Below are 135,554 nucleotides of genomic sequence, written 5' to 3'. Positions count from 1 at the left end.
CCCCCTGATATGTGCTTGCCGCACTAACTCATCACTTCCTGTGTGTCCTAAATTATCATGTAACCATGAATATAAGCGTTCCCATTCTACTTGTGTGGTAAAGAGCTGGGCAGCTGCATCGGCTAAATTGTTTAACTGTGCAGCTGGGGTATTATTCCTCTGATGAGCTGAGACATGTCCTATAGACAGGGGTTGTTGCAGGCCATGCTGATATAACCACTTCCAGTATTCCAGTCCCCAGACTGGTTTACCTCCTATTTCCCAGTGGTTATTTTTCCCGTTAGTGATCCACTGAGTGGCACCTGTCCATAACGCATAGGAGTCCGTATATACTGCAGTGCTCCTGCTTCACAGGCCTGTTTAATTGCAGCCAATTCTGCAAGTTGTGCTGACCCATCAATTTCAGCAGTTAGGGGTGCTGCAGAGGTGTCCGCAGGCACTGCTGCAGCTTTTCCCTTCCATTTTCCTTTAACCAGCCTGGCACTGCCATCAGTGAACCATACTCCCTCAGGCTTAGAAGGATCAAATGGGGCAGCATCCTTAATGGGAGACTGCTGTGGAGGTAGGCGGTATTCATCAGGCATTCCTACTTTCCATAGGGATTCCTGAATCATAGTGGGGTTTTGTGCAGTGTCTGCACTACCTACCCTGTGGTGTATGTAAAGTGCCCATCTTTGGATAGTCATCTTTTGCGCATGTGGCTCTTTTACAGTTAAAGTGTGGCTCGCGGAGCCCCCCATGTCCCCCCCATTCTCCACCTACCAGACTGGGGGCAGGGGGAGAGCTCAGGACCTTTACCTTGCAGCAGGGTGGTAGGGTAGGGGCTTCTGCCCAGCGGCGAGAGGGGTCTCGGGGCTTCAGCAGGAGCAGGGGCTTCTCATGGGCCTGAAGCCCCAAGCCCTGGCAGGTGTGCGCCAGCTCTCAAACTTCTGAAGTTGTCATATGTGGCTCAGAAGGTCAGTAAGTTTGGCCACCCCTACTATATAGCTAATTAGGCCATGTCTGCACTACAGGGTTAAGTTGACTTAAGTTACATCAACAGTCATAAGCCACTGTAATTACACAACTTGTACATGTTCACACAATGCGCCTTGTGTTGGCGGAGTGCATCCACAGTTGGTGCTGTAGCACCAACAGAGAGAGCAGTGCGCAGGAGGTAACTACCTTCTGCCAGTTGGAGTGTTAGGGATGGATTACAGTGCGTCATGGGGGTGGGATCACCACCACCCCATGATGCAATTTTTCCATCTCATAATTCCAAGGGCTTCCAACTAAGCTTCACAACGTTTTTTAACTGCCCCTGTAAACTGTGCGCCAGCAATCTGTGTCTGAAAGCATGGATCTTGCACAGCTCACTAGTCTTATGATGAGTGTTATGAACACAATGTGGCTGATCCTGCAGTATTTCACGAGCTGCAAATCTGCTAATGACACTGTGGTGCCTGCCCTGCTGTGTGCCATGAACAGAAACAATTCAAGATTGATGTTGGCATTCACAGAGCAGTTGCACATGGTGGACAATTGTTATTTGGCTCAGGAAACAAGCACCGAGTGGTGGGATTGCATAATGATGCAGGTATGGGATGACGAGCAGTGGCTGCAGAATTTACGGATGTGCAAAGCCACCTTCCTTGAATTGTGTGCAGAGCTCACCCACGGCTTCGGGAGAAGGACACCAAATTGAGAGCTCACGGTGGTGAAGCAAGTGGTGATCATTTTGTGGACGCTGGCAACTCCATATTGCTACTGATCAGCTGCAAATCAGTTTGGAGTTGGGAAGTCCACCCTGGGAGTTGCAGCTGTGCACGTGTGCAGGGCCTTTAATAACCTCCTGCTATGAATCATAGAAGATTAGGGTTGGAAGAGACCTCAGGAGGTCATGTAGTGCAACCCACTGCTCAAAGCAGGACCAACACCAACTAAATCATCCCAGCCAGGGCTTTGTCAAACCAGGCCTTAAAAACCTCTAAGGATGGAGATTCCACCACCTCCCTAGGTAACCCATTCCAGTGCTTCACCACCCTCCTAGTGAAATAGTTTTTCCTAGTATCCAACCTAGACCTCCCCCACTGCAACTTGAGACCATTGCTCCTTGTTCTGTCATCTGCCACCACTGAGAACAGCCTAGCTCCATCCTCTTTGGAGCCCCCCTTCAGGTAGTGGAAGGCTGCTATCAAATCCCACCCCACACACACACTTTTCTCTTCTGCAGACTAAATAAGCCCAGTTCCCTCAGCCTCTCCTCATAAGTCATCTGCCCCAGCCCCCTAATTGTTTTTGTTGCCCTCCGCTGGACTCTCCAATTTGTCCCCATCCTTTCTGTAGTGGCGGGCCCAAAACTGGATGCAATAATCCAGCTGTGACCTCACCAGTTCCCTCGATCTGCTGGCAATGCTACTAGTAATGCAGCCCAATATGCCATTTGCCTTCTTGGCAACAAGGGTGTGACGTTATTGACATGAACTGTGACCGTCTAGATCATTTTTGCAATTAAAGTCATATAGTTGCTCCAAATCTTGTACAAAGGAAGTCGAATAAGGTGTCTATGGACAGGTCCTAATTTTCTGGTTATGATTATGCTGTCTGTATGTGTGTATCATTTTTGTATTTGAAGTTATGAATATTGGCAATGTACTTGTATCTCAATATGTCTGATTCTAAGTAGCACCAGTGAAGCATTTGGTCAGCTTCTTGAGAAAGGACTATTCTGAGTAAGTGCCCAATCAAGAAACACTTAACTGACAATGGACTTAGAGAGACGACATACCACATCTGAGCTTTCCTGGGAACATTCCATCTAATGTAAACAATGGCTTCGGCTTGCCAAAAGCTGAATCATTCATGGACATGTGACTTGCCCAGGTGACTACAAACTCAATCTTGTTGCTATAATTTTGCTCAGAAGAACAAAGGGGTTTCCACCCACAAGAGAAAGAATATAAAAGGCCCTGGAAGCCTCTCCATTTTATCTTCAGCTGGCTCCAGAGATGGCCTTTCCACCCCAAAGAGAGCTTGAAAGAAACTGGGACAAAGGACTATAACTAAGGGGGTGTGAGTGATTGCTGGACCCAGGTCACAAACCACAACATTGGTCTGAAAAGGATTGGGCCCAGACTAGGAAGGAGTCTAGTCTGTGAAAGAAGCTTATTGGGACATCTCTGAGGGTGAGATTTACCTGTATTTAGTTTTGTACTATATTAGGCTTAGACTTGCATGTTTTGTTTTATTTTGCTTGGCAACTTACTTTGTTCTGTCAGTTATTACTTGGAACCACTTAAATCCTACTTTTTATATTTAATAAAATCACTTTTGCTTATTAATTAACCCAGAGTAGGTAATTAATACCTGGGGGAGCAAACAGCTGTGCATATCTCTCTATCAGTGTTATAGAGGGCAGACAATTTATGAGTTTACCCTGTATAAGCTTTATACAGAGTAAAATGGATTTATCTGGGGTTTAGGATCCCAGAAAGACTAAATATTGGGTGCTGGGAAAGTCCCTGTTAACTGAGAAACAACTGAGCAAAGTGAATCTTAGTTTCTGTGCACTGCAGGAGGGTGTGGCCCAACCTCTTGGTCTGTGCTGTAGCTGACTAGAGTGTCTGAGCCCTGGTCTACACTAGGACTTGAGGTCAAATTTAGCAGCATTAAATCAATTTAACCCTGCACCCGTCCACACGACGAAGCCCTTTTTTTCGATTTAAAGGGATCTTAAAATCGATTTCCTTACTCCACCCCCGACAAGGGGAATAGCGCTGAAATCGGCCTTGCCGGGTTGAATATGGGGTACTGTGGATGCAATTAGATGGTATTGGCCTCCAGGAGCTATCCCAGAGTGCTCCATTGTGACGGCTCTGGACAGCACTCTCAACTCAGATGCACTGGCCAGGTAGACAAGGAAAAGGCCCGCAAACTTTTGAATTTCATTTCCTGTTTGGCCAGCATGGCAAGCTGCAGGTGAGTGCAGAGCTCATCAGCAGAGGTGACCATGATGGAGTCCCAGAATCACAAAAGAGCTCCAACATGGACCGAACAGAAGGTACGGGATCTGATCGCTGCTTGGGGAGAGGAATCCGTGCTATCAAAACTCCTTTCCAGTTTTCAAAATGCCAAAACATTTGTCAAAATCTCCAAGGGCATGAAGGACAGAGGCCATAACAAAGACCTGAAGCAGTGCTGCATGAAACTTAAGGAGCTGAAGCAAGCCTACCAGAAAACCAGAGAGGCAAATGGCTGCTCCGGGTCAGAGCCCCAAACATGCTGCTTCTATGATGAGCTGCATGTCATTTTAGGGGGTTCAGCCACCACTACCCCAACCGTGTTGTTTGACTCCTTCAATGGAGATGGAGGCAACACAGAAGCAGGTTTTGGGGATGAGGAAGATGATGATGATGAGGTTGTAGATAGCTCACAGCAAGCAAGCGGAGAAACTGGTTTTCCCGACAGCCAGGAACTGTTTCTCACCCTGGACCTGGAGCCAGTACCCCCTGAACCCACCCAAGGCTGCCTCCCAGACCTGCCAGATGGAGAAGGGACCTCTGGTGAGTGTACCTTTTTAAATAGTATACATGGTTTAAAAGCAAGCGTGTTTAATGATTAATTTGCCCTGGCATTCATGGCCAGTATAGCTACTGGAAAAGTCTGTTCACTTGTCTGGGGATGGAGTGGAAATCCTCCAGGGACATCTCCATAAAGCTCTCCTGGATGTACTCCCAAAGCCTTTGCAAAAGGTTTCTGGGGAGGGCAGACTTATTCCGTCCACCATGATAGGACACTTTACCACTCCAGGCCAGTAGCACATAGTCGGAAAGCATTGCAGTGTATGTTTGCTGGCGTTCAAACATCATCCATTGTTTATCTCTTTGTGTTATCCTCCGGAGAGTGATATCATTCATGGTCACCTGGTTGAAATAGGGTGCTTTTCTTAAGGGGACATTCAGAGGTGCCCGTTCCTGCTGGGCTGTTTGCCTGTGGCTGAACAGAAATGTTCCCTGCTGTTAGCCACAGGGAGCGGGGAGGGGTGAGGGGTTAGCCACGTGGTGGGGGGAGGCAAAATGCGACCTTGTAACGAAAGCACATGTGCTATGTATGTAATATTAACAGCAAGGTTTACCCCGTGACAGCGTGTACCCATTGTTCTATAAAATGTGTCTTTTTAAATACCACTGTCCCTTTTTTTTTTTCTCCACCAGCTGCATGTGTTTCAAGGATCACAGGATCTTCTCCTTCACAGAGGTTAGCGAAGATTAGAAGGCGAAAAAAACCACACTCGCAATGAAATGTTCTCTGACCTCATGCTGTCCTCCCACACTGACAGAGCACAGATGAATGTGTGGAGGCAGACAATCTCAGAGTGCAGGAAAGCACAAAATGACCGGGAGGAGAGGTGGCGGGCTGAAGAGAGTAAGTGAGAGTAAGGCTAAAGAGAGGGCTGACGCTGAAAGGTGGCGGTAGCTTGATGAGAGGAGGCAGGATTCAATGCTGAGGCTGCTGGAGGATCAAACTCATATGCTCCAGCGTATGGCTGAGCTGCAGGAAAGTCAGCAGGAGCACAGACTGCTGCTACAGCCCCTGTGTAACCAACCACCCTCCTCCCCAAGTTCCATAGCCTCCTCACCCAGATGCCCAAGAACGTGGTGTGGGGGCCTCTGGTCACCCAGCCGCTCCACCCCAGCGAATTGCCCAAGCAACAGAAGGCTGGCATTCAATAAGTTTTAAAGTTTTAAACTTTTAAAATGCTGTGTGGCCTTGTCCTTCCCTCCTCCACCACTCCTCCCAGTGCTTCCCTCCTCCACGGCCCCTCCCAGGCTACCTTGGCAGTTATCCTCCTATTTGTGTGATGAATTAATAAAGAATGCATGAATGTGAAGCAACAATGACTTTATTGCCTCTGCAAGCGGTGATCGAAGAAAGGAGGGGAGGGTGGTTTGCTTCCATGGAAGTAGAGTGAACCAAGGCGGGGGGAGGGGGGTGTTCATCAAGGAGAAACAAACAGAACTTTCACACCGTAGCCTGGCCAGTCATGAAACTGGTTTTCAAAGCTTCCCTGATGCGCACCACGCCCTCCTGTGCTCTTCTAATCACCCTGGTGTCTTGCTGCGTGTAACCAGCGGCCAGACAATTTGCCTCAACTTCCCACCCCACCATAAATGTCTTCCCCTTACTCTCACAGATATTGTGGAGCGCACAGCAAGCAGTAATAACAGTGGGAATATTGGTTTCGCTGAGGTCTAACCGAGTCAGTAAACTGCGCCAGCACGCTTTTAAACGTCCAAATGCACATTCTACCACCGTTCTGCACTTGCTCAGCCTGTAATTGAACAGCTCCTGACTACTGTCCAGGCTGCCTGTGTATGGCTTCATGAGCCATGGCATTGAGGGGTAGGCTGGGTCCCCAAGGATAACTATAGGCATTTCAACATCCCCAATGGTTATTTTCTGGTCTGGGAATAAAGTCCCTTCCTGCAGCTTTTGAAACAGATCAGAGTTCCTGAAGATGCGAGTGTCATGTACCTTTCCCGGCCATCCCACATTGATGTTGGTGAAACGTCCCTTGTGATCCACCAGTGCTTGCAGTACTATTGAAAAGTACCCCTTGCAGTTTATGTACTTGCCAGCTTGGTGCTCCGGTGCAAAGATAGGGATATGGGTTCCGTCTATGGCACCACCACAGTTAGGGAATCCCATTGCAGCAAAGCCATCCACTATGACCTGCACATTTCCCAGGGTCACTACCCTTTATATCAGCAGATCTTTGATTGTGTTGGTTATTTGCATCACAGCAGCCCCCACAGTAGATTTGCCCACTCCAAATTGATTCCCGACTGACTGGCTATCTGGCGTTGCAAGCATCCACAGGGCTATTGCCACTCGCTTCTCAGCTGTGAGGGCTGCTCTCATCTTGGTATTCTTGCACCTCAGGGCAGGGGAAAGCAAGTCACAAAGTTCCATGAACGTGCCCTTACGCATGCAAAATTTTCGCAGCCACTGGAAATCGTCCCAGACCTGCAACACTATGTGGTCCCACCAGTCTGTGCTTGTTTCCCGGGCCCAGAATCAGCGTTCCACTGGATGAACCTGCCCCATTAGCACCATGATGCCCACATTGCCAGGGCCCGTGCTTTGAGAAAAGTCTGTGTCCATGTCCTCATCCCTCTCGTCACTGCGCTGATGTTGCCTACTCGCCCGGTTTTGCTTTGCCAGGTTCTGGTGCTGCATATACTGCTGGATAATGCGCATGGTGTTTAATGTGCTCCTAATTGCCAAAGTGATCTGAGCGGGCTCCATGCTTGCCATGGTATGGCGTCTGCACAGAAAAAAGGTGTGGAATGATTGTCTGCTGTTGCTCTGATGGAGGGAGGGGCAACTGATGACATGGCTTACAGGGTTGGCTTACAGGGAATTAAAATCAACAAAGGGGGTGGCTTTACATCAAGGAGAAACAAAAACAACTGGTATACAGAATGGCCCCTTCAAGGATTGAACTCAAAACCCTGGGTTTAACAGGCCAATGCTCAACCCACTGAGCTATTCCTCCCTCTGGTATTTCAGGCAGGACTCAATCTCTATTAAACTTTTCAAGGTGCCCCTGACAGACCTCACTGAAACAATTGTCGGCTGTTGATTTCACTGATGGGGAGAGGGGGGAGCAAATGAATACAAAACAAATCTGGTCTATTTCTTGTTTTGATCCACTCCATCTATCTTTTACATCTTTGGCTGGCAGCAGACGGTGCAGTAGGACTGCTAGCCATGCTCATCTCCTGCCTGCTCGCCATAAGACAGTACAATAGGACTGCCGGCAGGACTAAAGAGAATGACCTGCTCGAGTCACTCCTAATTTAGTCCCTGCGCCCATGTCTGCCCAGGCGCTCCTGACCGACCTTACCGAGGTGGCCAGGAGCACCTCGGACATGACGACGGTGGCTACCAGGCCTATTGCACCATCTGCTGCCGCAAGGCAATGGGTTGCTGCTGTGTAGCAATGCAGCCGCGTCTGCCAGCACCCAGGAGACGTATGGTGACAGTGAGGTGAGCGGGCTCCATGCTTGCGATGGTATGGCGTCTGCACAGGTAACTCAGGAAAAAAGGCGCAAAACGATTGTCTGCCGTTGCTTTCATGGAGGGAGGGCCTGACGACATGTACCCAGAACCACCCGCAACAATGTTTTTGCCCCATTAGGCATTGGGATCTCAACCCAGAATTCCAATGGGCGGCGTAGACTGCGGGAACTGTGGGATAGCTACCCACAGTGCAACGCTCCGGAAGTTGACGCTAGCCTCAGTACTGTGGAAGCACTCCGGCGAGTTAATGCACTTAATGCACTTAGATCATTTTATGTGGGGACACACACAATCGACTATATAAAAATGATTTCTAAAAAAACGACTTCTATAAATTTGACCTAGTTTCGTAGTGTAGACATACCCTAACTCAGGAAGACAGGAGTGGAGGGAAGCCATCTCTGGCAGGGGGGTTTGCTCTCAGTGGTATCCCATCACATCTAGTGACAGTCTTGAGGGAGTTTCTGTGACCAAACCCATCACAGGATATACTGTTGACTCATATCCAACTTCCTGTCCAGGTCCTTTTCTACTGAACTGCCGCTTAGCCAGTAGGTCCCAAGCCTGCAGCAGTGCATAGGATTCTTCCATCCTAAGTGCAGGACTCTGCACTTCTCCTTGTTGAACTTCATCAGAGTTCTTTCGGCCCAATCCTCCAATTTGTCTAGGTCATTCTGGACTCTATCCCTACCTTCCATCGTATCTACCTCTCCCCTCAGCTTAATGTCATCCACGAACTTGCTGAGGGTGCAATCCAGCCCATCATCCAGATCTAATGATCTAATGAAGCTGTTGAACAAAACAGGTCCCAGGACCGACCTGTGGGGCACTCTGCTTGATACCGGCTGCCAACTAGACATTGAGCCGTTGATCACTACCCACTGAGCCCAATGACCTAGCCAACTTTCAATCCATACTTCTTTAACTTGCTGGTAAGAATACTGTGGGAGACTGTATCAAAAGCTTTGCTAAAGTCAAGGTGTATCATGTCCACCGCTTTCCCCATATCCACAGAGTCAGTTATCTCATCATAGAGGGCAATCAGGTTGGTCAGTCATGACTTGCCCTTGGTGAATCCATGTTGACTGTTTTTGATCACCTTCCTCTCCTCCAAGTGCTTCAAAATGGATTCTTTGAGGACCTGCTCCATGATTTTTCTGGGGACGGAGGTGAGGCTGACTGGCCTGTAGTTCCCTGGATTCTCCTTCCCTTTTTTAAAGATGGGCACAATATTTACCTTTTTCCAATCATCCGGGACCTCCCCGATCTCCACGAGTTTTCAAAGATAATGGCCAATGGCTCTGCAATCACATTAGCCAACTCCCTTGTTACCATCAGATCCGGACCCATCGACTTGTGTATGTCCAGCTTTTCTAAATAGTCCATAACCTGTTATTTCACCACTGTGGGCTGTTCCCCTCCTCTTCATACTGTGCTGCCCAGTGCAGCAGTCTGGGAGCTGACCTTGTCTGTGAAGACTAAGGCAAAAAAGCATTGAGTACTTCATTTTTTTCCACATCATCTGTCACTAGGTTGCCTCCCCCATTCAGTAAGGGTCCCACATTTCCCCTGAGCTTTTTCTTGTTGCTAACGTACCTGTAGAAACCCTTCTTGTTACCCTTCACATCTCTTGCTAGCTGCAACTCCAATTGCAAAGAACTGTGACTCTGAGCAATGTGCAGGAAACAGTGGATGGCTTTGCGGCAATGGGATTTCCTAACTTTGGCAGGGGGATAGATGGCATTCATATCCCCATTTTGGCCCCAGACCATCTTGCAATGGAGTACATCAACAGAAAGGGCTACTACTTCTATATGATATTGCAGGTGCTGGTGGATCACCAGGGTCATTTCACTGACATCAATGTGGGGTGGTCCGGCAAGGTGCATGATGCACGCATCTTCAGGAACACTGGCCTGTATAGAAAGCTCCAAGCAAGGACTTTTTTCCAGACCAGAAGATTCCAATTGGGGAATGTGGAAATGCCCATAATGATCCTTGGAGACACCATCTACCCCTTACTTCCATTGATCATGAAGCCATACACTGGAAACCTTGACAGCAACAAGGAGCACTTCAACAACAGGCTCAGCAGGTGAAGAATGACTGTTGAGTGTGCGTTTAACAGGTTAAAGGGTCCCTGGCACTGCCTTTTTGGCAGGTTAGATCTCAATGATTAAAATAGCCCCATGGTCATAGCAGCCTGCTGTGCTCTGCATAACATTTGTGAAGCCAGGGGGGAAAAGTTTCCTAAGGGGTGGAGTATTGTGGTAGATTGCCTGGCGGCTGATTTTGAGCAGCCAGATACCAGATCTATTAGAGGGGCACAATGGGGGAGGAGGAGGTATTGGAATTAGGAAGTCTTTGGAGCAGCATTTTGACAATGAGCCCCTGTAATATGTCTTTCTATAATGCATTCAGCCAGGCATTGTTTACTTGCCACGTTCAATGACCAACAATTCCTGCCTAAGCATTAATTGTAGTCTGCAAATGTACCGATTGCCACTGTGTATGACTTTCTGCTACAACCACCATATATAGGATAGAAATAAAGAATCATTGTCTTTGTAAATCTAAAGTTTTATTAAACAGCAATACACAGATTAACATTTCTTACAAGGGGCAGGACAGTGAGCAGCGCTCTCTGAAGTGTGGATCTCAGAGCTGTGTGTAAGTTGAGCTTTTGGTATGGAAAATGCCCCTAGGGATGGAGTGCAAGGGGTACTGAGACGGGCTGGGAACATGTGAGAAATTGGGTGCGGGGGACTTTGGGGAGGGCATGGAAGGCAGTTCTGTATGGGCTGCAGGGGGAGTTGAGCACATGTGTTCGACCTACAGTTCAATCAGGGACTTCAGCATCTCTGTTTGCTCCTCCAGTTTAATCCTCCTTATTACCCGCTTCTGCCCCTCTATTATCTGCTCCTGCCCCTGTTTCCTTTCCTGACTATCCATTTCTAGTTTTTTGTTTATTGTCTCTCTCCATGCTCTGTGTTCGCTATTGGCCTGATCAGACAACTGTAGCACTTCTTGAAACATGTCCTCCTTACTCCTCATTCACCTCCTTATCTGACAAAGGCACTCCGCTGGTGTGTAGGAGCTGGTCCCCGAGAGCACATCTGCAGAAGCAAAAGAAACAACACACAGTCAGTATTGTGTGTGCATTCACAGTCTTGAATCATAAAAGTTACATACACCTCTTTCTCACTTTCCATTGGCAGGCACGCAGCATGGCCAGAGCACTAAACATGGTGAGGTTCGGCCCAGGGGGAGGCACAAGACAGGACAAAGGGTCTAAGTGGTTTCAGAAGGGGAGCAATACAAGCGCTTAGGGACACTATTCTGAGTACTTGCTCCGTTTTCAGGTGGAGGTGATCAAAGCTGAAATTACGCTACTGAGGGTAACCGAAGATGCAAGGGTGCATGTCCTGCATGTGGCCTCAGACTGGGTCCATGTGCTGTTCACCTGTGTGCTGCTTTGGTTCCTCTAGAAGTAATTGCTGATTGGCACCGCAAAGTTTCCTACAATGGGGGGAAGAAACAAAGCAGCTCTTCCAAGGAACCTGCAGCAGAGAATTGCACAGTATCTGCAGGAAAGCTTCCTAGATATGTCTATGGAGGATTCCCAGAACATCCTTTGCATTAACAAACTTAATGCAGGGCCCCCACTACATAGCAACACAGGGGACTGAGAAGCAGATGCAAACAGTACCTAGTGTTGTTAGTTTTAATACCTTCTCCTGTGTGCAACATATTACAAAATAAAGGACACCTCTACTTCATGACTCCATGCAGTATCAAAGCAAAATGAGTCCTTACCAGATCTCCCCTCTCCTGCTTCAGGCATGTCAACGCCGGAGTGCTGGGACTAGCATGACTCCCCCAGAGTGATAAAGAGGTCCTGGCTCACCACGTAACTGGATGAACCTGTCGCCTGTTCCACGTCCTCCTCCTATTCGACCTCCTTGTCCACCACTTCGTCCTCAGGTTTGACTCCACTGGCTGCTGCCTCCAGTCCACATGAAGTATCCACGGGGCTCTTGGTGGAGAAGGTGGGGTTGCCACCAAGGATGATGTGCAGCTTCTTATAAAAGTGGTATGTTTTCAGTACTGCACCAGAGTGACTGTTGGCCTCCCTTGCCTTCGGGTACACCTACCTCAGCTTCTTGATCTTAGCAGGGCACTGCTGCATGTCCCTTTTGTGCCCCTTCTCATCCATGCCATGAGCAATTTGCCCATAGGCATCGAAGTTCTTGCAGCTGGAGTGGAGCTGTGACTACACAGCCTCCTCTTCCCCACAGACCCAGCAGATACGACAACTCTGATGGAGCACATTTGGCGTGTGGAGCCTGCATGGTCAGCTGGGAAGATGTGATGTGAGCTGTCCATTCCGAGCAAACAGGAATTGGAATTTCAAAAATTCCTGGGGCTTTAAAGGGGGAGAAGCGTGTGCCTGTGTACTTGGGTGTAGGGCAGCATAGTAGAAATTGCCTGCCAGAGCAGTCATGATGGATATTGTGGGACAGCTCCTGGAGGCCACACAGGGCGACATAAGCAAGCGCACTGTCTACACTGACACTGCATCACTCTAACTTAATCGCAAAAAGCTCTCTGCTGCTCATCGAGGTGGTTTTATTATGTCAGCATAGCAGGAGAGTTAAATTGTGGGAGGATCATTGTTTGTGTACACCTCCACCTTGTCTCTCTGATATTGTGGGACCAACACAGCGACAACACCACTGCCTGCATATATAGCTAATTGACATTTTTGTTACAGGAAGATATGTTACAGGAGTGCTCTATATCTGTGTACATATAAATAATTAGTTAATAGATAAATGTGTGCTGCTTGGCAACAAGATGGTGCTCAAAAACATGTTGAATAGTTCACATCCAGTTCCATGACAGGGAATAACAACAGGAAAAGTTACTAAAGGATCTTTCTTGCTGTATAACTGGAATGTGCACCATAGACAGTGATTTGCACAGGTGCTGTGAGACTGATGCACTGTATGGAACTGTATGAAAGATCTCAACTTGCATCACAATCATTTGGGGTACCTCTTAGTTAACCTGGGCTTCTACCCAGATTTTAGTCCTGTTGCTGAACTGCCCACACACCAAAACTTTTTACCTGGGCTTAGCTATGCTTAGAACCCAGGCTTTCTTACCCAGTGTGACAGGGTCGGGCGAGATGGCTACAGGAGAGTAATAGAAGGCAGATATATTAGCCCCAGGTTAAGTAGGTCCCTTTTCCCTGGGTAAGGTAACAGGGAAGGTTCCAGAACAATCAGGAACCTTCTGGAGACAATTAAGACAGACAGGCTGCTTAGAACACCTGCAGCCAATCAAGAAGCTGCTAGAATCAATTAAGGCAGGCTAATCGGGGCACCTGGGTTTAAAAAGGAGCTCACTTCAGTTTGTGGTGCGCGTGTAAGGAGCTGGGAGCAAGAGGCTCTAGGAGCTGAGAATGAGAACGCATACTGTTGGAGGACTGACGAGTACAAGCATTATCAGACACCAGGAGGAAAGTCCTATGGTGAGGATAAAGAAGGTGTTGGGAGGAGGCCATGGGGAAGTAGCCCAGGGAGTTGTAGCTGTCACACAGCTGTTCCAGGAGGCACTCTAGACAGCTGCATTCCACAGGGCCCTGGGCTGGAACCCGGACTACAGGGCAGGCCCGGGTTCCCCCCAAACCTCCCAACTCCTGATCAGACACAGGAGGAGTCGACCTGGACTGTGGGTTCACAAAAACAGCCAACTGAGAGCTGCCATGAAGCTCCAAGGTGAGCAAATCTGCCAATAAGTGCAAGACTCACCAAGGTAGAGGAGGAACTTTGTCACACCAGCCTGGGCTATCGATAAGAGCTTAAATTTTGTTTTGATTTGGGCTCTAAACCACCTACTTTGCAGTGTAGACACAAGCTCTAACCCAGGTTACAGAACCGCTGATCGTCCTCCAGTGCCTTCCTACTATTCCCCAGGGGCTCTATTTTCCTGCTTTTCTACCTACTCCCTTTTTCTGAACTGCAAGTTACCTACTAGTTTATATACACTAATCAGCATTTAAACCCCACATTTAATGCAGCCTGCTCCATTTCTGCACAGCATTTGAACAGCACTTAAACAGATATGCCACCTGGGAGATCCCATAGTGCTGCCAGCTGGCCAGAGGCTCACACCACGGTTCTGGTGGATCTCTGGTGTGAGGTCAGTTCAGTAAGGTCCATGATTTGGGGAGATGGCCTTGAGCCCAAAGCCCACTGTTGTGCTGGATAGGCTTTTGAGACCAAATAAGCTTGTTTTTGGAGGAGCTGGAACATAAGGCAGAGCCTGAAGAGACCCTGGTAGCAGAGAGATGGGAGGACATACTCAGCCTGAAGTCCATGGACCTGTTCAGGGAAGGGACCAAGGAACAGACCGCGCAGGAAACGAAATTGAAGCCACCATCATCTTTCTATTGTTAGTGGGGGAGGATTTGCTGGTTTAGGACCAGTTCACTTATTGTTAAGAAGGATAATATGTGCTGTGGAGTAGCCTGTGCTTCAGTTGGGGGCAGAAGTAATGCCATCTTTCTAGCCCCACTTCTTCTCCTTCCCCCCCTGAACACGTGCAGTCCAAGATGGAGTCCAAAGAAGGGAAGAAAATGAAACATGCAACTGGTAGTGCTGGTTGGGGACTTCCTCCTAAGGGGGCCAGAGTCATCCATCAGCTGTCCAGACTGGGAATCCCAAGAAGTGTACTGCTTGCCTGGAGCTAGAATTCAGGATGTGACTGAGAGTCTGCTGAGACTCATCAAGCCCTCAAACTGCTACCCCTTCCTACTTATCCATGTAAGCACTAACACCAATCCTGCCAAGAATGACCTTAAGTGGGTCACTGCAGATGATGTGGCTCTGGGAAGAAAGGATAAAAGAGTTTGGGGCTCAAGTTGTGTTCTCGTCCATCCTCCCTTGGAAAAGGCTAGGGCAGGAACCATCGAATCATGGAAGTAAATGCGTGGCTATGCAGGTGGCGTCTGCAAGAGAGCTTTGGCTTCTTCGACTACGAGCTGATGTTCCTGGAAAGAGGATTACTGTACTGGGATGGGGCTCTGTCATAAATATAAAGGGAAGGGTAACCACCTTTCTGTATACAGAACTATAAAATCCCTCCTGGCCAGAGGCAAAACCCTTTCACCAGTAAAGGGTTAAGAAGCTAAGATAACCTCGCTGGCACCTGACCAAAATGACCAATGAGGAGACAAGATACTTTCAAAGCTGGAGGGGCGGTGGGAAACAAAGGGTCTGTCTGTCTGTGTGATGCTTTTGCCGGGAACAGATCAGGAATGCTCTTCCTAACTCCTTAAGTTAGTAAGTAATCTAGCTAGAAATGTGTTAATCTCCTTTTGTTTAATGGCTGGTAAAATAGCTGTGCTGAATGGAATGTATATTCCTGTTTTTGTGTCTTTTTGTAACTTAAGGTTTTGCCTGGAGGGATTCTCTATGTTTTGAATCAGATTACCCTGTAAGGTATTTACCATCCTGATTTTACAGAGATGATTTTTTTACTTTTTCTTTAATTAAAATTCTTCTTTTAAGAAGCTGATTGTTTTTTCATTGTTCTTAAGATCCAAGGGTTTGGGTCTGTGTTCACCTATGCAAATTGGTGAGGATTTTTATCAAGCCTTCCCCAGGAAAGAGGGTGTAGGGCTTGGGGGGATATTTTGGTGGGAAGATGTCTCCAAGTGGGCTCTTCCCCTGTTCTTTGTTTAACATGCTTGGTGGTGGCAGCATAGGGTTCAAGGACAAGGGCAAACGTTTGTACCTTGAGGAAGTTTTTAACCTAAGCTGGTAAAAATAAGCTTAGGGGGTCTTTCATGCAGGTCCCCACATCTGTACCCTAGTGTTCAGAGTGGGGAAGGAACCTTGACAGGCTCCATCTATCAAATACTGGGAAGAGCATTTTTGGACGTCTTCTGACTAACCTGATAAGGAGAGCTTTAAACTAGGTCCTATGTGGGACAGTGACAAAAATCCAGCCATTGAGCATCTAGGCTTAAGTAACGAAGACAAGGGGAAGGGGCTAACTTCTGGAGAAGGGACTAGAAATCACAACTGCATTACAAAAGCAAGAAGAAGTGCAACAGGGCAGTCTGCAAAATATCTTTGATGCCTATATACAAATGCAAGGAGTATGGGGAATAAACAGGATGAACTGAAAGTCATGGTATATGAAAAAAATTATGTCTTAATTGGCATTACAGAGACTTGCTGGGACAACGCCCGTGATTGGAGTATTAGTGTGACAAATGACCAGAAAGGGTTAAGCATCCTGCAGGATAAATTACTCAAATTCAACCCTTAAAAACATAGAGGGAGATAATTTTTGTGTTTTTGTGTATTTACATATATATGGGTAATGGTCAACAATGTAATCAACAGTGCCTGTCTATGCTGTATTCTGATAATTCAGAGATCAAAAGAACATCCTAGCATTTAAATGAACTGTAAACACAGGATATTGCTGTATTCATCTCTCTTTGAAATGTATAGCAAATAATTTGTGAATGGCGGAAAACAGGCAATTGCCTTATGTGGATCTGTATGGATAATTACCAGCAATGCTTAGGAAATGAGTGTCTATTGTTTGCCAAGGGACTCCGAGCTGTCAGAAGAAGGCCTGAAACTGTATAAAAATATGGCTTGGGTTCTGATCCTGTCATCTCAGATCTGCTTGAGGCTTCATGCAGGGGAAGGAAGCCTAAGCCACAATGACTGAGATCACAGTTCTGACTGGACCGCCCTGAATACAAACAATGGACTACAACCTATGAACTAAACTCTAAAAGAATTCTTTGCAACTACAGAGCTTATCATCTCTGTTATGAATCTGAATCTCAAGATTGACTCATGCCTGTATGTATATTGGTCTTTTAACCATAATCTCTGTCTTTTCGTTTTAATACATTTTAGTTTAGTTAATAAGAATTGGTTGTATGTGTGTATTTGGATAAGATCTGGAATATTCATTAACCTGGGAGGTAATGTGTCCGATTCTTTGGGATTGGTAGAACCCTTTTGATATGATGAATAAGGTTTTCAGAAATCTTCATCATACCTGACTTGGGTGTCTGAGGCTGGGTTACTTTAAGGAAATTGTGTTGTTAAGTTCTGAGTAACCAGTGAGATATAATAGAAGCTGCTTTCTGCTGGCTGGGTAAATCGAAGTATTGGAATATCCACCAGCTCTGAGGATTGTCTGCCCCATTCTTTGCTGTTCACCCTAATTGAGTGACTTCAGCTGGCTCCCCTGGGACTCTAGTCACGACCAGCATTGAGGGCTATAGCTTGTTCCAAAAGGATAGGTATGGGGGGAAAAGGAAGAGGTGTTGTGCTGTACGTCAAGAACATATATACTTGCTCTGAGGTCCAAGGGGAAGTGAGTGACAGACCTACTGAGAGTCTCTGGGTGAGGCTAAAAAAGGGAAAAGAACAGTAGCTATGTTATTGTAGGGTCTATTATAGACCACCAAATCAGGAAAAGGAAGTGGATGAATCATTTTACAATCAGGTAACAAGATTAGCTAACAAACATGAGCTAGTATTAATGGGGGATTTTAACTTCCCTGATATCTGTTGGAAGACTATTTAAGCAAAACATGACATGTCCTACAAGTTCTTAGCATGTGTAGGGCACAGATTTTTGAGGAAACAACCAGGGGTCATCCATTTTGGATCAGGCTTTGACCAACAGGGATGAATTAGTTGCGAACATGAAAGTGGTCAGGAACTTGGGAGGAAGGGATTGTGATCTGATAGAATTCAAGATCCTAAGGAAAGGAGGACATGAGAACAGCAAAACAAGGACACTGGACTTCAGAAAGGTGGATTTCAACCAACTCAGAGAAATAGTAGACAAGGTCCCATTGAAAGACCAATTAGGAAGAAAAGGTGTCGAAGGGGGGCTGGCAGTTCCTAAAAGACATAATACTAGAGCAGCGATGGGCAAACTTTTTGGATCCAAGTGCCACAAGATCCAACAAGGGCCACATCTGGGCATGGAAATTGTATGCCAGGCCATGAATGCTCACAGAATTGGGGTTGGGATGTGGGAGAGGGTGAGGGTTCTGGCTGGGGGTGGGGGACCTGGGGCTGGAGATGGGGTGGGGGCAGCATGCAGAGCCCGAGGGCCATATCTGGGTATGGAAATTTTATGCCAGGCCATGAATGCTCACAAAATTGGGGTTGGGATGTGGAAGGGGGTGATGGTTCTGGCTGGGGGTGCGGGATCTGAGGTGGGGCTGGGGATGGGGTGGGGCCAGTGTGCAGAGACCCCTGGCTGCCCCTACGTGTAGGAGCCAGAGGGGGGACATGCTGCTGCTTCCGGGAGCCACATGGAGCCACAAACACACAGAGTGGGGCAAGCCTCCGACCCTGCTCTCCAACTGGAGTACTGGAGCAGAGCAAGCCACAGACCCTACTCCCCGACTGGAGCACCGGAGCAGGGCAAGTCCCAGACCGCCCTCCTTGGCGGGAACTCGAGGGCCAGATTAAAATGTCTGATGGGCTGGACGTGGCCCACAGGCAGTAGTTTGCCCACCCTTGTACTAGAGGCTCAACATCAAGATATTTTAACATAGAGGAAAGATAAGAAGAGCCACAGAAGACCAGTGGTGGCTGCACAAGGAGCTTTTTAGCTTCTAAAAACTAAAAGGGATACATACAGGAAATGGAAGGAGGGGGATGTCACCAAGGAAGTATACATGAGAATCGCATGAGTGTGTACTGACAAAATCAGGAAAGCCAAGGCAAAGAATGACTTACATCAAGTAAGGGACATTAGAGACAACAAGAAGGGGTTCTTCAAATACGTCAGACAAAAAAGAAAGATTAAGGATGGTATGGATCCAATGCTCAATGGTAACAGAAGATGATAGGGAAGCAGACCTGCTCAATGCCTACTTTGCGTCACTCTTCTCACAAAAAATAACCTGACCAGGTGACTAGCAAAGTTGCCATAGACAATAAAGGGGAAGGTGTGACATTCTATACCTTGGGGGAGTGTACTGTAACCCCCATATTCCTCATTTTCATATAACCATGATCTTACATATAAAGCATGCCTTGTAAGGTATCAGGGGAAAGGTTATGATCTGCTGAAAGTCATTTCTCTATCCATATATGTGTATCATTAATGCATATGAAGTTATGAGAATTGTGTTGTATGGTTGTCACTAAAACATGCTGTAAGTTGGGGGAATCAGCCAGATATTAACTCCACAAAGGCAACAGCAAGGAAAGTAACCAGCGACTGGGTGGGGTGTCAAACAACCCATCAACAGCCATTGTCCAGCAAGGGAGCTACAATGCCATGACTCACCTGTATGAGGCCAAGCCAGGGGAATTGCTCAACCTTGCTTGGAGAGACTCAGCAATCCCCTCCAGACATGCCTGGACTTGTGCTCCCCAAGCACATGGACTGAGAGTATAAAACAGACAGAGGGGACACATACTGGGCCCTTCTCCTGCCCCCACCTATGCTGCAAGCAACTAAGACACTGAGAAGAAGACAAGACTCCAACACAGGAGATTGGCCCAGGTTTAAGGAACAAACCTGTAGATTAAGGACTGCAATATCCAGTGGGGTGAGAAAAACTGCTTAATCGAGTTGCTGCCCAGTCTAATAGGGTTGAGAGCTTAGACTGCATGCTTATATTTTATTTTATTTTGGTAACCACTCTGACTTGTTATGCTTTGACTTATAATCACTTAAAAGCTATCTTTATAGTTAATAAATCTGTTTGTTTATTCTACCTAAAGCAGTGCATTTGGTTTGAAGTGTGTCAGAGGCTCCCCTTGGGATAACAAACATGGTACATATCAATTTCTTTGTTAAATCGACAAACTCTTATAAGCTTGTAGCGTCCAGCGGGCATAACTAGACACTGCAAGATGGAGGTTCCTAGGGTTGTGTCTGGGACCAGAGATATTGGCTAGTGTCATTCTCTTGCAAGTAGCTGGGAGCAACTTACATGCCAGAGGCTGCGCGTGAACAGCCCAGGAACGGGGGCTGTCACAGCAGAGCAGGGTAAGGCTGGCTCCCAGAGTTGAGGATTGGAGTAGCCTAGCAGATCACCTGGGTGTCTGGCTGGTGAGTCTTGCCCACATCCTCAGGGTTCAGCTGATCGCCATATTTGGGGTCAGGAAGGAATTTTCCTCCAGGGCAGATTGGCAGAGGCCCTGGGGGAGTTTCGCCTTCCTCTGCAGTGTGGGGCACAGGTCACTTCCTGGAGGATTCTCTGCACCTCAAAGTCTTTAAACCACGATTTGAGGACTTCAGTGGCTCAGACATAGGTTAGGGGTTTGTTACAGGAGTGGGTGGGTGAGATTCTGTGGCCTGCATTGTGCAGGAGGTCAGACTGGACGATCATAATGGTCCCTTCTGACCTTAAAGTCTATGATTCTATGATCACCTGTCCAGACAACACCAGAGGGGAACATCACAGAATGATACAGATTAGGATAAGTAAAGGACACATCAAAGATCTTCTGACCAATTTGAATGAATTTGAGTCAGCGAGGCCAGATGCTATGCACCCAACAGTACTGAAGGATTTAGCTGACGAAATCTTGGAGTCACTGGCAATAATATTTGTTAACTCATGGATAAGACAAGGGGTCCCAGAAGACTGGAGCATGGCTAATGTAGTGCCCATCTTTAAAAAGAGGGGAAAGGAGGAGCCAGAGAGAAACTACCAGTCAGCCTGACTTCAATACCTGGGAATGTATAAAACATTCAATTTGTGAATACCTGGAGGATGAAGGGCTAATCACTAGCAGCCAGCATAGGTGCTGGAACTAGGGATGCTGGGGTTGCTGCAACACCCCCTGGTTTGAAGAAGTTTCCATTATATACAGGGTTTACAGTTTGGGTCAATGGCTCTCAGTAATCCCACTACACAAATTGTTCCAGCATTCCTGGCAGACAACACGGATATACCAAGAATAAATCATGCCAAACCATCTTGATTTCCTTCTTTGACAGAATAACTGGTTTGGTGGATACGGGGAATGCAATGAACATAATATGCCTGGACTTCAGCAGGGCTTTTGAATAGTGCCACATGATACTCTGATAAGTAAGCTGGAGAAATGTGGGCTTGGCAGAACTACCATTAAGTGAATACATAATTGGTTAAACAACTGCAAACAAAGATTGATTATTAATGGAATTATGTCAGATTGGAGGGAGGTTTCAAGTGGGGTTTCACAAGGTTGTGTTCTGGTCCAGTGTTGTGAAACATCTTTATTAATGACCTAGATGTAGGAATAAAGAGCATACTGATCAAATTTGCGGATGACACAAAGCTATGGGTGGGTGCCAACACTCTGGAAAATAGAACTAAAATTCAGAGGGATCTTGATAAATTGGAGAACTACCTCTAATGGAGTGAGGAACACAACCAGGCTTCTTGGGACAAGGACCCTGAACCAGCGAGGGAAAAAAGAAACACTCTGGGACTACCTGCTGTAGGACATGCAGAAGGACTTTGGCTAAAAGGCAGATCAGTATCTAGAAATGCAGAGGGAAGTCCTGGGGCTAATTTTGTTCAACATCTTGTGACAAAGTTTCTCCTCTGCCTCGGTGGGTCCTGCGCTTATTGGCAGATTTGCTTGCCTCAGAGATTCATGGCAGCCCTCAGTTTGGCCATTCTTGCTAGTGGCTCAAACCTGCCATCCACCCAGCTAACCTCATCACTGGGCAGCATGGGGGAAACGGAGAACAATCCCCACAGTCTCTGTGTCCCATCTAGTGGGTCGGGGACAGGGCAGATCCCTTTCCAATTTAGACCTTCCCTTCCGGTGTTTCTCACAGACCAGGTCAACTCCTCCTGGGTCTGATCAGGAGTTGAGGTTATGGGGGGGGGGAAACCCGGGCCCACCCTCTACACTGGGTTCCAGTCCAGGGCCCTGTGGATAGCAGCTGTCAACAATGTTCCCTGTATCAGCTGCGTGACAGCTACAACTCCCTGGGCTACTTCCCATTGCCTTCCCCCCAGCACCTTCTTTATTCTCACTGCAGGATCTTCCTCCTGAAGTCTGATCACGCTAGAACTCTTCACTCCTCCAGCAGCACGCCTTCTCACTCCCTGCTCCTGGCACGCCCCCCTACTAACTTATGGGAGGTCCTTTTTAAACCAGGTGTCCTGATTAGCTTGCCTGCCATAACTGAATCTAGAAAGTTCTTAATTGGCTCCCGATGTCTTTATTAGCTTGCCTGTCTTAATTGGTTCTGGCAGGTTCCTGATTGCTTTAGGGCAGCCCCTGCTCTGGTCAGTCAGGGAACAGAAAACTGTTCATCCAGTGGCCAATATATTTGCCTTCTACCAGACTCCTGTATCCCACTGGTCTGGGTCTGTCACAATCTTCATTAATGATCTGGATGATGGGATTAATTGCACCCTCAGCAAGTTCGCAGATGACACTAAGCTGTGGGGAGAGGTAGATATGCAAGAAGGTAGGGATAGGGTCCAGAGTGACCTAGACAAATTGGAGGATTGGGCCAAAAGAAATCTGATATGGTTCAACCAGGACAAGTGCAGAGTCCTACACTTAGGAAGGAAAAATCCCATGCACTGCTACAGTCTGGGGACTGACTGGCTAAGTGACAGTTCTGCAGAAAAGGACCTGGGGATTACAGTGGATGAGAAGCTGGATATGAGTCAGCAGTGTGCTCTCGTTGCCAAGAAGGCCAATGACATATTGCACTGTGTTAGTAGGAGCGTTGCCAGTAGATCGAGGGAAGTGATTATTCCCTTCTATTTGGCACTGGTGAGGCCACACCTGGAGTATTGCGTCCAGTTTGGGTCTCCCCACTAGAGAAGGGATGTGGCCAAATTGGAGAGAGTCCAGCAGAAGGCAACAAAAATGATTAGGGGGCTGGGGCACATGACTTATGAGGCGAGGCTGAGGGAACTGGGGTTGTTTAGTCTGCAGAAGAGAAGAATGAGGAGGGATTTGATAGCAGCCTTCAACTACCTGAAAGGGGGCTCCAAAGAGGATGGAGCTCGGCTGTTCTCAGTGGTGGCAGATGACAGAACAAGGAGTAATGGTCTCAAGTTGCAGTGGGGGAGGTCTAGGTTGGATATTAGGAAACACTATTTCACTAGGTGGGTGGTGAAGCACTGGAATGGGTTACCAAGGGAGGTGGTAGAATCTCCATCCTTAGAGGTTTTTAAGACCTGGCTTGACAAAGCCTTGGCTGGGATGATTTAGTTGGTGTTGGTCCTGCTTTGAGCAGGGGATTGGACTAGATGACCTGAGGTCTCTTCCAACCCTAATATTCTATGATTCTGGGGCAGGACAAATAGAGGATAGTAGAGGAGTACATTGAGCATGACAAGGTGTGATAAATAAAGTGTGTGTGTGTGTGTGGGGGGGATAACTCCCTTTTATGTACACCCAGCCAGCCAGTAGCTATAAAATTCCTCTTAGTAGCTGTTCTCTAATTCCTCTACCTGTAAAGGGTTAAAAAGTCTCACTGCTATCCATAGATAAAAGGAAGTTAGTGGGCACCTGGCCAAAAGTGCCAATGGGAAGGCTAGAACTTTTTAAAATTGAAACAAGACTCCCCTTTTGTTTGTCTGTTGTTGTCGTTCTCCGGGGGAGAGGCAGACAGGGCAGAGCTATGCTGTAAGAATCTTGGGCCAGATATGAAAAAAATAATCACTATTGTACCTAGAAACTACTCATTTAAAAATTCAGATATGTAAGTAGATCAGGAAATGTCTAGGAAGACGCGATTAGGGTTCTCTCTTTTTATTTCTTTATGGCTTGTGACTCCTCTCTGCTAACCCCAGGTGCTTTTGTTTTGCTTGTAATCTTTAAACTGGACCTCAAGAAACCTATTCTTGATGCTTAATCCTTGTAGTTTTTTTTTCATTTAGCAAATGCCTGAATTCCCAGATGTATTTTGTTTCTTTTTCATTGATTAATAAAAATTACCTTTTTAAGAACAGAATTGGATTTTTTTTTTAGAGGTTTGTGCATATGTTGTTTAAATTAGCTGGTGGGAACAGCTAATTTCTTTTTTTTTCTTTCTCAGCTCTTCCCTGGGAGAGGGGGGGAGGTGACAGGGCTTAAGGGTACCCCACAGGAAGCAATTCCCAAGTGAGCCTTCCTGGTCTCTCAAAGGGGTTCTGCACTTGCGTGGTGTCAGCATCTACCAATCCAAGGTCAGAGAAAAGCTGTAACCTTGGGAGTTTAATACAAGCCTGAAGTGGCCAGTATGATTTTTAGAGTCCTTGTTGGCCCCCGCCTTCTGCACTTGAAGTGCCAGAGTGGGGAATCAGCCTTGGCACAGGGTGGCAAGGGAGGAGCACCAACAGCAGCAGAAGGAATGGTTTGAGTGGCTGCTCAGCCTGATGGCTAGCAGGCAGCAGAGCCTTGTCTCAGCCCTTGCCCATGCTGCCCTAGTGCGACTATTGACAATGGACTCTCCTCCATGCTACCACAGCTGGTAGCCCATGCAGCCACGAGACAATTCTGGTGAAATGGAAGTGTGCATGGGCGGATGTCTCTTCTTCACTCTATCCCTGTGCAACTGGGAGGAAGGAGAATCGGTGCAACTCCATTATCTATGACGTTGCACTGATTTAGCTCTATTGTTGGTTTTCTTTGTGCTTTGCATTTTTCTCTACGTAGTGGCAGCTGGGCTGTCTGTGTTTGTTTTTAAACAAGTATTTGGTTGCACAATCCATCGGTGTGCATGCTTTGGAAACAATAAAGAGGGAGGAAGTTTAAACCAAAGCTTTTAATAAAGTTGCAAATTAACAGTAGATACATTGGTATGTATAGTACAGGCAAATCATATTACTCCACAGCATCATGTTTCCCTGCGCAAAGGAAGGATATGGGCACACAGGGCATCTCTGACTTCCCTTGCTCTCCTGGACCCAGACCTAGTGATCAGAGGTATGTTTTTACCTGTACCAGGCCTGTAAAGCAGCACTGTCTTTGGCCCACTACTCGCCAGTGGCCACTACTGGCGAGCATTCTGCCTTTTATCCTCACATCTGTTCTGCAGTGCACAGCATGCCCCACTAACCTGAGTAGCATACTGTCATCCAAATGGGTTAGTAGGCAGCACCATCTTGCTCTCAGCCAAATGCATACTTCACTGCCATCCTGCAAATGCTCAGGTCCTGCATAAACCTCTGTCTGCCAGGTGTTCTCACGTCAGAGTAGGGCTTTAGGAACCAGGCCAGTGGAGGATAGGGTGAAATAACAGTGGGCACAGATAGCACAATTGATATCTGTGTTACTGGGAGGAAATAAAGTCCCTTCTTGTCCAAACAGGTAAGTGCCAGACCTCCAGAGCACCCAGGTATCAGTGCTTCCCACATTGGTGTTCACAATCATCCTTCTGTGGTCAATGAAAGCTCATTTCATGAGACAGTAGTATCCCTTCCAGTTGGTATATTGATGTGCTCTTTGTGAGGGGCAGAGAACAGACACATGAGTGCCATCAGTGGTCCCAGCACTGTTCAGGAACCCCATTTGCTCAAAGCCAGCTGCTATTTCAGAGACATTAGCAATCTTCACCACGTGTGGGTACATAGGCGCCGACTTGATGGGTGCTCCGGGGCTGGAGTACCCACAGGGAAAAATTAGGTGGGTGCAGGCCAAGCTCCCCTCCCCACCGCACCCCACCTCATCTGACCTCCTCCCCTGAGTGCGCCGTGTCCCCACTCCTCTGCCTACCTCCCAGCGCTTGCCACTGCCAAACAGCTGTAGCAAGCTCTGGGAGGGAGGGGGGAGGAGCGGGAACATGGCATGCTCAGGGGAAGAGGCAGGGCGGTGGCGGGGATTTGGGGAAGGAGTAGGAATAGGGGCAGGGAGGGGGCAGAGTTGGGGCTGGGACTTTGGGGAAGGGGTTGAAATGGGGGCAGGAGGGGGTGGGGCCGAGGGCAGAGGGGGGTCGAGCACCCACTGGCACCAGTAGAAGTCGGCGCCTATGGGTAAACTACTGGCAGAAATTGCCTCACAAACCTCCACCACCACAGCACCAGCAGTTGACTTGCCAACACAAAACTGCCTAGCCACCAACCTGTAGCAGTCTGAGGTGGCCAGCTTCTAGATGGCAATAGCAACCCACTTATGTACTAGTATGTTCCTCTTCATCTGCATGTCCCGGCACTGAGGGGTGAGGACAAGCTCCCTGACAGTGTCCTTCTTCATGTGGAAGTTCTGGAGCCACTCCTGGTCATCCCAGGTCTGCATGTCAATGTGATACCACCATGCCATGTGTAACCGTGCCTCAGGGGATCACAACTGAGTATGCCAAATTCAGGACAAACTGCTAAAAAATAGGGCAGATACACTCCAAGACTGGTGGCTAATCCCCCATAGGATACACCAAACCAGCAACAAAAGAGAATGCTACTCATCTTGCAGTAATTGAGGTTCTTTGAGATGTGTGTCCCTGTGGGTGCTCCAATCCAGGTGACAGTGTGTCCCAGCGCCATTTATCGGAGATCTTTGGTAGCAGTGCTTGGTCGGGACACACATGCCCAGCTGCTGTCTCAAGGCATTGTTAAGAGTCTGCCTGAGTGTGCGCGTCCCGCACCCCCCTCAGTTCCTTCTCTACTGTAGAGTTGTCTGATTAGTACTCTAAAGTAGAGGGGAGGAGGGCGGGGAGTGGAGCACCCACAGGGACACACATCTCGAAGAACCTCAGTTACTGCAAGCTGAGTAACCTTCTCTTCTTCTTCAAGTGCTGCCCCTGTGGGTGCTCCACTCAAGGTGAATGTGAAGCAGTACCCACTATAGTTGGTGGGATTTTGGAGTTGTGGCAGTAATAATGGTAGACAGTACTGTGTGGCCTACTATGGCATCTGCCATGGTATCCTGAATGATAGAATAATGTTTGGCGAATGTGTAGTCAGATGTCCATGTGGCTGCCTTGCATATGTCGATAATAGGTGCGTTGTGGAGGAAGGCAACGGATATTAACATCGTGAGGGTAGAATGAGTCCTGATACCCTCGGGTGGTAGTAGTATAAGGGCCCTACTGTCAATCAAACCCTAACCGTGCCCCTTGACCTCTTGACCCCGCCCCTTGACCCCTTAGCCCCACCCCAGCTCAAGGGGCCCTACCATCAATCAAACCCTAACCCCGCCCCTTGACCCACCCCCTTGACCGGAAGTCCTGCCCCCATCTGGGGTATTACTTCCGGGGTCAAGGCTGCCACATGACCAGAAGCAAGGTGTGTCATGTGACGCCTCTAACAACTCCTCCCACTCCCTTTACCAATCAGGATGGGTTTCGCCCCTGTAGGACCACTCAGAGAGGAGATTTAACCAATCAGGATGAGTTCCGGGGCAGGGGTGACCTATGCAGAAGTGGGTCTTGTGACCCCTCTAACGACTCCGCCCCCAACCCTCTACCAATCAAGAGGGATTTTGCCCCTGTAGGACCTCCCCAAGAGGAGATTTGACCAATCAGGATGAGTTCCAGGACAGGGGTGACCCGTCCAGAAATGATTCGTGTGACCCCCTCTAACAACTCCTCCCACCAACCTCTACCAATCAGGCCGCCCCGAGAGCAGATTTGACCAAAACAGGGCAGGTTCTGGGATGGGGTGAACCGCCCAGAAGAGGGGCGTGTGACCCCTTTGCCAATCAGAGTGCAGCACCATCACCCCATAAGGCCCAGCGTCGGGCAGAAGAGGCTGTCTTTTACCAAGAGCGTGTGTTTTAGAAATTGTGGAAACATGGACTCTTTCACCACCCCTGTGAGAACTTCAGACTTTGTTTTAGCACCGAGGGCCTTCGAGAAACCACGGAGAAAGCGCTACATCAGCGACAGTTCCGAGGAGGAGGAGGGGGCGATTGAGGGGAACCATTTGGCCCAGCCATTGATGATTACCCCAGACCCTGAAACCCAGCTGCTTGTGGGGCCCTGCGATGAGCGTGATGGCCTCTTGTTGTCTACCCCCCTGGAGGAGGAAGGGGATCGCAGCTCAGGGAAGTCACTAGTGGACAAGATGAATGGAAGAGACAACGCTCAGGTAAATGAATGCTTAAGAGGTGACAGTCAAGGTTGGGGGTGTAATGGGGCTAGGAACCAGGCATTGTGTAAATCAAAAACCAAGCAGTGGGGTGCTTACGCTGTTTCTTTTCTAAAAAAAAAAAAATCTCTTGACAGTTTGACGATGCCTTTCTAGAGGACCCGGAGACCCTGGACAGCGTTGCACCAAGCAGCGAAGATGAACCGGGCCCACCTTGTTTTTGCTCAACGCCAATACAAAATGTTGAAGAGGACTCCGAGGATGACGGCTATGAGGAGTTTAGGAGGAGGCTTGACATGGAACTGACTGAGCCAGTGCCACGTCGTGAGCATAAAAAAGTCATGCGGACTATTGTACGCGTTGCTGTTTATTCTGTTCTTAATCACTGTCTTAGGGAAAAGCTTTTTGAAGATTGTGAGGGCTGTGTCATAGATGCACCAGGCCAGTGGCACCATGACTGTGTGACTTGGACTTCAGTGGATATAAACTGCAAGCTCCAGGGCCTGTGTGCTGAGCTGTGTTTGGAAAGCTTATTAAACACTGTTATTGCCATAGGTTATGCTATGCAATGTCTGTGCCTAACCCAAGAACATTTAGCACAAGGGGTGACCTTGATAAATGCTGTGCAATTCAGTGGAGACCCTGACCATGTTTTAAAGAAAATGACCAAACCGGAAGATGCCTGCTTAGAGCGTTATATTGACCATCTGGTCTGCACAAAAAGTTACAGAACCCTGCTTAAGAAAAAGGCTATTTGTAAGAAATCTAAAAGGATTAAGTTAGAAAATGGTGAGGGGCCAAACATGCGATATAAAACTTGGTAGCTGTAAATTTAAAAAAAAAATCTATTGAAAAGGCCTTTGTGACTATCTGTATTTCTGTTAAAAGGTCTCTGGCCCTTAAGCGAGCTTAAAGTTTTTTTTTTCTTTCTTTTTTTAATGGAGCATCTTGGTTTGTTTTTAAGGAGCTGTATGTCTTTTAAATAAAAAAAAATTGTTTGTGAGAACCTAGCTCTTGTGTCTTTTGTGTAAGAGAGACCCATTTACAGCAAAAAAAATTAAGAAAAAAAAAAGAAAAAAAAAGCTGAAATGTATGTTGTGGGAGGGGGAAAAATATCCTAAAAATGTGTTTACAATAAAACAAACAGGGATGGTTCAGACATGTGGTTGAGTACAATAGAGCTGACTTATTCTGTTGAACTGAATGGGTTTAACCACCCCCCTCACTGAATAGCCAGGGTGACTGTGATTACTCATCCTTGTTGCCATAGGGTTAATTTTGTTGGGGGTGCACCCATAGTAAGGGAGGTGGGTGGGTGAGGATGGTGAGTTCTGATTAATATGAAATGAAATAAAACCTCAGAAGTTCGCAGATGCTATTGGATAGTTTAAATATAACCCCTGGAGTTGGTGGAACACTATAGGCCAGTTTAAATATGGCCCAGGAGTTGGTTGAAGGCCAGGGGGCACTTTTTTCTAGAAAGCACCCCCGCCCCACCAAACTTTAAGCATGAAAGAAACATGTTTTTAAAAACAAAAACAAGCCCCAAGACATTAATTGATATCTGCAAAGGGCCCCTCACTTGAAATGGTTACTGTTAGAAGGCCGTACAGGGCGGAATAAAAAACAAAAAGTATTTGAACTTAAAAAAGAAAAAAAAGAAAAGCAGCCCAATTGTGCAGAAAACTTATTCCCCACCCCCGATCACAAAAGGGAATGCTAGGGAGGGGTGATCCAATCAACCTGCTAACTATTTTGAAACAAAAGAGTTAGGATGGTGTAAAAAAAAATCTCGGGTAGCTTGGAGACTGTCTCTTTCAACAGAAACTCTCTTGAATTGCTTCTGGACTGCAAGTGGAGGTATGTTCCCTGTTTTTTTAACTTTGAAAATATATATATATATATATATATATAATATAATGCCATTCTTTGGCTATGCTGTCTTAGTAAATAATGGTGCATATCTTTATTGCAGTGTGATCTGTTTAGCATGGAGCCAGTAACTTTAAGTTGCAGTTCATCACCAGGCCAAGGTAAAAACCATTTTTAACTGTAGTTGTGCTTAATAACTTCAGGTATTACATAGGTTGAATAGGTATTTTGGAGCTAATACTAACTAACATTTTGGCTTGTTTTTTACACCAAAGACCCCAAGCACACATGGCTGGGGCGGGGCGGGTGACAGAACAACCAGGGGTCTTTTTAAAAGCATGTGGGTTTATTGAAAAGTATTTTGTTGCAAACAGTGTTTTAAACTCTGTGTGTGTGTGTATGCGTGTGTAAAACATAGGTGGTTTTTAAAAAGTATATGACTACAAACTGATGCTGATGGTGTGTTTCCAATTAACAGGGTTTTTACTTTGCAAAATGAGATGTATTTTAAAAAATATATATTTGTGGGGGTTGTTTTCAAAGTGGTAGAAATAAACTCAAAACCTGTGTTTGTTGTACAGCCTGAAATGGATTATTTTGTTTTAAAGCTATAACTTTTTTAAATAGAAAAAACACCGTAATGGATATTTTTTATTTTATTTTAAAGTTTACTAGACAGTTTCATGTGTTTTATTAGAATGTTGTTTGCTTTACAGCACGGTCAAAACATGAGCGGGTAAAAATGCTCAAAAGGAAAAGGAAAGAGACAACTGAAAAGAAAAATTCACAAGTATCAGTGACGGATGGATGAAGCCGGGTAAATATATTTTGCTTATTAGTCTGGTTAATTTATGAGGTTTTGTATTTTAAGTACATACATAGGTGTGGGTGAGAAAGCTGGCAAAGTTACATTTTTGAAAAATGCTTTTTTCCCCCCCTGCCCCAATCAGGCATATGCAGCCCTTCTGACAAGGCTGTAGTGGGAGCTACAAGGACCCCTCCCCAAGAACCACCAAAGAACCAGGAATTTGCTTTGAGACCTTTAACAACGCAAAACAGCACAAGAGTGCAGATGAAGCATCAGCCCAGTCCAAACCTCATTTACGTCAAACCCAAGGACAAAACAAAACACTCTGGTAAAAATCATCCATGCAAACACAACTCCAGTTCCTCAGCGGCCACCGCCACGCCGCATTCACAAACCCGGAGCAGACGCTCTAGGGGTTGTGAATAAAAACCCAAGGATTGAAAACACCTGCGATGCCAAGGTATTGCAACCGTGCAAACACAACTCCAGTTCCTCAGCGGCCACCGCCACACCAAGCCCTGAGAAAACTGTGAGCGAAAACATCCACATTCACAAACCCGGAGTAGGCACTCTAGGGGCTCTGAATGTGTGCAGAAACACGCACATTCACAAACCCAGAACAGGCGCTCTAGGGGTTGTGAATAAAAAATTAAGGACTGACAAGCCATTCTCCCAAAACCATAAGCTTGTCACAGATCCCCCATATTCTAATATTTGGGAAGAGTTTGATGCTCCATTCAGAAAACTGATGGATGCTGTATCCTCGGGGGGTCTAAAAATACAGCATTCTAAAAAGATTTGGAAAAAATACGATGCTTTGTTCAGAAAACTGATGGACGCTGAATCCTCAGGGGCCCTAAAAGAAAGGGGGGCTGGAAAGGGTGGCTCTGATCAGGCATGACTAGGTGTGGAAAGGGGTACCCTCAAGGGTGCACATCAGCTCATGTGTAAACAAAAGGGCAGATGGCGCTTGGGGGATAAACAGTTGGCTGCCAAAAAATTCCAGGCCAGGGTCGCTGTAAAAATTTTAAAAAGGGCTAAAGAGGTAATGAGGGAAAAAAAACAAAAAGAGATGCCCCCTACCAGAGGCTCTCAAACTGGCATGTCTGAAAATGTGTAGGTGAAATCAGACTCTGGTTTAGAAAATTCCCCAGAGGGCTCTCTAGACGGGGTCCTATCTACTCCCAATGACCCTCACGGAGGCATCTCAGAGTCTGACTCTCAATTAGTATCTGATGTAGAAGATTCCATTGATGGTTCTGTAGAGGAACACCCAAGTAACCCTGAAAATGCAGAGGTGTATATGGAGAGAGTGAGAAGTTGGCAACGTGAATTACCTAGATTTGGGGGGTCGGTGTATTGTGAGGAGTTTCGTTTTGTCCATCTTGAGCAAATAAATTCAGCTCAACAGGCTGTTGAAGCCATACACAGAGGGATACAGCTAGTTCTTGATGACGTTAATGGTAGGGTAGGCCCTGATGATTACGTACAGTTACGTTTAGAGAGCCGTCGTTTAACTAACCCTTTGTTTTCGGTCAGAAGAACTAGGGATTTCTTAAATCAGACCTCAAAGCTGCTTCAGAGCAATAGAGAATTGCATCTCGATGGTACGTTGCACCTTGTTGTGACAGTTGTAAAAAATAGGGGTGCGGGCGCTCGAAGAGTTTTAAATTCTATCCTTAGTAGTCAGATTATTCATGAAAAGAGACAATGTTTAGTAGACCTGACTTACACCGGTACCAATCTATGTTTTGCGGGAGGGCTCTTGGCCGTCATGGCCGGTCATAAACCTACAGATGCAGAATTGTTAGCAGAGGCGAGAAAGTTGCACGAGAAACTGGGGTGGTCAGATCAAAAAAAGGCTATGCTCAGTGACATAGCAAAGTGTGAACAGCATTTAGGAGTTAACATACAGGTGGTGTTGTATGCGGTGAAAGGTGGCTGGGTTTTTTTTAAAACAGGGGGCCCTGTGTACCCTAAGACTTATTTTATCCTGTTGCACGATGAAAATTACTATGGGGTTCTGGGTGTAAAAAAGTTGTTCGGAGCAAAAAATTACTGTGAGTTTTGCCACACGGTGTACAGTCATGACCATTCTTGCAGGTATCTTTGCCACCTCTGCTTGAGCACAATATGCTCTGACAACGTGGGTGTGCAGCTGAGGTGTCCTAGCTGTAAACTGTATTGTCGGTCCAAAGAGTGTTTAGAGACATGTCAACTGTGCGTCAAAAAAACAAGTTGAACGCCTGTCTAAAACTTTGTGCGATAAGTGTCAGGCGTACGTGGACAAGCGACACAGGTGTAAAGGGAGGCGCTGTAAGCAGTGTCAGGGTTTGATCGTTGGAGATGTAGATGTTCATCTCTGTTTTATGGGCAGCCTTAGAAAGCCTGAATCATCAGAAAAGTATATTTTTTATGATTTTGAATGCATGCAGGAGACTGGGTTGCACACTCCCAATTACATTTTTGTGATGTCCCTAAAGCCAGAAAAATCCTGGGAATTTAAGGGTGACGAATGTCTTTCTATGTTTGTTAAGACCTTTATTGGCAAAGAGTTCCGGGACTACACGTTCCTAGCACACAATTCCAAAGGTTATGATGCGTATTTCTGTGTTAGACAGTTACTGAAGGAAAAGATGTGCATAGAATTGATCGCTCAGGGTAGTAAATTAATGTGCATGAAAGTTAAGGCCCTTGGCATTCGTTTATAGACTCTTTCAACTTCTTGCCCATGAAGTTTAGCAAGCTCCCGCAGGCAATGGGGTTTGAAGGTTGCAAAGGGTATTTTCCACATTTTTTTATCACTTTAGAAAATCAAAATTATGTGGGGCCTATGCCCGGTGTGGAGCACTACGGTGTAGAAAGCATGATGCCCGGTGAAAAAGCAGAGTTTCTCGACTGGTATCAAGACCACAGCTCTGAGACTTTTGACCTGCAGAAAGAGCTTGCGTATTACTGCCAGCAGGATGTAAAAATTTTGAGACAGGCTTGTACCCTATACAGAAAAGAAATTATGAATATGACGGAGAAGGTCAATCTAGTAGAGAGAGAACCTGGTAAATTCACCGAGATAAAACTGTGTATAGATCCGTTCCGGTACATAACGCTGGCATCCGTCTGCATGGCTATGTACAGGTTTATGTTTTTGGAGCCTAACACGGTAGCTCTTCTCCTTCCAGACAACTATCACAGACAGAAAAAGAGATATTCGACACCATCTGTCCAGTGGCTATTGTATATCTCTCAAAAAGAAAATATACAAATACGGCACGCTTTACAGGGTGGGGAACTACAGGTAGGCCCCTACTTTTTAGACGGTTATGCCAATATTGACGGGGTACACACACCCTTTGAGTTTAATGGGTGTTTTTTTTCACGGCTGTGTCGCCTGTCATTGTGAAAAAGCACAAAACCCTATGATGGGTACAACTTTTGGATTTCTTTATTACAAGACGCAGCTCAAGACCGACTATCTAAAACGGCTTGGTTTTGTAGTGAGGACTCTTTGGGAGCACGAGTGGGTGGTGATGAAAGAAACAGACAGGGAGCTTGCGAGCTTTTTAAACCGAGCCCAGTTACCCCAGCCTCTCATGCCTAGGGATGCTCTTTTTGGGGGGAGGACGAACGCCATCTGTCTATATTATAAACCTCAGCCTGGCGAAGAAATCCACTATTACGATTTTACCAGCTTGTACCCTTTTATAAACAAAACCAAAGACTACCCTATTGGGCACCCCGATATAGTTTATGATTAATTTGGACCCCTTGCAAATTATTTGGGAATTGCAAAAGTTAAAGTGTACCCCCCCCACAAGGCCTCTTTTTCCCATTGTTACCTGTCAGAGTGGGCGGCAAGCTTATGTTCCCGCTATGCCGAACCTGCGTGGAAACCGAGCAGCGGGAGACGTGCACCCACACTGACGAGGAGAGGGCCATCCTGGGGACTTGGTGCACAGTGGAGTTGAACGCAGCCATAGTGAAGGGGTACGTGGTGGCTAAAATCTATGAAATCTGGCATTTTAATGAAAAATCTGATGAACACTTTTCGGAGTACATAAAATTACACCTCCGCCAGAAACAAGAGGCTTCAGGGTATCCCAGCTGGTGCACAGATGAAGACAAACAAAATAAGTATGTTAACGATTTCTACCAGAAAGAAGGTGTGCTTTTACGCTGACACGAGATCAGGCTAAACCCTGCTAAACGCCAAATTGCTACACTTGTTTTTAAATTCTCTGTGGGGTAAATTCGGCCAAAGAATACCAGCATCGTGAGAGACCCCGACGAACTCTTTCAGTACCTATTTTCCCCCAACTACAAGGTTTCATCCTGTGAGTTTATCAACGATGAAACAGCGTGTGTATCTTGGAAGCACGCAAAAGACCGTTATTCTGTCTCTGGCAATACCAATGTTTTCATAGCCTGTTTCACCACCGCTTATGCCCACTTAGAACTATACAGCCTCCTAGACGGATTGTACCACGACACTGACTCGGTGATATTTGTGAAAAGGGAGGGGGCCTGGAATCCCCCTCTGGGGGATTATTTAGGGGACCTCATGAGCGAGATCCCACCAGATCAACACATCACTGAGTTTGTGTCGGCAGGCCCAAAAACATACGGGTATAAACTGTCGGGAGGAAAGGCCTGTATGAAGGTCAAAGGTATTACCCTGAACGTAGCAAACTGTGAAAAGATCAACTTTGACAGTTCGAAAGATCTAGTCCTGGACTATTGCATGGGTCTGTGAGAAAACCCCTCAAAAAAGATAGAGGTGCAGCAACCCTCTATTGTAAGAAACAAAAATCAGTGGCAAATAGAGGCAAAAACCCTTAAAAAAACACAGAAAGTCGTTTACAACAAGAGGGTCCTAGGAGAAGGGTTTAAAATCCTGCCCTACGGCTTTTGAAAAATGGATACAAGGTGGAAACACCCCTTTTCTGCAATTCTCACGGGGCGTAGCAACTGTGGGAAAAGTTACTTTATAAAAAATGTATTGGATAATGCCAAACAAACATTGTCTGTTACGCCTGAGAATATTGTGTGGAGTTACAGTTGTTGGCAACCTCTGTATAAAGAACTGCTCTGTAAATACCCCTTTATCAAATTTGTGGAGGGTCTGCCTGATGCGTTTGACGATGACCGTTTGTTTCCTACCAATAAAGTGAACATGATTATCATAGATGATCTGATGAACTCCGCTTGTGAAAGCGATGAAATCGAGAAAGCCTTTACCAAGTACGTGCACCACAGGAACCTGAGCATTATGTATATAGTTCAGAACGTATTTTGCCAGGGAAAAAAGAGTCGCACTATTAACCTAAACACAAAGTACATGGTTCTGTTCAAAAACCTAAGGGACAGATTACAAATTGCTACACTCGCTCAGCAAATGTACCCCGGCAAAGCTCAGTTCTTTTTAGGAGCTTTTGAGGATGCTACCAAAAGGCCTTATGGCTACCTGGTGGTGGATTTAAATGCTTCCACACCAGAAGCTTATAGGCTAAGAACTGGTCTTTTCCCTCCAGACTGGCCAGCAGTTTATACTTTAAAAAGAACAACAGCCTGGTACAAAAAGAGATGAATTATTGGCAGGCCCCTTTTTAACAGTCGGGGTTGCTGACTGAAAACATGTCTAGCTGCGTGAAAAGAAACCTGGGCCTTTTAAAATTACTTAGCAAATCGTCCCCGCAGCAAAGGAGGGCTATACTGTGCTCAGCTTCTGATGATCTAATAGCAGCCATCTCAGAAATAGCGCTCAACACCTTAAAAGGAAACGTACCTTTAATACAGAAGCAAGTGTGTGTGCTGAAAAAGAAACACACACTTATAAAAACTTTGTGTAATAAAAGGGTTTCACTTAAAAGAAAGACGTGTCTGGTGAAGCAGTCTGGGGGGTTTATTGGACCCCTGTTAAGTTTTGCTATCCCTCTGATAACAGGGCTTTTAACTAATAAATAGTGGAGTATGCAGAAAAATTGTACCTGGTGCCCAGCCGGCAGTTGGAGTAATTAAGTGCTCCCCCTCCGGCAGAGGAAAATATCAGAACGACCGCAACACGCTTACTGGATGCTGAAATGAAATCTGTTCTTCAAAGAACTGACTTAGGTGAATATGTAAAGGCTAAACTTTACAGCACTGTGCTTCAAAGGTACCTAACGTACGTGAAGCAGAGTGATGTGGACAAAGGAAAAATAAGTCTGTTTCTACCAGAACAGGAACAGAGTGTGACTGCCAAACCCTCCGAAACACCAAAGACCTCAGACTGTTGCTCAGGAGGTGTTGGATAACGTGAATAAGCGTTATAAGAAAAATGCATCAGTATTGCTAAATAAGCTGGGTCAAGATAAAAACATTTCTTCATGGATCGATAAAGGGTCTTTTGTGGACAAAGGCTCTGCGGTTAATGGTTCTAACATGCTCGACTTAGTCACGGCCGTCACCCAGACGCGCTCTGTTCCTAGCAGACATGTACCTAAAGGATGGGATGTGTTTATGAATGCCATGGCGGAACTGAACATACCATCTTCTGTCATGGGCAACGCGACCACCAGAGATCTTTTGAAAGGCCTCAAGGCCTCGATCACCGACACCGGTGTGGACCAAGAAACAGTGACCCCTTTTTTGCCATCTAAAAAACGAAAATTGGCTAAAAGAGCCTAATGGCTCAGTTTGTGATCTTTTTCACGTTCTATTTTTTTTTTAAACTGGTAAGGTTTTGCTTTAAATAAAACATTTCTGAATTGGGTCATTGTGTTTTGTTTTTTTTAAAAAACCACGCCAAACATTGATTGTCTTTAAACCCCTCATCTGGGGTTCTTTATTGGGTAACATGACTATGAAAAGCGTTGCAAGATACGCATGTCTGAGCTTGTTGAAACATGCTTTGAGCAAGGCTAGGCATGGCCAAGTATTTAAATTTATTTTTTACAAAATTCATCACCATCCGGTTGTTTTGCACTAAGTCATTAGAATACAATTTTAAAATCCGGTCAAAAGATAAATCCTTGCTATGATGGTGTAAGAAAAACACGCAGTGATAGCCGCAGGCGACGGAGCTGGGGTCTTGTAATTGTCTGTTGTGAAACACAATGTCTGTGGCATTTTTGTTGAAAAATTTCATAATGCTTTTAGGAAAGAACACACTGTTTGGGGGATGCCTGTATGAGTCAAAAAACTCTCCAAGGTTACGCTCCACCAGATACATGGCAAGCCAGTGTTCACCCAGTTGGTTGTGTGGATGCGTGTTGACCACCAAACCTAGGGGTCTCTGAGACAGCTTGCCGCCAGGGAGCCAATCGCAGGGAAACACGTCTAAGAAATTCTTTTTCGTATAAGGGTCCGTTGATAAGACACGTGAGAGCTGCACGGTGTCCATGTTCACATGTAGTCAAACAGAACATTTCTCCTCTGATTTATCTCTATGACGTTGTCAAAAACCCCATACATGATCATATTGACGGTAATGGTTAAAGCCTTCCCAAAACGAATTTCTGCTCTCGGGTTCCCAGTTTTAATCAGGGAATAGTGATCGGCGCATTCCTGGTCGGGGGACAGGTCAAAGGCAAACATGGTGTAACCCTGTGCAAACTCCTCACGGTCGATTAAGAGAACGATCTTTCATGTGTTTACTGGCCGTCTGTACCAGATTCATGTATTCTCTCACGCAGCGTCCTGCCTCGAAGTCTGGTTGCAGAGGCTTGGTCGGTATCTGCTCACCGTCCACATACAAGGCCACAAAGTTAACATCATAATGCTTAAAATGAAAGGTTTCAGAGTAACAGCCGTGTTAGTCTGTATTCGCAAAAAGAAAAGGAGTACTTGTGGCACCTTAGAGACTAACCAATTTATTAGAGCATAAGCTTTCGTGAGCTACAGCTCTGAGGAAGTGAGCTGTAGCTCACGAAAGCTTATGCTCTAATAAATTGGTTAGTCTCTAAGGTGCCACAAGTACTCCTTTTCTTCTTAAAATGAAAGGGATTTTTAGCGTAACTTCCGCTAAAGGCATTGTTATCCACAAACCCCAGGACAAGCATTTTGGGTAACTGTCCCAAGAACAGGTTCTCCTGGTTACTGACCCTGCTGCCCGCAGGGATGCAAAATACTTTCATTCCCACACGGTCCATGGGGTATTTGGCATTAGCGGTAAGCAGGGCTTCGGCGTGCCCCAGACGAACGCTCAGGGCCACCTGTACTTTCTTCACAAAAAGAGATGCTGATAGAATGCAAAGTTTAAAGCCTTCGGTTCCGCTGCCCATTAAACAGAAAGGCTCTTTACTGCGCGTCTGTTTAATTTTCACATCCACTCTGTTCAACAATAGTTTTTCTTGAAAAAACAGGTCATTGTGTAGATGACCCAGAAGCTCTACTGTTCTGCTTTGAGCGGTCAGGTTTGCACACCTCACAAACCCTAGATTCTCGCCATCCAAGTCTGTGTCTTCCTGTTGTCCGGCAGTGTCTTTGTAAAAGAGGCCAGCGGAAAATTGCGTGGCGAGGGTGTCGTTGCTGTAATTGAGCACCGATTCTATAAAGGCCCTGTAAGGGTAACAGTTGTTGCTTTGGCTTACAAGGTGGTCTCCGAGCGTGACATCCAGCTGACTAAAAATAGAGGCCACTGGGTAATTCACCAGGCCCACCTCGGCGTCCACGTTGAGTTCAGTTCCGTCTCCTTTTACAATCTTGCAACAGAGGTACAGCAGTGTGTTGTTTAAGTCCATATAATCTACGCCATTCCCTGCTATAAAAAAGTCAATGGGGGCAAACTCCGTAACGGCTGACAGAGGTGGCACCTCGATGTAGATGCTTTTCTCAATGCTGGTCTGCGTAGGAGCTATTTGGAACAAGTCTAGTTCGGATTTGGTGCATTCTTCAGATCTGCAGTGAACGAAAGCCATGTTGATTAAAATATATCTCTTGTATCAGCCGGCGAGTGTTTTCTCTTTCGCCCAGGCTTCCTCTTGGACTTTCGCTTATGGCCGACCCTGCAGGTCAAAGACCTTCTTTTAAAGGGTTTCGGGGAACCTGCGCGTCACGGGTATGACGCATTTCTCTTTCTCTTCTTTTTCCTTTTAATGTACATCAGCCCCGATCCTTCCCGTGAAGCTGTGTTCCCCACCTTCTCCAGAACAGCGCAGGAGACGTGACCTACCATGTCTTTAGCTATGTTTTGAGCGGCGGTTTTTATGTGGGGTTTAATAATCTCTAGCCCCCTCCTCAAAAGCGGTACGGCTTTTCGAAAGAGGCTACAGAATATTCCACCCACACCTGCCCCATACATCACGGGGGCTCCATGATATCCGGGAAGGGCATATCCCGCCTGGGCTTTGTAATAGTTTCTGTAGACGTTGGGGTCACCGTAATTTTTTAGGATCGCCACAATACTGTTTTGCTTTTTAGAAAACTCACTCTCTCCGGGGGCGCAGGTGTAGCTTGATGATCACCTTGCCAAAGCGAAATGAGACGCTTTTGTTCTGATCTGTCTTTATTTCAATGGTAATGGTGTCGATGTGGTGTTTACTGATAGGGATGTAATGAGGTTTATCGTAGGTGATGGTGACAAACTCGTTCCTTCCTTGGACGGGGACACAACATAACAGGGGAACAGAAAAGTCCCCCACAAACTGATGTTCTATGATATCCATGTACAGATACAAGGAATTAAAATCCCCTGTAATGTCTGCCGAGAAAGGAAATTTTTGGACGCTGTGTTTGGGGCCCAAGCCCAGAATGTTAGCTAGGTCCCCGCTGGTAGAAAACATATAAGTAAAAGCGGCAGATTTAAGTCTAATTTTTCTACCCACAGGGTCGTAGTTCATGACCATCTCAGGCGGTCCAGGGTATTGAGCTATGATACTGTTCATATGATCCAGTAATTCGGGTATGGATGCGTAATAACCTCGTCATAGGATGAAACTCCATGCCATATCTCCAAAGGTGACTTCAAAAGGGGTGTCTTCGTTGATAGTGTTCCAGTTGTGCGGGTATTGTATTTCCACTAACCCCACCTCCCAGGCGCCCTGGAGATCCAAGGGCTTAATTAGCCATATTGTAAAGTTCGAGCTGGTGTTTTGGGGAAAAACTGCAGAGCTGGCGTTGCTGGGCAAAGTAATGTAAAACCCGCCGTCGCTCATCTTCTCTGTCTTTTCGGGGAGGAATAACTTTTGTTTGTTTGTGTCTAAATGTCACAGAATTGAGAAGCTTTCACCCAGCTGTTAAACTTATCAGGCCACCCCAACCATTTTACCAGTAGTTGCTTTTTTCTCCCTTTTCCTTTCTCCGCTAGAACTTCTTCAATCCTGTAAATCCTGTCTCGTTTGGGGTTTACTTTTTGTAATTCTTCAGGGTAAAAAGATTCAGTAACTGTCTCACCCTCATAGTCTTTTAATCGGTATACAGGTCTCTGACCTCTGGTTAAGGCTTCATCCACTATAAATATCTCATCAGTAAACATCTGTTCATAACCTTTTTCAAATGCTCCTTTGGTTTTAGATAGTCTCACATGGCCGCCTTTTCGAAAAGGGGCAACAACCGGTTTTATTTTAAAACCATCTCCATAAACCATTTTCCATACCTTCAGAGAATTTGAAGGGTTAACATCAGCGGGTCTGGTATGTATAGTTCTGTGAAAGCTCCAGTTGTAACTCTTTATAAAGTCAGGTAACACATCAATGTAGCGAAAGGTGTTATTGGCTTTAAAATATCTCCACATCCTAGTTTTTAAAGTTCTGTTAAATCACTCCACCCCTGCTTTGACTTTATTAGTAGTAACAAAATGGTGAACGCCGTGCCGCTTTAACAATCTGCTTAAGGGTTTGTTTAAAAATTCTTTCCCCTGATCGGTTTGTAATTTTTGAGGCACGCGCCCTTCGCTAAAAATAGCTTTAAAGGCCTTGGTTACCTCCCCGCTTGTCTTGTCCCTTAGACCTAATGCCCAGGCATATTTGGATAGAATGTCTACCACTGTTAAGATGTACTTAAAACTGCTGTTGTGTTTGGAGAACCGGTGCATATCCACCAAATCTGCCTGCCATTGCGCATCCACATCCAAAACAATGGTCTTGTTTCTTTTAAAACGTATTCGAGCCGGTTTGTGTAAAGTATAAGCATCCTGGTCTGAAAGCCAAGCTGTTACTTGTCTTCTATTTAAAGTTTTACTATGCTTTTTGGCCACTTGAAAAAGAGGGTTCACCCCACCAAAGCTCCCAACTTCCCCGGGGGTGTAATATATTTTTTTTAACAGAACCGCCTGTGGAGACATGACTGTTACTGGTACCATCTTTTACTAACACAAGTGTGGGTGGGGGACAACATTCATATTAACACATTTAAATAAGTTTTATTAATCGCCTGGTTTAACACAACCTTTTACAACCACCTGTAAAAATGGACTCCATGACTCCTAACATGAGGGTGTCTGTGCTGGTTCATTCTTCCATTTTGTCGTTTTCCTCTTGAGATCTGCGTCTCACACTTGAGCAAAAACAGCTGATGCATGATACATTTACTCCCACAGGGCTACCGAGGTGTATGTTCTCAAAGGCCTCTAGAAAGGCATCATCGAGCTGTCGAGAGATTTTTTCAAAAAAGAAACAGCGTAAGCACCCCACTGCTTGGTTTTTGATTTTCACAATCCCTGGTTCCTAGCCCCATTACACCCCCAACCTCGACCGTCACTTCTTAAACATTCTGAGCCACATCTTTTTCATTCACCTTGTCCGCCCGCAACTCCCCCAAGCCATGATCACCTTCCACCTCTAAGGGGGTGGACAACAAGAGACCATCACGCTCATCGCGGTGCCTCACAAGCAGCCGGGTTTTGGGGTCGGTTTCCGGTGTGTCCATCAACGGCTGGGCCAAAGGGTCCTCCTCAGAACTCTCGCTGATGTAGCCCTTTCTCCACACAAGTCCAAAGGCCCTCGGGGCTAAAACAAAGTCTGAAGTTCTCACAGGGGTGGTGAAGAAGTCCATGTTTCCACGATTTCTAAAACACACGCTCTTGGTAAAAGACAGCCTCTTCTGCCCAACGCTGGGACTTATGGGGTGATGGTGCTGCACTCTGATTGGCAGAGGGGTCACACGCCCCTCTTCTGGGTGGTTCACCCCATCCCAGAACCTGCCCTATTTTGGTCAAATCTGCTCTTGGGGCGGCCTGATTGGTAGAAGTTGGTGGGAGGAGTTGTTAGAGGGGTCACACGAATCATTTCCGGACGGGTCACCCCTGCCCCGGAATTCATCCTGATTGGTCAAATCTCCTCTTGGGGAGGTCCTACAGGGGCGAAACCGCTCTTGATTGGTAGAGGGTTGGGGGCGGAGTCGTTAGAGGGGTCACAAGACCCACTTCTGGACGGGTCACCCCTGCCCTGGAACTCATCCTGATTGGTTAAATCTCCTCTCTGGGTGGTCCTACAGCTGCGAAATCCATCCTGATTGGTAAAGGAAGTGGGAGGAGTTGTTAGAGGGGTCACATTGCTTCCGGTCATGTGGCAGCCTTGACCCCAGAAGTAATACCCCCATGGGACGGGACTTCCGGTGAAGCGGGGCAGGGGTCAAGGGGTGGGGCTAAGGGGCGGGGTTGGGGGGGTCACATGACACACCTTGCTTCCGGTCATGTGGCAGTCTTGACCCCGGAAGTAATACCCCAGATGGGGGCGGGACTTCCGGTCAAGGGGTGGGGTCAAGGGGTCGGGTTAGGGTTTGATTGATGGTAGGGCCCCCTTGAGCTGGGGGCAGGGCTAAGGGGTCAAGAGGCAGGGTCAAGGGGCGGGGTTAGGCTTTGATTGACGATAGGGCCCTTATACTACTGGTGGTTGAGCATTCCAAGTCTGGTAGCATGATCTGATGTAGTCAAAGATCCACTTGGAGAGTCGTTGCTTAGATATAGCATCACCCTTTGATCTCTTGGTAGTGGAGACAAATAGCCTAGGGGATTTATGAAATGGCTTAGTTCTGTTAAGACAGAATGTAATTGCCCTTCGGACATCGAGGGTTAAGACAGAATGTAATTGCCCTTCGGACATCGAGGGTATGTAATGCCGCTTCCTGTGGAGTCTTATGAGGTTTGGGATAGAATGCAGGTAAGGGTATTGGCTGGTTAAGGTGGAAGGTAGACACCACCTTTAGGGAGGAATTTGGGGTGGGGCCACATTGTAACCTTGTCTTTAGAGAAAATTGTGTAGGCAGGGTAGGCCATCAGGGCGCTTATTTCACCGACCCTTGTCGCTGACATTATGGCAAACAAGAAAGCTACTTTCATAGACGTGGAGCAGGGATGAGGTAGCTAGGGGCTTGAAGGGAGGTTTCATGAGACCTCGGAGAACTAGGTTGAGGTTCCAGGAGGGTGCTGGTGGATGAATCTCAGGGTAGAGATTTTGCAAGCCTGTGAGGAAAGTGTTTTATGGTGGGGTGGGCAAAAAGTGAATATCTGTCCAGCGGGTCATGGAAGGTGGTGAGGGCCATGAAGTGTACTCTGATAGAACTCAGTGAGAGCCCATCCTGTTTTAGTTTCAAAGGTAGTCTAAGACTACCTTTGAAGGTAGGGAGGGTTGCGGTCTGGGGTGTCAAGCATCTGTGGAAGCACCATACGGAGAAGCGTTTCCACTTTTGCAGGTAAGTCTTACGAGTGGCGTCCCTTCTACTGTGCAGGAGGATGTGCTGGACCTGCTCCGAACAGGCTAATTCATGGGTTTGAAACCATGAAGGAACCACACTGTCAGATGGAGTTACTGGAGCTGCAGGTGGAGAAGCTGACTGTTGTCCTGGGAGAACAGATCTGGTCTGTTGGAGAGAGTCCTTGGAGGATGGATGGACATGCGCAACAGGTAAGGGTACCATGTCTGTCTGGGCCAAGCTGGGGCAATAAGTATGACCCTGGCCTTGTGTGACATTATTGACATGAACTGGGATTGTATAGACAAAGTCCTGTAGTGGCACCAAAAATCTTATATAAAGAGGGTCAAATAAGGTGTCTAAGACAAGGTTATGGTTTGCTGGTTATGATTATGCTATCTGTATGCATGTATCATTTTTGTATTTATAGATTTAAGTATTGGCTCCATACTGTCTGTATTTTAGACTTGTGCTATGATTCTGGGTGACACCCCAGACAAGTTGGTGTCAGCCCTGCCTAGCTTGCTGGATGGCCCATTAAGGACCATCAGCTATACAACTGACCCATTGAGTCACACCTTGTGACTCAGCAAGACACATGCCTATGGACAGAACTCTGAGGTTTTTCCATGCCATGTGATGGACATCTTGTCTTTGGGACAAAGAAAGCAGAGACCCCATGACCAGAGACTATAAAAAGCTGCTGCAGCTCCTCCATCTTGTCTTCAGTCCTGCTTCTTACGTATGGAGGGATTTTGCTATAAAAGGAAGCTCTCTACACAAAGGACTGATGACTGATCCCAGCTGTGGATGTACTCCAGAGGCTAGATTTGAACCTGCAGTTTATTCCATCTCTGCTACAAGCCTGAACCAAGAACTTTGCCATTACTGTATGTAATTGATTCCATTTAACCAACTCTTGCTCTCATCTATGTCTTTTTCCTTTTATGAATAAACCTTTAGATTTTAGATTCTAAAGGATTGGCAACAGCGTGATTTGTGGGTAAGATCTAACTTGTAAATTGACCTTGGTCTGGGGCTTGGTCCTTTGGGATCGAGAGAACCTTTTTTCTTTTATTGGGGTATTGGTTTTCATAACCATTTGTCCCCATAACAAGTGGCACTGGTGGTGATACTGGGAAACTGGAGTGTCTAAGTGAAATGCTTGTGTGACTTGTGGTTAGCCAGTGGGGTAAAACCAAAGTCCTCTCTGTCTGGCTGGTTTGGTTTGCCTTAGAGGTGGAAAAACCCCAGCCTTGGGCTGTAATTGCCCTGCTTTAAGCAATTTGTCCTGCATTGGCACTCTCATTTGGGTCCCGCCAGAACCAGCATCATTACACCTTGTCCTCTCTGATCTTGCGTAGAACCCTGTGTATCAGTGGCATTGGTGGAAAAGCGTACATGAGGGATTTGTTCCACGGAATGAGGAATGCATCCCCTAGAGATGCGGTCCTGAGACCTGCTCTGGAGCAAACTATATGGCATTTGCGGTTCTGAGATGTGGCAAACAGGTCTATCGCTGGGGTGCTCCAGTGGGAGAAGAGCTGTTGGACTATAGTGGGATGCAATTCCCATTCGTATTCCTCAGAGATGTGTCTGCTGAGTGTGTTGGCGGTAGTGTTGTGACACCCAGGCAGGTAGGAAGTGGTGATTTGTATGTGATGTTATATGCACCAGTTCCATAATCGGATGGCTTCTGTGCATAGGGAGTGCGATCATGCTCCCCCCTGCCTGTTGATGTAGAACATACATGCTATATTGTCAGTCAGGACCCAAATGGATTTGTTCCTTATGATGAGGAGAAAGTGAAGGCAGGCGTACCTGACTACTCTGAGCTCTAGAAGATTTATGTGCAGATGCGTCTCTGATAGGGACCAGCAGCACTGTGCTGTGTGGTCCTCTAAGTGTGCTCCCCAACCTATGAGGGAAGTGTCCGTGGTGAGCATGAGAACTGGGGAGTGTGGATGGAAGGGGATGCCCGTGCATAGGTTCTCTGGTTTTGTCCACCATTGTAGGGAGGCCAATACGTTGGCTGGAGGAGTAAGCGTCATGCAGAAGCTGTGTCTTCTGGGTTTGTAGTTGGAGTTGAGCCAACCCTGAAGGCATCTCATGTGCAGCCTGGAATATTTGATCACGAAGGTGGTGGCTGCCATGTGACCAAGAAGCTGTAGGCAGGTCTGTGCCTATGTTCTGGGGCGAATGGAGAGCCTGCGTATGAGATGTGTAATAGTGAGGAATCTGTTGTATGGGAATGAGGCTGTGGTCCAAATTGAGTCTAGGTGAGCGCCGATGAACTCTATCTGCTGTGTGGGTATCAAGGTGGATTTGGAAGTTTATTTGCAGGCCTAGACTGTGGAAGAGGGAGATGGTAAAACGCGTCGCTTTTAATGTCTCATCATATGAGCCGCCTTTGATAAGGCAGTCATCTAAGTAGGGGAAAAGTATAATTCCGTGTTTGTGGAGGTGGGCCACAACTACGGCTAGGATCTTGGAGAATACTCTTGGTACTGTGGAGAGTCTGAATATATTGAAGCACTCTATATTGGAAGTGGCCATGTCTGAGTGTGAATGGCAGGAAGAGTCTGTGTGCTGGATGAATGGATATGTGAAAATAGGCATCTTGTAGGTCGAGGGCTGTGAACCAGGACCCTCGTACCAGCGCAGGTATTATTGTGCTCAATGTGACCATCTTAAATTTCTGTACACGCACAAACTTGTTCAGTTGGCGTAGGTCCAGTATAGGCCTCCATCCCCTGCCTTTCTTTTGGGTGAGAAAGTAGTGGGAGTAAAACCCTTTTCCCCAATGTTGTGTTGGTGCGGGTTCCACTGCACCTAGCTGGAGAAGATGAGCCACTTCTATGCGAAGTAGGTGCTCGTGAGAGGGGTCCCTGAAGAGGGACGGGAAAGGGGGAAGTGTGGGCGAGCAGGATATGAAAGGGATGGAGTAACCTGACTGAACTATTTCCAGGACACAGACATGGTGGAAAACCTGGAGGCGGTGGCCAAATGGGCAAATAGGCGGTGGAGTCAAGGGGGGAGTCTAGCAGACTCCAGACCAGCACTTCAAAATTGTTGTTTGTTTCCCAATGGATGGGAGGTAGCTGGTTGTGCATGTCTGTGCCTAGGAGGTCTGTTGCGGTTTCTCCCAATATCATACGGTTTGGGCTGGGGCTGGTGATATTGTTGTGCGCAGGGCCTCTGATAAGGTTGATACCATTGTCTCCTGGGAAGGGACAGGTATATGCCCAGTGTGCACAGGGTGGCCCTAGAGTCTTTCATAGTCGATTTTTAGAAAAAAGTTGATCTTTGTCAAAGGGAAGGTCTTTGACTTTGGTCTGCAGATCTTTGGGGATACCGGATGCAGACAGCCAGGAGGAGAGCAGTTGCCCGCCATGTCCTGGACACCAATTGACCTTTGACAAGGACTGACTTAAAGTCTTCTCTCCTGTCCTCTGGGATATCGGAGGCAAAATCAAAGCACTTGTTGTAGTTGTCCTAGTTATAGTTTGCGAGGAGGGTGGAATAATTTGCAATTTGCAATTCTAAATTGTAGAGTGGAGGACGAATAAACCTTGCGGCCCAGGAGGTCAAGGTGTTTGAAGTCCTTGTCTTGTGGAGTGGGCCGATATTGTGGCTGTTTTGTTCTGTGCGTCGCTGCATCCACAAGAGAGTTGGGCTGTGGGTGGAAAAATAAGAAATCTATGTCCTTAGCGGGAACACAATATTTATGTTCAGCCTTCTTGCATGTTGGTAGGATGGAGGCAGGGGTCTGCCAGAAGGTATCAGCTGGTTCTAGGAGGGCTTCGTTGATGGGTAGCATGATCTTTGAGGGCACAGAGGGTTGGAGGATTTTGAGGAGTCTGTGTTGTGTCTCCTGGACTTCCTCCAAAGGGATGTCCTGGCTGAGTGCCACCCTCTTGAAAAGGTCCTGGAATTGATTAATGTTGTCTGCATTTTGCGGAGGCATGAGGGCTTCATCTGCGGCTGATGGAGAGGCAGTAGCTGGTAAATCCGGGAAGGGTTCATAGCCCACATCTTCAAGAGGGGGCTCAGGAGCTCTAGATCAGTGGTCACCAAAGTGGGGTGCGTGGCAGGAGGAGTGCCGCCGAAGAAGCACCACCGGCACAGCAGCAGCAGCGCTCCTGGACCTTTGATTCTTTGGCGGCATGCCAACGGCACACCGGCGGCAGCTCGGCTCTCCCAGCTCCATCTTCGGCAGCACACCGGCAGCAGCTCGGCTCTCCCAGCTCCATCTTCTTTGCTTCCCTAGAGCTAGCCCTGGGGGTGCGCGATCCAAAAAGTTTGGAGACCACTGCTCTAGATGTTGATGGAGCTGGAGATAGAGGTGCAGAGCAGGTTTGTGGTCTGGTGGAAGGGGCACAAGGAGGAGTGGTGGCAAGAGCCGACCAAGAGTACCACTGAGGCCAGGGCACAGGGTAGGAAAAGTGGGGCCCCGCCCATGCGGGGACAAAGTAGGGAAACTGAGGCTGGTTCTTGTGTGATGCTGTGCCTTGAGGCACATATGGCTCCGGTGGAGGAGGAGAATCAGGCGGGGAGAACTCCGCCTGCTGCTGCATATTGTTCTTGCTGTCATTGAAGGTAGCCAGGTCAGGTGGCGAGAGCGGTTGTTCGAACAGTGAGCGCTCTGTGTTCAGGAGAGGAGAGTCAGGCTCAGGGGCCACGGAGATATCATCCTGATGCAGAAATTGTTGCTGGTCCCTGGGCTGCAGCGCTGAGGAGCGCTGAGTGTGAGTGGCAGCCCGCAGTGACTTTTGTTTAGCTTTAGCAGGAGCTGCAGGACACTTGTAGGCGTCCTGCAGGGGTTCCACGTCTGCTGCGGGGGTAATGAGCAGGCTCGGTACCAATGTTCTTGTTGGCACCAGGGTGGAACGCGCTGCTGGCACCGGGTCCATCGTTGGTGCCGGTGGGACTGGTGCCGAGGAGAGCTTCCTGCTGTGGGAAGTCATGTCCCTGCTCTTGCACCCTACATGAACCATGGCTGAGGTGCTGGGGCGGTCAGAGGTGCCTGCTCTTGGCGCTGTCAACACTGAGGGTAAAGATCTTGCAGGACACACTTTACCCTTTTGAAGGTCTCTGCGTGGAGACATTGGGGCTTCCTGTCTCTTCGCCTGAGAGGGTGAAGCCGTGCTCCCGGTTGGTTCCGACTTGGCAGGGGAGCGTGAGAGAGAGAGTTTACTGCCCATCTCCAAAGGCAGCTGCAGAGCTTTCTCCATTCGGATCATTTTTAGCGCAAGTCTCTGTCATGACGAGCCCTAGTTTTCAAGTTTGTGCAGTGGAGACACTTGGCAGGGACGTGTGTCTTGCCGAGGCATTTCACACAGAGCGAGTGCCCATCGGACCGTGGCATAGGATCCTTGCAGGAGGCTGCATTTCTTAAAGCCCGGGGACCTCAGCATCATGGAAGTAGGATTGCCCCGGGGGAAGTTTCAAAGGGAGACGAACGTGAGAGAAAAGGGTTTTTTTGTTTTAAACTAACAACTATTCTGAAGGAAGGGAGAGAACTATCTAGCTAACTATTTCTATTTCTTTCTACTTATTTCCTTCAATGACCAGGGAGGAGGTTAGCACTGCCCCTAGTCCCATCTTCAGCTGAGGACGGCTGAGAAGGAACTGAGGGGGATGCGGGGCGCGCGCACGCGCTCAGGCAGACTCTAACAATGGGTGCGTGTGTCCTGACCAGGCACTGCTACCAAAGATCTCCGAACAATGGCGCCGGGACACACCATCACCTGGAGTGGAGCACCCACAGAGACAGCACTTGAAGAAGTAAACTTCTGTTTCACCAAACTGGCTAACAACAAGTCATAAAAGCAGTTTCCTTAGGCATTCCTAAGGATGTGGATAAATTGGAGAGAGTCCAGCGAAGGGCAACAAAAATGATTAGGGGTCTAGAACACATGACTTATGAGGAGAGGCTGAGGGAGCTGGGATTGTTTAGCCTGCAGAAGAGAAGAATGAGGGGGGACTTGATAGCTGCTTTCAACTACCTGAAAGGGGGTTCCAAAGAGGATGGCTCTAGACTGTTCTCAATGGTAGCAGATGACAGAACGAGGAGTAATGGTCTCAAGTTGCAGTGGGGGAGGTTTAGACTGGATATTAGGAAAAACTTTTTCACTAAGAGGGTGGTGAAACACTGGAATGCGTTACCTAGGGAGGTGGTAGAATCTCCTTCCTTAGAGGTTTTTAAGGTCAGGCTTGACAAAGCCCTGGCTGGGATGATTTAACTGGGAATTGGTCCTGCTTCGAGCAGGGGGTTGGACTAGATGACCTTCTGGGGTCCCTTCCAACCCTGATATTCTATGATTCTATGATTCCAGTTCTTATGTCACCACCAAAAACACTGGATTTAGAGATGAGTGGTTCTTTAAAATCAATTTCTTCAAATAAAATGTTCTTCTGATCCCAAAGACCAGCCACACACCCAGGTCAATGTATAACTTAGATCTTACCCAAAGTCACGCTGATGCCAATCCTTTAGTATCTAAAATCTAAAAGTTTATTTATAAAAAGAACGAAAGGTGAGAGTTAAAATTGGTTAAAGGAATTAAATACATACAACAAATGCAAAGTTCTTGGAATGATGGAGTAAACTGCTGGCTTAAATCAAGTGTCTGGCTGCTTCCAAATAATTGGAAGGTCCTCAGTCCATTGGTTAAAATGCTCCCATTAGTATAGGTTTGGGCAGGAAAGAGGCTGGAGCAGGATAGAGGCAAAATGGAGGTGTTTCCAGGGCCTTTTATATCTTCTGCCACATGGAGAGAATCCCACTGTTCTTACTGTGGAAATGTACAGTAACAAGATGGTGGTTGGAGTCACATGGACAAGTTACATGTCCGATTTTGCGTAGTCATTGCAAGAAACCATTATCTATACTTCAGACAGCATGTTTGCAGGACACTCCATTCAGTGTAAATGGGTGTCTTCCATGGTCCATTGTGAGTTAAGTGTCCTTTTGATGGGCCACTCAATTTGAATAGTCCCTCCAAGATGTGCTGGCTAACTACCTTGTGGGTGTTACCCCAGGAGCAAACATATTTGAAATACAGATATGGAGCCAATGCTCATAACTTCAAATACAAAAATGATGCATGCACACAAATAGCATAATCATATTCAGCAAATCATAACCTTTTCAGACATCTTACATGTCATGTTTTGTCCAAGAGTTGTTGCAAATATATAATAATGGTTGCAACAATGATCTATATGGTCATATTTTAATCAGATAACATCACACCATGTTTGTGGTCCTGCTCCAGAAATGGCTGTCAGCAGAGAGGGGTTCCACAACTTAGCAGTATAGAATCTCTTTTCCTGGTTTGTCTAATCTGGGTTCCCACACCTGGGTGCCTGGACCTATAGAAACTCTGTAGTGAAACCTAGATGTCTTAAGAGCCTATGTAGTAGTCCTTAAACCTGTGCACCACCTAAGATCATGAGTTCAAGTGCTTTTCTTGGCAGAATTCTGAGAACAGTTGGTGTATGCATTCTTATTCTCAGGTGGAGGGGCTGTTTTTGCATGTTTTTCACCAAGTAAAGGTAGTATTATTGTTCTTATTCAGTGGTGGGCAAACTACAGCCCGGGGGCCACATCCGGCCCTTGAGCTCCCGCTGGGAAGTGGGGTCCGGGGCTTGCGCTGCTGTGGCGCTCCAGCTGGGGAGCAGGGTCAGCCCCACTCCACATGGCTCCCGGAAGCAGCGGCATGTCCCCCCCTCCGGCTCCTATGCATAGGGGCAGCCAGAAGGCTCCACACGCTGCCCCTGCCCCAAGCGCTGCCTCCACAGCTCCCATTGGCCGGGAACTGCAAATAATGGGAGCTGCAGGGGCGGCGCCTGTGGGCAGGGCAGCACGCAGAGCCACCTGGCCGCACCTTCACGTAGGAGCCAGAGGGGGGGCATGCCGCTGTTTCTGGGAGCTGATTGAGGTAAGCGCCGCCTGGAGCCTGCCCCCCTGAACTCCTCCCACACTCCAAACCCCTGCCCCAGCCCTGATTCCCCTCCTGCCCTCTGAACCCTTCGGTCCCAGCCTGGAGCACCCTCCTGCACCTCCAATCCCTCGCCAGCCCCACCCCCGAGCCCACACCCCCAACAGGAGCCCTTCTGCCCTCCAACCCCCAATTCCATGAGCATTTATGGCCCACCATACAATTTCCATACCCAGATGTGGCCCTCGCGCCAAAAAGGTTGCCCACCCCATTCTTATTAGTGAACCATTTTAAATGTTGAGCAGAGCTTTTTGTTTAAGAGCTGAAATTTCAAAATACTCTCTAAATTCTACACACTTATTCAGATTGTTTTGAAAATTGCTTTGCCTCACCAGGGTTAGGTGCAGAGTTAGTGATGCAAATTTGAAGACAATTGGTCCAGGGAGGGTCCTGAGATTCAGGTCTCCAAAAAGAAACTGCTTTTAATAATCAAATTGCTTTGAAACCCACATGCATAAGGAAATTGTCTTGAAAGCATGTGCATCACAACAAGGGTGAGGCAAACTTTGTGGTGCATGTGTAATGTCATTTGGTCAAGGTTTCATAGAATCACAGGACTGGAAGGGGCTTCAAGAGGTATTCTAGTCCAGTCCCCTGCATTCAAAGGCAGGACTAACTGTTATCCAGACCATCCCTGACAGGTACTTGTCTAACCTGCTCTTAAAAATCTACAATGACAGAGATTCCACAACCTCCCTAAGTGATTTATTCCAGTGCTTAACCACCGTGACAGTTAGGAATTTGTTTCTAATGTCCAGCCTAAACCTCCCTTGCTGCAATTTAAGCCCATTGCTTCTTGTCCTATCATCAGAGGTTAAAGAGAACAATTTTTCTCCCTCCTCCATTTAATAACCTTTTATATACTTGAAAACTGTTATGTCCCCCCTCAGTCTTCTCTTCTCCAGCCTAAACAAACCCGATTTTCTCAATCTTCCCTCACAGGTCATGTTTTCTAGACCTTTAATCTTTTTTGTTGCTCTTCTCTGGACTTTCTCTGAAATGTGGCATCCAGAACTGGTCACACTACTCCATTTGAAGCCAAATCAGTATGGAGTAGCGCAGAAAAGTTACTTCTTGCATCTTGCTTACAACACTCCTGCTAATACATCCCAGAATGATTTTCCCTTTTTTTGCAATAGTGTTACGCTGTTGACTCATATTTAGCTGTGATCCACTATGACCCCCTAAGATCCCTTTCTGCAGTACTCCTTCCTAGACAGTCATTTACCATTTTGTACGTGTGCAACTGATTGTTCCTTCCTAAGTGGAGGACTTTGCATTTGTACTTATTGAATTCCATCCTATTTACTTCAGACCATTGCTCCAGTTTCTTATATATCCCCAGAGTGAGATACTTTTCAAATTTTCACATTCTTACAACTCTTTTGCACAGAGCAAAGGGAAAAGTATGGCTCTGACCCTCATAAAATTTATATCACTGGATGGCCTGGAGCTCAGCTATTCAGTGGTACCAAGCTCAAGTTTGGAAACCCAGTATTTCAATATTTTTTTGCACTACAAATGATTTAGCACCTCTTCCCAGTTCTACGGACAACTCCCAAACTCTTTTATGTATGACACATCAAGGAGTTGGCTATGCAAGGTAATTCACCGGCACAGCTATTCTGGAATCCATGTGGATAGTCTATTCTGAAATAAAAGTGATTTGGGGAAGTGGAGTAGTTATTCCAGAATAAAATCATATTCTTCCAGAATAGTGTCCCCACACAAGGGAGTTATTCTTGGATAGTTAATTTATACTGTAAGAGCTTCAATGGAATAGTTTATTTCAGAAAAGCTATATCAGTCAATTTTCCCCCATTCCCCCTACTGTGCATTACTGTAGACAAGGCCTCAGTAATGCACTTGCCTGGTGGTTTAGGGGAGCAGGCATTCCAAGTCTAAGGACCAGGAATTTGAATTATTTTCTTGGGAGATTTCTGTGCTATGCCTCACATTTGGTATCCAGGGCCACCAAGGAGTTCTTCTGGGAATGTGATGTGGGTGGGTACAATTTTGAGGAAGTTTGGCACCCCACAAGGTTACCCTTAATGCCACCTACTTGTCTGCCAGAGTCCCTTCCTGCAACAATTTGGTCCATAGTATTGTGACCAGAACATCTGGTACAGTGGTGTGGGGCTAGGCTAATATGGACTTGACTTATTGCTATACTGAAAATGACACAGGAGAGGCTAGTGCATGAGTCCCAGGAAGGACAAATCAGTTCTGTGCTGGGGCAGATTCGCTGAACTGCTGGACAGCACTAGGCATGACAGACTGGGTCTGAGCAAACATGCTGCATGCATCCAACAAGAATACCGCAGTGTGGGGGAGTGGAGAGGTGAACACCCATTGAGATGAATGGGGTAGTTCACTCCTCTTAGGGTACGCTTGCCTGCAGAGATGGCCAGGGTGATTAGCACCTGGTTAGCCTGTCCTGGATATGAGAAGCCACACTGCAAATCCCTACCTGAACTACTGCATCCTGACTGGTGCTGCACTCACTTGCTTGTGATAAGGGACATAATAGCCCAAGGCTCTTTGTGTTGAGATGCTCTCATAGGTACTGACTCTGTGAGTGCTCCAGGGCTGGAGCACCCATGGGGAAAAATTGGTGAGTGCTCTGCACCCACCGGCAGCCAAGCTCCCTGCCCTGCCTCCCCCACCCCAGCTCACCTCTGCCTCTGCCCCTGAGCATGCCACATCCGCACTTCTCCTCCCAGAGCTTGCTGCCGCGAAACAGATGTTTCATAGCTTAACAAGCTGTAGGAGGGAGGGGGGAGGAGTGGTAACAGTGTGCTCAGGGGAGGAGGTGAGGAGGAGGCAGGGCCAGGGTGGGGATTTGGGGAAGAAGTCCAATAGGGGCAGGGAGGGGGCAGAGTTGGGGTGGGGACTTGGGGGGGGGGATGTTGGAATGGGGGCAGTGCAGAGGTGGAGTCAGGGCAGGGCCAGGGTGGAGTCGAGCACCCACCAGCACCAGGAAAAGTTGGCACCTATGGATGCTCTATGACTCCTTCCCCGTTAATTGGAGGCTGACTTGTTCGTCCTTAGGAAGAATTAGATTCAAGTCAGTTAACCTGTGTGTTCTCACTGCCATGCGCGTGGGTTCCAGACCAAATTAAATCAAAGTCCGGGCACTAACTCACAACCCCAGCTAAAGCACCTCCAAATCTGTGAAAAAGGTTTTTGGTATAGGGCAGCAGAGGATTAAAACCAGGGTAAGAGCCCAGATTAACTTGTCAGCATAGATATACCCTCAGAGATGGCGTTGGTGAATTCTTCATCACTTATCTTGAAATCACAAGATGGGATGGCTTTCTAAAAAATTATTGGGGAGCCACATTGCTACAGTTTTAAGCTTACAAGTCATGTAACCATTTGAAAGAGGACTTTTCTAAGTACTGTAAAATTGACACATTGAATCAGATTACAAGGGTGCAGGATAAGGCTAGCTGTCCTAATTTGGGGACATCTGAGAAAAGGGTTCCTGTAATACAGCCCCCCGCCCCCCCAACTGTGTTTACAAAAATCACCTGGTTCTTCTAACTTTTTTTGTACACAACTCTGGCTCAAGCTGTATCTCTAATCCTTCCTCTCAAAACTGATAAATCCCCAGCAGGTGCAATCTCAGCTAGTGCAAGGTCCCTGTTGCTCCTTTGGAGAAGTAACATTGAAAAGGTTATTGAGGATTAACTTGGGAGCTTCAGGTTGGCTTGAGATAAATTGGCATGCAGTTTGTGCAGCAAGACGTGGGTTGAGTGGAAAGTCAGAAGGTTTGTACAGAGATTGTTTTCATACTAACTGGGGGGGCACAAGGTGATGTGCTGTGGCTGTTGAATCTGAACTACACCCATGTACTATGACTTCAGGCTTTCAAAGAATGTGTTCTGTACATGTTCCTTGCTGCCTGCCTGTCTTCTGCAGGGGCTCCTATTGGAAGATTTGCTCCAAGACCAACATTGTTGGTTTAAGAGAAATATTTCGAAGTGCTCTACTGCACATATGCATATTTTACTTGGGAAGTATTGTCATTAACGACAAGGAAGAAGGAACTGGTTAGGGTAAAGTAATTATGACTCATCTTCTGAACAAGGGAACTCAGTGTGATCAAAAGGATGCAAGTTGGTGGGTCATTGGGTCAAGCAGTTCCTGATACAGAGACCTCCACTTCAATGAGCTGCTCATATTTTCAGATTCTTATAGCTTCCTTTGGTGCAGCACTAGGGTACACGAAGGGAAGCAGGTGATGGAAAGGTGAGGGAATAGATGAGCTTTGCCCCCTTTCCATGCTAGGGTACAGCCCTAGTACAGGGCCAGCATACTCCTTTTAGCAAAAAGGATCAAAATCCCACAACTGAGAAAATATGCTTTAGCCAAACGTAAGTTATTTGACTAACTAGAGGGGTAACTGGGTAAAATCCTATGGCCTGTGATCTACAGGTCAGATCAGATGATCCAAGGGTCCCTGCTGGCCTTGGAATCTATAAATCATCCACACACAATAATCAAAATCCAGTTTGATGATGACTGGTTAGATGAAGAACTGAGTTTCTTAGTTTTTTCCTAAATTCTCACCAAATAAGAGATAATCCTCAAAAGGGACCTTTGCTCCCTGAGAGCTCAGAAGTGCTGACAGAGCAAAACTGTGGGAGGAAAGGGGGAAGCAGTTGAGTACCTTCCCCTGCAGTGACCAGTGAAGGAACCCAGCCCTGCTCTCCACACCAGGCTCACCCTTCGCCTTGCTGCTGCTGCTGCTTCTAGGGGGAAAGGGGAGGTCAGAACAGTGCAGGTGGGATCATGTGTGGGTGGGTGGGGTTCAGTGCCCCTCCCCCCCAATCCATATCTCCCTGTTTCTGTCCCTCTTCAAAACATGCTCCCCCTGACTCCATGTTAATCCCTGCATCCTCTGTCTGGCTCCCCAAACTTTGGGGAGGAAGGCTGAGCTGGGAGGACCAGGTTGTGCTGAGCACGCAGAGATGGGAGACTAGGATACGATGCTGGGGCAGTGACAAGACTAATGTGCACCCAGTACTTTCTACAGCTGGATTACTCATTACTAGGGAGCCAGAAGCAGTGGAGGGGGAGAGCAGAGTTGTGGTACACAGGGTGCTGACAAATGAAGCAAACCAAAACCCAAGGAAATTCACTGCTGTACAACTTCATTAATGCAGAGTTAAGATTGCCTGCTTATGTCTCGCACGCTTCCAAAACATGGAGTTTGGCTACACTCAAACCTCTGAAAGCCAGGAAACAATCTTAACTGTGCTGTTCTTGTTGGCATGTTGGGGCATCCTTCAATGCACATACTGCCACACTGTCTAGTTTTCTGTAAGGGCACTTTGAGAACAGAGCATGTGGCACTGTAGGAAAACGTCTAACATCTTCTGTTTGCTAAGGCAAAGCTCAGGTTTAGGCCAGGCAGAGCAAACAGGAGCTACCTACCCCTGGCCTACACTCAAACATTGAGCCTACTCCACACAAACCACCCAAGACTTGATAAAAGTTACCAGCTCTTCACCCTTATCCCAAGGACTCCTGAGACATTGCCTTCACTTTCCCCTGTCTAAGGCCTGGAGACCACAGTCATGTAGGGCCATCAGGCCACTGACAATCCCCATGGCAAGTAGGTCCCTGCACATCACTGCTGACAACCTGCAGAACTCAGTGCTGAAATGAGAAATACCTGACCTCTCAAGCCTCATGTAGCACCTCTCCTCATATCACAGTGACAGCTCTGCCAGCGTGCTCCAACTAATCCCTCTGTTATTCAATATGGCTACACCTGGCACAGTAAAGTCAGTTTGTGTACATACAGCTAAATGATGGAGTTCAGGCCATTAGAACACAACATAAACAATGGCACCTTCTCATAGTCCTTCATGGCTGTTTATTATGATACAGGCGCACACACACACACCCCCTTTCTGAAATATTCCCAGTGGCTATTGCCAGCTCTGCGGCGGGGATAGATATCAGGGACGGTTGCGGAGATGAAGAGTTAAGATACACACTATTTCCTGGTTTTCAAAGGTACGATATGGCTCGACTAGACATTCGGGAAGGGCATATGAGACTGCTGGGAAACTTCAACTGTATGTTAAAGTTTTGGTGAAGTTAATATGGTTTAGCTCCACCAGAAGTTACCGACTTGATGCAGGAATCCTATTTCCTGTTATGCAGGTGAGAATAAATTACTAATCTATTAATCCTTCCCTGTTTCCAAGGTCAGTCTATGGCATCCATGAAAGAGAATGTTCTCTTCCTCATCCTCAGTTATATCTGCAGAAACAGGAGCACTGCTGATTTTACAGCTATGGATGAGTGTGACTCTCACACCCTGCTGAATAAGTGCACTGCACCCTCAGCTGTGGAACAAGAGGCAAGGGCCTCTCTGACACCCTATCCCCACCGCATATCCCCCAAGGCTTTCTAGCCTCTCTCCTTTTCTTGCACTGGATGGAAAACAAATTCCAGTTGGGTCCCTTGACCACCTCCTATTGGCAGAGATGGGGTCTCTCCACTACCATTGGCTGCTTTGGGATTTCAGGCATCTGCATCAAACTTCCCCCAACATCGTGAGACAACACCTCAGGAGGAAAAGTTTATATAGATATGTGCACAGATCTACCTTTTATTGTTTTTTTTTTATATATATTTTATATTTTATATATAAGATTTATATTTTTAAACAATCCCCCACAAAAACACCGATCCCCACCCAGCAAAACAAAGAACAAAATCAGGATGGCAGCTAAACTTTGGAGCAAAATTGTTCCAGGATCCCACAGAGCCAAAATGGCTGCTGAGCACCAGTGCAAGTTCCTTCCAGGCTTCCATGATATTCTGGCGCTAAGGTGACTGAAACGGAGTTAGTCCTATGGCTCTTTAAATTTACCTGTCAAAGGACAGGGGCAAGAGAGACGAGAAACAGAAGAGCTGAGGTGGTAAGAGATGGCAATGGAGGAGTGGGAGAGATTGCTAGGGGATGGAGGAGAGAGAGATGCACAGAGCAGATGGGAAAGAACAAACGTGCAGAAGAACTAGCTGGACAGACAGATGCTGGGGATGAGCAGAGAAGTGTCACACTCAGGACACCTGCTTTTTAACCCTGCTTTCTCCCTCTCACCCTCCCAGGAGTTCAGAGATCCAGCTAGTTTGATTTAGACCAGATCTTTGCGCTGCCCCGGAGCCTGCAGAGAAAGAAACAAAGTCTCAGAACGGAGCAAGAGGCCCATGGACTCACCCCCACCTCCTTGCCCAAGGCACATGAGAAGTGGCTGTGATTCTCAGCTGGGGATGGGTGCCACCACAAAGGAGGTGTATTGCCTCCAATCGAGGATCTCAGAGATTCACTCCGGATGACTGGGGTGCAGAGCTCCGCTGGCACTAAGCCTGCCATAGTATGCGTGTGAAGGAAGAGTTATCGCCCTGAAACAAAGGCCCCAGAGACTCCCCCCCCAAATACACATGGAGAGGGGTCATGCTCAGCTGCGGCTGCTCCTCACCCTTTGGCCTTAGAAGCTTTCTTGCTGGCCTGGCGCTGGTTGGTGCCAGGAGCTGGCTCCCTAAGCTCTGTCAGATGCTGCTCTGGATCCTGGGATGTGGCTGCTGCAGCTGCTGCTGTCGTCACTTTAATTGTCTTCTTCAGATTTGCCACCTGCCAGGGTTGGAAAGCAAGAACAAAGGACATTCTCAAAGAAAAAGCCATGTTAAACTAGAGTTAAGTTTGCAAAACAGGTCAATCTAAAGAGAAATATCATAGCATCCCTTGAGAGCTTTGTATTATGGGGTGGCGTCTCGCTGCACAATGACCCTCCTCAGGCCTGAACTTCCAGAGAGTCCTGATGAAGAGTAAGGCTATGTTTTAGTCACTGGTATTTTTAGTAAAAAAGTCACGGACAGATCACGGGCAGTAAGCAAAAATTCATGGCCTGTGACCTGTCCAAAACTTTTACTATATACCCCGGACTAACACTTCGGGGGTAGGGGTGGGGGGGGGGTGCCTAGGGGCACCGTGGGAGGGCGGCCCAGGTGCTAGGAGGTGGGTGGCAGCGAGTGGCCCAGGACCCCTGCTGGCCAATGGGAGCTGCGGGGCAGTGCCTGCAGGAGGAGGTAGCACACAGAGCTGCCTGGCCACTCCTCCACCTAGCAGCAGAGTGAGGGGGATGTCGCTGCTTCCAGGAAGCCCAGGAGGTAAGCACCACCCAGAGCCTGCCTCACCCTGTCCTGTGCCCCAACCCCCTGCCTCCTCCCACACCCAAACTCTGCTACTGCTTGGGTGGGGTGGGGAGGGGGAAGGGTGCAGTGGCCTGAGACTGCCCCAGCAGTGGCCGATGTGACTGCCTGAGCTGCCCCCTGAGCCAGGCACACTGGCAACTGCAGAAGTCACGGAGGTCACAGAAACCGTGACTTCCATGACAAACTTGCAGCCTTAATGAAGGGGTATGGCAGATCAGGGCTGGCTCAGATATGGAATATAAGGCCTTTCATCTGTGAGGCACTGACTCCAATCCAGCCCCAGATCAGGGGAACTGGCTGTTCTGCATCGGCACACTCACCTCACTCTCTATTTGCTGCTTTAGGCCCAGCTGTTGCTCTTTGTGTTGGTTGGCTCGGCTAACCTGCTCCTCAATCCCCGACAGGACAACCTCACAGCCCAGGCACCTGTGGAGGAGAGACCAAGCTGAGCAGGCTGGACAGTTGCATACAAAGGCACTGCAGTGGGGAAATAGGGGGCGGCACAGGTACTCTGCCCCCATGTAGCTACACCTTGGGGACATCAACAAGTGTCTGGGAAGAGATGAATGCACCCACTAAGGAAGGGCATAGGAGCAGTAAGCTCCCAGTAAGGAAAACTGGAGGGAGGAAGGCAGGCTGCAGTGGGAATGATGGCAGGGCTAGGAGGGTTGACAGAATCACTGAAGGGATGTGGGGAGCTCAGGGTTCGAGGGCAGATTTAGCCCAGTAAATTTCAAAGTAAACTGGGAGGAACCTCTTGTCACCAACAGGGGCTTTGAGAAGGTTACAGCCCCCCTGCGCTCTTCCAGCAGCACACAGGAGAACCTGGAAGATTCTCCCCCATATCTGAAGAGGTCTCCTCACTACCTGCGGAAATCAGATATTTTGTGGGCTGCCTGAGACTGTGGTTGTCAGAATTCCTGCAGCATGTGGGCAATGAGGGGTGTTGCAGTGACTCCAGGCGTTTGAAATCTCTTCACTCCTGCAACATGGGGGGGTGTGAGCATCTCATCTGTAACACGTGGGGGGGTTAGAAGATGTTTCCTCATCACTCCTTCAGTGTGTCAGGGTGTGCACCTGCTCACCACTCCGACATCATGCAGAGGGCTTAGGAGAGGCTCATCACCACTCCTATAGTCGGGGGGGTATGGAGGGGGCTGGCCTTGGGGGCTTCCTCCTCACCACTCCTGCAATGTGCGGGTGATGGTGCTTAGCTCTTCCCTGCGGATGTCTCGCCCGATGCTGTAATCGACCTCAAGACGCTGATTACGCTGGTCCAGGCTCCCACGCAGCACGTCTGCATACACAGCCTCAATCACCAAGTCCTCCAGCTGCCGCACATTCTTCAGCTGCAACTGTTCCAGCAGCACTGCATAGGGGATGCACTGTGGGGAAAGCACAGGTAGTTAGTATGGGGTGATCCCAACAGGAAGGGGTGTGTATGGGGGAACGAAGCCATTACCTTGATCTTGGCAGCCAGAGTGACCACCGACAGGTGCCTCAGCTTGTTCTTCTGAGCCTTGCTCAATGGCGGGAGGTTTCCAGCTTCGGCTGCTCTCAGGGAAAAGAGCATGATGTTAGAGCTGGAGATGTCCCATCTCACCCTGGCCCAAGGTCCTTTGCCCGACATCCATTCCTCAAAGCTTCTAATGTACCCTTTTCTTGGCAAGGCATCTCCTAAAGTGCTCACACCCCTCAGCATGGAGGAAGTGTTCCTGAACTCCTTCCCCTTGCCTTAGTCCTGCTCCTTACTCCTCTGGTGATCCCTAAATAATCCCCTCTCCTCCACAAGGTCCACACCCCAAACCACCAGCAGATGGTTCTCATAACCACCCCACACACACCCCCACCGCTCCTCACCTCACCACAGCCAGGAAGTCAAATGCAAGGATTGAACTCTTGGAATCTCTGCCCAGAACTCAACCCTGTGTTATTTGTATTCCAGTAGCATCTAGAACCCCGAACAAGATAGGCTCGCATTGTGCGAGCCACTACACACAAACATAGTAAGAGACAGTTTCTGTCACAATGAACTTCCAGTCTAGATAAAGAAGATAAATAAAGAGTAGGAATGGACACAACACAGGAAGAGTGACTTGCCTGAGGTCACACAGCAAGTCCAGTAGCAGAGCCTAGAACAGAATCCCAATCTTCAGAGTTCTAGGCCAATGCTCTATCTACCAGCTATGGTGCTTGCAGGACCCCTTCTGCCCTCTGAGCATTTTTGTAGCTCTTTGAGCCCTCTCCAATATGTCACTATCTTTCTGAGATTGAAGGGTCCAGTACTGAGGAGTATCCTATGTGGGGTCTTCCCAGAGCTGTAGAGAGAAAAACTATTCCCTCCCTGCTCTGGAATGTGAGGCCTCTGCATATGCATACCCAAAATTGCCCTGAGCTGTTTTGCATTTCTAGCCCACCTGAAGCCCCTGTGCTATTCGCGCCCCCTTTTCCGCTTAGTCTCCAGTCAAAAAGTCTGGCAGCTCCAGTCAAAAAGTCCGGTTGGTGGCGTTGGCAGGCACCCAGGAAGTGGCCAGCATGTCCCTCTGGCTCGTAGGGGGAAGGGTGGTCATGGGTGCTCCGTGCGCTGCCTCAGCCCTGAGCGCCAGCTCCGCAGCTCCCACTGGCTGGGAACTATGCCCAAAGGAGCTGTGGGGGTGGCACCGAGGGGTAGGGACAGCACGCAGAGCCCCCCCGGCCACCGCCCCCCATAGGAGCCAGAGTGACATGTTGCCGCTTGCTGGGAGCCACCTGAGCAGCCTGCATGCCAAACCTCCTCCTGCACCTCAATTCCCTGCCCCAGCCTGGAACTCCCTCCCACACCAAAACTCCCTCCCAGAGGCCACATCCCCTCCTGCACTCCAACCCCCTGCCCCAGCCCAGAGCTAACTCCTATACCCCAAGGCCCTCAGCCCCAGCTCAGAGCCCCCTCCTGCACCCCAAACCACTCATCCCCAGCCCCACCCCAGAGCCCACACCCCCTTCTGCACCCCAACCCCCTGAGCCAGCCCAATGAAAATGAGCAAGTGAGCAAGGGTGGGGGAGAGCAAGTGACGGAGGCGGGGGATGGAATGAAGGGGGTGGGTCCTCAAAGAAGGGGTAGGGGTGTAAAGTTTTCTGCAATTAGAAAGCTGGCAATCCTATCCACCTTTCCTGCTTCCTAGGAGACAACTGCAGGTGTTGGCCCACATCCTGGAGCACTAGGCTATGGGGGTTATAAGAGAACGACACACGTACACAAATAATCAGCATACGTCCCGTATGCAAAGAGGGTGAGCAGACGGAAGACGGAGGAGAACTCGTTTTCAGCCAGCTGCAGGGGAGAAAAAGCACTCAATAAAAACAGCATGAAACTTTGCACACTACAACCTAACCCCTATCCCCAGTTCCAGGGCACAGTGGGACGCGTCTAACACAACTCCCATTTCCCTGCTTTTTTCCCACCCAATAGGCCCCAAGTGTTTTTCAATCTAGGTAACGGTGACTGATTCAGCTACCCACCAAAACACAGCTGCACGAGGGGTGGAATGGCAGTTGGGTAACATGCTCCACAGCCCCAAGCACAGAGTTTAGGGAAACTAAACGAACCCCACTAAAGTGGCAGGAGCAGATTTCGGGAAGCAGCTGGGGTGCTGGAACCATCTGCACCGGTAGGGTGCTGAGAGCCATTGAACCAAACCCTGTGTAGGATGGAAACCACTTTCAGCCAGGAGTTCGGCAGGTCCCCCAGCATCCCTAGCTCCAGCACCTATGGCAGCAGGCTGAGCTGCCGTTTCCCGGGATAACACCAGGGATTCCGACCAACCAGCGGCTCACAGTTGTGCTGGGCTGGCAAGAAGCGACCTGACCCAGCTCCGCCTGCACCACTCGAGCCCTGGGGGCCCTCCTCCCGCCGGGCAGCGCACCATGCCCTCGCCAGCCCCTGCAGCACAGCCCCCGCAGAGCCGGCGCTCACCTCTCGGACGTTAGGCAGATCCAGCAGCTCCCCGAAGACGTAGATGCCGGGCGCCTCCAGCACCTGGTGGATGAGGCTGACCAGGGCCGCCCCGCGAGCCGACCGGGCCAGCAACAGGAGCTGCTCCTGGCTCTGCCCCGTCACCTTCACCTCGGCTGCCATGCCGCCCGGCCCGGCCCCACCAGCGCTGTGGGGACAAGCGGGGCAGGGGAGGAGAAAGGGCCGGGGCAGGGCCTTAGCTCGGGGCGGGAGGGCTCTGGACGGAGCAGACGCTCCCGGGCCCCCGCGCTACACGGCCCGCCCCCAGGCTGCAGAGCTGCGCGTGAGCGCCACCCAGTCGGGCTCCTACCTGCCGGCGGGGAGCTCAGGCCTCCCCGCACCTAGGGCTGTTTTTCCCCCTCTAGGGTACTCCCCCTCCCAAGAGAGGCCACGTCCGGGTTTCTGACGTCATAGAGCCCCAGGCCACGCCCACAACACATTTCTCTTCTCCCTCCCCCCTTCATTGGTTCTGTCCACTGGGGGAGAGGAGGAATCGGGCTCCCTCTCTGGTCCCGCCTCCACCGCTCTGCCATTGGTCGCGTGTCTGTGGCTGGTTGAGTGACACTGGTGCAGTACGGCCGCTGCGGGATGTGCTCCGGCCCGCTGAAGCAGCGCGAGGAGAGACGCGAAGCGCAGTGTGAGCTCAGACCCCTGTTGCAGGGATACGTTCCGCCACCCAAAAGGCTGACGTGCAGGCAGAGCTTTGGCTCTGACAGTCCCCAAAGCGCCGCTGTAGAATGCTGCAGAGTAACAAAATGGAGGGAAATGTCTATGATCTTAGAGCACCTGATTCCTCCAGGACTCAGACAAAACACTGCTGTACCCAGAGGTGCTGGAACTAGGGGTGTCGGCTTGAAGTGGTTTCCATCCTGTACAGGGTTTACAGTTTGGTTCAATGGCTCTCAGCACCTGCACTAGCACCGTACATTGAGCCAGAGCTGGAGGGCATAGCCTGGACGGGTGACAATATAACCACATGGAAGCTGAGGAAAGGCCCCACATGTGAATGTGGGGAGCCTAGACAAACATTTAAATGCTGCCTAATGCAGTGCCCTCCGTCAACAGCCTGTACTCCTGAGGAGCTATTTGCGATAAGTGATAACACCAGCTCTGGGCTGTGGTTTGGGGAGCGATTAGCTATGATGATGATGGCATTGCTTACTTTCTATATTATTGATATCAGGAAAAACTTCCTATAGACAAGGCTGCCTCTCAGGTACAAAACACCAGGACATCAGGGATGATCCTGAGCCCACAAAATTGGCCAGCTGGCAGTGTTTACTGAGCACCTTTACTGATTTCCCAGGCCACCTACTTCAAAAAAGGGACGATCCTGTGAAAACCTGGGCAGGTGGCAACCTTACCCACAGAGCCAAGATCTTTAGTCTAAACTAAACCAATGTAATGAACCCCCATTCACCAAAACTCCTCTCCCGAACAACAGAGACAGATATCAACCCACTCCCAGAGTAGGAAATAGAACTCAGGCGTCCTGACACCTAGTCATGGAGTCACAAAGGTTAGGGCCAGAAGGGCCCACCAGATCATCTTCTGTATATCACAGGTCACCAACACCACCCAGCACCTGCAGACTAAACTAAATAACCAAAATTAGACAAAAATATTACAGTCCACAGGAGAGCAGACTATTTTTGCCACAGGCAGAGATTAGGAGGGAGTGGGACCAAGGTGCACAACTGCCTGGTTTCTCTGCAGTGTCAGGGAAATGATTAAATGGCACATGCCCAGGTAATTCTGGCAAGTGACCTGCACACAGGGCCGTCTTTAGGCATTCGCAGAATATGCAGCTGCGTAGGGCACCACGTAATTTGGGGCACCAAATTTCTTGGTGCCCTAGGCAGCTGCATACTGCATATACGGCGCTGGCTCCAGCGGCCAGCCTCATCCCCCAGCCAGCCCCCCTGCTCCGCACCCGCCCTGTCCCCACTCGACCTCTTCCCCCAAGCCCCCTCCCCCGAGCGATGCCGCCGCCGGGATTAGCGGGGGTACTGGAACCCGTAGGAGGGGTCAGACCCGCCCCTGCACTCGGCGGCGGCGGCAGGAAGCAGAGCGACCCGGTTCCAGTCCGCACCGCTTTGCCAGCTCCCAGTCGCATTGCTCCGCTTCCCGCCGCCGCCGCTGGTGAGTGTGGGGGCGGATCTCTGACCCCTTCCTCCAAGCTCCCTCCTCTAGCGACAGGGGTGGGAGCTGGGGGAGCGAAGCAGGCTGGGTCTGGGTCACTCTGCTTCCCGCTGCCACCGGTGACTGGGGGGCGGGCCCAACTCTTGCTGCTAGCGCTAGGCCCCCCGCTAAACCCCCGTGCTGCCCTGGGCCTCCCTGCCCCCCACAACTCCTGCTGCTGGGGCCCTGCAGCCCTTAAACGCAGCCTCCCCGCCCCGCGGAGGGGACGGCCCCCCAGCAGAGCGGCCGGTCTGTCCACGGGGGGGTGCAGGTGCTGGGGCTGCGGTAGGGCACCACCATTGGTAGGGACAGCCCTGCCTGAACTGCACACACGCCACAGAGGAAGGCAAAAACAAAAAACCCCAAGGTCACTGCCAATCTGACCTGGGGGAAAATTCCTTCCTGTGTAAGGCTGAGGTCTTTTCCTGCAGCCATATTAGGAGAGCAGTAGCCATGAGCCAAGAAGCACTAAGTCACATCCTCACATTCCATCTAAATTACATTAAAACAATGTAATATTGGGCTGTTAAGAAGGCGATCCTGTCCTAATAGCAACCACCATCACCAAATAAAGAAACAGATCTTAAGAAGAAAAGGAGTACTTGTGGCGCCTTAGAGACTAACAAATTTATTTGAGCATAAGCTTTTGTGAGCTACATCTGATGAACTGAGCTGTAGCTCACGAAAGTTTATGCTCAAATAAATTTGTTAGTCTCTAAGGTGCCACAAGTACTCCTTTTCTTTCTGCGGATACAGATTAACGTGGCTGCTACTCTGAAACAGATCATAAGAAGGTTAATTCTATGATTCTAAGGAAAACTTTGATAGCATTCTGTAGCAAGAAATCACTTATAGAATATCAGGGTTGGAAGGGACCTCAGGAGGTCATCTAGTCCAACCCCCTGCTCAAAGCAGGACCAATCCCCAACTAAATCATCATCAACAGTGGTGGTTGCAAAATCCCAACTTCTTTATTGTTTTGTCTTTATGGTCCCCACTTCTCTATTGTCTGTATGATCTCTATCTGGTTCTTTGATTGTTTCTTTCTGTTACATAACTAATTTTGCTAGGTATAAATCAACTATGGCAGTGGGGTATCATTGGTTAAAGAATTGTTTTACAATATGTTAGGATTGGTTGGAAATTTGTTTAGTAATATTTAATAAAATGATTGGTTAAGATATAGCTAAGCAGGACTCAAATTTCACTGTATAAACTGAGGTCCAAAAGGAAGTTCTTTGGAACCAACTCCAGGGCACAGCCCCAGGATCAGAGCTGCCAGACCTCAACATCCTGCCAATCACACTATGCAGAAGCTGGAGTCCCCGGATGACCTGATCCTGACTGGCCAGCAGGAAAAGTTCATCCGCCTTATTGGGAGTGGTGAGCATTGTATGCTTAGCGTGTGTGTTCTGCTTTGGTGACTGTTAATAAATAGAGGTTAAGGATATTCCTGTGTAAGGCTCTTTCACTGGTAAAAGACCCCCTATACTCGTAGAGCCCTAAGTCCACAGGGAATTGGTGTTATACCCTGTACCCACGGAGAGGTAGATCCCGGAGCCCATGGAGGGGTAAAGTTGGGTGCCTTATACCAGGAGCCCTAGGAACTGGGAAAAGGTTAGGGTGCCTAAATTAACTGGGTTATGCCTTGAGCCCACGGAAGGGTAAAGGTGAGTGCCCTAGAGTGTGTGTAACAGAGAGTTTTGTGCGGGTAACACCTGACCCCACAATATGATGATCATTTAGACCCTGAGCATGTGAGGAAGAACCAGGGAATCAAGCATTTGAGAGAGAGGAATGCTTGGTACCACCTCAAAGCCCTGACCACCTGCCAAATGTCCCATCTTAGCCATGACTATCCCTGATGCTTTGGAAGAAAGAGATTAAAAAAAATCCATCCCAGAAAACATGAGAGGGAGGGTCAATCTCTTCCTGACCCTGCCAGTGGCCAGTTAAAATCCTGAAGCAGGAGTTTTAGGGCGATAAGAGAGAAATCAGACGTGAGCCCTAGGGATGTTGAGACTCCTTCCCTCCCCCCATTACAAGTAATGCCATCATATGATCACATTCTTAATTTGTCCATCACTCTCTTAAACTGATTAAGAAAAGGAGTACTTGTGGCACCTTAGAGACTAACCAATTTATTTGAGCATGAGCTTTCGTGAGCTACAGCTCACTTCATCGGATCCGATGAAGTGAGCTGTAGCTCACGAAGCTCATGCTCAAATAAATTGGTTAGTCTCTAAGGTGCCACAAGTACTCCTTTTCTTTTTGCGAATACAGACTAACACAGCTGTTACTCTGAAACCTGTCATTAAACTGATTAAGTTGTTTACTCCTAAAACTCCTGTTGGGAGGCTACATTTGTAACGGTTAGACCCCTCCATCCACAAGGTCATAGAATAGTAGAATACCAGGATTGGAAGGGACCTCAGAAGATCATCTAGTCCAACCCCCTGCTCAAAGCAGGACCAATCCCCAATTTTTGCCCCCAGATCCCTAAATGGCCTCCTCAAGGATTGAACTCACAACCCTGGGTTTAGCAGGTCAATGCTCAACCACTGAGCTATCCCTCTCATAACATCAGGAACGCATTACTGGCTCCCAGTCATAGGTATAACTATTTAGGTTTAGGTTTGGTTTATAAAAGCCATAGTATGGACACAGTTACACTGGTATAAAGATGATTTATATCTGTAATAGTTATTTCCCTTTTTGTATAGTATAAAGCAACTCTATACTAAGGGTATGTCTACACTGCCCTCATTACTGCAAGGCAGCACTATGACATTGGGAGTGTAGATATGCTTTATCGCCGGGGGACAGCTCTCCTGGTGATAAAAAACCCCCACTCCGAACAAATCACTGTCTATACTGGTGCTTTTCAGCACTAAAACTTTTGTCACTTGGGGGGTGTTTTTTCACACCCCTGAACGACTAAAGTTTTAGCACTGAAAGTGGCAATGTAGACACAGCCTAATGTAACTGCATGCACAGTAAAAGGGTTGTACAACTTTAGCAATACTGGTACGTAGTTAAATTGGTACAACTTTCTAATGTTGAAAGGCTCAAGTTCCCTCTGATCTGGCTCACTAGATCCTACTCCCTATAGTAAAATATATTTACTTGCAGTATGAAAAGGAGTACTTGTGGCACCTTAGAGATTAACCAATTTATTTGAGCATGAGCTTTCGTGAGCTACAGCTCACTTCATCAGATGCATGCCGTGGAAACTACAGCAGACTTTATATATACACAGAGAATATGAAAAAATACCTCCTCCCACCCCATTGTCCAGCTGGTAATAGCTTATCTAAAGTGATCATCAGGTGGGCCATTTCCAGCACAAATCCAGGTTTTCTCACCCTCCACCCCCCCACACAAATTCACTCTCCTGCTGGTGATAGCCCATCCAAAGTGACAACTCTTTACACAATGTGCATGATAATAAAGTTGGGCCATTTCCTGCACAAATCCAGGTTCTCTCACCCCCTCACCCCCCTCCCAAAAACCACACACACAAACTCACTATCCTGCTGGTAATAGCTCATCCACAGTGACCATTCTCCCTACAATGTGCATAATTAAGGTGGGCCATTTCCAGCACAAATCCAGGTTTTCTCACATCCTCCCCACCCCCATACACACACAAACTCACTCTCCTGCTGGTAATAGCTCATCCAAACTGACCACTCTCCAAGTTTAAATCCAAGTTAAACCAGAACATCTGGGGGGGGGGGGGTAGGAAAAACAAGAGGAAATAGGCTACCTTGCATAATGACTTAGCCACTCCCAGTCTCTATTTAAGCCTAAATTAATAGTATCCAATTTGCAAATGAATTCCAATTCAGCAGTTTCTCGCTGGAGTCTGGATTTGAAGTTTTTTTGTTTTAAGATAGCGACCTTCATGTCTGTGATTGCGTGACCAGAGAGATTGAAGTGTTCTCCGACTGGTTTATGAATGTTATAATTCTTGACATCTGATTTGTGTCCATTTATTCTTTTACGTAGAGACTGTCCAGTTTGACCAATGTACATGGCAGAGGGGCATTGCTGGCACATGATGGCATATATCACATTGGTGGGTGTGCAGGTATACGAGCCTCTGATAGTGTGGCTGATGTTATTAGGCCCTGTGATGGTGTCCCCTGAATAGATATGTGGGCACAATTGGCAATGGGCTTTGTTGCAAGGATAAGTTCCTGGGTTAGTGGTTCTGTTGTGTGGTATGTGGTTGTTGGTGAGTATTTGCTTCAGGTTGCGGGGCTATCTGTAGGCAAGGACTGGCCTGTCTCCCAAGATTTGTGAGAGTGTTGGGTCATCCTTTAGGATAGGTTGTAGATCCTTAATAATGCGTTGGAGGGGTTTTAGTTGGGGGCTGAAGGTGACGGCTAGTGGCGTTCTGTTATTTTCTTTGTTAGGCCTGTCCTGTAGTAGGTAACTTCTGGGAACTCTTCTGGCTCTATCAATCTGTTTCTTTACTTCTGCAGGTGGGTATTGTAGTTGTAAGAAAGCTTGACAGAGATCTTGTAGGTGTTTGTCTCTGTCTGAGGGGTTGGAGCAAATGCGGTTGTATCGCAGAACTTGGCTGTAGACGATGGATCGTGTGGTGTGGTCAGGGTGAAAGCTGGAGGCATGCAGGTAGGAATAGCGGTCAGTAGGTTTCCGGTATAGGGTGGTGTTTATGTGACCATTGTTTATTAGCACTGTAGTGTCCAGGAAGTGGATCTCTTGTGTGGACTGGACCAGGCTGAGGTTGGTGGTGGGATGGAAATTGTTGAAATCATGGTGGAATTCCTCAAGGGCTTCTTTTCCATGGGTCCAGATGATGAAGATGTCATCAATATAGCGCAAGTAGAGTAGGGGCTTTAGGGGACGAGAGCTGAGGAAGCGTTGTTCTAAATCAGCCATAAAAATGTTGGCATACTGTGGGGCCATGCGGGTACCCATAGCAGTGCCGCTGATCTGAAGGTATACATTGTCCCCAAATGTGAAATAGTTATGGGTAAGGACAAAGTCACAAAGTTCAGCCACCAGGTTAGCCGTGACATTATCGGGGATAGTGTTCCTGACGGCTTGTAGTCCATCTTTGTGTGGAATGTTGGTGTAGAGGGCTTCTACATCCATAGTGGCCAGGATGGTGTTATCAGGAAGATCACCGATGGATTGAAGTTTCCTTAGGAAGTCAGTGGTGTCTCGAAGGTAGCTGGGAGTGCTGGTAGCGTAGGGCCTGAGGAGGGAGTCTACATAGCCAGACAATCCTGCTGTCAGGGTGCCAATGCCTGAGATGATGGGGCGCCCAGGATTTCCAGGTTTATGGATCTTGGGTAGTAGATAGAATATCCCAGGTCGGGGTTCCAGGGGTGTGTCTGTGCGGATTTGATCTTGTGCTTTTTCAGGAAGTTTCTTGAGCAAATGCTGTAGTTGCTTTTGGTAACTCTCAGTGGGATCATAGGGTAATGGCTTGTAGAAACTCGTGTTGGAGAGCTGCCGAGCAGCCTCTTGTTCATATTCCGACCTATTCATGATGACAACAGCACCTCCTTTGTCAGCCTTTTTGATTATGATGTCAGAGTTGTTTCTGAGGCTGTGGATGGCATTGTGTTCTGCACGGCTGAGGTTATGGGGCAAGTGATGCTGCTTTTCCACAATTTCAGCCCGTGCACGTCGGCGGAAGCACTCTATGTAGAAGTCCAGTCTGCTGTTTCGACCTTCAGGAGGAGTCCACCTAGAATCCCTCTTTCTGTAGTGTTGGTAGGGAGGTCTCTGTGGATTAGTATGTTGTTCAGAGGTATTTTGGAAATATTCCTTGAGTCGGAGACGTCGACTGGACACTACAGTGCTCATAAACAATGGTCACATAAACACCACCCTATACCGGAAACCTACTGACCGCTATTCCTACCTGCATGCCTCCAGCTTTCACCCTGACCACACCACACGATCCATCGTCTACAGCCAAGCTCTGCGATACAACCGCATTTGCTCCAACCCCTCAGACAGAGACAAACACCTACAAGATCTCTGTCAAGCTTTCTTACAACTACAATACCCACCTGCAGAAGTAAAGAAACAGATTGATAGAGCCAGAAGAGTTCCCAGAAGTTACCTACTACAGGACAGGCCTAACAAAGAAAATAACAGAACGCCACTAGCCGTCACCTTCAGCCCCCAACTAAAACCCCTCCAACGCATTATTAAGGATCTACAACCTATCCTAAAGGATGACCCAACACTCTCACAAATCTTGGGAGACAGGCCAGTCCTTGCCTACAGATAGCCCCGCAACCTGAAGCAAATACTCACCAACAACCACATACCACACAACAGAACCACTAACCCAGGAACTTATCCTTGTAACAAAGCCCATTGCCAATTGTGCCCACATATCTATTCAGGGGACACCATCACAGGGCCTAATAACATCAGCCACACTATCAGAGGCTCGTTCACCTGCACATCCACCAATGTGATATATGCCATCATGTGCCAGCAATGCCCCTCTGCCATGTACATTGGTCAAACTGGACAGTCTCTACGTAAAAGAATAAATGGACACAAATCAGATGTCAAGAATTATAACATTCATAAACCAGTCGGAGAACACTTCAATCTCTCTGGTCACGCAATCACAGACATGAAGGTCGCTATCTTAAAACAAAAAAACTTCAAATCCAGACTCCAGCGAGAAACTGCTGAATTGGAATTCATTTGCAAATTGGATACTATTAATTTAGGCTTGAATAGAGACTGGGAGTGGCTAAGTCATTATGCAAGGTAGCCTATTTCCTCTTGTTTTTCCTACCCCCCCCCCCCCAGATGTTCTGGTTTAACTTGGATTTAAACTTGGAGAGTGGTCAGTTTGGATGAGCTATTACCAGCAGGAGAGTGAGTTTGTGTGTGTATGGGGGTGGGGAGGATGTGAGAAAACCTGGATTTGTGCTGGAAATGGCCCACCTTAATTATGCACATTGTAGGGAGAATGGTCACTGTGGATGAGCTATTACCAGCAGGATAGTGAGTTTGTGTGTGTGGTTTTTGGGAGGGGGGTGAGGGGGTGAGAGAACCTGGATTTGTGCAGGAAATGGCCCAACTTTATTATCATGCACATTGTGTAAAGAGTTGTCATTTTGGATGGGCTATCACCAGCAGGAGAGTGAATTTGTGTGGGGGGGTGGAGGGTGAGAAAACCTGGATTTGTGCTGGAAATGGCCCACCTGATGATCACTTTAGATAAGCTATTACCAGCTGGACAATGGGGTGGGAGGAGGTATTTTTTCATATTCTCTGTGTATATATAAAGTCTGCTGCAGTTTCCACGGCATGCATCTGATGAAGTGAGCTGTAGCTCACGAAAGCTCATGCTCAAATAAATTGGTTAGTCTCTAAGGTGCCACAAGTACTCCTTTTCTTTTTGCGAATACAGACTAACACGGCTGTTACTCTGATACTTGCAGTATATTATTCAGCCACTAGATGTCTCTGTGTGCTGTATACAGTTCCAGAAAGGGAGCAGTCCTGGTAAATAAGGGAGACAAAGTTGGGACTGAAATTAATATACAAGCCCGTTTGTGTCTGTAGTTGTTTTCTTTACAAAATACCTCCTTTTGAAAAAGGATTGTGATTCCATATATTATGATACACCCTGCCCACAGGTGGGAACGGAACTCACTTGGAGCTCCTCACCCCCAGGGAATGCCTACACTAGATTTTTACATCAAATTAATTGATTGCCAGTTATATTGAGGTAATTAACACATTTGTAAGGGCTAATCTGGACACTCTACAAATGTACCTTCAAGGACAAAAATATTTGTGGTTTAATTTAGGATATGGGCAAAAATAGTGTTTTTCTATTGTGTTAGCTCAATTGAGTTAGCTTAACATGATTAACATGTTGCATCCGATGAAGTGAGCAGTAGCTCATGAAAGCTTACGCTCAAATAAATTGGTTAGTCTCTAAGGTGCCACTAGGACTCCTTTTTTTTTTGCGAATACAGACTAACACGGCTGCTACTCTGAAACTTAACATGATTAGAAAGCCCAGTTAAGGGCTTTCACTAGGCCATGTCTGTGATAGAAAAAAGGTGTGTTTTTACAATGAACAAGCTAATGGACATAGCTATCTCACTGTAAACTCCTAATGTAGACAAGGCAAGTGAGTGGGGCTCTTTTGAGCATCACACTGGACTCATGCTGGGCCAGTTTATTGGGGAAAGGCTGTGAATCTGTGGTACTGGAGTTAACAGTTTCCTGACACTCTCCCCACAGTAGTGTGGAATATAGAGAGAACAGGGTTTCTAGGAAGACAGAAAGGGATGGGGAAGGGCTGTCAGTGGTCAGATTACAAGGCAGAATTAACAAGAGATCTCTGTCTCTTATTTCTGTTTCTGTATTTGGGCCTAATTCACCATTGCTTTACATCTTGTGCAGTCCCTTCCACCAACACAAAGTGAATACATAGCGGGTATAGAATGTAGGATTTGCAACATTTTATAACTCTCTCCCCTTCCCCATCTCCTGCTCCTTCCATCTCAGGTTTTATCTCTCTATTGATCCGTTTCTCTCACACTCTCTGATACGCTTGCTGCCTTTCATTATTAGTCAGATAAAGCCAGGAAGCTCCATCATCCTAGCTACGTGATCCTGTCTCTATCCTAGCTCTGCATCCCTACCCCTCACTCATTTCATCTGCTAGATTGTACTGCTGCCTTTCTGCTTCGATTTCATGCAGCTGTGAGCCTAAAACAAGGAAGAGGCCTGTGGAAGTCTCCTGTGTAATCCAGACTCTGAGATGCCCTCGAGCTGAGGTTCCCACTGTCTCCCCAAAAACACTCATTCTAATCTCTCACAAAAACTCTCCCACAACCTCACCATAGCACAATAAAGCATAGCTTTCCTCTACCTTTAGGCCCTAATCTAGTGTGGTCAAGTTTTGTGATATTTGGTGTTTTTCTTAAAGCCCCAGCTCCTGGAGCGGTGAGAAATTCAGCTTTCATTTTCTGAAAAAGTAAGTTTCTACCCTCATGGCTACTGAGGAAAGCTGGAAATATGATTTCAGTGTAATCTAAAACTGGAAGGCAAAGAAAAGGAATCCAAAATTTATTATTTTAAAAAAATCTCTCATATTCTAGGTCATATTCTAGGCCAATCTCATTATTTTGGGTCCTGACTCATGATTTTTGAATGCTGGGGGCTGACAAATGCTTCCAGCCCTAGCTCTAAAACCCATCCCCTCACTGCGCCCTAACCATAGCCCCCCACCCAGGAAACCCCACTCCCCTCTCCCCCTAACTTCATCCTGTCTTATGCTAAACCCATTAGGGTGTATCTATATTATTACAACGTGTTACTCTGTTTGAATGCAGTTGTGAAGAAATGAGATAGCTGGCATGGTATTCATCATGATTTGCCTTGCTCCATACTGACTGGTCACAGTATCATGTAATTCTTCACAATTGTATTCAAGCATGGAAGTATTCATAGATTCATACATTTTAAGGCCAGGGAATTATGATCATTCATTCTGACCTCCTTTATATCATAGGCTATCAAATTTCAGCTAGTTGCCCCTGTGTTAAGCCCAATAATTTGTATATTACTAAAGCATATCTTTCATGCAGGCATCCACTCCTGATATGAATACTCCAAGAGATAGAAAATCCACCACTTCCCTTAGTAGTTGTTCCACCCTCATTGTTAAACATGTGTGCCTTATTTCTAATTTGAATTTGTCTGGCTTCAGCTTCCAGCCATTGGTTCTTGTTATGTCTTTCTCTGTATACTGAAGATCCCTTTAGTACCCAGTATTTTCTCCCATGAAGGTACTTATACATTGTAATCAAGTCATCTCTCAGTCTCCTTTTAGATCAGCTAAACAGATGGAGCTCTTTAAGTCTCTCACTGTAAGGAATTTGTTCCAGTTTTCAAATAATTTGTGTGGCTCTCCTCGGCACACTCTCCAATTTTCCAACATCCTTTTAAAGATGTGGACACTAGAACTGGATGCAGAATTCAGATATTGGTCCCATCAGTGCTGTAATCAGCAGTAAAATCACCTTCCTGTTTCTACATCCAAGGATCACAGTCACCCTTTTTGCCACAGTGGGAGTTCATATTGTTTACCCAATATGACCCCTAAATCCTTTTCAGAGTCAGTGCTTACCAGGATACAGTCCCTCGTTCTTTAGGTGTAGCTCAGCATTCCTTTTTCCTCGATATATAACTTTGCATTTGCCTGTATTAAAACACATATTGTTTGAATGGGCCCAGTTTACTAACCAATCCAGATCACTCTTTATGACTGCCCTGGTCTCATCACTATTCACCCCTCTGCTAATCTTTGTATCACATGCAAAGTTTATCAAGAGTGATTGAATATTTACTTCCAGATCATTGATGAAAATGTTGAATAGTTGTGCATTTAGTACTGGTCCATGCAGAACAACACTAGAGACACTCCCATTTGATGATGAATCCCCATTGCTGCTACTTTTGGGGGAATGGTAAGTAATGAAGTGACAAGTCACTGATACAGAGTGATCTGGATGACTTGGTAAACTGGGGGCAAGCAAACAATATGTGTTTTAATATGGCTAAATGTAAATGTATACATCTAGGAACAAAGAATGTAGGCCATACTTATATGATAGAGGACTCTATCCTGGGAAGTAGTGACTCTGAAAAAGACCTCAGGGTCATGGTGGATAATCAGCTGAACATGAGCTGCCAGGGTGACACTGTCCAAAAGAATTAATGTGCTCTTGGGGTTCATAAACAGAGGAATCCTGAGTAGGAGTAGAGACGTTATTTCACCTCTTTATTTGGCACTGGTGCAACTGCTGCTGGAATACTGTGTCCAATTCTGATGTCCACAATTCAAGAAGGATGTTGATAAGAGAGGGTGCAGAGAAGAGCCACAAAAATGATTAAAGGATTAGAAAACATGCCTTCTAATGATAGTCTCCAGGAGTTCAATCTAGTTAGCTTAACAAAGAAATGGTTAAAGGGTGACTTGATTACAGTCTATAAGCACCTACATGGGGAACAAATCTTTAACAATAGGCTCTTCAATCTAGAAGAGACACGTATAGCATGATGATGGCTAGAAGCTGAAGCTAGAAAAATTCAGACTAGAAATAAAGAGTAAAATTTTAACAGTTAGACCAACCATTGAAACAACTTATCAAGAATCATGTGGATTCTCCATCCCTAACAATTTTTATTCAAGATTGGTTGTTTGTCTAAAAGATCTGCTCTAGGAATTATTTTGGGGAAGTTCTATGGGCTGTGTTCTACAGGAGGTCAGACTAGATCAGGAGTGGGCAAATTATGGCCCCTGAGCTGGATCCAGGCCATCAGGGCTTTGGATCCGGCCCGTGGGAATTGCCACCCCCATGGCGTTGTGGGGCCCACGCCACTCCCAGAAGCAGCCGGCACCATGTCCCTGTGGCCCCTGGAGGAGGGGGCCAGAGGGCTCTGTGCGCTGCCCTTGCCTGCAGGCACCTCCCCCTGCAGCTCCCATTGGCTGGGAACAGGGAACCGTGGCCAATGGGAGGTTCAGGGGAGGTACCCACAGGCGAGGGCAGCATGCGGAGCCCTCTGCTCCCCCTCCCCCAGGGGCCGCAGGGACGTGGTGCTTGCTGATTCTCAGAGCGGCCCGGGGCCAGGGCAAGCAGGGAGCCTGCCCTGGCCCCGGTGCGTGCCGCTGACACCCTGGAGCCGCTCCAGGTAAGCTGGCGCCTGCATCTCAAACCCCTCGTGTACCCTGCACCCCAACTCCCTGCCCTGAGCCCCCGGCTTCACCTTGCACTCCTGCCTGTACCCCAACCCCCTGCTCTGAGCCCCCTCACGCAACCCTCCCTGCACCCCAACCCTCTGTCTTGAGCTCCCCACGCACCCCTCCGTGCACCTGAGTCCTTAGCTCCCTCCCGCACTCCCTTCTGCACCCCAACCCTCTTCCCTGAGCTCCCGCGTACACTCCACACCCCTCCTCTGCCCCAACCCCTTTCCCTGAGCCCCTTCCTGCACATTGCACCCCCTCCAACACCCCACACTCCCTCCCACACCCCAACCCCCTGCCCTGCCCTACATTCATGGCCCTGCATGCAATTTCCCCACCCAGATGTGGCCCTCGGGCCAAAAAGTTTGCCCAGCCCTGGATGAGCTGATCACAATCATCCCTTCTCGCCTTGGAATCTATAAATATAGTGTATAGTGCCAATTTTTTAACCAGAATGTCATGAAATACTAAGTCAAACACCTTACAAAACTCCAAGTCTATTACATCTACACAGTTACCTTTGTAAACCAAACCTATAATCTTATCAAACACTGAAATCAGGTTAGTTTGATAAGACCTATTCTTCATAAACCATGTTGACTGGCATTAATTATATTCCTATCCTTTCATTTTTTATCAGTTGAATCCTGTACCAGATTTTTCATTGTTTTATCCAGGATTGATGTCAGGCTAACTAGCCTTTGGTTATTCAGGTCATCTTGCTTGCCCTTTCTGAGTACTGGCACAATATTAGCACTCTTCCAGTCATATGGAATTTTGCCAGTATTATTTATCAAACATTAACATCAGCGGGCCAGAGATCTCCTCAGCTAACTCTTTTAGGACTCTTGGGTGCAAGTTATCTGGGTGCTAATTTTAAAATGTTTATCCCTGGTAGATGCTGTTTAACATCCTCCTTAGTTACTAATGGACTGGAAAGCAGTTAATCTATTCCTCAATTGATATGAGTACATCATCCTGCTCCTTTCCAAATACAAAATAGATTTAGAAGTATTTATTAACACTTCTGCATTTTCTGCATCATTATTAACGGTTTTACCATCTCCAGCTAGAAATGTGTCTATATCACTGCTAGGGTTTTGGTTTTTGTTTGTGTTTTTATTGGGAGGAGGGAGGGAGTGGTTAGGATATATAATTGCCGTAACAGATAAGGCATGAGCCTGACCTCACAGTACCACTATCACCCTAATCAATACCTTAAGCTCACTCTGATCCTTTAACCTTTACACTATCCTAAGTTTAACCCCTTCCAAATAATACCCTGTGTATAATGTCACCCTATCCGCCTCCTCTAAACCCTTAGTCCTTAATACCTCATCCCAACCCCTTCATCCAAACTTTACAGTAACAAGCCTCTTCACCAATCTCACCCTAATCCCTTACTCCATTGTCACTATAACCTTCTCACCCTAATCACACCACAACCCCCTCACCCAAAGCACTCCCTAACCTCACAGTGACCTGCCCATCCTACCCCTTTAAAATAAAAAGTCCCTTAACCAGTGCCCATCCCCTAAATTCGTCATAACCCCTTCAGGCTAATCTCACCCAGATATCAGCCTAGCACCTTCCTGTCCTTTCCGCCTACCCCCTTCATCTGTCTATCTCTCTCCTTTTCTTAACAACCTTGCATTATCTTCACCCCAGGCGTGTGGGGGGCAGGGGGGACGACTTGCTCTGTATCTCCCATTTCTCTGACTTCTTCCTCCTGTGTTTTTGCTCTTGGGGAGATTTTCAGGCTTTGCATCATTTGGATCTTCGCCCTTTAACTGACCTTTTTCCTGATTGAATTTCCTCCTCTCTTTTGTGCTTCCCAATTATAATAAATGCATTCACCAGAATTTGAAAAGGTCAGCAGGAGCCTGAGTGGCTAGTTTAGCCCCTTCTGGAGCCTCATACCCCTTAGTTAACTCGTAGGTCAGGAAAAGGGAAGGAGGGAGTGGGAGAGAGGGAGAAAGCCAGGAGAAGACTGCATGCTAACATGCACAGGATTAAGATGTCTGATTTTGGGAGAAGTGGTGGCACTATGTACCCCACCCACAGTGTGGTGTCTCTGGTCCTCTATATATCACTGGCTGCATAAAGTGAGTGTGGTGAAGATTAGAAGAGTGAGGTTTCTACAAATCATTTGCACAAGTCCCAGGAGGGCTAGAGGTGAAAAGGCTGGAGAATGGGAGAGTAGCCTGGATAATACCCCCACATAAAATCATGGGGATGGAGAAGAGGTGAGGTTCTGAGGCACACATACATAGACCTCTCTCCAGATACACACACGCTAAAATTCTCCCAATGCAAACACAAATCCTGACCTCCCCACCACAACATACACACTGACATCCCTCCAAACACACAAGATCTCACCATCAACCTCATGCACAACCACACATGCATGCTGATGCCCCCAGACACACACACACTCAACTGATTCTCTAGACACAAGAAACACACACTGACTCTCCTAGACAGGCATGTGAAAACACACACAAGAAGCACACACTGACCACATATACACACATGAAATAGACATACGGACACCCTCAAACAACTGACTATAATTTATTGGCATGACAATCTATAGAAGTGTTGACAAAGTGTAATAGACACAGTCTCCTCATATATCTGTTAAAGGTGGGTATAGTCTGTTCTAGGCTTCACACGGTTCTTGAGGTTTGATCCTGTGTGTCCATTTGTCATCAATGTCCATTCCTAATGCAATGGCAGGTTGCTATATAATGCTATATAGTATATACCTTTTCTGTCTCTCTCCCAAGGTCAGGAACAGTCTTTCCTCATCCATTGGGAGATGAGAATTTGAGGAAATGGCTTTCTTGCTCCCTCATATTTCAGAGTCTGGAATGGAAAATGTCTTTCTGTCTCTCCTCTGTCAACTGTTGGTTGCACAGTTGCTCCCCTCTGGATTTAGACTATGCTTTGTGTTTAGTACTTTGTGGTGAAGGGAATATTTGCATGTTGACCCCATCCGCAACCCTCAGACACACACCCCTAACCCCTCTAGCCTCAAACACACACTCAGAGATTTACTCAAAACAAGCACAGCTATTCCCATACAGAAACAGCCAGGAATGGATCCAAATAACAAATGGACATAGGGAATCAAACACCAAACACAGGGTGAAGTCCTTTCCTAGGCAAATCATACTCCCCTCTGATGGACACCTGTCTCAATACATTTTGGCAACACTTGTATAGCTTGTCATGCCAACAAAGTATTTAAAGTACGATTAAATTGGCACACACAAACACATTCTCATACACTGAAATGTAAACATTTCCACAGACATCCCCAAATACACACAGCAACACATCCAAATACACACTCAGAAGCACATACACATTGACACACAGAGTGTGGACACTGATGCGCTCCCCCAAACACATACACTGACACACAGTACATCTGTCACCCAGACACCCTGCCATGCACAAACTCCCCCAGGCATACAAACAGTTCAGTTCACTACTTTAGAAGGATAACAACAGTTGCCTAAGTTTGATCTAGAGGATCACAAATAGATTCTGAAGATCTGAAGTTTGGGGCAAGGGGAGTCTAGTGGGGATATTAGAGAGATGGAGATTCCAGTGGCATCAGGAGAGATCTGAAGTGGGCATCTGGTAGAGGAAGAGGGTATGGGAAAGGGGCAGTCCTGTTCTGGTGGGGCACTATGCTGAGTGTTGGGTGGGGGGTCTCAAAAGAAGAACTGCTGCATAGAGGAGGGGTCCAGGGTTTTAGAGGCGATTTTGGGGAAGGGGGAGGGTTCCAGGGGTGACTCTTGGGAGGGTAATCACTGGGTAATTTCTGCGTGAGACACGGATCAGAAGATTCCAGAGAAGGGGAATATCCTGGAGGTGGGATATTCTGGGTGGGTGTTGGGGGTCTTTTGGGAGAGAGGAGATTACAGAGGTGAGGTTACAGGATTGGGAAGGGGGAGGAGATTTTGGAAGGTTTATGGGGGAGGGGGCTCGAGGGGGCAGGGATGATGGGGAGGGAGTTTGAGGAAGAAGTGAGTCTAGCGGGAAGATTGTGGAGAGGGGCTTTCCAAGGGGGGCGTGGGGGGGGGTGTTCTGCATCACTCCTCCCAAGGACAGACCTTTCTGGCGTCTGACTTCACTGGGTAGCGCTCAAGCCAGAAGTGACGGGTCCCTTGGAGACACCTCTCTCCATAGCAACGTAATCGCTTCCCGTTAAGATCCTAACAATAAGCAGCCAGATGAGCGGGGAAAACAGACAGACAGACAGACTGAGCCGGGGGAGGGGAGGGGAGGGGACGGGTCTTGCTGCAGGGAGCAGGAGGGCTCAGCTGCTGGGGGCCAGGTCTGTTGGGGGGCACAAGGCGGGGGGTGGATGGGGTGTGCGGAGGAGAGGGGAGGCTGAGCGGCGGGGGCTCGGGGGCACTGGCGGCTGACCCCGGAGCAGGGGCTGGACGGGAGCGCTGCGGGGCGGGAAAGGGAGAGCTCCGGGGCTGGGCGGCGGCGGGCAGAGGCAGGACCGAGGCTCTCGGGCGGGGTTAAGGCTCCAGTCGCTCCGAAGCTCTGGGCTGTTCGCGGGGCCCCAGCCTCGGCTCTCCCGCCTCAGGCTGCCCGCCCCCAGCTCTGCCTGCACAGCCAGCCGGGGCTGCGTCTGCTCGGCGGGCGAGACGGCACCCAGGGGGTTAAAGGCAGCCAGCGAGGAGAGACAGAGGCAGGACGGAGCTGGCCCAGCCCTCAGCAGCTGTTTATTTCAAGACAGTCTCTCGGTCTCCTGCAGCCAGGGCTCAGCCCCGCCGAGCCGCCCGCCCGGCCATGCGAGGCACCGGCCGCAGCCGACTTAGCCGGGCCCCCCTTGCCCCGGGCTCCCCCGCTCCGGCTGGCCCTCGGGCGTCTGCCCGCAAGGTGAGTTTGTTCCCTGCCTCCGGGCGCCGCAGACGGTCCCGGGGATGCGGCTGGATGGGCGGGGCTGGGGAGGGGGGCGCATCCTTCCCCACGTCCTTCCTCCCCTGCCCGCCTGGCTCTCGGGGTCCCTGGCCGCTCCCCGCCTCCAGCCGCAGCTGTCTTCCGCGAACACCCCTCACCTGGCTCCGGGGCGGATGCCTCTCGCCCTGTCCAATACTCCCAGCCCTGCGGCCCCAGGAGACCTGTTGTGCTGGAGCTGGCGCTGGAGGAAGCGTGCAGGGGAGACTGGAGAGCCGAGGATTTGGACATAAGGGACTGTGAGGGAAATTGGAGAGGCAGAGAATCAACATACTTGTTACACATGCGGGGGAATCCTCACAACACGGTGCCCGGAATCCGCACCCCCAGAGCGCTACCACAGGGGGTCACACTCGCAATTCCCAAATGCAGATCTACGCCCAGTGTACAAGCACTGACTTCACACCTCTGGCCCGAAGCACAAGGAAATCCATCCCCGAAAGGCACACCCAGAATCGTTCCCCCAGACAGTGGGCACCTGGGATTCACGTGCCCAGTATCTGAGCACACTGGGATCTATGCCCTAGGACACTTGCATTGGGATTCCCATTGCCAGTCACTGAACACTTCAAGATCCTCACCCCAGTGCATTAACATTGGGTTCACACTCCCAGCACTATGGGACCAACACGGTGGGGTATTAGCACGGGATTCACAATTTCAGCTAGCACAGCATCCACAGACATTCATCACCCTGGATTCAAATTCTCAGCCTCCAAACACAGCTACATCCCACAGGATGTGGGATCCCATTTCCCAGCCCCGAGCACAGTGACAATGGGTTAGCCCAAGTGAATTAGTACCATGATTTCAACATCCCCAGGACACTAGCATTTGCAATTCACGCTCCCAGGCTCCTAACCCCACCCAAGTGCAGCAGAATCCACACCTTAGGGCAAATGCCTCCTTTCCCAGTTCTCTAACACTGGGATTCACACTTCCTGCCCTAAAAACCAGAGCAAGTCATACCTTGAGCCACTAGCACCAGGATTTGCGCTCCTACTGATCAAGTATGATGGGATTGGCACCTTGGCACATTAGCCCTGAGATTCACAATGCCCAGGCTTAGTGGAGTCTGCTGCTAAACACTGCCACTGGGATTCACAGTCCCAGACCCCAGTCTATCCAGGTTCGTACACAGATGGCTGCCACCACAGTATGTGAACACTTCTCAGTGACAGACATGATTTCACTCTCTTCCTTGCTGAGTGGTGAGTGGGTCATGCTCAGTTTTGTTTTGGCTTTTTAAATTATTATAAAGAGTAGGAATTTGGTGTGGGTTAGACTGAGCAAAGAGGGAGTTTGCCTTTAGCTCTCAATGAGGTGGAGTTAATGGGGAATGTTGTTTTATCTGGTAGTGAGGTCCATAGTCTTGGCCCAGCTCCTATGAATGTTCTGTTCCTCATAATCATGAGCCACCCCCTTCCCCCAGGTTGACAATTTCATTATTCCAGTGGAAGGTATTTGTCATGTGAGGCAATCATCGCAGAGGGAGAGGTGATTGAGTGCTCATGTCACTGGGGTCAGTCCCATGGAGGGCTTTGAATATCAGGATGGAGACCCTGAATTGGCTCTGTGTTCAATGGGGGCCCTGCGTGGAGTGCAGGGTGATGCATTCCAGAAAAATATGTTGCTGAACAAACAGGCTGATGCATTCTGAATTAGCCAAAGTGCTCTGAAGGTAAAGTGCTTCATTCCTATATAGAGTATTGCAAAAGTCTTATTTAGATGTTACAAATATACAGATCACTATGGCCAGAGCCAAGTCAGATAGAATTAGGTGCAATCTTTAAACCATCCCTGGCTACCTTCTTCCCACTAGTATGACCTGTCTTGTACGTATTCAGCTTTAATCAGTTGCTCATTATTCAGATGTTGTTCACTGCAAGACATCAAGAAAACTCTGAGATTTATAGTTTCCAAGGCCTCAAGGGACCATTGTGATCATCTCATCTGACCTCCTGTATAGCACAGACCATAGAATTTCATCAATTTTATTTCCTTCATCAAGCCCATAACTTCTGGCTGAGCTACAGCATATCTTTTAGAAATATATCCATTTAAAGACAATCCATCACAGTCTGAGGTAAATTATTCTATTGTGGGATCCTTATTGTTAAAAATTTGCCCCTTATTTAAATTTGTCTCACTTCAACTTCCAGCAGTTGGACAGTGCAGATAACAACTGATGCAGAGTTGGCTATTTGCTTATTGCTGGCACCTCAGCCCTTGCAGTCTCCCTATTTCTCTCTACAGTTTTATATTGAATAGGATGGCAGAAAGAATTGAGTGTTCTTGGCTCCCACCTATGAGAGGCATTGGCATGGATCAACAGTTGTCAATAATGAGTTTTTGAATTCCAACTGAATGCAACAGGATCTGCAGTTCAGGACACTAGCAGTGGGAGTCATATACACAGCATCCAAGTGGAGCATCATCTTGGGTTCAGCCTACTAACACAGGAATGCATGCTTCCAGCCCATGAGTGCAGCAGACTGCCCAGGGCATTAGTTCTGAGAGGCATATTGCCAGTCCCTTGGCTCAGTGGTATCCATGCTTTGTGGCATAAGCACCAAGATTCACGCTCCTAGTTTCCAAGAACTGTGGGATCTCTGACACAGGAAACCAGAACCAGTGAGGTGAATGCAGCTGGCTACACAACCCAGAGTAACAGCACTGGGATTCCCGTTCCCAGCCTCCAAGCACAATGAGATCTGCTCCTAGTTAGTACATTAGCTTCAGTATTCACAGTCTAAGTCTGGGTGCATAGTGCGTGTAATGCTGCCTGCAGTGACTCAAGAGCGTGGTACCAACCTCAGGGCAGAGTTTTAGGAACCTGGGCACAAACGCCAAATCAGTTGTGAGTTCTACCCTTAGATTTCAGCAACCAAGTGTCAAGTGAAAACTCCTCAGGTACTTTAACAGCCTTCTCATGGAGTCACAGACAGTCCCCTTGGGTACTCTGATTTATCTTGCCACCTAAGTGAGCCTACCTCTGTGATAGATGGTCTCTTACACCAAGAATCACAGCAGTATTCAAGCTACTCTCAGACCCAAAGGACCAGTTACTTACCCCAGGTCAGTTGCACGTTAGATCTCCCACCAAAAACATTATTTGGAGCCAATCTTACAATAAACTATATACAGATTTATTAAATAGGAAAAGGAAATTAAAGAGTTATTTACAAGGATAAAGCATGTAAACATAGATACACAAATGAGTTACAGTCTTAAATTTCATCAGGTAATAGAAGCTTCTGTAATAAGCAAACTCCATATGTTGGTTAGGGCTAACCCAAGTTAAGCAGCTGGGGATCTCTTGCTTATGCTTAGAAACACCTCCCCACACCCTCCCAAGTCCAAGCTGCATAGAGATCCCAAGTTCCTTTTGTTTGGGGTTTTTATTCTGCTCCTGCCCTATCCTCTGAGTTGCAAACTTAGCTGATGGAAGGAGTCCACTTGATTGACTCTTCTTCACAGGGAGAACGGCAGAATAGTAAAAGTCTTTTATCCTTTTGTTGATGGTACACAGGGAAATTCCAGTCTCAACATCCCATCAATGGACTTTTCCTTTTGGGGAGGCTGTAACACCCTTCTGTTGAAGATCAGCACCTTACACTAATTGATGTCTCTCTCCTGTCTGGGGATTTACACAGTTCAGAGGTTCACAATACAACTGCTCAAATATTGCCTTACAGCATGGGTAGGACCCTACCAAATTCCTAGCCATGGAAAAGTGTGTCATGGACTGTGAAATCTGGTCTTTTGTGTGCTTTTACCTTATACAATACAGATTTCACAGGGAAGACCAGCGTCTCTCAAATTGGGGGCCCTGACCCAAAAGGGAGTTGCAAGGGGGTAGCAAGGTTATTTTAGGGGGGGTCGTGGTATTGCTAACCTTACTTCTGCACTGCCTTGAGAGCTGGGTGACCAGAGAGTGGCGGCTGTTGGTCAGGTGCCCAGCTCTGAAGGCAGCACCCCACCAGCAGCAGAGCAGAAGTAAGGCTGGCAATACCATACCATGCCACCCTTATTTCTGTGCTACTGCTGGCAGGGGCTCTGCTTTCAGAGCTGGGCTCCCAGCAAGCAGACACTGCTCTCCAGCCGCCCAGCTCTGAAGGCATCACCACCACCACCAGCGCAGAAGTAAGGACAACAGTACTGCAACCCTCCCCCCCCCCCCCCCAAAATAAGCATACAAAAACTCCCCCACACTCACCACTCCTTTTTGGGTTAGGATGCCTACAATTACAACACCATGAAATTTCAGATTTAAATAGCAGAAATCAAGAAATGTATGATTTTTTTAAAAATCCTATGACTGTGAAATTGGTAGGGGCCTAAATATGGGATACAGATGATGTGAGATTAATGCATGCAGCAACTCACAAGCATTCAATAGAGACTAAACACATCCTTATAATTCTAATACAGTCAAACCTCGCAATAATGCAAATTCGGATATAACGTGATCATAAGTTGGCTCCCCTTTAAGGCCGTAATACTGTTCGCATTTTACCGGAATACTTTTTTTATGACATTTATAAATAAACCGTGTTCTTCCGGTCTTATAAGATAAAGTGACTCGTGGCCATTGCAGGCCCACTGCACTTAGTTCTTGGGTTGTACGTGTGTATGGTGTTTGCCTATGAACTTATTATTAGTTTCCTATATTTTTTTTAAAAAATATTTTACCATTATGGATATGCCATTCGGAAACGCAAGTCATTTTCTGCCCAAGAGAAATTGTATGCCCTGGATCAACTAAAGAAGGGCAAACAACAAACTCAGCTTGCTAGAGATCTGGGAATTAGCGAGTCCACTCTGCGAGGGTGGAAAAAAGAAGAAAAGCTCTGTAGCCTACCCTGCATTCTTGAAGAGGAAACTGGTTTACAGTGTAAAAAGGTCAAGTTTGCTAATGACGAAAGCCTAGATTCAGCCTTGTACCAATGGTTTGTCCAGGCTCGCTCAGAAGGAGTTCCCGTTTCTGGCCCTATTCTGAAAGTTCAAGTGAGAAATTCAATCGCCTTATCAATGGAAATGAAGCCAAATTTAAGGCGAGTAATGGCTGGCTGGACAGATTTAAGAACTATAAGCCAAGTTCTTGTGTCTGGGGAAATCCATTCAGCTGATAAAGAATCTGCTGATTCCTACCCAGTTGAGCTTAAAATGTTGCTGGAGGAAGGTTGCTACACAGCCGATCAAGTTTACAACTGTGATGAGACTGGTTTATACTTTAAAATATTACCCGATCGCACCCTCGCAACCAGGACTGATAGTCACAAATGAGAAGGCTTTAAGCAGAGGAAGGACCGAGTCACTCTCTTTGTGGCTGCCAGACTTGTTGATGCAAAACAAGTCAGATCTCTGATGATCGGAAAAGCGAGGTCTCCCAGATGTTTTCATCATGTTAATAGGAAGGCCCTTCCCTTTGAATATACCAACAGCAAGAATGCATGGATGAATAGCTCCATATTTGAAGACTGGTTCCATAAAACTTTCGTGCCAGCCATTTGGGCTCCTTTGCAAAAACTCAAGCAGGAGGAAAAAGCTCTCCTCCTGCTGGATAATTGCCCTGCTCACCCCACAGCAGAAAATCTTGTCAGTTGTGATGGCAAGATTAAAATCTCATTTCCCAAAGAACTCTACATCAGAAATCCAACCACTGGACTAAGGCATCATATTGGTATTTAAGCAAAACTATCATAGTGAAATGATTAAGTGGATGGTAGCGGATAACAGCTCCTCCACCGACACATCACTGGCGTCACTCAACTTGAAAGAAGTCTGTCACCTTGGCGGGAAAGCCTGGGATGCTATCTCTGCACGTTGCATTGAACGATGCTGGATAAAGGGTCTTGGTCCAGTTTTTCTGTCATCTACACACGATGACGGTAATGACAACGAGCTTGAATTTACAAGATTCATTGAAGACAACGTATGTTTAGTCCAAGAAGCACTCAGAGAATATGAGCACAGTCATCATGTTATCCTCAGCCGGTTTTCAGCAGATGACATCTGCCCCATATACGAACACATCTCAGATGACGAAATTGTTGCAAATGTCAATGGGAAGAATGAAGCTGCACCACCAGAGCCCAAAACCAGTGGCGCTAATGACAATGATGAGGATGATGGCACCTCAACTCCCCCACCAAAAGTGTCCAAGGTAGTAGAGCACTTAGAAGCTAGTTTGAGGGGCTGGAAACTCAAGACGTGGACAGCGTCAAAATCCTCCGACTCGGAAGCATTCTTGACTTTGCTAGAAGCCAACAGCAAATAGCTTTTTTTTTTTTTTTAAAGAAGTGATGAAATTTAAAATTATGGAGTCATGCAACCAGATTGACTTTGCACTCTGCGCAATGATCAGTATAGTCCATTTCACATGTTTCTTTCATATACATGTAATTAAATTATTACTTCTGTATTTAAAACACGCTGGGATAACCGTGGTTTTTAACAAGACTTAAACTGACTGGCTTGAAATGGTAAATTTTTGTAACCCCGCTCAAAAGCGACCCCCATATTTATCGCTATCAAATTTTTTGGACCCCAATTATCGCATTATAGTGGGGTTTTACTGTAGTTATTTTAACAATATTAACACACAGGTGAACCAGACTGATTCCAGTTGTATGTTTGTCGGTCTTCAGTTGAGACAAGGGGACCGTGGCATAAACCTGAGACAAGGGGACCGTGGCATAAACCGTGGCATAGAACCTGGTCTGCCAGCATCAGAGTGGAATCCCCACCCAAGGGCACCAGAACTCCTGCTTCTAGCCCCGGAGTAAAGCTGGATTCAGACTCCCAGCTCCTGAGCACAGGAAGATCTGCACCTGCAGGTACCAGCCTGGGATTCACACTTCCAGCTGCCAGAGGCAGTGGCATCCACACCCCCAGGACATTAGGGCTGAAATTCACACACTCATGCACACAGGTACTGTGTTGCAGGGTGCTAGCACCAGGATTTGCATTCCCAGATCTTTAACACAGCCTGAGGCACTGACACACACATTCACACTCACAGCCCCTAAGCACAGCAGGATCTGCATTACAGGGCATTAGGACTGTGATTCATGCCACCTGCACCTAAACTCCCAAGTGCTGGGATTCCACTCCCAACATCCCCTCCCAAGTATAGGTGGAACGAAGCTTCAGTTCAGTAGCACAGAGATTTACACTCCCATCCTCCATGTAGGATTCCCACCCCCAGGACAATAGCAGCCAGATTCCTACTCCCAGCCATTGAGTGCAGAAAGATCTGCACCACAGAGCACTACCTCTGGAATTCACATTCCCAGCCCCTAAGCACAGCAGGATCCTTATCCTGGGGCCCTAATGTCTAGTGCAGTCTGGGCAGGTGGTAAGCTGCACCTCGGAGCACTATTGCTAGGATTCGCACACCAACCTTCTGAGCCTGGTGGGATCCACACCCCAGGACACTAGCGCTGGGTTTCACACTGTCATTCCCAAAATACAAAGGGGTCCATGCCCTGGGACAGTAGCATAAGGATTTGCTGCCAGTCTCTCAAGCATGTTAAATCTTCTAGGGCAACATGATGCGTGGGAGGGATAGCTCAGTGGTTTGAGCGTTGGCCTGCTAAACCCAGGGTTGTGAGTTCAATCCTTGAGGGGGCCATTTAGGGATCTGCGGCAAAAACTGGGGATTCAGGAGGTTGGACTAGATGATCTCCTGAGGTCCCTTCCAACCCTGATATTCTATGATAATAATCCAGATAACCTAGGTCCTGCTAGGAATCCTTTGGGCTCTGCGGGAACCTCACCCTATCAGGTGTCTTTGGGCTGAGCTGCATTTGAACATCTTCCATGCAAGTTCTAGGTCTCACTCTATCCATCACAGCTTGGGAGTAATGTAACCCCTGCATCAATGGGATGCAGTGGCAAGAGTGGCTACTGATCTCCCCCCATTTTCGTATCCAGGGGAACCCCAGGTTCTCTTCACAGGGTCATCCTGTCACGTGTGGGAGCGGGAGAGGTTGCATTAGCAGATGGATGAGGTTTTTCCCCCTCTGTGAACCTTGTTTAAACATTTAGCAGAAGAGACCTAAAAATATCCCCACTTAACAGGTCAGGGAGGACATCTCCCTTGCCCCACAGTTGGTGTGACACTCGTTACCTACCAATAGGAAGGGACTTTCATTTAAAAGGGTGTGGGGAGGGGGGGATTGTTTTTAATTAATGACATGACAGGGGGAGACTAAACAGGAGGGGATGGCAAAAACCTCCAAAGGGCTCTGTGGAGCTTGGGAGTGGAAGTTGTGCAACAGGTTGGCCCTTGAGTCAGCCCTGGCAGGACATTCTCCATGCTCAGTGATTCATGAGTTTCACCCAGACATATGCACACACAGACTGTTTTCCACCCCTCCACTGGGTACCAAGACAGAGCAGCAGGACCTGTCAATGGGTTCCCCGCACATACACGTCCTCATTGACCCTGAGGATAATATTATGTAGCTACCACAAAGAAATTTTCAGAATTTTCAGAATATTCAGAAAATTTTCATATTGATTTTCTGTGTAAAGGTTTTGCTTTATAACGGACTCCCAGTGTCAGGCACCTCCTCACCCCCACATCTTGGAAAAGAGTCTGGGACTCCACTGGGCACTGCTTAGAGGGAGGGGCCTGAGAGATGGAGCATCTCCAGGGCATGAAGGGTAGCAACACCATGCCTCTTAGTGCCATGCTGTTGTACCAATAAAATAAAAACCAGCAGGATCTTATTAAAGGGAAAAAAGGCAAAATACCACATTTATTGTGAATACAGAAAGAATCATAGTAAGCAGTTAGTTATAGTTATAACATTCCATTCAATCTCATATTTATTCACACATTCATTCATACACACACACAGGTTCTGCAAGGTTGTTATCATAGTTACCAGCCTTAGAGTTGCTCATGCCAAGCCACTGGCCAGGTGGCCTGGACATGAGGAGGGAGCAGGGCCTTGTCAGATGCTCATCTGATGCTCCTGGAAGTTGGTTTGCAGAATCAGACCCCCAAGTTCTCACTTTTTAGAGTCTATTTTTATAGGAATTTCTTCCTATGGCAGTCTATGGGAATTGCTTCATCATGCTGTTGCTGAATCAATCAGCAGATAGCACATTCCTGACAGCTCCAAGATGTTATCTTGTTCTTTGGTTCTCCCATTCTTGAGGCTGTTGGGTGGATTCCAGTCTGCCCTCCGGGGGGTCCTCTGGTTATTTCCGCTTGACGCCTTCTTCAGCCGATGGACACTGGATTCTTAGGCTGGCACCTCCCTGATCATTCAGTTATTATCTACACCAAGCATCCATCCACATACATCCTCTATCTCTATTTTAATCACAATTGTTAATACAACAAAAGGGCGGGGAGTCTCTGGGTGCTGTTTCTGTTGTTAGAGTATTGCTTTGAGTCTCTCTCTCTGTGAATTGCTTTGAGAACAGACTCTGTCTTAGAATGTACTAACACAGTTAGCAGCTTGCAAGTTTCACACACAGAGGGAGAAAAACAGTACCAAAAACCAAGAGACCTCTTAATTAGTAATACCCTGGAATTTAAACTCTGGGGAATCAAACTCATTTGTGATTTTAATACAGAACTTCTTTAATATGATCCAACATAATCCCCCTTTTGACACTAAGATTTATAATCGTCAGTGTCACTTTCTATGTAGCCTATTCAAGAGAAAGTACTGTGAGGCAATTTGAGTTTGTGATTCCAATTCATGCCACATACATGATCCCAGTGATGTATCTTTACTACAAGGTTCTGGGGCAATAGGCAAGGTGAGGCACACCCATTTTTGAGGAGTCCATTCGGTACAACCTCTAGTGTCCAATAGCTTCCCTCCCTCCCCAGCGCACTGGCTCAAGGTCCAGGGTAGCCAGAAGGATCCCATGTGTAATATGGGGAGTGGGCGAACCTTCAATACCTTTGCCTCCAGGGACTGTTGGTGTGCAATTTTGACAACAATTTCTCCCATTAACAAGTCTGGTTTACAATACTGGAAACATATTGCATCCATTCATATCGATAAGTGTCAAACAATGATCTCTTTCTTTTTTAACAAATGCATCAAACCCTTAATATTTCCCAATATGACCCAGAACATTTTGTGTTCCAAAGTAGCTAGTGCAAGTTTCTGCATTTCAGTGCATCCCATAGCTATGGCTGTGTAGTTTCCTATTTCTAATATTTTTTTTTTCTTATGGATAAGCCATGTGGTAGTATTAAGCCATTACTAAAGATTCCATCGGCCTTTTAGGTTACCTAGACCAATTTGGACCAAGTCTACATTGGCATGTACTTGTTTTTGTATCAGGCTGTCCTGTAGCTGGGACAGAAAGCTTAATTTATTTTTAAGTTCCTGCATGTCTTCAGTATTTTTTTTTTTTTTAAAACACACAACAGTGCTAGCAACAAGACAAAACACAAGACAAAACATAGAACACAGAACACAATTTCTATTGTGATAGTAGATTCATGGTATTGGGTTGCTTTTCAGCTGGCATCAGCTTTTCCTGATTTTCTGAAAGACAAAAAGAACATGTTTCTACCCCTTTTGGGGTGGCAGATTATTGCTTAAAATATTTCTTTTACAAATACCCTTGCTGATTGCAGGCAAAACAGAGGAATTGCCCCCACATTTTCCTGTTTTTGTTCTATAGGCAGGCCAGGTTTCAATGGCTTTTATCTTTTAAGGTTTATGGGGAAATTATCCCACTGTTTAGTCATTAAATCCCTGAGTTTTCCTTCTTATACAAAAAGAAAAGGAGTACTTGTGGCACCTTAGAGACTAACCAATTTATTTGAGCATGAGCTTTCGTGAGCTACAGCTCACTTCATCGGAGCCTTCTTATACAGCAGACCAAGTTTATAATGTTTTTCCTGCTGTGTTAAGCTTTAAGTTTTATTTACAGGTAATAACTGAGAAGCATCATTACCATACTACCTTAAAGGATTTTTCCAAAAATCATACACACTATACGTTGTTACACGGATACTTATGATCATTAAATTTATTAAAATTATCTTGTTATCCCATGCCTTTTATTTAGACAATTTGTTTGCTGACCAGGTATGTCCTTTATCTGCAGCTCCTTTGTGCTGCTAGTTCTTTCCTTCCTTTATCATTTGGGTAATTTGCATTTTCACAGAAACTTCCTGCTTTTGGATTTAAAGCCATCAGCAGCTCAGAGACTCTATCTTAAAAGGGACACAATCAACTTTCACCAGAGTTTTGATTACTTTTAACTTCTGCTTCCAAAACACACAGCAATCTGAAAAAGAAAACCCAACCTATTGTGGCTCCCTTTGGAGCCCTAATAGCATTTTAATTAAGTAGCATGGTATGTTTGCATTTCGTTTGCCCCTTCTACAATATACCCTGCACGTGTTCTGGGGCAAATGCACATTCCTTCCATAGTTTAACTTCTATAACATTATCTAGATCCATTTTTACATAAGGTGTCACTATTTCTTTTTTTGCTTACAGAGTTTTCATGTACCTTTATCAAAGTGACAGTCTGATTACTCAGAGCCATTTTAAGACTCAGTGTTTCTAACATTGCTTCTTTTTGTTTTGTGCACCTCACCCCTGCTGTTGCTTCAGAGAGGCACTGTCTTTTTTTAATTTTTTTTTTTACTACAACTCTCATCTGCTATTTTGTTACAAAAACAAACAAACAAAAAACAAACAAAAAGAATTCAATTTTTTTTTATATTCTCCTGATTTTGACTGCCCTGCTGCAGCCACAACTTAAAAACATTTTAAATTTTGTAAAGCATTGAGTTACCTTTTAAGGGTTAAATGCCAAATCCCAAAGCCAAACAACACTAATTACCTGTGTCTAGCAAAAAGGTCTGTCAGTTTTGCAACTTTGAATTAAAGAGTCAAATGGATTTTTAGTGGCATTATTTAAAACAAAAACAAAACTAACTGGTCCTTAGAACTTTACATATTTACACACACACAGACAGATACATACACGTTTTCTTTTCCTTAACATCCCTTCCACACTGCTCTGTTTTTTACATCTTACATTCCCTTTATACATTTGAGGCAGTTAAGTTCCAATAGAACCCTCTTATGTTCTTTTATCAAATTTGACTAAATTGTCCAGTCAAATGATTTTAATCAGATAGTTTATTTTTGCCTGGCTAATTTACAGACATTCCTTTGGAAAAGGGCCCATTTTTCTTTCAGAATGACTGCAAAGAAACCAAGAATGCTCTTTCTCTAACACTTTTCCTTTTTAACATTTTCGGTTAAAAGTTGTTTGGGTGAAATACAAAGTTTAACTGCTTAATTCCCTCCAGCCTCTGCAGAGTTAACTTTTTCACTCTTTTTGTATTCCTGGAGTGCCTCTTTCACTATTTTCAGCTGGCTTTGGATATTTGTAGCCAGCACCTTCCAATTGTCTGCTCCCTTTTCCGTTTGTGCCTTTTCCTCTTTACATGAAGACAAGCGGAGGGAAGAATCCTTACATGCCTCCCACAACAACCAAATTGCTGCTGCATCTCTTTTGGCAGCACTAGAAGGTTTGTATATGAGGATATACTGAGCCAATCTATCCTCTAGGTCCGAAATAGTGCAGACATTAGCTAGGGCTTGTTTAGTCTAAGGACTGTGCCCAAATTTTTGAAGGATTTGTTTAAAAGGTGTAATTTCTTTAACAAAAGGTGAGGTTGGAGTTCCTTCTGACTCCATTCCTCCCTCTGGTACTGGCTTACCCTGTTTTCTTTTAAACATCTTAACATGGATATTTCAATCTCTTTGTCACTGCTGGTATTACTTAGCAAGTGACACAGCCTAGATTCTGAAATCATAGCTTAATCTATGCGTTTTTCCCCTGCTACCTTCTCGGAGGCCAGCAGGGCCCCTGCTACCTTCTCGGAGGCCAGCAGGGCCCCTGCTACCTTCTCGGAGGCCAGCAGGTCTGGTTAACCTAATAGAAATGCCTAGCTCACTAGAGCTGGCGGTGTGCACACCAATATTTACAATAACTGAGGTTTTTTACCAATATTCCCCCTTTCGCAATTCTCCACCAAAATGTTGTACCAATAAAATAAAATCCAGCAGGATCTTATTAAAGGGAAAAAAGGCAAAATACCACATTTATTGTGAATACAGAAAGAATCATAGTAAGCAGTTAGTTATAGTTATAACATTCCATTCAATCTCATATTTATTCACACACACACACAGGTTCTGCAAGGTTGTTATCATAGTTACCAGCCTTAGAGTTGCTCATGCCAAGCCACTGGCCAGGTGGCCTGGACATGAGGAGGGAGCAGGGCCTTGTCAGATGCTCATCTCATGCTCCTGGAAGTTGGTTTGCAGAATCAGACCCCCAAGTTCTCACTTTTTAGAGTCTATTTTTATAGGAATTTCTTCCTATGGCAGTCTATGGGAATTGCTTCATCATGCTGTTGCTGAATCAATCAGCAGATAGCACATTCCTGACAGCTCCAAGATGTTATCTTGTTCTTTGGTTCTCCCATTCTTGAGGCTGTTGGGTGGATTCCAGTCTGCCCTCCGGGGGGTCCTCTGGTTATTTCCACTTGACGCCTTCTTCAGCCGATGGACACTGGATTCTTAGGCTGGCACCTCCCTGATCATTCAGTTGTTATCTACACCAAGCATCCATCCGCATACATCCTCTATCTCTATTTTAATCACAATTGTTAATACAACAAAAGGGCGGGGTGTCTCTGGGTGCTGTTTCTGTTGTTAGAGTATTGCTTTGAGTCTCTCTCTCTGTGAATTGCTTTGAGAACAGACTCTGTCTTAGAATGTACTAACACAATTAGCAGCTTGCAAGTTTCACACACAGAGGGAGAAAAACAGCACCAAAAACCAAGAGACCTCTTAATTAGTAATACCCTGGAATTTAAACTATGGGGAATCAAACTCGTTTGTGATTTTAATACAGAACTTCTTTAATATGATCCAACAATGCTAGAATGTAGGGAGAATGGGCCTGGCCAGACTATAAATCCAATCAACAAAATCAGTCCTTAGTTTACTATTATCTATGCTAGGTAACAATATTTTAATAGAGAAAGTGGGAAAGAGTGGCAGAAAGGAGAGAGAGAGAGTGTGAGAGAGAGACCTGGAACAGATGGTATGGAAAAGCTAATTTCATGTTAGCCAATGGGAATGTAAATATTAAATATTTGGTAGGCACATTTTTGCTCTTAAATTCTTTAGGAAGTCTGGACTTTTGCAGATGATTCATTCTCACTTTCATAATTTTCTTTATCACTGTTGTTTTTTCCCATTTTCTCTTTCTGTGACACACAATGGAAGAGTCTCTTTTTTTTAAATAAATGGATTACTCACTCCACACTATAAGCAAACATAAGAATGAAGATTCCAACTTGTTCTAGTGACAAGCAAACAAAGATACTGAATTTCTCTCTTGACCTTCAGACGCAGCAGTCCCCGGGGAAATTGTGTGCGCATATGCATGAGTGTTTGTGTGACTATGTGAGTCTGCAGCTTGTGTGTATATTCAAGATGGGTGTCTGTAGACTGAGGGGCCTCAGCAGAGCTGTTTGTTGGGGCCCAGGCCATGAATAGCCAGGGATGATTGAAGGCTGCACATCAGTACTGAGGGACACCAGGAGTGGTGGAGATGATGTGCACTGGACCTCCTTTTTTTTTGTCTCTTAGTGAAGAATATGAGACGAGGTGGTTGCTGAGTGAAGAAACTGTTGCATCTGCTATGGAGTCAGGTACCTGGTAAGTTCACAACTTTCAAAGTTAACTGATAATGTAGAAGGCACAATGCAGAATGGGAAAGGAACACTGGCTAGCTCCCCACTTAGCAAGTGCTCCTTGCAAGAGCCACCGTAGGAAGGGGGATAGGAATGCTGTGGTGGGAGCTCTCAGCTACTCCAGTCCTGGCATCTCCCAGCAGGAGGTACTCTTCTGATAACTCTCTCTCCCCACAGTGTAATGCTCCCACTAGTTTCCTGCCTCCACTCGCTGCAGCTCTGGACTGTCCTGCTTCTGGCCTTAGCAGTCTCTTCACATGGCGTCTGGTCTCTTCGCTCCCGGAGTCCCCTTGCTCCCCGGCCACTCTGTGCCCGTCGCAGTCCCTCAGCTGCCAGGCCTGTTTGCATTTGGGACAAGATCTCACCGTCAGAGAGAGACTCTCGCTTCATCACACTGCGCCAGCGATCTCTGACACCACGGGATGGGGAGCTGCGTCATGTGATGCGGCTGAGGCGCCAGGCCCCAGGGGCCCGGCCTGCCACCCCCTCTGGGTTTGAGGAAGGGCTACCTTCATCCCAGTACCCCTGGGCCATTGTATGGGGCCCCACAGTGTCAGATGAGGATGGAGGTGATCCCAACTCAGCCAATCCAGGCTTCCCACCTCTGGGTTACACCTTTGTTTCACCACACGGGATGGCAACGGCACAACCCAACTCCCACTCGCTGCTGCACAATGCGGGCCTCAACCTGCGGGAGACCCCCGCCACGCTGAGGCCCTTCTTGTTTGGGCCCCGGGGGGAAGGTAAATCTGCTCTACATCTCTTTCACCCTGTTCCTTATGGCACCCCCTGCTGTGAAAGGCCAGGAGTGCACTCTTGGGTGGGAGGGGAGGGACTCCCCACACCAAGCCCTCCTGCCCCTTTCCCTGCAGTGCCTTTGGCCGGGTGTCAGATGTGGCTCTCACACACTTACTCTGTCTCTCTCAGGTGTGGATCCTCAGCTGTATGTTACTATCACAATCTCCATCATTATTGTCCTAGTTGCCACTGGGATAATATTCAAGTTCTGGTGAGTGGGGTTTAAGGGTGTGGATGTCTTCCTGCTTGGGCATCTGCAAGGCTGCTCTGGGAGTGAGTGGACTCCACTCGTTCTGGGGGCTCATAGTGCCAGAGACACTGCTTGGACTTGGTGGGGTGCACTTGGAAGGGGTTTTGGGGACAAGAATCTCACTGTGCTCAGGGTGCTGTGTGCATGAGGGAGGTTTGGACATGGACCCCACTGTTCTCACGGTGCTGGGTGTATCAGAGGCTTAGGGGCACAGACCCCACTGTTCTCAAGGTTCTGGGTACCTTAGGGGTTGAGGCCTCCCCTAGTTTCAGTGACCCTCTCTCACTGCAGCTGGGACCGTAGTCAGAAGCGTCGTCGTCACTCTGGCCAGCAGAGTGGGGTGCGGCAGCAGGAGAGTCAGCAGCCACTCACAGACCTGTCGCCCACCACAGTCAGCATCCTCGGACCCTATGGAGACCCAATGGTCCCGTCACCTGAGACGGAGGAGCCCAGGCAGGTCCAGGAGGGTGTAGAGAAACTGGGGGGCCAGGGGAAGAGCAGGACCTTCCAGCTCAACCGGTGAGTGACAGAAAGGAGGATAGTAAGATGGGGTTAGGAACTGGGGAAGAGAGAGAGGATGAAAAGAATGCTGGAACAAGAAGAGACAGACAGAGGGAGGGAGAGAATGAAATTCTCTGATGAATGTCTTTGAAGCCCAGGGCAAAGCGGGATTGTTTAGTGTGGGAACCAAGTGGGGAGGGGAGCTCAGGAGCTGTCCTCCAGTGCTGAGGGGTCTGTGAGCCTGGGTTGTCCTCTCTCTAAGGGAAGGCCCTGTTGCTTGAGATGCTAGGCACTAGAAGCCTTGGGGAGAGGGTAGGGATGGGGAGCAGTCCTAGCCAAGAAGGGAGAGGCATCTTCCATCTGATTTTTATTTCACTCCCTTTTTTCCCCCAGGATCCCACTGGTAAACCTGTGAGAGCAGCAGAGCTGGCTTCTACAACCCTTCTTGTCACATCTAGGGAGTGTTCTGTTGCCTCTGCTACACCAGAAACAAGTTGCTTGTGCCACAACTTTCCACCACCATCATTAACTTAACCATCCCAGGATGTGCTTGGGCAATGGACAGACTGGGCCTCACTGGTCCCATGCTGGGGGAGAGAAAGCATGGGGATAACCCACAAGATGGGGTGACAAGGGAGTGGGGGGCACAAGAGCAGTTGGTGTTGTGAAATCTAAACCTCCTGACCCTCCCCCAACATACACAATGCACTTTGATCTCTGAGAATAACCCACCAGTGCATGCCTAAGATGGGGGTACGGGAGGTGGAGAGGCAAGGTCCTACCCCCAGTCCCAACCCCTCTGTTTGTTCCTTCCTGTGTCGTGTGCTTTGAAGTGTCTTCCGAATAGCTGGAGCTCCATGGGTGCAGAATTCCCAGCCTCAGGCAGGGATTCTGATGGGGTGGGGGTGTCTCTTCTGCTAAGGCCTTGACCTCTCCTAAAGAACCCAGGTACTGGCAGCAGCTACTGGTGGGTGTTGGGAAGACCTCACTCAGCACCTGCCCCCACCCCTTGCCTCTCCCTCTGTCAGTCCTGTCTCTTTGTGTTCTCTTTCTCCCACTGCTCCTCCTCCTCTCTGTCTCTTCCTCTATCACCTGGACATCATCGTCTTTTCTCTCTCACTGGGAAAGGCTGCAGAATAGTTTCCATACTCGCCCTGCTTCCAGGCACTCAGATCTTTTGGACCCCACCTGTCAGGGTTCCCTCCTCACTCTGAACTCCAGGATACAGATGTGGGGACCCACATGAAAGACCCCCTAAGCTTATTTCTACCAGCTTAGGTTAAAACTTCCCCAAGGCACAAATCTCTATTTGTCCTTGGACTGAGGTATGCTGCCACCACCAAGTGATTTAGACAAAGAATCAGGGAAAGGACCACTTGGAGTTCCTATTCCCCCAAAATATCCCCCTAAGCCTACACCCTCCTTTCCTGGGGAGGCTTGAAAAATAAACAAGGTGAGCACAAACCAGACCCTTGGGTTTGTAGGACACTAAAAACCCAATCAGATTCTTAAAAAACTTAAAGAACTTTATTATACAGAAAAAAAGAGTAAAAGAAGCACCTCTGTAAAATTAGGATGGAAGGTAATTTTACAGGACAATCAGATTCAAAACACAGAGGATTTCCCTCTAGGCAAAACTTAAAAGTTACAAAAAAATAGGGCTAAACCTCCCTCCAGCACAGGGAAAATTCACGAGCTAAAACAAAAGATAAACTAACGCATTTCCTTGCTTTGCTTACAATTTTTGTAATCTAGATGCTTAGTTCAAGTAGGGCTTTGGGAGATGTATTTTCCCTGTCCTGATTCCTTGCTGACCCAGAGAGAACCAACAAAGAGAACAAAGCAAAAACCATCCCCCACAGATTTGAAAGTATCTTCTCCCCTTATTGGTCCTTTTGGTCAGGTGCCAACCAGGTTACCTGAGCTTCTTAACACTTTACAGGTAAGGAGGGATTTTATGATACGCCCCGCAAATCATAGACCGTGCTGGACAGCCTGCTTCACACTGGCTGTGATTTCTTTCTGGAGCTCTAGGAGAAAACAGAATAAATAAGACACATACACCTTTAGATATACTACTGATTATATAAAAATTCACAATATTTTTCACATTTCAAGGACAATTTTAACCAGTTGATTCTGGGAAACTTTCACAGGAGAGTGCATCAGCCACTTTGTTAGAAGTTCCTGAAATGTGTTGTATTTCAAAATCAAAATCCTGAAGAGCTAAACTCCACCGAAGAAGTTTTTTGTTATTGTCCTTGACGATACAAAGCCACTGTACCGCAGCATGGTCAGTTTGCAGGTGGAAACACTATCCCCAAAGGTATGGGCATAGCTTCTCCAGAGTGTAGACAATGGCGTAACATTCCTTTTTGCTGATTGACCAGTGGCTTTCCCTCTCGGACAGTTTTTTTTGCTGAGAAATACAACAGGATGGAATTTTTGATCCAGTCTTTCCTGCATTAAAACTGTTCCTACACCACGCTCGGATGCATCTGTAGTGACCAGGAAAGGTTTGTCAAAGTCTGGACCTCTTAGCACAGGGTCAGAGATGAGTGTCACTTTAAGCTGGTGAAAGGCGTTCTGAGAGACTTCAGTCCACTGAACTGCATTTGGCTGTTTGTTTTTGGTTAAATCTGTCAGTGGGGCGGCAATTTGGCTGTAGTGTGGTACAAATCGCCTGTAATATCCAGCCAAGCCTAAGAAGGATTGGACCTGTTTCTTTGACTTTGGGACAGGCCACTTTTGGATAGCATTCACTTTGGCCTGTAGGGGGTTGATAGTTCCTTGACCCACCTGGTGTCCAAGGTAAGTCACTCTGTTTAGGCCTATTTGATGCTTTTTAGCCTTAATGATTAGTCCTGCCTGCCTTATGCAGACTTTTTGCAGATGCTCCAGGTGTTCTGCCCATGAATCGGAAAAGATGGCCACATAGTCAAGGTAGGCGACTGCAGATTCTCCTAATCCTGCTAGGAGACTATCTACAAGCTTCTGGAAAGTAGCAGGTGCATTTTGCAGGCCAAAAGGGGCATATTAAAATTCATACAGCCCTACATGGGTGATGAAGGCTGACCTTTCCTTGGCGGCTTCATCCAGCGGTACTTGCCAGCACCCCTTGGTTAAGTCTAAGGTAGAGATGAACTGGGCCCGCCCCAGTTTCTCCAATAGCTCATCTTTGAGTGGCATTGGATAGTTGTCTGGGTGAGTTACAGCATTTAGCTTCTAGTAGTCCACGCAAAAACGTATCTCCCCATCTGGTTTGGGAACTAGAACCACTGGAGACAACCATGCACTGTTAGAGGGGTGGATTACACCCATTTGTAGCATGTTCTGGATCTCCTGTTCTATAGCAGTTTTGGCTTGAAGAGACACCTGGTAAGGTTGGGCTCTAATTGGGCGAGCATTACCTGTGTCAATGGAGTGGTATGCCCTTTTGGTCGATCCTGGGGTGGCTAAGATCGTCGGTGTGAAGCTAGTGCACAGCTCCTTGATCTGCTATCGCTGCATACGACCAAGGGTCATGGAGTGGTTCACCTCTTCCACACCACTGTCACTTTTTCTTTCGTAGTAGACCCCTTCGGGCCACTCAGCGCCATCTCATCCATGGGCTGTAAACTGACAAACCTTTAATTCCCTGGAATAAAAGGGCTTTAGAGAATTAAAATGCTTTAAAAAGCTTTAGGCTTTTGGTTTGAGGTGGGGAATGCTATGAGATAGTTAACAGCACCCAAGCGCTCTTGGACCATGAATGTCCCTTCCTATGACGCTTCCATCTTATGGGTCTTGAAAGCCTTCAAGACCATAACCTCGTCCCCTGCTTTGAAGGAACGCTCTCTGGCATGGTTATCATATCAGGCTTTTTGCTCTTCCTGAGCATCTTTTAGGTTTTCTCTAGCAAGGGCTAAAGAGGTTCAGAGGGTATTTTGTAGGTTAGTTACAAAGTCCAGAATGTTAGTTCCTGGAGAAGGTATAAACCCCTCCCATTGCTGCTTCACCAACTGTAATGGTCCCTTAACCTCACGGCCATACACAAGTTCAAATGGTGCAAACCTAAACTGGGGTGTGGTACAGCTCGGTAGGCAAAGAGCAACTGCTGCAACACTAGGTCCAATAATTGGAGTGCTCATTTATGAATTTATGTATCATGGCCCCCAAAATTCCATTAATTTCTCCACCACGCCATTTGTTTGATAGTGGTAAGGGGTGGCAACCAAGTAGTTCACCCCATGAGCTTCCACAGGCTTTTCATGGTCCCTGCCAGGAAATTTAGTTTCTGAATCCATAAGGATGTCGGAGGGCCAACCTACCCTGGCAAAAATGTCTGTTAATGCCTAGCACACACTTTTAGCCCTGGTGTTGCTTAGAGCTACTGCTTCCGGCCATCGGGTGGCAAAATCCATGAAAGCCAGTATGTACTGCTTTCCTCTGGGTGTCTTTTTTGGAAAAGGACCCAGAATATCCACAGCTACTCACTGAAAGGGAACCTCAGTGATGGGGAGTGGCTGAAGAGGGGCTTTGACCTGATCTTGAGATTTTCCCACTCTTTGGCATGCCTCACAAGACGGGACATAGGTTGAAACATCCTTGCCCATTCCCTCCCAGTGGAAGGACTTCCTCAAACAGTCTTTGGTTCTGTTCATCCCAGGATGGCCACTAGGATGATCGTGGGCTAAGCTAAAGAGCTTTACCCGGTACTTAGTTGGAACTACCAGCTGTCTCTTTCTACAACAAACCGGGATTGATTAGAAGAGCTGAGAGGCAGTTTGGTCTCCTCTCCAAGGTGATGTTTTCAGAAAGCTTGAGGCAAAATCCTCTGGCCATTTTGTATTTCAGGAAGTATGGAAAAACAATCCTGAGCAAGGTAACTGCCCTGCATACAATTCTGAGCAAGTCTTTTATAGGGCTACTGCAAAAGCAGCTGAAGCATAACGCATGGAGACGGCTGGCTGGACAGAACTCTTACTGGGAACTGGGGCTTTGGCTAGGTGTTTGGTGGGGAAGTGGCTTGGATTTAACAAAGGTCTGATGATGGTTTCAGCTGAGCCTTCTATCAGGACCCAAGCGTCCCAAATGGGGTAAGGAAAGGGCAGCGGAGGCAGTGAGGGATTGATGCCATGGGACAGGCAAAGAGGGGACCCACCCTGTCCATGTTGCAAAAGGAAGCAGTTCAGAGGCCACACATGGGAATGTTTTGAGGGTGCTATATACCATTCAGTTACTCCTGGACTGCTCCCAGTCCACCAGACAGCACTTGTGAGAGACAGAAAGACAGAGGTGGGATATTCATAGGCAATTAGGATGGGGCCAAATGCCTAGGACACAACGGTTATGTCCTCACTGCCAGAAAAGGTGTGTTTGTACAATCCTAGTGGAGACAAAGCTCTGGAGTCTCTGCCATGATGCAGCTAGTTGAGGTCAACTATTGACCTCATCTACCTATCTTGCAGTAATAAGTGCCTGTGCCTTGTCCCCACTAGGATTTTACAGTGAGCTAGCCAACATGAGAGAGTCATCTCAGCGTAAAGAAACCACTTTGTTTGTGAAGACATAGCCGAAGAGCAAAGACTCCACAGCACAGAGACCTTCAGTAGATAAACCACAGGAGCAAGAAAAACCCTGGTCCTGCCCAATAGCCCAGCTGTGCAAAGCAATTCACTGGATCTTAGCAGGAGAAGGTCATCATTTCAAGCTTTGCCACCACTAAATTGATTTGTGTTTCAAATGTTAAATTCTCCAGGGTTACTTGGGTCCCACAAGAAACACCATTGTCTCCCTTTATTCTCCTCTTAATGCCTGTCCAGATAGAACCATCTCTTCCTGGTGGAGGGGGAAAGAGACCAAATGGTTTGATGTATTTTCTATTTAATTCACTGACAAGGCTATTGATAGGGACATGAAAAAGTTACCTGTAATTACCTTTATAAAACACAACAAACAAACAATAGACATTTGGAAATGCTGATGTTTAAGTAAAATTACAGGCTTATTTTTTTTAAAACTAGATTGATTTATAACTACGAACTGTTTCCTTATCTAGGATCCATTTTAAACTGTGTCTGTAGCAGGAAATTTGTGGTAGTTTAATCACATCAGTTTACAATGTAATCACTTCAACTGGTTTAACTCTTGCTTAAATTGGTTTGTTTTGTGTTGGTAAATTACCAAATTAAGCTAAACTCATTTAAATGAGGTTTAAACTGATTTAAGCACATCTACATTAGAGATTTTTCACTAGTTTAACTAGATGTTTTTAAAATCAATTTAATTAAATCAGTGCAACTTTTCCAGTATAGATGAGGCTTAAATTTAGGTTCTCAGATCTTCAGTCCATTCACCTGATGAGTTAGGGATGACTGTTCTGCCTTTCCATTTGCAGCAAGAAATATCATAAAAACGTTTGTGGCACATGCAGCTAGTTCAGTGCATGCTGATTGTTTTAGGGAATTTACAAGCTCTGCTGGCAAGAGGTGTGTTAGTAGCTCTGAGTGAAATGTTTTTGGCAAACAGTAATTTCAGCAAAAATGAATTTTTTCAGAGCATGAAAATGATTTGCAAATTCAGTTTGAATTTAATTTTGGCTGAAAAAAGTCAAAGTTTAATCATTTTGAAATGTTTTGTTTTGACTTTTCAAAATGGCATTCCATTTTCAAATTTGGCCAATTTGTGAAGGGTGAAAACATTCTGAAATGGCCAGATAAAAAGGAAATCCCTTCCCCTCCACACAAGTATTTCATTTTGAGTTAACGACAACATTTTTTTTCAGATTTTCAATTTGACAATATTTTTTTTAAAAATTGGTTTCAGTCTGATTCAAACTGAATATTTTTTCTGGTTTGGCCTCCCAAACTGAAAAATCTGGTTTTTGCTCACTTTTGTTTGTAAGCTCTGCAAGCTTGTCTGCAAGCTCTCAGTATATTCGCAAAAAAGAAAAGGAGTACTTGTGGCACCTTAGAGACTAGTTAGTCTCTAAGGTGCCACAAGTACTCCTTTTCTTTTTGCAAATACAGACTAACACGGCTGCTACTCTGAAACCTCTCAGTATATTGATTTCCTTTATTTAAAAGAAAAGAAACAAACCTAGGAAATGAAATGCAAAAACTTTGTGAATACAGTTTTAAGTTTGCACAAAAAAAAATCAGTAAATGCAGAAGAGAAGTCTCCTGTAGCAACATTACCTCGAATATATTGCACATGTAAAATGCTTTCTTAGTCCAATTTTTCTAACTAAATATTAAGCTAATATGCTACCATTAGCATCATTCATTATCTCACCTGAAACATACAGGATGTGCTATACAATCTGCTGCATTTTCTGACTTTACAATCAAAAAATGTCTTACTAAAACTTCTTGCGTTGGGTAAATAATCTCACTAAGCCTGATTCATCCCTGCCTGGAGCCTTAGGAAGTAATCATTTTCAGCTGTGTACAGTGAGGTTGAAACACTCCCACATCAAATTGTCCACTTGTTCATGCCCAGTTTGCACAGGTGTCAGTGACAACACAAGATACAAGGCTAGGAGAACCAGGCCTTCTGTCTCTCCTTTTCTCTCTGGATCTAGCAGTTTCCCCCTTCCCCACAGATGAGTTGAGTCCTGCAGTAGGAAGTCCTGACTGGACACCTGGGCTAAGCTCCAGATCCCCTAGCACACCCCAGTCAATGTTTCCTTGCAGCCTCAACCCTGCCTCAGGCAGGAGGGGTCAGAGAGATAGCAACAGGCCACCTTCTTTCACTGCCTGCCAGTCCCCACTTCCTTGGCCTGCTGTTTTTCTTACCCACCTTTTCCCCTCTTTCCACTCTCACTTCATGCTCCTGCCCCACGCATCTCTTCCCTCCTGCTGTTTCAGTCTCCCCCTTCTTTTCTTGTTCTCTCTCTCTCTCTCCTGCTCTGTCTTGTTCTGTTTCTTCCCACACCCATTTCTCTCTGTTCTTCCCTTTGTGCCTCCCCCCTTGACTTGCTCTCTCCCTCCCCCACCCCTGTGCGCTGTGATATATATTTTTGTAGGATTCTCTTTTCCTTGTGGTGAAATATTCAGTTCTTGTGGGATGTAAGTTTCAACATTTTTAAATAAATCTTTTCAAAATACTGAAAACAAAACTGCTGCTGTGTATGGTGTCATGGCAGGGAGCCCAAGAGGGCCGTCACCCCAGGGAGACAGGGATGGGGGCATCACACATACAATCCTCTGTCCTGGGCCATAGAGGAGGCAGAATTCAACCCCATTCAATCCTGGGCTTCAGCCCTCTCCTCTAACACACATGCATTACTCCCTGCTCTTGTGGGACCCCCTGCCTTCCATGCAAAGTGTCCTCTCTCTGCCACGGGATGCAGGCTCCAGATTCAGACCCAGGGTGGTGGTTTTGCCTGTTTACATGCAATTTCCAAGCTACAGTCATGGACTCTTCATTGCATGATGATTTCTGATTGAAGCAGAGTGGCAGTAAGAGGAGAGACAGAAACGCTAAAAGAATGGGAGGAAGATGGAGATATGCTGTGAGCAGAAAACTCGCTTGCTCCGTTCCCCTCAGCTGCCTCCGCGATTTCTATTTACAGCATTGCTGCCTCCCCTCCTGGCCACGCTGCTGCTGTTGCTGGTTTCTAGGGCTGCTCTGTAATTAAGCATCCTTGTATCCTTTTACTCCTGCACTTTATTAACTCTGGCAGTGATCACTGGAGGAGTGGCAGAAGCATGTGGGGGAAGGGGAAGGCTGCAAACTACAGCAACATATTGTGGCAGATTTAGATGGTTAGGTTCCCTGGCTACTGTCCTAGGGCCTCTACCCATTGGAGATAGGACCCAGGCTCCCAGTTACTGTCCCAGGGCCCCTTCCTACTGGGGATGGGACACAACCCCCACCATTACTGTCCTGGGACGCTGTCCGACTGGGGATGGACCTAGGCCATTCAGGGGCCTCCATCTGCTGGAGAGGGGAACCTGGATCCCCCAGTTACTGTCGCCACGGCCCCTTCCTGCTGCAGATAAGACCCAGGCTCCCCAGTTACTGTCCCACAGCCTTAACCCACTGGAAATAGGACTCAGGCTGCCCTAGTTACTTTCCCAAGGTTCTACCCACTGGAGATAGTAACTGGGGAACTTGTGTCCTGTCCCGAGTCCTGTACCTGTTCGAGATGGAATGTTAGCTTCGGAGCCTACTCCTGCCCTAAGGTTCTGTATGCTGGTTTAGGAGCAGAAGTTTACTCGCTCCATGACTCTTCAGCCTCTCTCTCAAATCCCTTTCCCTCTAATCAAACACATATTAAGAGCCAGGAGCTGGGGATGCCTGAGGGGGTCCCATTGAAGGTGTTCTAGATTCTCTCTCTCTCCTGAAAGAGCCTCCCAAACTCAACTGTAAGTCAGGATGGCTGAAAAAAAAAAAAACCCAGCTGCCACCATCACTGCTTCAGCTCTGCCTTCTTGGGCATCAGATAATTTTTTCCCTGCTGTCCTCTCAGCTGGAGCTAACCTGCAGGGACTTGGTGAAATATTCCTCTACTCCATTAGGGCCTGTTCTCCACAAAACACAATGTTCCTGGTGCTGCCCTTTCGGCACTCTGCCTCATTCACTGGCTTATGGCTGTTCCCTCATGAGTCCTTGCCATACCCCATCTGCGTTCCTGCTTCCCCACACCTCAATTCCTACACCACCTCCTCTCCCACTCCCTTTCTTCTTCCAACTAGGAACTAGAAGAGGAAACATCTTAAAGTTAGAGGAAAAAAAGGGAAGAAATAATTCTGAACATTGCACGTAAAAAGCACACCTAAAAATCCAACCCCCAAACCTCTGCTAAATTGATAAGAAGCTAAACGTGCACAGGGTGTGTTAGGATGGTGTCAGAATGGGTCAGCTCATGGTAGCTCAGGCAGCCAGTACTTTCTGTGCTGGGTGCTTTTTATGCCTCACAATCTGAACTTCAATTTACAATGATACAAATATTTTCCAGAAGTGGCCACTGATCTGGGTGGCTCAAAATGGGGCCTGGTTTTCAGAGATGAGCAGTTTCAGCTCCCACTGACTTCAGCGTGGAATATGGGTGTTTCTAAAACTCCCCCAAACGGGGACACCCAGGAGTGAAAGTAACTTAAAGTACTTACTGGTATGCTGGAGTCCTGGGAGTGGCCTCATCTGGAAGAGGCAGGGCCTTTAAATCAAGATTTAAATCAAGATTTAAAGGCCCCGGAGCTCTGGCTGTGGCTGGGAGCCCCAGGGCCTTTAAATCACCCCAGAACTACCAGCTGCAGAGGCGGCTGAGAGCCCCAGGGCTCAGGGGTGAATTAAAGGGCCCGGGGCTCCGGCCGCCATGGAGCTCTGGGCCCTTTAAATCACTGCGGGAGCCCTGCCGCCGCTACCCCGGCAGCAGGGCTTGGGCAGTGCTTTAAAGGCCCCGGGCTCCCCGCAGTGGCAGGAGCACCGGGCCCTTTAAATCCCAGCCCAAGCCCAGCTGCCAGAGCCCCAGGGTAACGGCGGCAGGGCTCCGCCAGTGATTTAAAGGGCCCGGTGCACCTGCCACTGTGATGAGCCCCGGGGCCTTTAAAGTGCTGCCCGAGCCCTGCTGCCAGAGCTCCGGTGGTGGCTTTAAAGGGCCTGAGGCTCCCCGCAGTGGCCAGAGCCTTTAAATCACCACCAGGGAAGCTGGTCCAATCTGGCACGGTGTATCTTACCAGCTTACTTTCACCTCTGGGGACACCCCATTTGGACTGACTCTAGCCCTAAGTTGCAAAGAAAAGCTTCAGCGTGTAACTAAGTCTGCAGAAAGCCTGAGGTTATGGCTTCACTGCAGAGTTCACTTGAGTGTCTGGACTTACTTTAGTTCTCTCAAGTTAGCCTACCTCAAGCAACAACTGCCAGACCATGAAATAACACTTCACTACTGAGTCCACAATGGCGCTGCAATCGCTCATGGTTGGCACTTAAAGGTAAGTCAACACTGTCATGGCTTTGCTGCTCTAGTACCTGCGATAGCTATGTTATAGCCCATGATTGCAGTGTAGAGAACTGAGGCACATCCCATGTTCATTAACAGTCATGTAATAAGCAGAGTCACACTATTAATTCTTTCACTGTGGAAGAAGGCACTGGAAAACTAGCGATACGTGCTGCATCCACATTGCAGCATGGGTATGTTAGCAGCCGACAAACTTGGCTCACGTGAGCTTTAGCCTAAATCCGCCTGGCCAGCCAACTTGAGTTCAAAGCACCATCACACTTGAGTTTTTGTGTGCAGACTGGAGTCAAGTTTAGGGTTGCCAACCCTCCAGGAGCGTGCTGGAGTCTCCAGGAATTAAAGATTAATCTTTAATTAAAACTGTCATGTGATGAAACCTTGAGGAATAGTCAAGTTAGGGGCAACACACAACTTATAACTCAGGTTGGTGAACTTTGCAGTGAACATGAGCCCTAAAACAAGCCTTGTAGTATCTCAAATAATAGATCTTGCGTAAGTACCATCATTCCATTTCCAATCTGGTCCTTGAGGGCAGGACTGCATCTGCTCAGTGGCTGCTCAGTGTGAAGCTGGAAGGCTGTACAATGTTTGGGTTTTCTCTCCCTTTTTTTGCTTCTCTTATCTAAAGTGCTAGTGTCTCTGCTGCCAAAACCAGGAATGGAACGAATCTGCCAGCTTAGTCCTAGCTACCAGCAGCCAAACCTGACGAACCCAGCTATGGCTAATTAAAAGTCAAAGATGCAGGAATTCCTAACAAGCAGAACCTGAAGAAACATAGGTCTTTGGGGATAAATAAAGCCTAAGAGCTGGTGTGACACATGGCTAGAAAGGGTTAAACATCCTGAAAAATAAATAACCCACAGAAGATGTGTGTGTGTGTGTGGGGAGATAATGTTTGTGTTTTTGTGTATTTACATATGTATGAATAGGATGGACAATGTAATCAACCATCCCTGTCTATGCTGTATTCTGATAATTCTATCCTATCCCTATCTCCCCCATGAGCTCCTGCCTCAGTCCCCTCCACCTCCCCATCCTTCTTCAGTTCCTGTCCCATCCATCCATCTGCTCCGATTCCTCCTCCCCCTAGCTCTTGCTCCTGTGCACCCTCCCCTTCAAGTTCCTATCTCATATACCCCCCCCTTGCCCTCTTGGGTCCTGCCTCTGCTCTTGTCCTCTCAGCTCCCACCCCTGGCCCTGCTCTATGTGAGTCAGACTGTTCATTCGTCTTCACCATGCTGCTTGGATGCCAGCAGCAGGAGCACTGAGAGCACAGAAGAGACATCTTCCCATTTCTCAGTTGTAGTGCCCAGTCCCACCCCAGCCCACATCAACAACTGCAAGGAAAGTCTTGGACCTGAGCATGCTCAGTCGTTCTGTGGGGATGTTGCACATTCAGTCCAGTGAACAGGTAGGAACTCTGAGGGGATAGAGCATGCTCAGTGTAGTAGACAGAGTCTTCATTTAGTTGCCAAACTCCAACAAGGTTCTAGTGAACACGTGTTAACTGTGATTTTTTCCACAGACTTATAGCTTCATCAAATTTGGGTAGATTTTTATGGGAATAGCAAAAGGCACATCCCTGACACCATAGCAACCTTCTGCCAAATTTCAGATAGCTTCCCCAAAGCATGGGGACTCTAGAGCTTCTCAACAAAACAATTGTAAGAATTTCTGAAGATGAGCAAAGCAACATATTTTTGGCTAACCTCCTTCTCAGAAGCAGCTGAACTGTTATAACTGAAACGTTCTAAAAAATTCAGCCTGGGGCAGATACATGGCATGGAAAATTTCATCCTGATTTGTTAAATTTTAATCAACGTTATAAGCAACAGAAAACAGAGTATTGGCCAACCTTAATATGAGGCAGGGCTACCAGCTCCATCTATAATAAATTATGAAAATTCCCTGTAATGATGACCAGCTGTGATCGGGGTCCTAGTGGGGGGCCAGCTGTGGTCACTCAATTAGGGTGAACTGCAAAGAATGGGACAGTCAAAACCCCCCAAAGCTGGTGGATATTCCAATACTTATGCTGGCTTGGTAAATCTAAAACAGCCTCTTTATTACCTTACTGGTTACTCAGAAGTCCAAACACAGTTCCCTTAAAGTGATCCAGCCTCAGGCCTCCATCCAGGTACCCACATCAAGTATGATTTCTGAAAACCTTATTTCATCATATAAAAGAAAAGGTTCTCCCAATCCCAAAGGATTGGACACATTACCTCCCAGGTTAATGAATGTTTCAGGTCTTACCCAAATACACACTACAGCCAATTCTTATTAACTAAAATAAAATTTATTAAAAACCAAATGAGAGTACGGTTAAAAGAGCAATATACATACAGACATGAGTTCAATTCATTGAGGTTCAGATTCATAGCAGAGATAGCAAGATTTGTAGTTCCAAAGAGTTCCTTTAGAATCCAGTTCATAGGTCATAGTCCAATGTGAAAATATCATATTCAGGGTGTACCAGCATAATTCCCAGGAAATATTTTTCCAAATGGGAACAAAACTGTATTTTGAAAATATCAAAATCTTCCATGAAACAGCATGACCTTTCCCTGCCAAGATGGCCTCACCACTATGCTTTACACTGATGAGCAGGCTCAGCAGAGAGGCCAAGAACTGCATGGACCATGGAGGCTGAACTACCCCTGCTACTCCTGGAGGAAGTCACCGCAGATCATGGTTGAGATAGGCTGGCAAGGGGGGGGATAGAAGGGGGGAGGAGAAAGCTTCCCCAGCTGCTATCCTGTAGATAAACAGAGGGGTTCATTCACCAAAGTGTATGAGTACTAAACCCCAACAACTTTTTAAAGCCACAGTTTTAAACCCCAACAACTTTTTAAAGCCATGGTTATATGCACATTAGTTTTAAATAGACAAATTATCTCAGTAAAATATTTTGCATAAAATATCACACACGGAGCTGCACAAAACTTGGCAGTTATATGAGCAAAACACAATTAAAGCATAGTCAGTTTGGATACACTGAATCATTTGTGCCAGAGCAATCTGTATAATTCTTACATACATACAAAAAAACCCTACAGCAAAAGCATTGGAGTTGCAAAGTCAAACCCTGGAAAGTTAGAAACTGCCAGAATTAAGGTTGCCTGTACAACTTTAATTTGGCCCCTCTTGTGCGTATGCATTAGGATAGCCTTTGATCACGTGTTGTTTTGTCCATAGGACTCCTGCCTCATTCAGTGCACAGGATGGAAAGTGGTCAGGGAATGAGGCAGCAGTTCAATATTTCTTTTATCCTCCTCCTTGAATGTGGCCCCAGGTTTATTTTACTGCAGACCCTCCTAAACCTGCACTGATTACAGAATTGACTTCCCCATGGGCATTTCTATAATATCTAAGAGCTTCACAACGTTCATGAATTCATCTTCCCAACACCCAGTGAGGTACGGAGGCAATATCCCCATTTTACACATAGAGAATGGACGCCACAGTTGTCAAGGTCATGTTAATTATGAGTGCCCAAGCAGAGATGCCTAGGGTCTGAATATTTTTAGAAATCTTAGCATTTTATATGTACAGAGTACACCTCCCATTGACTTCAAACTCAACTGTGAGTTCTCAGCACTTCTGCAAATCAGCCCCCAGGTGTCTCAAGTTGGGTACCTGGAAAGTGAAGGACAGTTAGTTTAAAAAAAAAAAGGCAACTGACAAAAAAATTCCAGCCTTTGGCAACATTGGCACCCACATGGTTCAGCAGCAGCTCTGGAACCTTTAAAATAACTGCACAGACCTCTGCCACTTGAGCTAATTGAGTGACTGGTAGCAATAGAAGGCTCTTATCTTCTGCAGCCAGTAGAGGTGGCTGAGACACTTTGACAGTGGGCAGCATGACTATTTGCTGATAGCAGAGAAATGCTGGGACACAGGAAGCCTAGCTTCCGAAGAAAAGTGTTTAATGATTATATACTAGGGCTGTCAAGCAATTAAAAAAATAATTGCAATTAATCGCACTGTTAAATGATAACAGAATACCATTTATTTGAATATTTTGGATGTTTTCTACATTTTCAAATATATTGATTTCAATTACAAAACAGAATACAAAGTGTACAGTGCTCACTTTATATTTATGTTTGATTACAAGTATTTGCACTGTAAAAAAACCAGAAAAAATAGTATTTTTCAATTCACCTAATTGAATTGAAATAGTGAAATCTCTATCATGAAAGTTGAACTTACAAATGTAGAATTATGTGAAAAAAACCTGCATTCAAAAATAAAGCAAACAATGTAAAATTTTAGAGCCTGCAAGTCCACTCAGTCCTACTTCTTGTTTAGCCAATCGCTCAGACATACAAGTCTGTTTACAGTTGCAGGAGATAATACTGCCTGCTTCTTGTTTACAATGTCACCTGAAAGTAAGAACAGGCGTTCACATGGTACTGTTGTAGCCGGTGTCACAAGATATTTACGTGCCAGATATGCTAAAGATTCATATGTCCCTTCATGCTTCAACCACCATTCCAGAGGACATGCGTCCATGCTGATGATGGGTTCTGCTCAATAACGATCCAAAGCAAAGAGGACTGACGCATGTTCATTTTCATCTTCTAAGTCAGATGCCACTAGCAGAAGGTTGATTTTCTTTTTTGGTGGTTCGGGCTCTGTAGTTTCCGCATCAGAGTGTTGCTCTTTTAAGATTTCTGAAAGCATGCTCCACACCTCATCCCTCTCAGATTTTGGAAGGCACTTCAGATTCTTAAGCCTTGGGTTGAGTGCTGTAGCTATCTTTAGAAATCTCACACTGGTGCCTTCTTTGCGTTTTGTGAAATCTGCAGTGAAAGTGTTCTTAAAATGAACAACACATGCTGGGTCTTCATCCGAGACTTCTATAACATGAAATATGTGTCAGAATGCAGGCAAAACAGAGCAGGGGACGTGACGGAGGGCGGGGTCTTTGCAGCCCAACAGGAGAGGGCTCACAACGGAGATGGGTTTCCCCAGGGTGGAGAGAGTGGGTAATAGGGCAACATTGGGAAGAAAGGGAGGGACAGAGGTCAGGACCAGATGGATGCCCAGGTCCTCTAGCGGCTCTCGGGGAATGAACACCGCCCCCCCGCCAGGCCCCTCTCCACCGCCTCCTGGACTGTGGCCTCCAATGCTAAGAAGAAGACGACCTTTTCATACATTTTGGAGGCCGCCACAATGGCAATGGGCCCTACCACCCTCGCCAACGCCTGCACATAGGTTTCTATGTGGGGCGAGGCAGGCACCAGGAGGCAATGGACGCTGTGCTTCCTGGTCAAGGTCGGGAAGGGGTCCTGGCCACTATAGATGGTAGCAGAGGCGGTGGGCGGGAGAGATGATGTAGCGGCAGGTGGGGGGGCTGTTGCCACCTGGGCGTATGCCCTGGGGGCCGGGGGAGAAGCACCCGCAGAGCTGGTGGAGGGAACAGCAGGGAGGGATGCCACGGCAGTGGGGGCAGCCCCTGCCATGGAAGTCTTGGTCTTTTTTGCGGGGCCCTGTCATAAAAATAAAGGGAAGGGTAACCACCTTTCTGTATACAGTGCTATAAAATCCCTCCTGACCAGAGGCTGAACCCTTTCACCTGTAAAGGGTTAAGAAGCTAAGGTAAACTAGCTGACACCTGACCAAAAATGACCAATAAGAGGACAAGATACTTTCAAATCTGGAGTGGGGGGGGAGGGGACAAAGGGTCTGTCTGTCTGGGTGATGCTTTTGCCAGGAACAGATCAGGAATGCAGTCTCAGAAACTCTGTTAAGTTAGTAAGTAATCTAGCTAGAAACGCGTTAGATTTCCTTTTGTTTAATGGCTGGTAAAATACGCTGTGCTGAATGGAATGTATATTCCTGTTTTTGTGTCTTTTTGTAACTTAAAGTTTTGCCTAGAGGGATTCTCTATGTTTTGAATCTGATTACCCTGTAAGGTATTTACCATCCTGATTTTACAGAGGTGACCCTTTTATCTTTTCTTTCATTAAAATTTTTCTTTTAAGAACCTGATTGATTTTTCATTGTTCTTAAGATCCAAGGGTTTGGGTCTGTGTTCACCTGTACAAATTGGTGAGGATTTTTATCAAGCCTTCCCCAGGAAAGGGGGTGTAGGGCTTGGGGGGATATTTTGGGGGAAGACGTCTTTCCCTGTTCTTTGTTTAACACGCTTAAACATGCCCTCAGAGAAATGGCTGCACTGGCCATCACAGACTCCGCCCTCCCCACCAAACTACTGGAACAGAAGTGTACAGGCAGCAACTGCAAGGATCACTTAGCAGCGAGCGTCAGGAGATCCAGCCAGTCTCCCCGGTCATAGTCCAGGAGGTCTCCGACTCTTGTGACTTCTGCCAGGACCAACCTCTGGTGCACCAAGGGGGACTCCACCACCTGCACGCGGAGCTGGGGGTTGTGTAGCAGGGGCTCCGCAAGGAGATCTGCCCCCTCGGTGGCCGCCACGGACCTGGTCGTTGAAAGCAGTTTCCAGGTCTGGAGGAGGTCCTGTTAGAAGACCGGCAGCCTGGAGAGGTCTGGCGGAAGACCTCTTGGATGGAGATAAAGGAGCTGTTGGTCACATCAGAGCATGACAGAAAGGTAAATGCCGAGATAGAGCAGCGGACCCGCACTCCACCGGATGGTCTGAAGCACGGGTGGAAGCGAGCTCGCCTGCCAGCCGTCCCCGACCACCAGGCCAGAGCTCTTGACCCAGTTGACCCGGGCGGAGGAGGCTGCCAAATAAATGGCCTGCCAAGCCTACACCCATGCCAAGTCGCCCGGGTCCTGGACCACGAGGAGCACGTCGTCGGCGTATGCCAACAGGACCAGCCACAGCTCTGGCTCGCCACATCCGCCACACATCCCTCTTGCCTTATTGCCAAAGAAGGGAGACCTCCGCAATTTATGAAATTGGCGTCTTGTCTCGCTCCTCAGCACGGACTACAAAGTCGTGGCAAAAGCAATCTCGCTGTGGCTAGGGTCCATGCTGGCGGACGTGGTCCACCCAGTCCAGACTTACACTGTCCCAGGCTGCAGCATCTTTGACAACCTTTATGTGGTCCAGGACCTTTTGGAACTCAGGTGTAGGGATGGTCTGTCATTCGCCCTCCTGTCCTTGGATCAGGAGAAGGCATTCGACAGGGTGGATCACAGGTATCTCCTGAGCAGCCTGCAAGCGTTTGGCTTCGGACCCCAGTTTGTGGGTTTTCTCCGGGTGTTGTACGCCTCCGCAGGGTGTCTGGTCAGGCCCAACTGGACCCTGACCGAACTGGTCAGCTTCGGGCGAGGAATACAGCAGGGGTGCCCCCTTTCGGGCCAGCTGTACGCTCTGGTGATCGAGCCCTTCCTCTGTCTCCTCCGCAGGAGGTCAACGGAGTTGGTGCTGCGGGAGCCGGAGCTGCGGCTGGTCCTGTCAGCGTACGCCGACGACGTGCTCCTCGTGGTCCAGGACCCGGGTGACTTGGCGCGGGTGGAGGCTTGCCAGGCCATCTATTCAGCAGCCTCCTCCGTCCGGGTTAACTGGGTCAAGAGCTCTGGCCTGGTTGTCAGGGACGGCTGGCAGGCGAGCTCCCTCCCATCCGCGCTTCAGGCCATCTGGTGGAGCGCGGGTCCGCAGCTCTAGCTTGGCGTTTACCTTTCTGCCACACATCCCTCTTCACTGGAGAACTGGCACGATTTTGAGGGCAGGGTACAGAGCGGCTCCGGAAATGGACAGGACTACTCCAGTGCCTCTCCCTTTGAGAGAGAGCGCTGGTGCTTAATCAACTAGTCCTGTCCATGCTCTGGTACCGGCTCAACACCCGGGTCCCGGCCCTGGGTTTCCTGGCCAACCTCCAGACATCAATTCTGGAGTTCTTTTGGTCAGGACTGCGGGGTTCTCCATCTACCCCTGGAGGAGGGAGGGCAGGGCCTGAAATGTCTGCATACTCAGGTCCATGTCTTCCACCTCCAGGCCCTGCAGAGGCTCCTTTATGGTGCATGTAGTCTGGTGTGGTGTATATGGCACACGCCTTCCTGTGCCACTTCCAAGGGCTCTGATACGACCGGCAGCTCCTTTATCTTCATCCGAGAGGTCTTCCGCCAGACCTCTCCGTGCTGCTGGTCTTCTACCAGGACCTCCTCCGGACCTGGAAACTGCTTTCAATGACCAGGTCCGTGGCGGCCACTGAGGGGGTAGATCTCCTCGTGGAGCCCCTGCTACACAACCCCCAGCTTCGCGTGCAGGTGGCGGAGTCCCCCTCAGTGCACCAGAGGTTGGTCCTAGCAGAAATCACAAGAGTCGGAGACAGTTCAGAGTGGGGAAGGAACCTTGACACGGCTCCATCATAGACATTCTGTTAAGGTTTTGGTTGCACTTTTCCCCTCACCTTCTTATTTATGCACTCTCTATCCGTGGTCCCACAAAGTCACGGGACATCCTGGCCCACCTCCTCCTGGCCCTAACTAAAATGGCCATCTGTAAAACCAGGGTGAGGAGGTTGGCCAATGGAGTCTCCTGTGACTGTGGGGCCTATTTCCGATCCTCTGTCCATTCACGTGTCTGGGCAGAGTTCCTCTGGGCGGCTTCCACTGACGCCCTTGATGCCTTTGAGGAGCAGTGGGCACTGTCTGCGGTTCTCTGCTTGGTGTCCCCGTCCGGTTCTCTTCATTTGACCCTTTGACCACACTCCTGTCCCTGTTATTTCATTAGTTGTCCCCTGTACTCATTTGGTATCCAGGTCCTGTGGATCCCCCTCTTAGGCTGGGGGATCCTTTAGCAGTGTGCGGGCTTTGCCCGCCCATTTCCTGGATCCCAATAGGAACACTCTTCTGTAGCCATCTGGCCTGACCCTGTCACAATAGTTAAGACCCAGGCAGACTGCAAAGTACTACAAAAGGATCTTTCAAAACTGGGTGACTGGGTAACAAAATGGCAGATGAAATTTAATGTTGATAAATGCAAAGTAATGCAGATTGGAAAGCATAATCCCAACTATACATATAAAATGATGGGGTCTAAATTAGCTGTTACCACTCAAGAAAGAGATCTTGGAGTCATTGTGGATAGTTCTCTGAAAACATCCACTTAATGTGCAGCAGCAGTCAAAAAGGTGAACAGAATGCTGAGAATAATTAAGAAAGGGATAGATAATAGAACAGAAAACATCATGGTGCCTCTCTATAAATCCATGGTATGCCTAGTCTTGAATACTGTGTGCAGATGTTGTCGCCTCCTCTCAAAAAAGATATATTGGAATTGAAAAAGGTTCAGAAAAGGGCAACAAAAATTATTAGGGCTTCCATATGAGGAGAGATTAATAAGACTGGGACTTTTCAGTCTGGAAAAGAGATGGCTAAGGGGAGATATGATTGAGGTCTATAAAGTCATGACTGGTGTAGAGAAAGTAGATAAAGAAGTGTTGTTTACTACTTCTCATAACACAAGAACTAGGGGTCACCAAATGAAATTATTAGGCAGTAGGTTTCAAAGAAATAGAAGGAAGTATTTCTTCACACAACGCACAGTCAACCTGTGGAACTCCTTGCCAGAGGATGTTGTGAAGGCCAAGACTATAACAGGGTTCAAAAAAGAACTAGATAAATTCATGGAGGATAGGTCCATCAACGGCTAATAGGCAGGATGGGCAGGGATGGTGTCCACAGCCTCTGTTTGCCGGAAGCTGGGAATGGACGACGGGGATGGATCACTTGATGATTACTTGTTCTGTTCATTCCCTCTGGGGCACCTGGCACTGGCCACTGTCGGAAGACAGGATACTGGGCTAGATGGACCTTTGGTCTGATCCAGTAGGACCATTCTTATGTGGTAGCCTTGTTGATCCCAGGATATTAGAGAGACACAGTGGGGGAGGTAATATATTTTATTGGACAAGCTTTTGAGCTTGTCTCTCTCACCAATAGAAGTGTGTCCAATAAAAGATATTATTTTCTCCCACCTTCTCCATCAGGAAATGAAGCAGAAAGCCCTGCTAATGCAAATATAAAATTTAAGTCAATGTCCATAGCAACCCATGACACATTCCTTGGCCTATAAATTTCAATATATAAAAAGCACATCAGTGTTACAGGTTGCAATCTGAATCATGAGCACCGCAGCTAGTCATCCTCTGCTATCATGGTAACCCAGTTCTTTGCTTCTCTTCAGCTGAGAAGCAGGTATTCTAGAGAAAGACATTTAGAGGTTCAAGAAGGTTAGCACGTGAAGGACAATGCAAGCAGAGCAATAAATCTAAATATAAACCAGTTGATGATACCAGAAAGGAAAGAATATGAGTTGTTTCCACACACTGGGAAGAAAGACAGAAAAGATATGCTGCACAGGTAGCACAGGTATCTGCTATACACTACCAGAGGAAGTAATCAAATGATTGGAAAAGCTACATCAGCTACATAGGATGGCGAGGAAAATAATCTTTGCTGAGAAATGTAATAGTTAGAATAGAATACTGGCTTTAGGAGACTTTCTAATATTGTCTCATAAAAGTAGATTAGGGCAAGAATGAACAGCTTGCTTCGCTAAACAGCTTGCTACTATGTTGACGTGCAGTTTAAGCAAATTTCTTCATCTCAGCCTGCAATACAAGTGCCACTAGCCAACTCATGGCCCAGCAGACACAACGCATTGACATGCTTGGCTAGATAGCTAAATCTCTGTTTGCATTATGACAGAACCTAGAGGCCAACCAAGATCAGAGCCCCATCGGGCTGGGCACTGTTACAGAGTTACAGAGCATCTGCCCTGAAGAGCTCACAATATAAGTGTTGTAGATAGGACAGTGTGTCTAGGAATACAACATGCAGGCAGAGTGAACAATGTGATGGTTTGTGTTAGCACCATGATTTTGATTTTTTAGGGGGAGGGGATTAGCTAAGTAGAAAGACAAAGGGAGAGAAAAAGGAGGCGAACTTAGAGGAGAGGGGTGGCTGAGGAAGAGACAGTGAGGCACCGTGTGGAAGTTGAAGCCAGTCACCACAGTGGAGAACTATAGAATCATAGAAGATTAGGGTTGGAAGAGACCTCAGGAGGTCAACTAGTCCAATCCCCTGCTCAAAGCTAAGTCATCCTAGCCAGGGCTTTGTCAAGCCGGGCCTAGAAAAACCTCTAAAGATGGAGATTCCACCACCTCCCTACGTAACCCATTCCAGTGCTTCACCACCCTCCTAGTGAAATAGTTTTTCCTAATATCCAATCTAGACCTCCCCCACTGCAACTTGAGACCATTGCTTCTTGTTCTGTCATCTGCCATCACTGAGAACAACCTAGCTTCATCCTCTTTGGAACCCCCCCTTCAGGTAGTTGAAGGCTGCTATCAAATCCCCCCTCACTCTTCTCTTCTGCAGACTAAACAATCCCAGTTCTCTCAGCCTCTCCTCCTAAATCATGTGCCCCAGCCCCCTAATAATTTTCGTTGCCCTCCACTGGACTGTCTCCAATTTGTCCACATCCTTTCTGTAGAAGGGGGCCAAAACTGGACACAATACTCTAGATGTGGCCTCACCAGTGCTGAATAGAGGGAAATAATCACTTCCGTCGATCTGCTGGCAATGCATCCAGAGTCAAAACTGTAAAAACTGCCTCATGATGTCATCAGTGTCAGACAGCGACTGTTGGGGCTGCTCTTTTGTTTGTTGCCAGCTGAGTCTCTGGGAGGCTGTGCTCAGAAGTTCCTTCCTTCAAGTCCACACAATAGGGTGAGGCCACAGAGTCTGGCACCCAGTGTGTGTGTGTTTGAGGTGCATGTCACCAGCCTCGTTCTGGGGCCTTGCAGAGGTAACCTTGCTTGGTCTTATCTCTCTCTCTCCCCTCCAATGCCAGTTTACCTGCTGCAGCACCTTTTGTTTGCTGTTGGCTTTGTTTTCTTGCAGTGAAATGCTCCTGTCTTTAAACCTTCCTATTCTGCAGAACGTATGCCTTTTTATTCTCCCCCTCATTTGCCAGCTTGGATCCAACCACATAGCACAAGCTAGACAGCGTTCATATTGGTACTGGTAGTCTATGCCCCGGGGAGGGGCATGGGGTGGGAGAGAAAAGGGAATTGTGGGGGAAACTGCTGGGCTGGGGACCTGTTACTTGTGCTGTGTAGTCAGGAGGAAGAATGCCAAAGGGAGGACGGTAACATGGCAGAGCATGTGGAGAGCTAGACATTTTTGCCTTAAAGTGAAGCGGTATCTGCTCCTGTACAAACACATACAGCAGCATCTATAAGAACCTGGAAGTTTCTTCCTCAACCCAGCCATATCCAATCCCAGAGACGCATTTGCATAACATGAAGGGACTTAGTGAGTTCTGATGGTCTGTTGCATGTGGATGTCTCCAACTCCTAAAGTAGCTCACTCACCACCTCCAGTGGTGAGCTTACAGCCATCTCAGGCCCTATGAAGGAATCTGGCAATTTTAGCCACACCTCTCCCAGCTCTCAAAGGCCACCACTGCCTTCCTTCTTCACCTTCACAGTAACAGATGCTTTGTCGCTCTCCAACAGCATATCTAGCTGGATAGATGGGAAGTTGTCAAGGCTGATTCCTCACTCTGACACTTCGAATGCAGAAGGTGGGAGCCCACAAGGATTCTAAAAATTAATACTGGTCACTCCAGGCTTATATTAAACTCCCAAGGTCACAGTTTCTCTCTGACCTTGGATGGGTAGATGCTGCCACCACCCAAGTTCAGAAAAACCCCTTTTGGAACCAAGGAAGGCGCACTTGGGAATTCCTTCCTATGAGGTACCCTCAAGCCCTTTCACCCCCCTCCGGGGAAGAGCTGAGAAAGAAAACCAAGGAAATTAACTGTTGTCACCAGCTAATTAAACAACATATGCACAAACCTTTTAGGACACAAAAATCTGTTCTTAAAAAAAGGTAAATTTTATTAAAAACAAAAAAGAAATAAAATACATTTGGAACTTAGGCTTTTGGCTAGATTTAAAAAAAACCATTACAAGGATTAAGCATCAAGAATAGCTCTCTTGAGGTTCAGTTTAAAGGTTACAAGCAAAACAAAAGCACCTGGGGTTAGCATTTTTTCAGCAAAGCCCTAAACCTGTAAGTCTTTTATCTCTTGCTATGTTATCTTTGATAGATACCAGGCAATGCCTTCCACCTGAACATAAGAATGGCCACACTGGGTCACACCAATGATCAATCTAGCCCAGTATCCTTGCTTCCGACAGTGGCCCGTGCCAGATATTTCAGAGGAAATGAACAGAACGGGGCAATTTATCAAGTGAACTATCCCCTGTCATCTAGTCCCAGCTTCTAGAAGTCAGAGGCTTAGGGATGCCTAAAGAATGGGGTCGCATCCCTGACCATCTTGGCTAATAGCCATTGATGGACCTGTCCTTTGTGAACTTTTCTAATTCTGTTTTGAACCCAGTTATACTTCTGGCCTGCACAACATCCCCTGGCAAGGAGTTCCATAGGCTGATTGTGTGTTGTGTGTTGTGTGATGTACTTCCTTATGTTTGTTTTAAACTTTCTATGAATTCCATTGGGTGACCCCTGGTTTTTGTGTTATATTAAGGGTTAAATAAAACTTCCTTATTCACTTTCTACACACCATTCATGATTTTATAGACCTCTATCATATTGCCCCCTTAGTCATCTCTTTTCTAAATTGAACAGTGCCAGTCTTTTTAATCTCTCCTCATATGGAGCCGTTCCATATTCCTAATCATTTTTGTTGCCCTTGTCTGTACCTTTTCCGGTTCCAGTATATCTTTTTTGAGATCCACAATGACTCCAAGATCTCTTTCTTGAGTGGTAACAGCTAATTTAGACTGCATCAATTAAGCTGTGTAGTGCTACCACCTCAGTTTATATGGCAAAGAAGGCTTTAATGTCAGGGGCTAGCTGGCAGTCAATGTGCTCCTATGACCTGTGTTCCCTCTAAGCTGTGCACTGGGGCAGCTGCCCAGGACTGACTGAAGTGTTGTGCAGTTGATTAACAGAGCCACTCACATCCAGTCAGCAGTGTGTATTCAGGTGCCCCTCCCTGCGCTACTTCACCTTGCTCCTGCCCTCTGCCTTGGAGCCCCTGCTGCTCCTGGGACACTCCTGCTGGCTGTGCAGAGCTGGGGGGGGAGGGGGAGTGCACTGATGTCAGGGTGTCCCCGCCCCGTACCCCCCTGCTCCTGAACCTCAGCAGGGGAGATGGGACAGCCTGGCTCAGGAGGACTCTGAGCAGGAGAGGGTCTGAGGTCTGAACGCTGGGCCAGTGGATGCCTTTACCTTAAAGAGACAGCACACTGTCTCTCAGAGACTTCCCCAGCACACACAATGTGTCTCTCTGTCTGTCTGTTTGTGTGTGTGTGTCTCTCTCTCTCACACACACACAGTCTTTCACACTCACCTCCCAACACATACTTGTGTTATTGTTGTTTTTTGTTACTTCTTGGTACTTCCTGGAATGCACATATTTTCTCTGTAATTTTATTCTTTCAAAGTGTATTATTTTAGTGTTTTGACTGGTCTATGCATTTCATAATTTTTATTTCTCTCTTACACTTAAATTTAATTCTTTGAGTAGTGAGTTCTCAAATGCCTAACCTGTCCTGGTTGGAGTAATTATCCCTATGGTAACTTTTAAAAAATATATATTATATCTAGGTTTTTTGTTTCTACTGGTGGCGCACATCCGCACATACCTCGGTGCACATAACAAAATTTATTCCGCACATAGATGGAAAAAATTAGAGGGAACATTGCTTATGACTGTCAAAGAATTGTATAGATCAGAGACTGGATCAAAGATCAATCATCAGAAGAAAATGGTCACAGCTTGCAACTTGGGCTCACCAGGCTATTTATACAGGTAGCTTCTAGCCAATGCTTGTGCAATTGAATGCAGAAAAGAAATCAGACAGGACCCCTGAATGCTCACTGCTGGGTACTGTAGAATGTGCTAACATGACAGTTATCTCCATCCACACTGACACTCAAATGATTGAAGTGTTACAACATAGATTCAGATTTTTAACCAGTAAAAACCACATAGCACAACTGACAGTCATAAGCATAAGAACATAAGAATGGCCCTACTGGGTCAGCCCAAAGGTCCATCTAGCCCAGTATCCTGTCTTCTGACAGTGGCCAGTGCCAGGTGCCCCAGAGGGAATGAACAGAACAGGTAATCATCAAGCGATCCACCCCCTGTTGCTCATTCCCAGCTTCTGGCAAACAGAGGCTAGGGACACCATTCCTGCCCAATAGTCATTGATAGATCTATCTTCCATGAATTTATCTAGTTCTTTTTTGAATCCTGTTATGGTCTTGGCCTTCACAACATCCTCTGGCAAGGAGTTCCACAGGGTGACTGTGCGTTGTGTGAAGAAATACTTCCTTCTATTTCTTTTAAACCTACTGCCTGTTAATTTCATTTGGTGACCCCTAGTTCTTGTGTTATGAGAAGTAGTAAACAACACTTCCTTAACTATATACTCCACACCAGTCATGATTTTGTAGACCTCAATCATATCTCCCCTTAGCAATCTCTTTTCCAAGATGAAAAGTCCCAGTTTATTACTCTCTCCTCACATGGAAGCCGTTCCATACCCCTAATAATTTTTGCTGCCCTTTTCTGATCCTTTTCCAATTCCAATATATCTTTTTTGAGATGGGGCAACAACATCTGCACACAGTATTCAAGATGTGGGCGTACCATGTTCCTCAGACGTTCTTGTCAACTGCTGGAAATGGCCCATCGTAATTATCACTACAAAAGGTTTTTCCCCTCCCGCTCTCCTGCTGGTATTACCTCACTTTACCTGATCACTCTTGTTACAGTCTGTATGGTAACACCCATTGTTTCATATTTTCTGTGTATATAAATCTCCCCACTGTATTTTCCACTGAATGCATCCGATGAAGTGAGCTGTAGCTCACGAAAGCTTATGCTCAAATAAATGTGTTAGTCTCTAAGGTGCCACAAGTCCTCCTTTTCTTTTTGCGGATACAGACTAACACGGCTGCTACTCTGAAACATGGATTTATAGAGAGGCACCATGATGTTTTCTGTTCTATTATCTATCCCTTTCTTAATTATTCCCAGCATTCTGTTCGCTTTTTTGACTGCCGCTGCACGTAAGTGGATGTTTTCAGAGAACTATCCACAATGACTCCAAGATCTCTTTCTTGAATGGTAACAGCCAATTTAGACCCCGTCATTTTATATGTATAGTTGGGATTACGCTTTCCAATGTGCAATATTTTGCATTTATCAACATTAAATTTCATGTGCCATTTTGTTGCCCAGTCACCCAGTTTTGAGAGATCCTTTTGTAGCTCTTTGCAGTGTGCCTGGGTTTTAACTATATTTAGTAATTTTGTATCATCTGCAAATTTTGCCACCTCACTGTTTACCCCTTTTTCCGGATCATTTATGAATATGTTGAATAGGACTGGTCCCAGAACAGACTTCTGGAGGACACCACTATTTACCTCTCTCCATTCTGAAAACTGACCATTTATACCTACCCTTTGTTTCCTATCTTTTAACCAGTTACCAGACCTTGAAAGCACCTTCCCTCTTATCCTGTGGCAGCTTCCTTTGTGTAAGAGCCTTTGGTGAGGGACCTTGTCAAAAGCTTTTTGAAAATCTAAGTACACTACATCCACTGGATCCCCTTGGTCCACATGCTTGTTGACCCCCTCAAAGAATTCCAGTAGATTGGTGAGGCATGATTTCCCTTTACTAAAACCATGTTGACTCTTCCTCAACAAATTATGTCCAGCTATATGTCTGACAATATTGTTCTTTATTATAGCTTCAACCAGTTTGCCTGGTACTGAAGTCAGGCTTACAGGACTGTAATTGCTGGGATCACCTCTGGAGCCCTTTTTAAAAATTGGTGTCATATTAGCTATCCTCCAGTCATCTGGTACAGAAGCTGATTTAAATGATAGGTTACAGACTACAGTTAGTAGTTCTGCATTTTCACATTTGAGAACCTTCAGAACTCTTGGGTGAATACCTTCTGGTCCTGGTGATTTATTGCTGTATAATTTATCAATTTGTTCCAAAACCTCCTCTAATGATACCTCAATCTGGGACAGTTCCTCAGACTTAAAAAGAATGGCTCAGGTTTGGGAATCTCCCTAACATCCTCAGCCGTGATGACAGATGCAAAGAATTCATTTAGCACCTCGATCATCCAGTGGCTCCACTGGTTGTTTAGCAGGCTTCCTGCTTCTGAAAATTGCTATTACTTTTGAGTCTTTGGCTAACTGTTCCTCAAATTATTTTTTGGCCTTCCTAATTGTATTTTTACACTTCATTTACCAGTGTTTATGCTCCTTTCTATTTTCCTCACTAGGATTTAACTTTCACTTTTTAAAGGATGCCTTTTTGCCTCTCACTACTTCTTTTACTTTGTTGTTTAGCCACGGTGGCTCTTTTTTGGTTCACTTTTACTATGTTTTTTAATTTGGGGTATATATTTAAGTTGAGCCTCTATTATGGTGTCTTTAAAAAATTTCCACACAGCTTGCAGAGATTTCATTTATGTAGTTCCCCTTTCTGAAATTAAATGCTACAGTGTTGGGCCGCTGTGGTGTTTTTGCTGCCACATAAGACTGTGGGCTTAGGCATGTAGATGTGGGATGCATTACACCTGTACGACAGAGAAAAACAATGGGGACCACGACAAACTTCTATCATCTATAGAATCATAGAATATCAGGGTTGGAAAGGACCTCAGGAGGTCATCTAGTCTAACCCCTTGCTCAAAGCAGGACCAATCCCCAACTAAATCATCCCAGCCAGGGCTTTGTCAAGCCTGACCTTAAAAACCTCTAAGAAAGGAGATTCCATCACCTCCCTAGGTAACCCAATTCCAGTGCTTCACCACCCTCCTAGTGAAAAAGTTTTTCCTAATATCCAACCTAAACCTCCCCCACTGCAACTTGAGACCATTACTCCTCGTTCTCTCATCTGCTACCACTGAGAACAGTCAAGATCCATCCTCTTTGGAACCCCTTTTCAGGTAGTTGAAAGCAGCTATCAAATCCCCCCTCGTTCTTCTCTTCTGCAGACTAAACAATCTGCAGTTCCCAGTTCTTAGACATCTTAACTGAGTGCTCAGCAACCTTATTGCGGGACAGTATTGAGAAGGAGCATTTGATGTAGGAAAAAAAATACCAATGGGTACAATGCACAGACAACACTTGAGCAACAGCTCCATTTCTCGCTCTCTGACAACCCAAGCAGCCAGGATCTCACTGTACTCCCTAGGGAGCCTCCTGCAGGGAAAGGGTGAGATTACTTCTGCAGTCTTCAGTAGGATACATCATGAGCAGGGAATTGTTGATGTATTTAAATAAAGGGTATTGACAGTCTAATCAGTTTGGTAATTAATGTCCTTGTTAATTTGGGTTGTTTGAATTGCCTCATGAATATTCATGAATCCTGTAATTTATTTCTATATTTGACAGTTCAACCCTGAAGGTGACATTTCTCCCTCTCTGCCAGGCCCACCAACTGAGTTAGGATCTTAGGGGGCACAAATCTTATCTCTGTGCAGAGGGGCTGGAGCCAGGTACTCCTGCCTACCCTCCTTACTGTGCATCAGGCCAGACACACATCCCCCGCCCCTGCTATACCAGACTGGGGACTCTCCCCTCCCCTACCAAGGAAGGGATGAAATTGAAAGTCAGTTGCAGGGGGAGGGCTGTCACAAGCTGAGCAGCTGGATTTCCCCTATGAAAACGCTTTGTGCCAGACAAATTTGTTTTTTTAAATGCTGACTAAAGGATTGGGGAGGAAAATAGCTAATTCTGGTTTATTCTATACCAGTTTTTATACCGCTCTCATCACTCCTGAGCACCTTCCAGTAGTGCATTAAGGGACGTGACTAACATCTGTCATGTTTGATTCATTTTCTCTCATCCTCTCCCCAGCAGGAGACAAAACAAAAGAAACATTAGAATAAGTTTCCCTTTATTACTCCAGAGTATGACATCTTTTCTGAGCCAGCTCTTGACCATTGTTTCCAGGGCTTTGTTGACCCTCCTTGAAACTCCTGCCTGTACTGTCTCTTTCCCTTGGTCTTGCTCTACAAGTGTATAAGTGGGCTGTATAAATAGGGGCATTGCCAGCAGATCGGGGGACGTGATCATTCCCCTCTATTCGACATTAGCCTGAAGAAGGGCTAACCAAAGGTACTACACTCCAGTTAGACTTGCTGGGGAAATCAGTGAGGTGCAGAGGGACTGCAAACATAAACCCACTGGTCTGCTAGGAGAGAGACAGTGGAAGTGGAAGCTTCGACATATGACCAGGGAGGAGTATAAAAAAATTGCTCAGGCATGCAGGAGTGAAATCAGAAAGGCCAAATCACAATTGGAGTTGCAACTAGCAAGAGATGTTAAGAGTAATAAGAAGAGTTTCTACAGGTATGTTAACAACAGGAAGGTCAGGGAAAGTGTGGGCCCCTTACTGAATGGGGGAGGCAACCTAGTGACAGAGGATGTGAAAAAAGCTAATGTACTCAATGCTTTTTTTGCCTCTGTCTTCATGAACAAGGTCAGCTCCCAGACTACTGCACTGGGCAGCACATATGGAGAGGAGGTGACCAGCTCTCTGTGGAGAAAGAAGTGGTTCAGGACTACTTAGAAAAGCTGGACAAGCAAAAGTCCATGGGGCCAGATGCGCTGCATCCGAGGGTGCTAAAGGAGTTGGTGGATGTGATTGCAGAGCCATTGGCCATTATCTCTAAAAACTCATGGCAATCAGGGGAAGTCCCAGACGACTGGAAAAAGGCTAATGTAGTGCCCATCTTTAAAAAAGGGAAGGAGGAGGATCCGGGAAACTACAGGCCAGTCAGCCTCACCTCAGTCCCTGGAAAAATCATGGAGCAGGTCCTCAAGGAATCAATTTTGAAGCACTTAGAGGAGAGGAAAGTGATCAGGAACAGTCAGCATGGATTCACCAAGGGCAAGTCATGCCTGACTAATCTAATTGCCTTCTATGACAAGATAGCTGGCTCTGTGGATGAGAGGAACTCAGTGGACATGTTTGTGATGGGTTGGATCACAGAAACCCCTTAGGGCTGCCAACTGATGTGCCAAGACTACTTCTGCCCCTGCTTTCCCTGCCAACTTGGGACTCCAGAGCCCTGCCTGGTTGTGCCAGACATGCTTGCCCACCACTAACACTGACCCAGTTCTGAACCACATCCCACAAACTGCAAGCTTAACTGAAAGCAGCTTAAGAAGTGTTTCTGTCTTTAACACTCAGATGCCCAACTCCCAATGGGGTCCAAATCCCAAATAATTCTGTTTTACCCTGTATAAAGCTTATACAGGGTAAACTCATAAATTGTTCACCCTCTATAACACTGATAGAGAGATATGCACAGCTGCTCCCCCCTGCCGCCTCTTGCAGGTATTAATACATACTCTGGGTTAAATAATAAGTAAAAAGTGATTTTATTAAATACAGAAAGTAGGATTTAAGTGGTTCCAAGTAATAGCAGACAGAACAAAGTGAATTACCAAGCAAAATAAAATAAAACACGCAAGTCTATGCCTAATACAGTAAGAAAACTGAATACAGATAAAACCTCACCCTCAGAGGCGTTCCAGTAACTTCCTTTTGCTGACTAGTCTCCTTCTAGTCTGGGTCCAGCAATCACTCATACCCCCTGTAGTTACTGCCCTTTGTCCCAGTTTCTTTCAGATACCTTTTGGGGTGGAGAGGCTCTCTCTTGAGCCAGCTGAAGACAAAATGGATGGGTCTCCCTGGGATTTAAATAGACTTTCTTTTGTGGGTGGACACCCCTCCCTTCCCCTGTGTAGAATCCCAGCTACAAGATGGAGTTTTGGAGTCACATGGGCAAGTCACATGTCCATGCATGACTCAGAACTTACAGGTAGCAGCCATGGTTCACATGCTACCTTGAACGTCCTCAAGTAGACTTCTTATGTGGATTGGAGCCTTCCAAGATTCATTGTCCATTAAGTCTTTCTTGATTGGGCACTTAACTTGTACATTCCTTTCTCAAGAAGCTGACCAAATACTTTACTAAGGCTACTTAGAAATCAAGCAAGTACACAGCCAATATTCATAACTTTGAACACAAAAATGATACATGCAAACAAATAGGAGGAATACATTCAATAGATCATAACCTTTACAGAGATATGTTACATGGTATGTGTAGCATAAAACATATTCTGGTTATGTCATCTATACATTCATAAGCATATTCCCATAAAGCAGGGGTCTCAAACTCAAATGACCACGAGGGCCACATGAGGACTAGTACATTGGCCTGAGGGCCACACCAGTGATCCCCCCGGCTGCTTCGACCCCGACCCCACTCCACCCCTTCCCTGAAATCCCCACCCCAACTCTTCCCCCTCCCTGCCCCCAGGGGGTGCAGGGTGCAACAGGAGGCTCAGGGTGCAGGGTGCAGCAGGGGACTCAGGGCAGGGGTGCGGCAGGGGGTTGGGGTGCAAGAGGGGTGCAGGGTGCGGCAGGGAGTTCAGCTGCAGGAGGGGTGCGGGCTCCATGCTGGCACGCACCGGGGGCAGGGCAGGCTCCCTGCCTGGCCTGCCCTGCCCCCACGCCGCTCTGGGAAGCGGCCGGAACCGGGGGCGGGGTGGGGGCCCACAGGGGTCTGTGTGTTGCCCTGGCTGCGCCCCCAGGTACCGCCCCCGCAGCTCCCATTGGCTGGGAGCAGGGAACAGTGGCCAATAGGAGCTTCAGGGGAGGTACCTGGAAGCACGGCCAGGGCAACACACAGACCCCTGTGCTCTCCCTCCCCAAACTTACTGACCCTCTGTGCTGCATATGACAATCTTCAGAAGTTAGAGAGCCAGGGGGTGCCTGCCAGGGTCTTGGGGCTTCAGCCCTGCTGGGAGGCACCTGCCAGGGTCTGAGACTTCAGCCCCACGAAGGGCTGGTGGGATTAGGGGCTTTTGCTGTGCAGGGTGTGTGTGTCTTGGAGCTTTTGTCCAGTGGGGTGGGGGTCTCGGTGCTTCAGCAGGTGCCTGCTTGGGCTCAGGGCTTCAGCCCCACTCCTGCTGAAGCACCGAGCCCTGGCAGGTCACCACAAAGAGCTGAAGCTCTGAGACCCCCCTACACCCTGCTGGGCAGAAGCCAGAGGCCATGTGCGAGGGGGACACATGGGTCATGTGCCCCCCCACCCCAATATTTACCACATTTGCTGGTCCTATTCAGTCACATGGTGCCACCGGAACCCCTGCCTGCACTGCAGCTGCTGGAGCCAGCAAGCTAGGAGCTGTGGCTATGGGTAGAAGCAGCATCAAATAGCTGGGAGAACCACTGCTTTTGCTGCTGACTCTCCACGCAGAGCTAACAGCTGGGAGCTGCAGGAAGGGTGTGTGCCTGGGGGGGAGAGGGCATGACTCAAGCTGTTGGGGGAGGGGGCCTGAACATTTAAATTGTGCCCCCCCCCCTTTCAGCAGGCACCAGCCATCTCCAAGCCCCTAGCCACACCACTCTGCCTCAGAGCAGGAGTCCCAAGCTCCCCACACCAGTCTGGTAGGCAGAGAATGGGCAGGGGTGGCTCCATGAGCCACTGTTTGGCCACTCATATTTTATACCAAAAAAAAACAAAAAACTTTGCTTGATCTGTGGACAACCTAGCTTGAACCAATAATGCAAACCACTCCCAGTTTTCTACAGGGTGGTTTAAATCCCCCGGAATAATCCCCCCCCGTTTTTAGTTCCTGGAGGAGCTGTCCCTATGGAGTAGAACACAATCATACAGAGAACTTCCATGAACATAATACAGCGGTTATGACAGGTTTGGCCACAGAGACCCCCTTGGGACTGTCACTGGACATGCTGAAATGACCTCTGAGCCTGTTTTTCCTGTCAGCTTAGGATTCCAGAGCCCTGCCTTGTTGAGCCAGAGTCACTAGCCTGCTGCAACACAAACCCAGGTCTGATCCACACTCCCAAAGCTGCAGACTTTAACCAAAAACTGCTCAGCAGGTCACTTCTCTCCAGCACTCAGTTCCCAATGGGATCCAAACCCCAAATAAAGCAGTTTTACTCTGTATAAAGCTTATACAGGGTAAACTCATAAACTCTCCGTCCTCTATAACACTGATAGAGAGGTATGCATAGCTGTTTGCTCCCCTAAGTACTTATCACTTACTCTGGGTTAATTAATAAACAAAAGTGATTTTATTAAATACAAAAAGTAGGATTTAAGTGATTTCAAGTAATAACAGACAGAACAAAGTAAGTTACCAAGCAAAATAAAACAAAACGCGCCAGTCGAAGCCTAATACATTAAGAGACTGTTTACAGGTAAATCTCACCCTTAGAGATGTTCCAATGAGCTTCTTTCATAGACTAGACTCCTTCCTAGTCTGGGCCCAATCCTTTCCCCGGTACAGTCCTTGTTAGTTCCAGCAGGCATCTTAGATGAAAAGCAGGGGCTTTTTCAGGACTAGGATCCTCTTTGTTCTCTTCCACCCACTTTTATAGCTTTGGCACAAGGTGGGAATCTTTTGTCTCTCTGGATTCCCACCCCTCCTTCTAAATAGGAAAGCATCAGGTTTAAGATGAAAGAAAAGGAGTACTTGTGGCACCTTAGAGACTAACCAATTTATTAGAGCATAAGCTTTCGTGAGCTACAGCTCACGAAAGCTTATGCTCTAATAAATTGGTTAGTCTCTAAGGTGCCACAAGTACTCCTTTTCTTTTTGCGAATACAGACTAACACGGCTGTTACTCTGAAACAGGTTTAAGACATCTGATGAAGTGAGCTGTAGCTCACGAAAGCTCATGCTCAAATAAATTGGTTAGTCTCTAAGGTGCCACAAGTCCTCCTTTTCTTTTTAGGTTTAAGATGGAGTCCATCATTCTTCCTGGGCTGGCTCACAGGAACACAGGAAGGCTTGCAGGTAAACAGAGCCATTTACAACCAATTGTTCTAGTCAATGGGAGCCATCAAGATTCTAAACGATCATCAATGGCCCACACTTTGCATAATTACAATAGGACCTCAGAGTTATACTTTATATTTCTAGCTTCAGATACAAGAATGATACATGCATACAAATAGATTGAACACACTCAGTAGATTTTAAGCTTTGTAATGATACCTTACAAAAGACCTTTTGCATAAAGCATATTCCAGTTATATCATATTTACACCCATAAGCATATTTCCATAAAACATTATGGAGTGCAACGTCACAGTGGTCTGCAGGGATTTGGCCTGGGATTGCAATATCTGCCATAGCCCCCACACTGGCTCCATACAGAGTCTTGCCTGTGCAGCACAGAAAGCCCTCTGGCCCCAAAGTCCCTGCGTGCCCAGACAACCAAAAGAAGAGGACCTGTGCAGGCTGCGAAGAGGGGAGGGGAGTGAGGATAGTCCCCATCCCTCAGTCCAGCCCTCTGGCCTGTACACAGCGCCTGGGCCCACCTCGGGGGAGCGTGTGGTGGGGGGTGGGGTTTTCACGCCAGAAGTGCCAGACCCTCAGCCAAGCCACTGGAGGAGTCCCCGCAGGCCCTACAGAAGCTGCAGGGCCCTGACTGGGGGCACGTCTGCACCAGCTACTTGGCTCGCAGCCTCCCCCAGGGCCCTTCCCTCCGGCGGGACACCCAGCCCAGGCTGCTCCCCGCCCCGCTGGGCTCCGCATGGGGCCGCTCTTGCGGGCCGGGAGGTAGCGGGACCACGCCCTGGGGCAGGGCAGCGGGAAACGCCGCCAATCAACCAACA

The 135,554-nt window shown here is 47.1% G+C and overlaps 2 protein-coding genes across 8 annotated transcripts; one reads left to right on the top strand and one right to left on the bottom strand.

Moving 5' to 3' along the window:
• Nucleotides 1-42,145: 42,145 nt before the first annotated feature.
• COPS7A (COP9 signalosome subunit 7A) lies at nucleotides 42,146-65,053 on the bottom strand. Of its 2 annotated transcripts, none has more exons than XM_073311548.2 (8): nucleotides 64,945-65,053; nucleotides 64,596-64,782; nucleotides 63,878-63,953; nucleotides 62,106-62,194; nucleotides 61,826-62,028; nucleotides 60,964-61,069; nucleotides 59,911-60,062; nucleotides 42,146-42,355 (listed from the first exon to the last, which is right to left on the bottom strand). In XM_073311548.2, the coding sequence occupies exons 2-8, from the start codon at nucleotides 64,755-64,757 to the stop codon at nucleotides 42,337-42,339; spliced, it is 807 nt and encodes a 268-aa protein (XP_073167649.1). In that variant the 5' UTR covers nucleotides 64,758-64,782; nucleotides 64,945-65,053; the 3' UTR covers nucleotides 42,146-42,336. The 2 variants fall into 2 exon arrangements, with proteins under 2 accessions (XP_073167649.1, XP_073167644.1); XM_073311543.2 differs by lacking the exon at nucleotides 42,146-42,355 and adding an exon at nucleotides 58,270-59,595.
• Nucleotides 65,054-66,682: 1,629 nt separating this feature from the next.
• On the top strand, nucleotides 66,683-108,005 carry PIANP (PILR alpha associated neural protein). Of its 6 annotated transcripts, XM_073311522.2 has the most exons (9): nucleotides 66,683-66,776; nucleotides 68,070-68,198; nucleotides 83,384-83,508; nucleotides 90,240-90,428; nucleotides 98,268-98,336; nucleotides 98,549-99,114; nucleotides 99,299-99,380; nucleotides 99,711-99,938; nucleotides 100,314-108,005. In XM_073311522.2, the coding sequence occupies exons 5-9, from the start codon at nucleotides 98,320-98,322 to the stop codon at nucleotides 100,333-100,335; spliced, it is 915 nt and encodes a 304-aa protein (XP_073167623.1). In that variant the 5' UTR covers nucleotides 66,683-66,776; nucleotides 68,070-68,198; nucleotides 83,384-83,508; nucleotides 90,240-90,428; nucleotides 98,268-98,319; the 3' UTR covers nucleotides 100,336-108,005. The 6 variants fall into 6 exon arrangements, with proteins under 6 accessions (XP_073167623.1, XP_073167586.1, XP_073167595.1 ...); XM_073311485.2 differs by lacking the exon at nucleotides 66,683-66,776 and having other exon boundaries at nucleotides 67,548-68,198; XM_073311529.2 differs by lacking the exons at nucleotides 66,683-66,776; nucleotides 68,070-68,198 and adding an exon at nucleotides 82,903-82,951.
• Nucleotides 108,006-135,554: the final 27,549 nt, after the last annotated feature.

The sequence above is a fragment of the Lepidochelys kempii genome, chromosome 1 (assembly GCF_965140285.1).
Source record: "Lepidochelys kempii isolate rLepKem1 chromosome 1, rLepKem1.hap1, whole genome shotgun sequence".
Lineage (NCBI taxonomy): Eukaryota > Metazoa > Chordata > Testudines > Cheloniidae > Lepidochelys > Lepidochelys kempii.
Note: the sequence above shows the minus strand (reverse complement) of the source record. Positions and strands in the feature narration are given on the sequence as shown.

Coding starts and splice junctions, on each gene's coding strand:
- COPS7A (XM_073311543.2), bottom strand. CDS start 64,757: ATGGCAGCCGAGGTGAAGGTGACGGGGCAGAGCCAGGAGCAGCTCCTG. Junction 63,954..64,595: donor ATCTGCCTAACGTCCGAGAG/GTGAGCGCCGGC, acceptor TCTCCCCTGCAG/CTGGCTGAAAACGAGTTCTC. Junction 60,063..60,963: donor AGCAGCAAATAGAGAGTGAG/GTGAGTGTGCCG, acceptor CAACCCTGGCAG/GTGGCAAATCTGAAGAAGAC.
- PIANP (XM_073311522.2), top strand. Junction 99,115..99,298: donor GTTTGGGCCCCGGGGGGAAG/GTAAATCTGCTC, acceptor TGTCTCTCTCAG/GTGTGGATCCTCAGCTGTAT. Junction 99,381..99,710: donor GGGATAATATTCAAGTTCTG/GTGAGTGGGGTT, acceptor CTCTCACTGCAG/CTGGGACCGTAGTCAGAAGC.